At 39.2% G+C, this 144,179-nt stretch overlaps 2 protein-coding genes across 4 annotated transcripts; one reads left to right on the top strand and one right to left on the bottom strand.

Moving 5' to 3' along the window:
* The first annotated feature begins 13,363 nt into the window (after nucleotides 1-13,363).
* Nucleotides 13,364-48,146, top strand: ZNF518A (zinc finger protein 518A). Of its 3 annotated transcripts, none has more exons than XR_013995032.1 (5): nucleotides 13,364-13,452; nucleotides 15,895-15,977; nucleotides 28,732-28,886; nucleotides 30,553-30,676; nucleotides 30,819-37,386. XR_013995032.1 is itself a non-coding variant. In XM_081075102.1 (3 exons), exon 3 carries the CDS (start codon nucleotides 30,961-30,963, stop codon nucleotides 35,419-35,421), a length of 4,461 nt encoding a protein of 1,486 aa, XP_080931228.1. In that variant the 5' UTR covers nucleotides 28,753-28,886; nucleotides 30,553-30,676; nucleotides 30,819-30,960; the 3' UTR covers nucleotides 35,422-37,520. The 3 variants fall into 3 exon arrangements, 1 of the variants encoding a protein (XP_080931228.1); XR_013995031.1 differs by lacking the exon at nucleotides 30,819-37,386 and adding an exon at nucleotides 48,061-48,146 and having other exon boundaries at nucleotides 13,393-13,452; XM_081075102.1 differs by lacking the exons at nucleotides 13,364-13,452; nucleotides 15,895-15,977 and having other exon boundaries at nucleotides 28,753-28,886; nucleotides 30,819-37,520.
* Nucleotides 48,147-52,433: 4,287 nt separating this feature from the next.
* On the bottom strand, nucleotides 52,434-118,006 carry BLNK (B cell linker). Its single transcript, XM_081074760.1, has 17 exons — nucleotides 117,775-118,006; nucleotides 100,747-100,812; nucleotides 97,341-97,390; nucleotides 87,733-87,773; nucleotides 83,051-83,207; nucleotides 80,403-80,563; nucleotides 78,104-78,185; nucleotides 76,825-76,896; nucleotides 70,005-70,074; nucleotides 68,325-68,352; nucleotides 67,449-67,491; nucleotides 65,070-65,154; nucleotides 64,603-64,634; nucleotides 61,414-61,490; nucleotides 60,512-60,595; nucleotides 57,966-58,121; nucleotides 52,434-53,166 (listed from the first exon to the last, which is right to left on the bottom strand). The coding sequence occupies exons 1-17, from the start codon at nucleotides 117,819-117,821 to the stop codon at nucleotides 53,047-53,049; spliced, it is 1,371 nt and encodes a 456-aa protein (XP_080930886.1). The 5' UTR covers nucleotides 117,822-118,006; the 3' UTR covers nucleotides 52,434-53,046.
* Between the last annotated feature and the right edge of the window lie 26,173 nt (nucleotides 118,007-144,179).

Here is a 144,179-nt window from a genome sequence, read left to right as displayed (position 1 = left end):
TACCTTTCAAGGATAGGCCATTCATTTAAGTTATCAAATTTGTAAGTATAGAGTTATTCATAATATTCCTTTATTTTTGCTGAATCCCACAAATTTTAATGTTATATTTTAACTTTCATGTAATTAAAAATATTTTAAAATTTCTCTTCAGACTTTTTTTTTGACCCATGTGTTATTTAGAAGTGTATTGTTTAATCTCCAAATATATTGGGGTTTTCCAGCTGTCTTTCTGTTATTGATTTCTAGTTCAATTCTGTTGTGATTTGAGAGCATATTTTGTATGATTTTTATTCTTTTAAGCTTATTCAGGTGTGTTTTAATGATCCAGAATGTGGTCTATCTTGGTGAATGTTTCCTGTGAGCAGAAAAGAAGTTCTGCTGCTGTTGGATTATGTTTTCTATAACTGTCAATTAAATCCAGTTGATGAATGGTGTTGTTCAATTCAATTCTATCTTTACTCATTCTTTGCTTGCTGGATCTGTCAGTTATTTATAAAGGTATGTTAAAGTCTTCAAGTGTAATAGTAGATCATCTGTTTCTCCCTCATGTCTGTGACACTGTGTTGTTACACTCTGTTATTAGTGTATACTAAATGTTCCGTCTTCTTGGAGAATTGATCCCTTTATCTTTATTTATGTACCACCTTATCACTGATAATTTTCCTTGCTTTGAAGTCTGATTTGGCTGATAATACTATAACTACTTCAGCTTTCTTTTTGATTTGTGTTAGCATGGTGTGTGTGTGTGTGTGTTTGTCTGTGTATTGTTCAGTTTTGTCATACTGTCCCTAGGTGTAGATATCTTTCCATATATCTTATTTTGGATTTGCTGGGCTTCCTGAATCTGAAGATTGATATCTTTTCATGAATTACAGCCATTTTTGGAGATTGTTTCTTTTATTGCCTCTCCAGTATTTTCTCCATTCTTTTTTTCTGGAACTCTAGTTGGACACGTGCTTGAATTCCCACTCTTCCTTGTATTTTAGTTCTTTTCATTGTTTTTATATATTTTTCATGCTTCCTTTTTTAATAACTTTTTTTTTGGGGGGGGGAAGGGAACAGGACTTTATTGGGGAACAGTGTGTACTTCCAGGACTTTTTTCCAAGTCAAGTTGTTGTCTTTTCAGTCTTAGTTGTGGAGGGTTCAGCTCAGCTCCAGGTCCAGTTGCCATTGCTAGTTGCAGGGGGCACAGCCCACCATCCCTTGCGGGAGTCGAACTGGCAACTTTTGTGGTCGAGAGGATGCGTTCCAACCAACTGAGCCATCCGGGAGCTCAGCGGCAGCTCAGCTCAAGGTGCTGTGTTCAATCTTAGTTGCAGGGGGCGCTGCCCACCATCCCTTGTGGGAGTCGAGGAATTGAACTGGCAACCTTCTGGTTGGGAGCCCACTGGCCCATGTGGGAATCGAACCAGCAGCCTTCGGAGTTAGGAGCATGGAGCTCTAACCGCCTGAGCCACCGGGCCTGCCCTGTTTTTATATTTTTGACTCCTAATGCTGCATTCAGGAAATATCTTCAGATCTGTTTTCCATTTTTACCACTTACTTCTTCATGAGTTTCCAATATGTAGTTTAATACAATCCTTGAGTTTTAATGTTAAATTACTATATTTTTATTTTCTAGAAATTCTTCCTGGTACTTTGTAAATTTCTCTGGTCAGTTTTAATAAACTCTTGGTTTTCTTCCCTGAGTGAATCTGTTCATTTTTAGTAGATACAAACATATTCACAACAGAAAGAATCAGTCCCATTGGGCTTAGGAGACAAACAACTGGAACTTGAGGGACAAAATTCCACAGCAGAGAGAATCAAAGGAAAGTGATTCCAAAAACCTGCACGCTTCTCTCAAGACATTTGCCAGTTGCAAAGCAACTGTCCTTCAAGAGTAAAGAAAATTTAAAAATTAAAGCAAATAAGGACATTTTCAGACAAAAAAGCTGAGAGAATGTATTTCCACCAGACTTTCACTAAAACAAATAATAAAGGAAGTTGTTCAGAGAGTAGATGTACTTCCAGATGGAAATGTGAAAATGCAGCAAGGAATAAATACTTTTGTAGGTCCTTCCCACACTGAATATAGTCGGCCTCTGTAACCAAGAGGATATTGTGGAAATGAGGGAGTGTGACTTCTGAAACTATGTTATAAAAGACAATGTGGCTTACATCTTGTGTTCTGTTGGATTACTTGCTTTTGTAGAAGCCAGCTGCCCTACCAGAAGGGCATGCAACCAATCCTACGGATAGGTCCATGTGACACTACATTGAGTTCACCTGCTAATAATCAGCACTATTTGCTCATCAGGCTTGTGAGGAAGATACCCTGGTATCTAACTCTTGTCAAGCCTTCAAACGACTGCAGTATTAGCAACCAAGTTGACTGCTATCTTATGCGAAACCTTATGACAGAAACATAGGTAAGCTACTCCTAGGTCCTTACCACAAAAACTGTGTGAGATAATAAATGTTTATTAATTTCATCTGGTACGCTTTGGGGTAATTTTTTATACATCTATAAATGGCTAATGCATGAAAATTTTCCAACACTGAAGTTTTTTTATTAAAAAAGAAAACCCACAAGCAGGATAAATACAAGAAAATTGTACTAAACACCTAAGAACCAAACTACTAAAGTCAAAGACAAAGGAAAAAAATTTAAAGCAAAATTATCTTCTTACAAAGAATTTAAAAAGACTTAATACCTTCAATGGAACAGTAAATTGGTAGATGGCTGTGACTTCACAATAGAAATAGTGGAACCCAGAGATGACATAGAGATATCTTCAATGTGGTTCAAGAAAATAACTGCCAACCTAGAATCCCATATTAAACAAAAATATTCAGTAATGAAGGTAAAACAAACATATCTACAGTCAAACAAAAACTGAAAAAAATTGTATCAACAGCAAATCCACACTAAAGGACATAAAGGGTATTTCTTTTAGGTAGAAGAAAAAGGATCCCACATGGAAGCTTGTAGTTGCAGGACATTAAGAAAGCAAGCAAATCTAAATCAATTATGTCTGTATAAAACAGTAATTACAATGTCTTTTGGGGTTTAAAATGTAAAAAGAATTAAAATTCATAAACAATAATAACACATAAATCAGGAGAGATGGGATTGAACTTAAAGTGTTTTTATTGTCCAGGAGGAGGATAAAATACTAATGTATAGTAGGCATTAAGAAATCAAAGGTGGATAAGGAAAACTATAGGTAGAGCACTTAAAGAAGAGGAACGAGCAGGTTCACTCCTAGGTATATAGCCAACTTTGGTGGGTGTACATGTATAACAAAAGACACATAATAAGAACACTCATAGCAGCATTATTTGTTATTACCCCAGATTGGAAACTGTCCAACTGTCTATCAACAATAGAAAGGATAAATACATCATAATATAGTCATACAAGGTAACAGTTCACAGCAATTTAAACGTAATTAATCTATTGCTACACAAGAAAATGATGATATGATATTGAATGAATAAATACACAAAAGAACACAATCATGCTGTATGGTTTTGCTTATATAATGTAAAAAGAAGAAAGGCTGAACTAATTTATGGTGAATAGATGTCAGGAAAGTGATTACCTCTGGGGAGGAGAGAGTGTGTAATGATTGGGAGAAGGCCTGAGGGTGGTTTCTGAGATGTTGGCGATTTTTTCACCTCTGTGGTGATTATATGGGTGAATTCACTGAGAAAATTCATTGCACGATACATTTGTGATTTGTTCACTTCTCTATATGTTTTGTTGTATTATTTATTTAATAATTTAATTTATATTTTCTTATTTTTTGGAACTCATTACTTGGATGTTAGATTTTAATTTTTCATATTTTTTAATTCTGATATTTTTCTATTTTGGGGAGACTTTTTTTTACAATTTTATTTTCAAAACTGTTTATTGAATAATTTAGAGCATAGTTTTAATTTTCAAGAGCTTTTCTTGGCCTCAGGATATCCCCTTTTCATAGTACTTCTGCACTTCTTTCATAGATGCAATATCTTATCTATCTGGGGGTATTATAGTTGTTTATTATAGCTTGCTTCATAAACTCTTTCTTCAGAGTTACTTTTCCTGTTTGTTTTTTTTTAATTTTTATTGGGGAATGTTGGGGAAGAGTGTATTTTTCCAGGACCCATTAGCTCCAAGTGAAGTCGTTGTTTTCAGTCTAGTTGTGGAGGGCGCAGCTCACTGGCCCATGTGGGAATCGTACCAGTGACCTGAGTGTTATGAGCACTGCACTCTAACCAACTGAGCCAATGGGCTGCCCCTTTGTTTTTTCTCACACAAAAAACTGTATTTTTACAGCCTTTTAAAAAAATGTCTGGTTATCCTTGGCTCCCTAAAGTTTATATTTAAGTAAGGCAATTCATTAAACATTTTTTGGATTGGTTATTGACTGGTGGGCTTTATTGTGGACTCTTAGAGTTTTATTGAAAGACCCCTAAATGTTAATTTCTATGAGTATTTTTATTAAGTTCTTCCATTTCACTCGAGGTGGGGGAAAAGCAGTGGTGTAATTTCAGTCTACATGTGGGCATTTTTTCATTTACATCTGTTGAATCCCTACCATTTGTCCTGAGGACCAGTTCCTTTTGCATATCCCTGGTTCCTTGGTTTTGAGAAACATTGACAAAGTTGGCAAAAATTAAAGTGAAGACTTGTGGTCTATAGATACATGAGTATGTCTCATTCTCGGTTGATTTATTCAGCAAATGCAAAACTGATTCTCAGGATAATGCCTCCCTTTTCTTCTGTAGTCTGGCTGTTCTTCTAGGTTTCCTCTCCTGTTAGGAAATCAATGAAATAAAAAATGACTTTATGCAAACTTTAAAAGTATTTTACTATGGAAAATGTAAAAATGTAATGCATACATAAAAAGTAGACAGAATTTTATAATGGTTCCTCTGTACCCATCTTCCCGGGTCAACAGTTATCAACTCAGGCCAATCTTACCTCATCTCTATCTTCATCTACACCTCTACCTCTTTTCTTTGAAGTAAATCTGGGACTCACTATCAATCTCATCTATAAATCTTTCAGCATATATCTCTAAATGATAAATTTTAAAACGATATATTTATTTCACCTAAAAATTAAAAAGGTAATTCTTAATATTATCAAATAGCATCAGCCTTCTGATTTCCAACTGTCTCATATATGTGTATGTCATAAATGTGTTTTTGCCTGTTTGCTTGAATCAGGATCCAAGTGACTACCACATAAAGTGACTGAATGATATGTACGAATATGTTAGGTCTTTTTTAATACATTGGTTTCCCTTCTATCTCTTTTCAGTTTGGTTGAGAAAACAAGTCATTTGTTTTGTGCAGTTCCCTAAAGCTCATGCTGATTTTATACCCATGGTGTAGTTTAATATGTTTCTCTGTATTTCCTGTGAGATGCTAAGACTACTTTATAGGCACCTTTTCTTCTTCCATGATGCCTGGTTCTCTCTCTCTTTTTGTGATATTTACAGATGCCAAACATCTTTAATTGCCAACTAAAAGTTATCTATCCTTCCTCCTTGCTAGTTATCTACTATTTTTTTTCTCAGGTGGCAGTTTGCTCAGTTCCAGGGTATAAATCATGATTGGTTTAAGTCAATCACAACTATCCAGTGTTCCATTGCCATCTCCTTTGGTCTGGAAGAAAGTACATTACTCAGTTCTGGCCAACAAAATGTAAGGAGAAGATTTTGGAACTGATAAAATTTCTACATCATTTCAATGATTTCTTGTTTTATATGCTATAATATCTTCCCTCATCTCTTTAAGTGTATTTTGTATGTTTATTTTATTCTTTGATGTAATAATTCTTCTTCAGGTTGTATATGTGCTTTGGTTTGATATCTTTCTGTTGATTTTTCTTTGTGTGTCCTGGGAGCTTATGCTCTTCTTTCAGGTAATGTGTTATTTTTTTCGTTGTTTTGTTTTAATTAGCAGTACTGGTATTTATTTTTTAATAAATTTTTTTAATTTTTCGATTACATTAGGCATACAGTATTATGTTAGTTTCAGGTGTATGACATAGTGGTTAGATATTTATTTAACTTATGAAGTGATCACCCTGATAAGTCTAGTTCCCATCTGACACCATATATAGATATTACAGTATTATTGACTATATTCCCTATGCTGTACTTTACATCCCCATGACTATGTTTTTTATGTTTTTTGATCAGATTGAAAACCAGGCCCTAGTTAATGTGTGTCCATTAGTATATGTTTCTTGGTGTGTGAGTTTAAGGAGAGAGGAATGAGCCAACCCCAGAGCTAAGAGACTAGGTGTCCCAAAGCGATTGCTGATTACTGTTGCCAGTGTGCTCAGCCCATCACATCAAGAGCAATTATTTCCTTTTAGCTGATTAGCTTCATGTTCACCATAATAATTATTGCTCCGGACTTTCTTTCTATTAAAGAATTGTTTAGTTTCTCTGAGCAAGAGCAAGACAGGTCAAACATTTCTGAGATTATTTGCTCTTAACAGATAAGATTTCCAGTTTTCCTTTATCATTACAGTGACCAAACAATTATTGTACGAACCGGGATACTTTTGACTCTGATAGAGTGAGAGCTAGGGAAAACAGGTATAAATCAGGCTTTCCTGGGCAAACTGAATTGTATGGTCCTTCTACTCAACATTGATAAACTTTGTGTCTGAAAGTAAGGGCATGTATTTGTATCATCTAGCACTTTCTAGTCATTCAGAAATGTTTATTGAATTCTGGGCCACTCTCGTAATTTATGTTGTGCTAGTATCATCATCTATCTCCTCCATCTGTCTGAATCTATTCTACATCTATTCTCATATCAATCCTAGATGTGTTTTGTGTACCTTTATATTCATCCATATGCTCTCCTCTGTTTTCAGCCTCCAATTGGATACCTCTCCACATATAGTATATTAATAAAGTTTTAGAATAGAGCTTTTCCATCTTTTTTTGCATCCTTTCCTCTTGAACAAGTTATGGTATTCCCATTGATGTACAAGTATTATACTCTTAAATCCTGTTCTGTCCTAGCTCTTCAGGGTTGTCTCACTGCCTTGAAGTTTCCTAATGTTAACAGGACCAAGGCATATAAAACTAAATGAAACGAGTTGTTTGTTCTTTTTCATTTCATAATTGTTTTTCATTTATTCTGTCAGGCATTCTGCAGGATATACTACAAGGATCTATCTCCCCCAATTCCTCCTACTTCCCCAACAAACAACAAAACAAAGCAAACCATTAACATTAACACAACTTCAATTTCTGATACATCATATATAGCAGTATTAAAGCATATGCTTATTCAAAACAAGAAAATAATCTGGGTTTGGATTTTTTTTTTTTAAGAAAAGAGAGAAATTTCCAGGTGGATATAACTTGGAAATTTTAGAGTAATGAGCCATAATAGTCTTCTCTTACAAGTTCTTAACTGTAATTTATTAATATAACATGGTCCAATGGCATTGGTCTCACAGAAATTAACTTATTCTTAAAAAAATTTCCCACAAACAATCAAATTAATTTAGTATTTGGTAGTATTTAATCTCCATCACCACCACCACTACCACCACCACCACCACCACCACCACCACCACCACCACCACCACCACCAACACACACACACACACACACACACACACACACACACACACACACAAGGAAAAAAAAGGCAAAAGAGAAGCAAAAGCCCTATACTTTTAAAAAAATTTTTTTCAGGATGTATGTACATCTTTATTTAGTAGTTTTTAAAGACAGTGTCATTCAAATTTTTAACTTTGTTAAGCAAGTTGAAATCTCACTGTATGATTGTATGCTTTTTAATTTCCCTTTGTAGGTTTACAAATGTTTGCTGTATATATTTTTCCTAGTTTTTTTACCTTTACTAAATTTATTGGGGTGACGTTGGTTAGTAAAATCACATAGGTTTCAAGTGTACAATTCTATAATACATCATCTATATATTGCATTGTGTGTTCACCAACCAGAGTCAGTTCTCCTTCCATCACCACATATTTGACCCCATTTACCCTCTTCTACCACTCCTTCTCCCCTTACTCTCTGTTAATTTCTAAATTGTTTCTGAGTCTATGATTTTTTGTTTGTTTATTGCTTTCAATTTTATATGCCACATATGAGTGAAGTCATGTGATTCTTGCCTTTTTCTGACTTATTTTGCTTAGGATGATAATCTCAAGAACCATCCATCTTGCCACAAATGGCAAGATTCCATTTTTTTTTTATGGCCGAGCAATATTCCATTGTACATATGTACATATCTTCTCTATTCAATCATCTATTGAAGGACACTTTGGTTGTTTCCATTCTTGGCCACTATGAATAATACTGCAATGAACATAGGGGTACATATATCTTTACAGATAAATGCTTTCAGATTTTTGGGGTAGATATCCAGAAGAGGGATTGCTGGGTCATATAGTAATTCTATTCTTAATTTTTTAAAAAGATTTTATTGGGGAAGGGGAACAGGACTTTATTGGGGAACAATGTGTACTTCTGGACTTTTTCCAAGTCAAGTTGTTGTCCTTTCAATCTTAGCTGTGGAAGGCGCAGCTCAGCTGCAGGTCCAGTTGCCATTGTTAGTTGCAAAGGGCACAGCCCACCATTCTTTGGTGGGGAGTCGAACCAGCAACCTTGTGGTTGAGAGGACGCCCTCCAACCAACTGAGCCATCTGGGAGCTGAGCGGCAGCTCATTGACTTCATTCTAGTTGTGGAGAGTGCATGTGGGAATTGAACCGGCAGCCCTGTTGTCCAGGGCTCGCACTGTAACCAACTGAGCCACACGTCTGCCCTATTTTTAATTTTTTGAGGGACCTTCATACTGTTTTCTATAGTGGCTGCACCAATTTACATTCCCACTAGCAGTGTATGAGGGTTCCTTTTTCTCCACAACCTCTCAAATACTTGTTTTTACTTGTCTTGTTGATGATAGCCATTATAACAGGTGTGAGGTAGATGGCATCTCATTGTGGTTTTGATTTGCATTTCCCTAATAGCTAGTGAAGTTGAGCATCTTTTCATATACCTCTTGGCTGTTTGTATGTCTTCTTGGGAGAAGTGTCTGTTCGCGTCCTCTACACATTTTTTAATTGGATTGTTTGTTTTTTTGTTGTTGAGTTGTACGAGTTCCTTATGTATTTGGATATTAGCCCCTTATCAGAGGTGTTGTTTGCAAATATCTTCTCCCATTTGATGGGTTCCCTCTTTGTTTTGTTGATGATTTTTTTTTGCTGTGCAGAAGCTTTTTAGTTTGATATGGTCCCACTCATTTATTTTTGCTTTTACTTCCCTTGCTTTTGAGGTCTAATTCATTAAACCCTCTCTGAACCCAAGGTCCATAAGTTTAGTACCTATGCTTTTTTCTATGCAATTTATTGTTTCAGGTCTTATGTTTAGGTCTTTGGTCCATTTTGAGTTAATTTGGGTATATGGTGACAGATAGAAGTCTAATTTCATTCTTTTCACGTGGCTTTCCAATTTTCCTAACACCATTTATTGAAGAGCCTTTTTTCTCCATTGTATGTTTTTGGCTCCTTTAAGCTGATTTTAAAATTATTTAAATTTTAAATAAAGAAATGTACTATACATATAAAAGAGTATACAAATGGGTATATATATGTGTGTACCAGATTTGTTCTTAAAAGAAATATAATTAATATAAGCATTCAATTTCCTCTTTTTATTTTTCTAAGGACTTGAATTATCTGTGCCATTTGTTCTTTTGCCCTTAAGATACAGAGATCTTTGGAAGAATTTGATGTGATTGGGGACAGGAAGTGGTACCCTAAAATATTTAGGTAAGGCCAATATTGTTCATATACTTTAAAGTTCTTTACAATTGGATATAATATCCATTAAAAGAGCTAAGAGGGACTATATATTTAATAAAAATAGCAGCATATCCAAAGTCTTGGTCATCTAGAAAGTGTGAGTTGAGGGGAAACCGACAGGGATGCCTACCTTTAAAAATTATTTTTCATGACCTGTTGTCGTGTCCGAAATCCCACCTTTGGTATTGCTCTCTTGAATCATTAAACTTTTTAGCTATTTAAGAATCTCCCATTGAATTAGTGACTCCTTGAGAGATCATGCCTTATTTATTATAGCACAGTTTCTGACACATAATAGGTATTCAAGAAAGAATGTGCTGAATAAATATTACATGAAAATATTGCAAAGGACATTGGTAAAGATAGTACTTGAAGTTCATGTTCAACTAATACTTGTTTAATAGACTGTAGGGAGTAATAAATCCTATAATATATTCTTGACCAAGGAGTGTGCCAATTTAAGCTAGATCATCCAAACTCTTGGTATTTCTATTTTTCCAATTCTGGTTGCAGTTGATTACATGTTGGAAATAGGGAGTCTGGACTTGAGTTGAGAGATCAGCAAAAAGGAGAGCACAATTTTTACAAGACTTTTGCTCTTCAGATTAATATCATTTATTTTTTTAATTATGAGTGTAACAGTTATCATTTATATAATGCTTGTAATATACCAAGCTATAGTTAAGAGCATGCTTACATTTGTTTTTTTTTGTAAATGCATGTATAAGCTTGTTGTAACTTTATTATGGTATGATGTTATCTATGATTCAGAGGTGTGAATCCCTAGAGTGAAATGTAATTTCCACTTATATACCGTGTTTCCCCCCAAAATAAGACCTAACCGGAAAATAAGCGTGAGCACGATTTTTCAGGATGACATGACATCCCCTGAACATAAGCCCTAATACGTCTTTTGGAGCAAAAATTAATGTAAGACCTGGTCTCATTTTCGGGGAAACATGGTATTATATTTTAGGAAAAAAATTCACTGTCGTGCAGTGATCTGCTTTAGGACACAGTGTTCATGAATTATATGTTGAAAAGCAGAAAACGGTTTGTAATCAAGATGAAATCTTTGTGACTATCACCATCATCATTACTTCTACCATTTGCTCTGTGGGTGCAATGGACTTGATTACTCTCTTCAATCTATCAACTGTGTTATTTATGTATTGCATAACTCTGTGAATCTCAAAGCTTAAATGCCCTCAGCTGGTAAATAGTAGAGTCAGGTCTTCGCTGGAATCAACTATTTAAAGTATCAATTTAGATGCCCTATCCCCGTTAACTGTCTTTCTCATGTACAAAATATCCCAGAATCCTTTCTTAGGCTATAATTTAACTTTCTCCCCTTTGTATTCTTCCTCTCTCTTAATCATCTTCTTTCCTTTCTTTCTGTTTTACTCCCTTTATCTGTGCTAACGTCAATGTTCAAAATCTAAAAAGAGGGCGAAAGAGTGGGTGGAGGTTGTGTGAGGCAGATGGAGGAAGGAGAGGGGAGAAACATGACTCAAACTCATGATTGAGTCTCTTAACATGACGCGCGCCCAATGACTTTATTTACTTAAAAAATACACACATTTGGGGGTGGCCTGATGACTCAGGTGGCTAGAGCTCCATGCTCCAAACTCCGAAGGCTGCTGGTTCGATTCCCACATGGGCCAGTGGGCTCTCAACCACAAGGTTGCCAGTTCAGTTCCTAGACTCCCACAAGGGATGGTGGGCAGCACCCCCTGCAACTAAGATTGAAAACGGCACCTTGAGCTGAGCTGTCTCCTGGATGGCTCAGTTGGTAGGAGCCGTCCTCTTCAACCACAAGGTTGCCAGTTTGACTCCCTCAAAGGATGGTGGGCTGTGCCCCCTGCAACTAGCAATGGCAACTGGACCTGGAGCTGAGCTGTACCTTCCACAACTAAGACTGAAAGGACAACTTGAAGCTGAATGGCACCCTCCACAACTAAGATTGAAAGGACAACAACTTGACTTGGGAAAAAAAAAAAAGTCCTGGAAGTACACACTGATCCCCAATAAAGTCCTGTTCCTCTCCCCCAATAAAATCTTTAAAAAAAAAAAAAACACACATTCCAATTCTTCCATAGCAGTTTGCAAGGTTTTGTAGGTGAATACATATGTATAAATAAGAATAAAATTGTACGTGAATACTACAGAGGAGAGGGGTACAATGTCTTAATCTGAAAAACAATCACATTGAAACACAAAACAACTCTGTCCATGTTTCCAAATATCACTTTTTTTTTTTTTTTTTCGCTATTAGAAAGAATTCATATCCTCTGTGGTGTGTATGCATGTCAGACTTGTGTGGAAATGAAGACCAGAGAGAGGGGAATGATATTTAATGAAAAATAAAATCCATTTTGTAAACGTTTTTCTTTCCATAATGGCATCCCTTTTGGTATTTACGGAAGATTTCTCCTGGTGTGTTTTATAGAGGCATAGGAGTACAAGATACATGAAGCACATCTAATGTGGGTTATCTCTCAATTGCCTTTTCCAGGAGGACTCATATAGACCAACAGTGATCTAAGAACGCTTCCTAAGGACAAAGTGAGGATACGTCAGTGTACTTTTATTAAAGCAGAGAGAAAATCTTGTGTATGGCTATAGTTCAACATTTTCAAAAGCAGGCTTTAAGACAGTGAAAAAATGCTTATGATAAACTTAAAATTATCTTCGATTGTAAACCCCATGTGTACTTACTAAAAAAAAAGGGGGGGGGCATAAAAAAAAATTCTGATTTAGTTTCACTTTTAATATTTCGGTGTATCCCTCCGCCCCAGTCCTTTTTCCCTTTTGTTTTCCGCCACATAATAAGTAAAATAATTTGTGTAAAAAGCGAGGTGAATTAAATGAGTTGGATTTCAGAAATGCTCCGAAGAAGATAGAAGGAGCCATACTGGCCTTTGGGGGAAACCGACTCATACTATTAATTCACCTCTCCGTCCAGGCCTGTCGTGTGATGGATTCCTTTGATGCGGAGGGATACTTTGGTAGGGATGGGACCCCACCTTGTAACGATAGTTTTCACATGAATTATTAATGTATATGTTTGGAGTTCACTATGTCTTTCAGAGCCGCTTGTGGCAGCTCCCTTCATTGAGATGGGCTGCAAAGGCTGCAAAAACCTGTGTGTCAAAAACAAGGGGTGGGGAGACGCCATTTGCAAAGCCGGAAATGACTGAAATCCCAGGATTAAGACCATTCCCAGTCAGCAAGGGCTTGCCCAGACCACAGTTCCTGCTTATGGTGTCTACTCTGAAGAGCATAGAATGGATCATTCCATTGGCAGTAGAATCTTTCCAGCTATTGGTGAGCAAAGGGGGAGAGTGAATCAATCACTGGCGTGGGAGGCACCGGGGAAGGGCGTTAATTTGAGAGGTCAGCGGCGAACTCAGTTCAATGGCCTACTCTCGCCAGGCTGAGGCGAGGACCCTGCCGGCCTCCGTCCTCTTCCGCTTTGCCCAGGTGCAGTGCGGATCCATCCGCCCCAGCGAGAGCCCCCGGTAGCGCGGCGATCGGCTTTCCGGCAATACCCGGATGGAAATGTAATGGCCGCCATCAGGGACTCGCAGGCAATGGGGACCACGACAGGTATTCCCTGTGAGCGGGACCGCCCAGATCAGTTAGGATGCAGGGACTTCTAGAGGGTTTGCCAGGGGGCAAAGGGCGAGCTTGTGGGCCGTCAGGGTCCCCCCAGCCGGTTCAGGGATCCGCCTCTTGAGCTAGGAAGCCGCCTGTTAAATAGTCCCGGCCATTGAGCGCTTTCGCCTAACTTGCCGCAAACTTTTTCTAGGAAAGTCGGCTCTTTTACTCCGTGCTGTTGCACGCTGCTAGAGCTAACCTTCCGCCTCTTAGCCCGTGCTTGCGTTACGTTGGGGCTTTTTCAACTCTCCACTGTCCCACAGCCTAGGAGGTGGGACGGGAGCGAGGCGACCGTGTGCCTCCGCGCGCCCGAAGGGCAGTCGAACCCCGGAGCAAGGGGCGGATCGGGTGCGGTGTTTGGTACGGAGCTGGGTGCGCGGCGTTGGAAGCACCCACTCGGGCGCTGGAAGCACCCGCTCGGCTCATTCCGGGGCTAGTGAAGACAACATGGGCAACGCTCAGACCGCACCCCTCGAGCTATAGGTTCGCATTCCCACTGCAGCCCGACTCGACGGCGTCCCCATTGTGGGTCCAGTCTATGGTCTTTGGAGGTCTTTTCTTGCAGATATGCTCAGTTCTCGGACGCGCGCTCCTTTTTGCAGAGTTGGCCAAAGGCGCTCTTCCCTGCAAAACTCAACCACACCCAGTGCCAGATGGATTTCTTTGTAACTGGCTTTCTCACTAGTAGGGTCCATTTTGAGTCTCTTAACATGGTGTTCTCATTGCCAAGTATAGTCTCTTCCTAGATGGCTATGGTGACAAAGTATATAGGGTGAATGTATATAAGGTAGAATGTGGTAACTCTTAAGTAGACCAGCGAAACAGATATGGTAGCTTTAAGGTTAAAAATGTAAAAGTTAAGGTTCAGTTTTCTTAGATTTAAATTTGAGGGCGTTTAGTGTTTGTGAGCTATTTTAGCGAAAACATTCGTGGGGTATGTTTGGTTATCAAAAGTTTACAAATCCCTAGAAAAATAAAGTCAGTGTGTAATGGATGTTAAAAACTTTGTACAGTTGTCACAATGATGAAACATGAAGACACCAAACTGTTCATCACGGTCGAAATTTCATCAACTTGAGCAGCTGCGTGTTAGACCTAGTTTACTGATACTGTGAATTGTGTTTTTATGCAGCAAGGGATCTGTTTTGAGTGCACTCTGAAGTTAATACCCTTGAGTTAAATAGGTAGAAACCATATAAGTTGATTCAGTGAAATACCCTAACATTTTTCAGAGTTCAATTGCCAGTCAATAGAAATGGATTCATTTAAGCAAAACTATTCTCCTGAAATTCATAAAGACATTGCGTTATATTAACATTTTTAGGATGTTAGCATTTCATAGGGAAGGTCAGCATAGTAGATCATGTTAATTTCTGTTAAAATTCTCTTAAATAATATGAGCCCCTTATCTAGAAAATTGTTAACAAAAGGGATAAAAATACAGGTGTGTAACAACCTGTTTTGCACATTCAGATTTTTCCTTATTGTTGCCATGAAAGTAAGTGTAAATATCAATTCAAAGCATTTTATATTTGGTTTTATGGAAGGGTAAAAGGACAGCAACCACCATGAATACCTACTGTGTCCATTGATAATTTATGACCTTTTAAATGCTTGAGATTTTTATCACCATCACACTTCAAATCCTATCCTATCCTCTCTGGAAATAGTATACTGCGATCCCAAAAGTTTTTATATCTTGTACAGCTTGACTTTAAAATATACTTTAAACATGCCCTTTTAATGTACTTTTATTGTTTACTTTTCGGCTTGGAATTGTTCTTATTGAAGAAGCATTGTGTGCTTTAGATTACTTAATACAACATTTTGTTTTCTTTTTTAAATGACAAAAATCTTGAATCTTGTCCAATTTCCTTCAGGTACTCTACTATGTTTTTTGGCAAAGAACTATATGCAGAAGAAAAAAGTTAAAGTTGAGTTTTTTATTAATTATCTGATCCAGGTATATAGGCAGTGAGTATTTCAGTTCTATATGGCAGATTGGTTTCACGTGGTGAGCAATTTTCATGGGATGGTAGGTATAAGATGTGAGTGTTAAGAGGTAGCATTGTGGTGGTAGAGTAGCTGGGTTGGAATCAAATCCAGATTTTAGTTCTAGGTTTGTGCCTTTGGGCAAGACTCATTTTCCCCGTCATGTAATAAACGAAGATACTGAATTAGGTCACTTCTAATCTCTGAGTTTTGTGATTTTGTAAATTCATGACCTTATCACTACGTTTTAATAAGTTATTTGCCTAAGTGCAAAGAGGTTTATTTTTCTAAATTTAAACACATAAGTTGAATGTAAAACATAACTGAAATGAGGGTATAAAAACATTTTACTAACAGTTTTTGCAGTCAGAGTTTAAAAATTTTGATCTTCATTTCCAGGTATCATCTCTTTTGATCACTGTTCCTGATTGTGGCTTTGTCCAAGCATTAAATTGTGTGCCTTTTGTTCCTTGAAGAAAAAGGTATGGTAAAATTTGAGTACTACATTATATAGTCTATTAAGTAGTAAGTTAATATGTTTTAATCTTGGACAAAATAATGTGTATGAGTTTTCTTAAGTTACAATTTTATTTTTGGTATTAATAAAATACAATACACATGATGGGTTTTAATTTTAATGTAAGCAGCAAAGTAGTTTTTGGTTTCACTGTTTGTTTTTTAACATTTCATTAGCAATCTAAAAATGGTTTTAACTATTAGCCTTCTAAATATAAAGATGGCATTAAGGGCTTTTAAGTAATAAATGATGGAGATAAATATGGTAGGAAGACGTTTTGAAGCTATACAGATGGTCAGAAGAATGTTTATGTTTTGCTCTAGTAAGCACAAAGTAATGCACCTAAAGAAAATTATTTATATTATGATTAATGGCATCTGCATTCTAAATCAAAAAAGGGACTTAATCACTATAGAATTATGACTTGGTTTTGTGGAGACAATCATTTAAATATCCTAGTGTGTACAAAAAGAAGGAAAATATCTGCCAAGAAATCCATGGTATTATAAGAAAAACTTTGTAAACTCAGTGGAAAATATTGTACCTTTGGGAAAAAACACCCTGAAACACAAGTGTCTTGAAGCACAATAGTCTCTTGCTGTTTGTGCTGGATAGGACCTGGGGTGCCACAGTACTTTATGATTTCCCTCCTCAGATGCGCTAAGTATATCCATAAGTGTAATCCTCACTTAGGAATAAGAATATCTATGTAACTACTAAAATAGCCAAAATAGATAATACCAACTTAAAATATTACTTTAGTTCCATGAACTTTACCAGCACATGGCTTTCTTTTCAGATCCATTTGTCACAAAGGCATGATTTTTAATTCTGTTAGACGGTAATGTCTAACAACTACCATGAGATAGAGAGCAACACAGCTGAGTCGAGAGACCAGGTTATCATTTATGTTTGTTTACCTGTATAATTTCTTCCTGTATAACATTTGTTTGACTTCTTTCCACCTGAGATTCACATGGGTATTGTGTTGTTCTGGAATTGAGAAAGTAAATGCTGAGTGCTAAGAATTTTCTTTACTGTGTTTGATCCAAACTACTCAGAAAAAGTAATATGATGAAGAGTGAAAGCTTCAAATATAATGAAGTAAACAAGAGGCTGCTATATGATGACTGGCCAAAATGATTTGGATTATTCCATCTTGAAAAACTGTGAGCAAAGTCTGACTAAAAATATAAAATTGTGATTGGTATGACTGCATGAAACAAGTGTCAGAATATTAGAATGAAGGTGCATGACTTGAAGCTTAAGAATATTAAGTGAGCTTCATACGGGTCTCATTTCAAGAAGTGGTGATATCAACAGCTGAAAACAAATGGCTTTATAGAAAGTCAGATAATTTCAAAATGTGGTGAAATCACCTATTAAAATTGGGTTGTTGGAGGTTGTGGCTGGTAGAAGATACGCACACACACACACACACACACACACACAGGTTTTGTCAACTCAGTATCTCTGCATTTGGGGAACCATCTCTTCCCTATTGTGAATGGTTGGTGGGCTATTAGTCGGTCTTACAGTCTTATAACCCAAGCTTAGTCATCTCTGTTGCAGTCGTGATTGCCTATTACTCAAGCAGACCCAATCAGAATCCTTTGAAAGTAATGTATGAATTCTAGGAGAAGGATGCTCCCTTCTCTCTAAAGTTGTTAGTTAGGGAGGATGTAAGTGACATTCTTTCTCACATGTGTGAGAACCCATCTGTAGTAGGAGGAAGGAAAGCCACAAAGAAATGGGAGATGGATGGCGATAGATTGCCAGTTTCAGTTAGGGACTATGGTATGATATATAAGTGTTTTTCTTTTGTTTCTACCAGCTATCCTGGTATACCTTGCTCCAAGGTATAAATTAGTTTGAATTGGATGGCTGCAGAAAGGATTTACGATTTGTAATTTCAAGTTGATCATTCACATCCATCTACAATTTGCCCTTTTTCTCTACCTTATGAAAGATACCCTTTATTCATCCTTCATGTATGAATGCAGTCCTTCTTTCATTCAACCTAACATTTATTAAGATTAAGTCTTACTTATGTACAAGTATGTATACTAGGCTGAGTAGATGGTGGACTTTCTCTAATGTAGTACATTTTTGTATACGTAGGTTACACATATCAACAAGCATGTGTTGAGAATAATCAGTGCTATGCTTAGTATTTTAGTAAAATGTAAGAATAAGAGAGTTCTTTACCTTCCAAGAGCTTACAGTTAAAGCATCCAGATTATGTAAAACACAACAGCCAGCCAAAACAGATCAATGAGAACACTGTTGTATGGTATGGATGTTAAGTCTGAGTTCTGATAAGAAGGAAGTTAGTGAGAGCCGGCCTAGTCTAGGAAGGTTTCTTGAAGGAACTATAATTTCAAATGGGTTTTGACTTTTAAGTAGGGTTTTGATAGCTATGGAGAATAATTAAAGGAGAGAGTTAAAAATGATTAAATCCAGTGGTCAATTTTCAGTCCTGATATAACTCTGCCTGATCTTGGAAGCACTTTCTTCATTTTACTTTCAGGATACCGCTCTCCTGATTTACCTTCAGTCTCACTGGTCATTCTTTCATTCTCGCGAGCTGGTTCTTTCTCATCTTTTTCCTCTAAATGTTATTGTATCGCAAGTCTCAAGCTTTGGACTTTTCTTTTTTCTTACCCATTGGTGATTTCATTTAGTTCTATATACATAAATACATATACACAGAAAGGTACACACCAATAATTCCCAACATTTTGTCTTACATCTAGACCTCTATTATACCTGTATATTTAACTACACATTCCACATTTTTACTTAGATGTCAAATAGATACCAAATTATGCATGGCTGAACTCAACTCTTTTTTTTTTTAATATTTCAAATGTTCGTTTTTAAAAGTAAATTTATTGGGCTGACATTGGTTAATTAAATTATATAGGTTTCAAGTGTATAATTCTATAATACATCATCTATATATTTCATTTTGTATTAACCACCCAAAGTCAGATCGTCTTCCATCACCATATAATTTCACCCCCTTGTCCTTCTTGTATCTCCCTACTCCCCCTTTGGTAACCATTAAACTGTTGTCTATGAGTTTTTGCTTATTTGTTTGTCTTGTTCATTTGTTGCTTTCAGCTTCATATACCACATGAGTGAAGTCATATGGTTCTCGATTTTTTCTGACTTAATTTCGCTTATGATGATAATCTCAAGATCCATCCATGTCGCAAATGGCAGTATTTAATTTTTTCTTAAGGCCGAGTAATATTCCATTGTATATACGTATGTACTACATCTTTATCCAGTCATCTATTGAAGGACATTTCAGTTTCCATGTCTTGGCCACCATAAATAATGCTGCAATGAACATAGGGGACTTATATCTTCACGGATAAATGTCTTCAAATTTTGGTAGATACTCAGAAGTGGGATTGCTGGATATAATGGTAATTGTATTCTTAATTTTTTGAGGAATCTCCCTACCGTTTTCCATAGTGGCTGTACCAATTTACATTGCCACCAGCAGTGTATGAGGGTCCGTTTTTCTCTACAACCTCTCTAATACTTGTTATTACTTGTCTTGTTGATGATAGTCATTCTAACAAGTGTGAGGTGATATCTCATTGTGGTTTGATTTGCATTTCCCTAATGGTGAAGTTGAGCATCTTTTCATATATTTATTGGCCATTTGTATGTCTTCTTGAGAGAAGTGTCTGTTCAGGTCCTCTGCCTATTTTTTAATTGGACTTGTTGTTGTAAACTCAACTCTTGATATACTTGCCATACCTACTACTCCCACACAGACTTTTCTATCTTAATAGTAAATAGCAACTCATTTCTTTCAGTTGTTGAGGTCAAAACTTTTAGAGTTATCCTTGACATGTTTCTTTCTCTCATAGGCCAAATTTAGTCTGTCAGAAAATCCCATGGGCTCTTTATTCAAAATGTATACAGAATCTGACCATGCCCCATTGTCTCCATCAAGACACTACCATCTCTTACCTAGGTAATTGTAGTGTAATAATCTCCAAACTGGTCTCCATCCTTCCATTCCTCCCTCCCTCCCAAATACTCTGTTCTCAATTAGCAACCAAAGTGATCTCTTTAAAAAAATAATTCAGCCCATGTTAATTCTCTACCCAGAATGCTCTGGTAGCTTCCCATCTCCTTCATAGTAAAACAAAAGTCCTTACAGTGTCCATCAGACCTTGTTTAAGTCCCCTTGTTACTTTTTTGACCTTATCTTGTATTCCTTTCCCTATGGTGCTTTCTGCTTCAGTCATGCTGACATTCTTCTTGCTATTCTCCAAACATTTTAGGCACACTCCTCACTCAAGGTGGTAGTATTTAACTATTTCTTTTCTTAGAATGATGTCCGCTTCAGTCCTTCAGATCTTGGCTCAAATAAGACCTTTTCAAGTGGGGTCTCCCTGACTTCATATTTTAAATTGCAACTTTCTGTGTCTGCCTATTCTTCCCTGCTTTATTGTTTTCCACAGCACTTGTCATCTTTTACTATATTATATCATTTACTTTGTTATCTAAATAACCAGTAAAATGTTAGCTCCATGAGGGGAGGGATTTTTGTCTGTTTTGTTCATTGCTATATTCCCAATGCTTAGAACAAAGAGTGGCACAGATTTGGTACTAGCTCCGAGCTCAGCTCTATGCCAGGTGCTGGTGATACAGCAAAGAAATGACAGATGTCCTATGCTTATGCAGCTTTTGTTCCAGTGGTAGAGACAGAAAATAAATTGTCAAATAAATACAATAATGCAGGAGAAAAAGTATTACAAAAAGAAATACAAGGGGCTAAAATAGAGAACAATTTTTTTCTGTTTGAGGAGAGGATGGTGTATAGATTGGAGAAGGCCTTTCTGAGGTGGTGACATCTGAGCTGAGACCTAAAAGATGAGAAGGATTAGCCTTAATGAAGAATGGGAGAAAGAATACTTCAAGCAGGGAACAGCAGGTGCAAAACCCTGAGATAGGAAAGATAGAACCGAGAAATTGGTAGCTTGCTGCAGTATATTTTCAGATGGGGAGAATGGTGTGAGATGAAATTGAAAAGTCCAGGACCAGATGTCACTGTTACAGGCTTTAACAAAGATATTAAATTTTATTTCAAGTGCTTTAGGAAGCCATTAAGGAGTTTTTAGCAGAGAAACTCTGATCTACTTATATTAAGATCACTTTGCTCCTGTGTGGAGAATGGGTTCAGAAGAGGATGGTGGCAAGAGGGAAGCATGGAATGCCAGTTAGCAAGACTGTTATTTTAATCCAAGATAGAGATGACAGTGGGCTAAGATGACAGTGGAGATGGAGAGAAGTCAAAATGAATTATGGAGATAGAATTGACAGGACTTGCTTATGGATTCATGTGGGGAAGTAAGGGAAAGAGAAATCAAGAATAATTGCTTGAGTTCTGGGTTTAGTAACTGAATGGATTGTGGTGCCATATATAAGATGCAAAAACCTGGGGAGTGGGATCTGTTTTCTCTATGGAGAAAAGTGTTTTATAAAGGCAGAGAAAAATTGAACAGTTTATATTATTTTGGAAAGCTGAGAGGAAATTTATTACATGTTGACTGATACATGTTCTCCTAGTCAAGTAGCAGTACATCTTTTGATTCTTCCCTTCCCCTATGTATTCCAAAATCTTAAGTAAAATCTCCCTATTCTCCTAAATCACTGCCACAGCAAAATGACAAATGGAAGAAGAAAGGAATGAGATGAAGATAATCATTTTACATTCAGTGGTCTTTATTTAGCTTTGGACAGATTACTTCAGATTTCTGTCCTGATTCCTACAAATTAAAAATGTGATTTCTGACTGTGTGTGTGTGTATTTTAAATTTCATTGCAACAAGAAAAGTTTACATGACCTGTAGCATTTGCTGTAAAGTGATTTAATCTGAAATCACAGGAAGTCAGATATTTTGAGTTGAAAATAAAGGAATAAATGAATTAAGCATGTATTAGGTCTTTGAGTATCCAGTCTTGGTTTTTGTGAGGGGTAAATGAGAAATATGATATAGAACTTGTCTTTAAGAAGTTTATAAATTATCTTGGGAGGTAAAACTATAAATGAAATGATGTAACTATAAAGCAGTTTGTAATAAAGTGGTGCATAGTGGCTATCCTTTAAATGGATATTCAGAGAAGGGAGAGATTAGTGTATATTACAGAAGGTTTCATATTCCTACAGGAGGTAGAGTTAGAAAAGAAGTTTGACCAGTATTGAATTAAGATAAAAGAGGATGACAAACCTGGTGAAAGGAAACAATGAACAAAGTTAAATGTGTATGTGTGGAGGGAGCAGAAAGCATTTTACATATTGGGTGGGGTGTGTGTGTGTGTGTGTGTGTGTGTGTGTGTGTGTGTGTGTGTGTCAAAGTCTCAGAGAGTAATAAGACATAAGATTCACCTGAGCCAGGAACTGCTGTATTTTAATTTTTCTTAGTAATTCATACTCTTTTTGTAATTCACCTCCTTCATAATTTTATACCAGTGTCACCTGCCTACCTGGGTGGTACGTGGTTCATATGTACACTAGCATTTTGAACATTTCTAGATCTCTAAGTAATTACATTTGCGTACTTAACTTCCTTTCTCTTTTCGGTGTTTAAGGTGCTCATTAGGCCACAATGGCTTTCATTATATATATGTAAGTTCTACAAAATTTACTTTTTTAACTTGTTTAAGATAGGCATTAGCCCCCTAGGTAAACTTTTTAAAAACTTAAAGCAGCTAAAAAAAAAAAAAATCTAAAATGTTTGTTCCAAGTCATGAAAAGGTAATAGTTATTTTAAGGGCAGTAAAATAGGTTCTGCTTTGAAAATGAGAGTTTCAGGGTTTTTTTTGTGTGTGTTCTAGATTCCTTTTAGGCAGAACCTTTTATTTTTCAGTAAGCTCTTCCTGCTACATGCTGCTTTTGTTCTATATCCATTTATATATTCATATGAACATTTTCCATTGAATTATCTCTGTAGAAAAAATTTGATGACTAGAAATATAATAGGTAAAAAAGTAATGACTAATTATATTAGCTTTCCTCTCTCTGTATTGTGACCAGTTAAGTTACAGAGCTATATGCTCAGTCACAAATAGGGGTAAGCTAAAATCAGAGTTTTTTAGTTCTTTGTTTAATGTTTAAACAACTAGAATGTAGTGAGTGGCACATAGATTCTTCCTTTTTATACCATTTCACTAAAACTAAAGACTGTAGAACATCATTGCTTTTAAATCTGTTAATAGTCATAGAAAGCAAACAAAATTCCAGGAATGGTACTTTTTCATCTTCTGTATTCCAGTCTTCCAATCCTTGCCATTTTACTTTGGGAATCGTCTTTAAAGTTTCCCTATACCTTCTGTGGGATTCCTAACCTATGTTTACAGTGCAACTTCTCTGGATCCTCACTTTTTACTTGGATTACCAATTAGTCCTCTAATTTTCTCGCTATTATATTTATAGTGTTTACTCTCTCCCTATTGTATCTTGCTTTCTAGTACTATTCTAATAATATTTCTAAGATACAATTCTAAAATGGTGCTGTTATAATTTCTCTCTGCTCGTGAACGAACAGTGGTTCCTGGTTACCTTTCATTTCCAGGTTCAGGTCTGTCCTCTGCAGTCTGTTCTTTACTAAACCTCCTCACTATACATTCTCTTTTTGCTATAGATCCTGCAGTGCCGTACGAGAAAAACGCTTTTCTTCCAACCTTTCTTTATTCTATTTTTCTGGTCTAGATAACCTTTGCTCCTTGTTACATATTTAAGTCCCCCTACTCTTTAAAGAATCATGTACTTTTCTGTGAAGTAAACACAATCAACATTGATCTATCAACTTAATGTCTTAAGTAAGAACCTTTGGTTACAAGTAATAGAACTAGCTTATGCTAGTTTAAGCTGAAAAGGGAGACTTATTTTAAGGATACAGGATTTCCTAGAATTCAGGGGCAGGAGTATACAGGCCTCAGTAAAGACTTGTAGCGACATTGCCCTCTTGGTTTCAATCGGTACCTAGAAGAGCTGATGATTCTCTCCCTATTGTTTTAATTGTTTTTTTGTTTTGTCGCTATGCTATGGTGTCATACCTTTAAAAAGAATGACCTGTTTTCAGTAGTTTGGAGGATATCTTTTTATGATTTGTCTATGTTTGTATAAACATATAGGACCTTTCCTCTGATATAAAAATAAGGATCTTTCCTCTTAATTTAAAAATGTATTGTCTTAATCTTCACTTCCTTTTTTGGAAGACAAAAAAATTCACAATAAATATCTTTCTAAATCAATTTAATACGTATACCTCTTCGTAATGTTTTCATGTGGATAATTCTATAATTTACTTAGCCTTTTTCCATGGACATTTAAGTGATACTGTTGTGCACTTATTTTTAGGATAGATTGTGAAAAGTGATTGAAAGTATACTTAGAAAATGTGAAGGAAATCGATTATTTTGAAGGAAAATACAAATTGCCAAAAGTGACTCAAGCAAACCCGAAGAGCCCAGAAACCATAGAACAACTTGCAAAGTTGTAAGGCCTAAAATCAGAAGAGGTACTGCCCCCTATGGTGGTGTTGGTGCAGTCTTACGTAATTTTAAGGAATAGGAAATTCTCATGTGTAGTCAAATACTCTAGAGCAAATAAAATGGTAGAAAGTACTCTGACTCTTTTTACAAACTCTCCACAGTACCAATAGTACCAATAGCAGAATTGCTAAAGATAACATCAAAAAAGTAAATTCTAAATAAAATTTTGTCAGATCAAAACCAGACTGTATTAAAGACTGATGTGCTTAACTAATTCAAAAATAGTTCAGCATTATACTTGCTATTCATTTCTTTGTATAGTATATTGAAAAAAAGATTGATGTTATAATTTTTACTATTTCTTTTTCTTTTAACAATGTACCAAGATCATGAAGCATATTATTAATTGAATATCATTTGTTTTCTACATAAAATGCCTGTAACTTTTCATTTGTATAACAGCACTGCATATGTAGCTGCTATTCTGGTGGCACCCATTCCTTTTACTTACTTTTTAGGTAACATCATGGCTCATAAATTGTTGAGTAAATAAAAAATCACTTCTCTTATATTATGAATTTATAAAACATAAGTGACATCTAATAGCCTAATTCTTCATTCTCTGAGGGTTACATTTGCCATTAGCTTTATGGCCATTGTTACAAGCTTTACTGCAGTGGTGTGGTTGGATACCTACCTGTGTGTTGATTATGAGGAGTACATCGTTGAAAAACCTCTTTTATTTTGATTTCTTCTCCACCAATTTTGTACTGGCTCAGGTTTACTATTTTAAGTCTCTCCAGAAAAAACTCAGTTGGTTTACCACAAAAGTCACTTGCTTCTGTTTGAAAATTTCAAAATTTTCTTGGCTTCATGCCATTTTTGATAAAGTTTCATAATAGAGGCAAAGAGATTATCATTCTCCTTACATCCAAATGTAGCTATTTGCTTGTACTATGATAAGGAAGTACGGTATGCCAGTGTGGAGGCCATATATTGCTGTTCAAGGACAACATTTTAAAAAACACTGACCTAAGAATAACCAGTAATCACTATAAACACTTTTATGTGTATACGATGGATTGACTATTTACTGTGAGTTTTTTGAGTCCATGTGTCTGTTTATCCATCCGTTCTCTATCCATCTATCAATAGTTGAATAAATTGAAACATAATATATCTACTGTCTTCTGTTTTTTCCCTTAATGCATCTCAGATATCTTATAAATGCGTGTTTATAATGCATTGTTTTAAATATTGAATAATATTCCATTGAATGAAAATACCATAATTTATTTTTTGGTGGACACTTATCTTTTTAATTTTTAAAAAATTTTTATTTTAGTGTGTTTTTCCAGGACCCACTAGCTCCAAGTCAAGTAGTTGTTTCAGTCTAGTTGTGGAGGGCATAGCTCACGCTGGCCCATGTGGGGACTGAACCGGCCACCTTGTTAAGGGCACCGTGCTCTAAACAACTGAGCCAACCAGCCGCCCCACATTTAGTAAATTATTTTTAATTTTGTGATTTTGTAAAAAAATGCTGCAGTGAATATCTCTGATTGTTACCTTTAGGATACATTTCTAGAAGTGAATTAGAAGTCAATGTACTTTCTCACCAGGTACTTTTTTATATGTATATATACATACACACACACTTATTGTTATATTTATTATATATATATGTGTATATATGACTTCTTTACAAAGGTTATGGCAGCTTATGTTTCCATCATGAGTATATCATAGTGCCTCTATTACTGGAAAAATAAATTTTAAAAATGATAGCATATAAAGGAAGTCCAAATTTTTATTGTTAGATTCAATAGACATAAACTTAACTCTATAAAATTGCTGTAATAGTTTCTACATGCTTACTCTCACTAAATTTCTGTACAGATATTGTTATAGATTAGTGACAAAACAATTCATGGACCATCAATAGACCGTATTTTTTTTTTTTTTTTTTTTTTTTTTTAATAATCACTTTTATTTATTTTTTTTTTTTTTTTTTTTTTTGTTGAGAGCCCACTGGCCCATGTGGGAATCGAACCGGCAGCCTTCGGAGTTAGGAGCACGGAGCTCCAACCGCCTGCGCCACCGGGCCGGCCCCGTATTTTTTTAAATTTATTTTTATTTTTTATTGGAGAATATTGGGGAACAGTGTTTTTCCAGGGCCCATCACCTCCAAGTCGTTGTCCTTCAATCTAGTTGTGGAGGGCCCAGCTCACCTCCAAGTCCAGTCACTGTTTTCAGTCTTTAGTTGCAGGGGGCGCAGCCCACCATCCCATGTGGGAATTGAACCAGCAACTTTGTTGAGAACTTGTGCTGTAACCAACTGAGCCATCCGGCTGCCCCTCCAGAAGCTCAGCAGCAGCTCATTGTCTTCAATCTAGTTGTGGAGGGCGCAGCTCACTGGCCCATGTGGGAATGGAACCAGCAACCCTGCCGCTCAGAGCTTGCTCTCTAACCAACTAAGTTATCCGGCCACCCCAATAGACCGTATTTTTAGTAGCCCTGTTTTAGCCTAGGAAGCAACCTAGGAGAAAAAGTGGGTTTGGGATGAGGTTTGGGTCTCATAGGTATATGGTTATTTAATACTCTTGCTTGTTGTATGGTACCCACTCTCTCAGGTGTCTGGTATCCCCTATTTCAGAGACTCTGCTTTACTTTCTGCAAAGAATAAACCTACAGACTTTTGATGTGGTGGTGGAATAGCAGTTACATAGCATTATAGAGTAGGGAAGGGAATCTTAGCATCTAACCAAAACTCAAGCACCTTTCTCCACATTTCTCTTTATTTTAGTTTCCTCCTCTCCCATTTCTGTTATGTGGTGCTGCTAATTCCTAATCCTATTGAAGATTCAGAGTGTAAAATGAGTTAGTTCTTAGTTTTACCCACTGTCTGTCTGGGATTGTTTTCTTGGATCAGCAAGGTCCTTTACTACTTACCTGCTTTCCAGCATCTAGAATTTTGTTTCTATTGTCACCTCTCATGTTTCCCATTGTTAATTTTTCTTTAAGGGCTTCTTATATATTTATTATGTTGCAAATGTTCCCCTTCTCCAGTCTTTTCTCCTTTCTTAACTGTATTAAAATATTTACATTTATTTCTGTTTCGTAAATTTTATTATTTCTTTTGTCTCACATTATTTCTTTTTTCAGTTATTTTCTTCCAATTGAAATTTTATTTTGCTGAAGTATTTACTTAAAACTTTTTCCCAGAAAGAATACGTATATAGTATATTCTCTGAATCTTTGCCTATTTAAGATTGTATTTTTCCCTCACATTTAAGAGTTTTCCTGGGTACAGAGTTAATTCTTGCATTAATTTTTTTCCCTCAGAACTCTATAAATATTATTTCATTGTCTCTAGCATATAGAATTGTGAGTAAAATATCTGATTAATATTGCTGTCTGCTTAAAGTTGGCATTGCTGATGGAAATCCAAATACCTTTTTAGGTAACTCTCCTTTTCCACCTTTTTCTTTGTGGTTGTTGCGTTTCATTTTTATCTTTTAAACTCAAAAATTTTACTGGGGTAAATTATAGATACTGAGTTTTCCCATACTAATAATCTTGTGAGGCATTTGGGGAGCCTTTGATTTTGAAAATTCAGGTCTTAAAAATCAAAAGAAACTTGATGTAATTTTTTTCTTTTGTTTTCAAAATCAGTATTTCTCCCCCATCTACTTTGTTCTCTCTTTCATGGCAGTATGTTCTTCGGTGGTTTTTTCTGTTTGTTTTCAGTCTGTTATCTCAGGTCTTAAGGAGAGATTGCCAATTATTGATTGATTGATTTTTTTTTTTTTTTAAAGCTTTCTCCTTTTTCTATAGTAACCTTCATTGTAGTTACTGTTTTTCACTGAGGGGTCGGAGAATAGAAAAGAGGTTTCTTTGAGTGTTGCAAGTATTTGCCCTTTTTGGGGCAACTGCATCCAGTGATGTTTCTGCCTACTTATGTTTCTTAATGGCATTGGCAGTTGAGATAAATTCTTAGAAAATAAACCAAGATTTTCTGTTTTTTACTTAGATGGAAGGAAGGGGAAGATAATGTAATGATTTTCTGGCAGCTTGGAGATAGTAATTTACATGTGTGAACAATAAGGACAGAACTCTTAAGAAGAAGAAGATAGGGATATAGAAAGATTTTTCTTTGTTCAGAAATAATTTCCTCTTCACATCTCTCCTGACAGCTGGTGCTAGCAACTCCCAATTCTGGTGGCCCTCTGGACCCAGATCAAAGCTCTGGATTCATCGCCTCCCCACCCCGTACCTCAGCTAGAGCCTTCTGTCACCCCAGAGGGCGCCACACAATCTTAACGCTGAAGCCCTCACTTCCTCTCCCAAGGTACGTATAGGGGAGGGAGTGGGCTTTGGAACTATGCTACTCATTTCCTTACTGTGGGCAAAATAGATAGCTACTGATTAAATATTGGTTGAATGAATGTCCCCTAGTAGTCCTTCTTTATAAAGTGATGCTTGGCAGTTGGTCAACATTTGTTTTCACTCTTCTCTTTGGACCATTTCCTACCAAATACCTTGCAGTATGTGTATGGAATGTTTTTCTAGTCAAGACATTTTGTAGGATTTTCTTTCTTTTTTTTGGTTTGTGTTTCAGTAGGTATTTGGAAGGGGAAGGAAATCAAATAGCTTAAGTTTCCATCTTGATGCGGGAATCTTTCCAGGTTACTTTAAAGGGCCAGTCATACTTCATACAAAACGTATTATTTCAAGACTTGATGAGATGTTGGTCAAGTTTTATAAGGAAATAATACATATACAGGAGGCAGTAGTTTAAATAGGAGATTTAAAATCAATAATCCTTATTGCTGGGGTAGAGTTTAGACTGTAGTGAGAAAAGTATTGGCTAATAGGTTGGAAGATTAAAATTTAATAATATTTCTCTTTGTTTACGTTATCTGAGATGTTCACAACATACAATACATTTTGCCCCTAAGGTGGCAGTCCTGGTATAATTTGTTACCAGGTATCATCTTTAATTGCTTACACATACTACACAGGTTGAACATAGTTGAAGACAAAATAGATTCTCCAAATTTAAAATTTGAAAGCAAATAAACCCCAAAATGCCTAAAGTACACGAACTCCCTTCATGCTGTGTTATATATGCCATACATTAAATATAAAAACTATTGACCTTCAACATACTTAGCAGTTATCAAACTTAAGTAATAGCTAAGTGGATATCTTAATAAGCTGATCTTTTTTATCAGCTTTGCTTTGCCTATGAGGAAAAGGCATGCATTTTAGTGCGTCCACTTTGTGGCATTTGGTTTGGCTGCCATGCATCCCACTTAATAATTTCATATTCTCTATGTACTGGAAGGGTGAGATTCCTGGATGATGACCTCTGAATAAGCAGTGTATTAATGTGTATGTCCTGCCTCCTTTTTTAGATCGTAAGCTGCAGTAGGGTAAGAACCATGTTTTTGAAACTCCATAGCTCCCATCAAAATGCCTCACATTCATAGTAGGTATTTATTAGTGTTAGTTGATTCAGTTATTTAAAATCAGTTTTTTATATTAGTTGTTAGACTTTGGGATGTGTTTTTTCTTACATGAAAAAATTTTAATTGTGTAGATATTTCAAAATGAAATGAATGGTATTTAGAAATATCAAAATCTGTAATTTTTTAGCATTTTACATGCATATTTTTGGAGACATAATATTAAGAAGCAATTTGCCTTTTATAATGAAACTCATGATATAGTCTCCCTTAATTATATATAATAATAAAAAAGCTTGGTATGGGATAATCCAAGATGACCACAATATGGCATTCTGGCAAATGGAGAAAAACCATTACTAGGTGTGCTTAAAAAGTTTCACATGTTTAAGTTAGAAAATTAATGGTACATATGTGTAATTGGAACTGAAGGTTTTTGGGCTCTTTTGTTAAGACTTTTTTAAGTCCTGTTCAAGAAACTAGCATCAACTTAAGATAAAAATCTTAGAGCTTAAGGACACTTATCCAATTGTGATTTTTCTTTAGATGAGGAAACTGAGGTGCAGAGAAGTTGAAGCTTGCCCGGTGCCACAGAGCAGAGCTGGAAGTAATGCTTGTATTCCCTGACTTCCAGTTTAGCGTTATTTCTACTTCAAACTATTGCTTCTTGGTAAGTTGTTCTTAAAATACTTAACAGGTCTTTTTATTTATGTGTTTGAGCAACATTCCTACATTGTGTCAGAATGAACTGAAAAATATTAAATTTACTGATACTTTTGTGATGAAAATTTTAATTCTTTGTTTGGTTTTAGGTGAGTTAATGTGGGAAAAATCCTGGTATTTTGAAGATGTCTCGGCACAGTATTGTTTCCTGTCTAAATTACAAGTAATTTCAAGAGTTTTCAGAAAAAAAAAGAAATTGGGATTTTTATTTATTTATTTTTGTGTTAAATCATGCCATCTGAACAGAAACAGTTATTTTTTGATGAAAAACAAGCTACTTTAAAAAAAGATTGTGATGTGAAAAATGAGATTGTTGATTCTATCAGATCTGTACATAACCCAAAAATTTCAGAAAGTACTTTTCATTATAAATTGAAAAATGCAAAAATTGATTTGCCGAAGATAAATATTCCAAATGAAGTCTTACTGAAGAATGAAGTTGACAATTACAGAAAATTATTTCAGTGTAAACCACAGACTGCAAGAAAATCTGTCAGTATAAAGACTGTAAGCTGTGTAGAGGAATGTATGTTGCTCCATAAGTCTGAGAAAGTTGAAGAAGAGGGTATAAAAATGTCTGCAAAAATACTCAATTTCAACTGTTTAAAATGCCGAGATAGCACTCTATATAGCCCAAATGATTTACAGAAACATTTTCAAATGTGGCACCATGGTGAATTACCTTCATATCCTTGTGAAATGTGCAGTTTTTCAGCAAATGACTTCCAGGTATTTAAACAACACAGACGAACCCATAGAAGCACTTTAGTAAAATGTGACATTTGTAACAATGAGAGTGTATATACTTTATTAGACCTGACAAAACATTTTGTATCCACACATTGTGTAAATGGTAGTTTTCAATGTGAAAAGTGCAAATTCTCCACCCTGGATGTTGGCACATTTGTTCAGCACATTCATAGACACAATGAAATCCATTATAAATGTGGTAAATGCCATCATATATGTTTTACCAAAGGAGAGCTTCAGAAGCACCTTCATGTTCATTCTGGTACATTTCCCTTCACTTGTCAATATTGTAGCTATGGAGCCACAAGGAGAGAGAACCTTGTAAGACATGTTATAACTTTACACAAAGAACATTTATATGCGAAAGAAAAACTGGAAAAGGACAAATATGAAAAAAGGATGGCAAAGACTTCAGTAGGACTTAAGCTAATACTGAAAAGATACAAAATAGGCACATCTAGGAAGACATTCTGGAAACGTAAGAAAATCAACAATGGAAGTGACCGAAGTATAGAAAAAAACACTGAAGTGCTTAAAAAGGTGACTAAAACACGGGCTAAGTCTGAAGACCGGAGCCATCTTATTCAAGAACATTTAAATGAAGAAAAGGATGAACGACTACACTGTGAGAATAATGATAAACCTGCTGAGTCAGAGTCAGAAAAGCCAACTCTTCTGTCCACTGGGCATTGTAATAAAGGTGAAGAGGGATCCAGTTCTACTTCAGGTTTCTTGAAGACTGCTGTACAAGGACCTACAGTGTTATTGGTGAAAAATAATAGAATAACAATTCCAGCTAACTATAGTGCTAAGTTTATGGGCTTCAAGATGGTGGATGGAAAACAACATATTGTCATAAAATTGTTGCCTACCAATAAACAGAGTTTATATTCACCAGGCTCACAGTCAGATGCTGCAAAGGATAGTACTACTAATTTGCAGTCCCAGACTTTGGACACCACTGGATTTTTAACAAGAGTAACAACTGTGTTAAATGACACAGTTTACATGAAAGCAACTACTCCATTTTCATGTTCATCTCCTATACTTGCAGGGAAAGTAACTTCAGAAAAAGAAATGGCTTTGCTCTCTCCAGCGAGTAATACACTTCAAACAGTGGATGATGAAAAAAGTGTATCTTCTTTGCCAACATCATCAGAATTAGTTACAACATCAGTGAATTTGACCACAAAACTTGAAACAAGAGATAATGTTGACTTATGGGGAAGTCATATTACTCAGAGTCACCCTGAACTATCAGGTACTGCCATTAAAAGTCCAGATAAAGTCAACTGTGCTACCAAACCAAATGCATACAACAGTGAAGAGATGCATAACTATTGCATTAATTATGTCAATGCTGAGTCACCCATTGAATCGTCCAACCAAGGATCATTACCTTTTCATAATTACTCAAAAGCGACTAATTCTAATAAACGTCGTAGGTTCTCAGGAACAACGTGTGAAAGCCCTCAAAGAGAATCTTCATCAAGCAAGACAGCTGTTCAACATCCAATAAGTGAATCAGTTTTATCACTAGTGAAGAAGGAGAGCTCAAACCCAGATAGCCTGTTAGCATCTATTAGCCTTTTAAATACTAAAGATGAAACTTTAAAAATTCAAGCTGAAACTGAAGACCAGTGTATTTTAGAAAAAGGACAAAACATTGATGAACAGATCCTATACACGAATGAAAATCATTTAGAGAGCATGACTGAAACATCTAAATGGAATGACATTTCCAGTGTCGAGTCACCTATGATGCCTCGAATCACATCTGTATTCTCTCTCCAGAGCGAACAGGCTTCAAAATTTTTGCCACCTGAAATAAATCAGTTACTTCAAGACATATTAAAAATAAAACCTGATGTAAAACAAGACTCTAGTAACACTCCAGATAAAGGCCTGCCGCTTCGTTGTGATCAGTCATTTCAGAAACATGAAGGAGAAGACAGAATTGTTGAATCTTCAAAAGACTTCAAAATACAAGACATCTTCTCAATTCCATCTGGCAGTATGGGGATTAATGTGCCTACAAATGATCTGAATTTCAAATGTAGTGGCAAAGAAGCACAAATGCTGTCAGTGTCACAAGACGTCAGAGATTCAGACAAGACTCCTAGAATTTCAGGTATTGGCACACTGCTTAAGACTCAGTCAGATGCAATAATAACACAGCAGCTCGTAAAAGACAAACTCCGAGCCACTACACAAAATTTAAGTTCTTTCTACATGCAGAGTCCACTTGTAAATTTAGAACCAAAAAAAGCTCTATTTGTTCAGACTCCAAAAGGCTTTTTTGTACCATTGCAGCTTGCTAACAGGCCTGGATTACATGTTGTTTCAGGACCACCACTGGTTAATACTCAAGGTGTGCCTGCTTGTCTTTTTTTAAACAAGAAGCCTGGGATGATTTTAGCATTTAATAATGGGAAATTTGAAGGTGTTAACACTGTCAAAACTGAGAGTGCTACAGCTTGTGGAACTACAACTAGAGAGACTTGCAAAACACCTTTTTTAAAGGTAGAACCAAGCAATAATTGTCTGACACCTGCACTTTGTTCCAGCATTGGCAGTTGTTTGAGCACGAAAAGTAACTCAGAAAATACTTCGCCATTAAAGAGCCCTTACATTATTAAAACGTCAGCAAGTTCTTCCGTGAAAGCTGTTCCTACTCCTAATACAATATCTGAGCATCAGGGCACTAAGTCGAATATCTTGGATTCAGCAAAACAGCAGAACGAGATTTTTCCAAAACCACCTCTTTATACCCTCTTGCCTGATGGCAAACAAGCGGTTTTTTTAAAGTGTGTGATGCCAAATAAAACGGAGCTGCTTAAGCCTAAATTAGTTCAAAATAGTACTTATTATCAAAATATACAGCCAAAGAAACCTGAAGGAACACCACAGAAAATATTGCTGAAAATTTTAAACCCTGTTTTAAATGTGACTGCCGCTAATCTGTCAGTAAGCAACTTTGCATCCTCATTGCAGAAGGACAATGTGCCATCTAATCAGATTGCAGGAGCAGAGCGGAAAGAGCCAGAATCTTCTAGAGATGCCTTACCCTTCTTACTAGATGATACGATGCCAGCAAATGAAATTGTGATAACCTCTACTGCAACGTGCCCAGATTCTTCTGATGAACCGATACGTATCACTGACGGTTCAGAGGCTAGGGTATTGAGGTGTAAGACAAATTGTACAATTGAGAGAAGCTTTAATAAAAAAAAGACTTCCAAAAAAAATTTTACAAGAATAAAAACTCATGTAAGAAGTAAAGATTCTGAAACTGCCTTTGTATCTAGAAACAGAAGCTGTAAACGAAAGTGTAGGGATGGTTACCAAGAACCTCCAAGAAAAAAAGCAACATTACATAGAAAGTGTAAAGAAAAGGCTAAACCTGAAGATGTCAACGAATCATTTGGATTTAGCAGACCTAGGCTTTCAAAAGATTCAGTTAGAACTTTGCGACTTTTCCCGTTTAGTTCCAAACAGCTTGTGAAATGTCCGCGGAGAAACCAACCAGTTGTGGTGTTGAATCACCCTGATGCAGATGCACCAGAAGTAGTAAATGTAATGAAAACTATTTCTAAATTTAATGGACGTGTACTTAAGGTTTCATTGTCTAAAAGAACTATCGATGCTTTACTGACACCCGTTTGTTGTAACCCTCTTAACACAACTTACGGTGACTTTTCCAAGAGGCACAAAACATTTAAACCTGTTAGTTCTGTAAAAGAAAGATTTGTGCTAAAATTAACACTCAAAAAGACAAGCAAAAACAATTACCAGATAGTGAAAACTACCTCTGAAAATGTTCTGAAGGCTAAATTTAACTGCTGGTTTTGTGGTAGAGTATTTGACAATCAGGATGCTTGGGCTGGTCATGGGCAGAGACATTTAATGGAGGCTACTCGTGATTGGAATACATTAGAATAATTTACCGTAACTCCCAATGAAAAGTATTAGAAGAAAAGAGCGGATTGGATTACCTTAAGTCAGACATTTTCTACTTCAGTATAGTAACTGAAATTAAACATTTAAAAGTTGGTTATATTTCCATAGGACAGAAAAAGTTTGTGTGTGATATTTGAAAAGACTGTCACTGCACACGTCAGTTTTGAAAGAAATTCATCACAGCACAGATGTACCTTGATTTGATTTTTTTAAAACATGTTCTTGGGAAGTTAGGGCTAAAGAAAATTTTGATAAAACAGTTTTCTAATTTAGTTCTTTAGTGACTTAGTAGAGGGATAGCCCCATTCCTTCTCTTCTTTCACCAGCCTTGTATGTATCTGATAAGTATAGCTCCTCTGAAGATGGAGAGCTCTTTCACCATGGATTTGAAGGAGGTTCTCATCATTTATGAAGATGTACTAAGAACTTACTCTGCGTCTGCTAAATACAGTTCTTTTGAAGGGTATAGATTCCTTTGAGAATACACTTAATTCACTACAGTTACACCTCATGATGCTTGAAAAGTTTTTGACACGTAAATCTTTTTTTTCCTCATAAGCTGTGTCCCATGTCAGAGATTGGGATACCCTCCCAAGGTAATTGTCGTTTTCTGAATGGCTGTGGCAAGAATTGCAGTAGATGGGTAGCCTTTAAAGGAGAATTAAACTCTCTTGGTTTAGATTGAAGTCCAATTAAAGAACTTCAACATTTCTGAATTTGATTATGTTCTCCAGTGAGTTCTATCCCCTTGCATAGAACTAGGCTTATTTGATTTAAATTGTCCCCCGTAAACCAAATGGCCAATTTTTCTTGGTTGCCATCCCTTTAAAAAGAGTGGAATATAGAAGCACTTCCAAGACAATGGTTTTTCTCGAAAAATAAAAATTATTCTACAGAAACAATATTTTGAAGCAAGATTGGCAAAGCACATCATTTTCACCTGTTTTTATTATGTCTGAACATGTCCACATTGGGACAAACTGTTTTAGTTAGCAACTTTTCGGTATGACTGACAACCCAAAGCAGATTATTTACTGATTGTTGAAAATAAAGAAGCATTAATAGTGGACTCAGTGGTAGGTAGTGAATAAAACTTCAGGACAGATTCCTAAGGGACGTGCCGGACAGAGGAATAGTTTTAAAATGGATGTTTTCATGACAAGAGAATCATTAAACTTTTCACCTTTAAGTTTGGATCGAATTTTGTTGGATCATTGGATAATACAGTTCTTGTTGTATTGCAGAATTACATACTATATAATTTTTTGTTACATGTTACTACAAGTGTTAATGACATTTTCATTGAAAACTTCAGGGCTTCTTTTCTGTATATAACAAAGAATTTAAACCTGTACATATTTTTGTACCTTTCAGTTTGTTATGTAAATTTTGCACAGAAAGTTTTTGACATAAAGTTTATTTTTTTTTCAATTTAGTTCTGTGCATGCACTAATAAAACTGGTTGTTTAATTTAAAAGGACTATGTAAGACTTTACCCATGTTATTTTCTTGGTTTTTATTTCAGAAGTAGAATTTTTTTTTGGGGGGGGGTAAATTCATTTTTCAGGGATTGAACACTATTGTTAGCAAAGTGCCTAAAAGATGTGAAACAGTTTACATATGTCAACTGTAACAGTAGGTCCCAAATGGGACCATTTCCCCAATAGTTTTATTTTAAAGAAAGCCATACATAGATGCTTCAAGCTATCTTGCTATGCACATTATACATGTACTGTGCAGTTTTGTGCAGTTTGTCTACTTTCTTAGTGAAGTATTTTTTTTGTATAAAACCTGTTACAATTGTGTTTCTAAAATTGAGCCTAAGAATGAAGTTGATTGGAAATATACAGTATATATTAATAATGTATATGGTGTTTAAAGAATGGCAAGCATTGTTAATTTCTGTAATGAATGTTTTCAATTAAATTTATCTTAAGTTTTGTGTTTACACAATATTTTTTTTACTGTGCTAAAATTGAATGGGAATTTTATTCTAATGGGAATTACTTAAGATTTCAAAGGTTTTTTTAAAAATTTTTTTTAAATTCTAGAGAACTATGCAAAATAAAGTGGAAATTTTTGCCCCCAAAAAAATCACAGGAGAAATTTTGTTTGAGAAGGGTAACATTTACCATAATTTTACTATGGTTGTGTTGGCAAGGAAACCATAGAGAGCCTTCTGCTCTTCAGTACCCTAACAGCAATAAAATTGAAATACTCTGTTATTGATTGATCTATTATGATGCATTGTCTTCTGTGAATAGAGAAGAGAGAAGGAACTTACCTTGCCAATCAATGTTTGCAACATTATAAAAATACATTTCAGTATAGCCATTTCAGAACAAAATAATGTTGACATATACACTTTTTGCCTTAAAGTTTTAAAAGCCATTTAAAAATTACTTCGTGCCCCAGATAACTCTAGTTAGTACTTTTTCTGACTTTGTTAACTTAGGTTATTCTGAAGGAGGCAAACCTGCTTGGAGTTGTTTTATTGCCAGAGCAGAAAATCCGAAAACAAAACCCTTTATCCTTTCTTTTCTCTCAGCTGAAATGGAGTTAAAGATGGCTTTCCAAAAATACGATACTCAGTAGTTTGAGGTACTTTTTACAACTGGAAGAGTTAGTTTTATTTCTGCAATTCAATTTCTAGGTTAGGAATTTGTTTCATTTTTCCCTATTTGTCTATCTCCATTGAAATAGGCTTCACTATTTGGCATTCACTTAAAAATTGGTTTAATTTTTAAAGAGTTTACCTTTTTATCTTACTAAACAATAACAGATCGAAACGTAATGGTTTTTTTATGAAAAATTTTGGTTTTAAAGGGTCAGTGAGGTTATTCGGTAAAGGGTCAGATAGTAAATAACAGGCTTTGTAGTCCATTTAAGTCTATCATAACTAATGTCTGTCATAATGCAGAAACAGCCATAAATAATTCATTAATGAAGGAGTGCCTGTGTTTTTTTTAAAAATTCATTTTTAAAAGTAGGCAGTGGGCCAAATTTAGCCCACTAGTTTATTGACCTTTACTGTCTCAAAATTCTCTTAAAGTGGGATTTTTATTAAAAACATGTTTGAGTCTTGTGATGTACACCAGCTGTGTAAAAGTTACAAAGTTTAAAAACTGAAATGTATGTGTATAAAGTTACTGTGAGGACAGTCCCAGAGAGCAGTTTCCAGGCTCTCGGCCTCACGTGGAAAGGTGCTGGCTCCGGTAGTAGATGACCATCAGCTGTGACTAGTTGGCCATGAGCTGTTACCTGTTAGCCATTAGCCACTGATATAATTGCCTTGGCTAGGCTAGCAAGGGGGGATTGTGGGTTGTGGATTGCAGAGAGGCAGATTTCAGTTAGCAGGGTGGATTGCAGGTAGCAAGTGAGGTTGGTTGGCAGAGAAGCGGATGGCGGGTTGCCGGTCGTGTGGCTCCTGCTTCCTGTGTCTCCAACCCAGCCGCTAGCGAGAATATCGTGGTGTGACTCCCCTATCTATGGCTCCGTGGGTGTTCCTTTTTGGCCTCACCATGTCCTGCGTTCTCATGTGGGGAGCAGGACCAGAGACCCTGCATGACACCCTGCATGACAGTTACCATCTTAGATGTGTTTTATTTTGAAAGTGAAGAAAATGTAAATATAATAAAAATGATGACTGGGTAAAGTAGATAGGTCATTTGTGTGCTAAGGGTGATGCAAATTATGGAGGGATTAACATTACTGTGAGAATTTATGTTCAGGTTACATGAGAAATAGATACTAGTTCTCGTGATTTGAATAGCTCTTAAGAAAATGCATAGGAATTCTTGGGGTGGGGGAGAATGGAAGTAAGCTGAAAGCAGAATATTGTATTCCATACAGCTAATTCCTGATTTATTATTATTATTATTATTATTATTATTATTATTATTATTATTACTATTACAGATAAGTGCTTTTCACCACTGAAATCTGCTTACTTAGGATATGTCCCATTTTTGCTGGGGTATTGCTCTGTTCCTTGTCATAGCAATTTGTTAGGATCCTTGTTTTCAGCAAAGCTCTTGACTTTATTGAGGATCTCATCTAGTGAAACTTGCTGGGGGGATTTTTAGGGCATTGTTTGTTGCTAGTTAAGAGTGTGGCATTGTTTAGCAGAAAACGTTCCCTATAATGGAGAGTTGAAATAGAATCAGCTTGGTTGATTTTAGTGTTCATTGATTCAAGTATGCTTCCCTTAATAACTGGACAATTGAAAAGTAGTATCTTGGGAAAGGTGTTTGACAAAGTCTTACTTGAATTATTGTTTGACTAGTTCTCTTTCTAATAGGTCTTCTATTAATAAATACCCAGAATTTAAGAATCTTTCTTTACAAAGTGAACGTCATTACGACTGTAAACTTTGGCGTAAATAATGTCGGAAGAATGTTAACATAATGTCCATCAATTTTAAAAATCATGATTTTAGTCAATCCCAAGAATGTACTTACAAAAAAATACTCATTCCTGGTAAAGACAGTTATAATATGTTAAAAAGAATTCTTCCTTAATACTTTAGAACCCTTCAAAATTGAGGTTATGTTTAGGTTGAAACTCAAATTGCTGCCTTCAATTAAGGAATGAAACACAGATACCTGTTATCTGTTATTTTATGCTGATATAAAAGGACAGGATAGCAAAATGAAAAACTTGGAGAGACCAATGTACTATTTGCAGATGACTTGATTTCAATATTTTGAAAATCCAAAGGAGTATGCTGAAAATTAGCTTTCCTGAACACTTAACAATAATTATTTGGGAAACAATAAAAAGACCCATTTATAAGAGTCACAAAATAATAAAAGTGAAGCTGCCAAAAGAAAAACCACAAAACCTAACTGGGAGATAGATAACACAGTATTTGGGTGTTAGATTAAATATACCCATCTGGTAGATCTCATTTTTTACACCTGTGTCCCATAGCAAGCTTATATGGACTGGGTGGTGGCAGCTGGTTAGTGGTGGCTATTACTGTACTCCCAACTCCTGCAATATAGAGAATCAAGGCAGGACAGCTAGTGAATGGTACAGTCCCCCTTTCCCACACAGCTCTGTCACAAGAGACCTGCCTGGGTGGATTTGGCAGCCAAGTGGCAGTTTACATCTCCCAGCTTTCCTGGACAGAAGTGCTATTCAATATATATTTAGCAGCTGGTGTAATTAGCAGATTGCATCCTCCCTGGTTCTGGGCTATAGATCCATACTGGGAGGTGACAGCAGATTCTCCCTTGTGCCCTCCCCAGCCTCCAACACAGCTGTGCTGCAGGGAGGATCTGAGGTCACATTCAGTGAAGAGCCAGTTTCCCAACGTTCCATACCCTCACTCCCATCCCTGCAACCTGCTCCACAGCACAAAGGCAGAGAGATTCTGTTCAGGGGAGAGGTGGAGTGAGTTTCAAAGACTTGACAATAAATACTCTGCCTACTACAAGGGGCCTAACTATCTGGAACAGACTGGAACAATTTATACCCCAGAGTATTTTGAAAACAATAGAGCAATTAGCTAGCAAATAGTGGAGGCTAACGGTTGCTGGTGATACCATGTTTCCCCGAAAATAAGACTTAACTGGACCATCAGCAATGCGTTTTTTGGAGCAAAAATTAATATTAGATCCGGTTATAGTAAAATAAGACCAGGTCTTAATTTTTGCTCCAAAAGACGCATTAGAGCTGATGGTCTGGCTAGGTCTTATTTTTGGGGAAACACGGTACCAATAAATATCAGCCAGAAGCTTAAAGATAAGATCAGGGAGAGACAACGAATGGATAAAACCACAGACATTCCTTGTGATCAGAAAGAATGTGTGTATGCTCAATGCTGCAACCACATAGAAGCAGCCGGAGAGGGAACTTCTGAGCTACACGTCCCTGGCAGGGCAAAACTTGTAAACCCTAGACAGGGAAAGCAGTCTCCAAGCCATATACAGACCCAGTGATAAAGGGTGTCAATCTCTGATTCGGGGGGCTTAACCTATGCTCAATCAGTGGCTGATCACTAAATGGTGCTGACTCAGAAGCAACCCCTAGGAAGTCAGGCTTAAACATAAAAATGAAGGGGGAAAATGTTGAATGGTAACATCAGAGGCTGCACACTGAGGGGAAATGGACTTGGTAGATTAATCCAACTTTCACTAAATAAAAACAAGTGCAGAGTTAGGGAGGAGGACCAGTATGCAGAGACCCTACAATATGTTACCTAAAATGTTCAGTTTTCAACACAAAATTATGAGAGATTAAAAACAAAACAGGAAGGTGTGACACAGGAAAAAGGTAATAGAAACTTCCTTTAAGGGGTTCCAGATATAGTATACTCGTAAATGTTAAGCAGCTATTATATATCTGTTGAAAGACCTGAAGGAAACCAGATTTAAAGAAAAGAAAGCATGCTGACAATGTATCATCAAACAGAAAATACAAATAAAATTATTTTTAAAAAGAACCAAATGAAAATCCTGAAGTTGAAAAGTACACTAACCAAAGTGAAAATTTTACTAAAGAAAGGCTCAACAGATTTGAACTGGTAATCAGCAAACCTGACGATAGATTGGTAGAGAATATGAAATCTGAAGCACAGACAAAAGAATAGAGAAAAGCAATCTTCCTCACATTACACAAAAATTAACTCAAAATGAATCACAAACCAAAATGTTAGCAAAAACTATAAAATTTGTAGGAGAAAATATACAGGTAAATAGTTGTGACTTTTCTTTAGGCAAAGCCTTCTTAGATGTGACACCAAAATCACAAATGAAAAAATTAAAAATAGACAAAGGAAATACAGAATTTTTATTAGAAGAGGTCATAGAGCTGATCTATTTCATCTAGTTTGGATTAATATCAATTTCAATAATAAAATTTTTGCCCTATACAGCTTCTTTCTCCCCCACACACACTTTATTGTCACAAATTATATCTATAAATTGTGTGCCTGTCAGCACAGATTTATAATTATTGCTTTATGTATTTGTCTTTTAAATTAGAATGGGAAGGGAGTTACAAATAAAAAATACATCTCCTCTGTCTTTTATAGTTACCTATGCTGGTGTTTATATTTACCTTTATTTTGTATTTCTTTGTGTAGGTTTGAGTCATTATCTAGTGTCCTTTCATCCTGAAGCACTCCCTGTATTGTGTGTGTGTGTGTGTGTGTGTGTGTGTGTGTGTGTGTGTGTGTGTGTGTGAGACAGGTCTGCTGGGAATTATCTGGGAATGTCTTAATTTTTCCTTTGTTTTTGAAGGATAGTTTTTCTGAACAGAGAATTCTTGATTGGCATTTTTTTTTTCCATTCAGCACTTTGGCTATGTCTTCTCACTGCCTTCTGGCCTCCATGGTTTCTGATGAGAAATCAGCTGTTAATCTTATTGAGGTCCTTTGGTATGTGGTGACTCACTTCTCTCTGGCTTCTTTCAGATTCTCCGTCTTTTCAATACTTTGATTATAATATGTCAGGTGTGTTTATCTTTGATTTTATCTTACTTGTAGTTCTTAGAGCTTTGTGGGTTGGTAGATTAATGTTTTTCATGAAATTTGGGAAGTTTTTGGTTATTATTTCTTCAGATATTCTTTCTGATGCTTTCTTTTTCTTCTCTCCATCCAAGACTTGCATTATATATATGGTGTTATGCTTGATGGTGTCCCACAGGTCTCTGAGGCTCTGTTTATTTCTCTTCATTTTTTTTCTTTCTGTTCTTCAAACTGGACAATGTCAACTGACCTATCTTTAAGTTCATGGTTTTTCTTCTGCCTGATCAAATATGTTGCTGAGCCCCTCTAGTGAATTTTTTTCATTTCAGTTATTGTACTTTTCAACTCTATAATAGAAAGTTCTAGAATTAAAAGTTCTTTTCATAACTTCTATTTATTTAAATTCTGTAATTGGTTGAGACATCATTCTCTTACTTTCCCACTGTTCTTTAAACTTGGGTTCCTTTAGCTCTTTGACCATATTTAAAATAGCTAAATTAAAATCTTTGTTTAGAAAATCCAATACTGGAGCTTTCTCAGGATTTCTATTGATTGCTTCCCCTCTCCCGGCCCCCATGTATGGGCAGTACTTTGCTCTTTCTTTGCATGCCTTGTAATTTTTTTGTTGAAAAGAGGACATTTCAAATATTATAATGTGGCAACTATGAAAATCAGATTATCTACCTCTCCCCCTACTCCCTAACCCAGAGTTTGTTGTTGCTGCTTGTTGTAGTTGTTTGTTTGTTTGTTAGTAACCTTTCTGAGTTAGTTTTTTTCAGTCTCTAGTCTTTGTCATGTGTGGCCACAGAAGTCGATTAATTTAGCTTAATGGTTAGCTAATAACTGGATAGGGATTTCCTTAAACACCATAAATGAAAAGAATCTCCTAGTCTTTGCCAAGGGACTCTGTTTGTGTTTTTGTGGTGCACATTCAACACTCAGCCAGGTAGTTTACAACTCTGCCTTAGCCTTCACTTCCTACTTCAGAGCCTCCAGGTCAGAGGAGATGAGAGCTTATGGCCTTCTCGAGTCTTTCCTTAGCACACACACAGCCCTGGCATGCATGTGGCCTTCTAGATTCTCAGGAATATGTTGGAGCTTTAAAAAGCCCTTTCGGACAACTCATGCCCCAGTCTTTCCTCCCTAGCTTTTAGGTTAGTCTGTTGCTTGCCTTAAATGTTATCTATCATCTCAGGCAGCAGCGACTAAAATATTTGCCTGTTAATGTTTTCAGCATTGACCCTAGGTGGCAGCTTTAGCTCTGGGCCAGCTTCAAGTCAGGCAAAAACCTGTCTGCTAGAAAGTTACCAGACTGGTCAAAACAAATAATTACAATTCTTTGTCAGTGAGGTGTGTTCTGTTACCAGGAATGGGGACTTTTATTTTCAGTGGTATGGCCAACGTCAAACTTAAAGGTGAAAGACTGAAAACTTTTTCTTTAAGATCAGGAATAAGAAAGGATGTTCACTTTCATTGCTTCTATTAAATATTGTACAGGTGATTCTAATCATGGCAACTAGACAAATAAAAGAAACAAAAGGCATTCAGGTGGGAAAGGAAGAATTTAAAATATCTTTATTTTTAGATGACATGATCTTGTATGTAGAAAATCCTAAGGAATTCACTAAAAAAAGCTTTTATAACTAAAATGAAATCAGCAAGAATGCAGAATACAAGATCAATAGAAAAATCAATTCTATACATTTGCAATGAACTGTCCTAAAATGAAATAAAGAAAAAGAATCAATTTACAATGGATCTAAAGGGATAAAATAGTTAGGAATAAATTTGACAAAAGAAATGCAAGACTTTTACACAAAAACTAAAAATCATTGTTGAAGGAAATTAAAGAAAACCTAAATAAATGTAGAGACATTCCATGTTCATGGATCAGAAAACAATGTTGTCAAGATGACCATACTACCCAAATTGATCCAAGAGTCAAAGCAATTTCTGTCAAAATTCTGGCTACTTTTTTTTCCTCCAGAAATTGACAAGCTGAGTCTAAACTTTATATGGAAAGGCAAGGGATCCAGAAAAGCCAAAACAATTTTGAAAAGAAGAATAAAATTGAAAAACTAATACTTTCTCATTTCAAAACTTACCACAAATCTATGGTAATCAAAACAGTGTGTGGTACTGACATAGAATAGACATACAGAGAATACAGAAATAAATCCATGTATTTATGATCAATTAATTTTTGACCAGAATGCCAAATTCAATGTGGAAACTATAGTCTTTTAACAAATACTGCTGGGTCAACTGAATATTTGTGTGCAAACGAATACATTTGGACACCTACCTCACACCAGGCATAAGATTAACTTAAAATGGATCAAATACCTAAATGTTAGAGACAAAACTATAAAAATATTAGAAAGAAACATAGGTGTATATTTTTGTGACCTTGAATTAGAGAACAATTCATTAAGACACCAAGAGCACAAGCAAAAAAACAGTAAATACGTTGGAATTTATTAAAATGAAAAAACTTGTATTTTGAAGAACTCAAAGTGAAAAAAAACCCACAGAATGGGAGAAAATATCTTCAAATCATATATTTGATATAGGAATTGTATCCAGAATATATAAAAATTATTACAACTCAACCTAATTAAAAATGTTCAAAGTATTTAAATACATTTCTCCAAAGAAGATATACAAATGAGTAATAACCACATGAAAAGATGCTTAATATCTTTAGCCATTAGGGAAATGCAAATGAAAACCACAATGAGATACTACTTCATATCCTTTAGGATGGGTATAATAAAAAAGACAGACAATCACAAGTACTGGTAAGTATGTAGAGACACTGGAACTTTGAATACATTGTAGGTCAGACTGTAAAATGGTGCAGTCAATTTGGGAAACAGTTGGGCATCCCTCAAACTGTTAAATATTGTTACCATTTGGCAGTAATTTCACTTGTAGATATATACCCCAAAGAAATGAAAAACATTTCCACTCAAAAATTTGTACACAAGTGTTGATAGCACACTAGCCAAAAGGTGGAAACAAATGTTCATCAATAGATGGATAGAGAAAATATGGTATATCTGTATAATGTATTATTCAGCAATAAGAAGAAATGGAGTACTGATATACGCTATATCATGGGTGAACCTTGAAAATATGCTAAGTGAAAGAAGCCAGTCACAAAGGGCCACATATTGTATAATTTCATTCATATGAAATGTCAAGAGTATGCAAATCTATAGAGACAAAATAGATTAGTGGTTGACTATGATGGAAGATGGAGAATGGAGAGTGTGGATTATGGATATACAATTTCTTTTTGAGGTGAGAATGTTATTAACAGATTGTGGTGATGACTGCACAATTCTGAATGTAGTAAAACCCACTGAATTACATAGCTGTAAGTGGTGAATTTTATAGTATGTGAATTATATCAATAATGCCATTAACATTGTCAACCAGTAAAAGTTGGTTAACTACTAGAAGGGGAAAGTTAGATGCTAAGGAATACAGGAATGGCAAATGCGGGAATCAGCTACTATTTCTAGGATTGAGAGAGAATAAACAAGGAAGAAACTAAACAGGTTAGGGCTCCCTACCCCCTAGTCTGAGATTCAGGCCATACTGAAGAAGTTGTAATTGCCATAGGTACACTCCGCCTGCTGATAGTGCAGAATTTTGCCAGAGAGTACAGACCTGAGCTGGTCATTAGGAGGAGTCAATTCAGTGGCTGTGAAACTCATTGGAGGGTGCTGGTCTGCTTTAAACAGCCTGCTGAGTGTCAAAGAAACACACTGGGAGCTGTGGGCAGCCTTGAGCTGGTCCACAAGAAGTTGCCCCACTGAGTGGCAGAGAAACTCACTGGAGGGGGTGGCCAAGCTGGAGCCTACAGGGTGGCTGAGAGAAATTCACTAGCGTCAGTTAGCAGAAACTGTCCTGGAGGGTGGCAGAAACGCTCAGGGGAGGATGCCACAGCCAGAACCGGTCTGCAAAAAGCGACCTCCTAGGTGGCTGAGAAACTCACTGGATAGTGATTCTGGGCTTCCCTAATCCACTGACGGGGGAAAAAAACACACCGGAAGCAGGAGGAGACACACACATGCACGCGCACACATACACACACACACATCTTATTGGCTGCCTCCGTGGTTGCCGTCTTCTATTAACGTTATCCACAACTCTGTGAGTCCAGTCCCCTGGACTGCACCCAGATTGTCCAATTGGTATGATAATTGAGACCCCTGGCTTTTGAGCATTAGCCCTCCCTACTATAAGCCCCGGCCAGCAGCGCAGGACCACCAGTGAACTTAGTGATGCTTGTTCCCCTCTTCCTAGTGCATTTCTGAGGGTGAACACACGTGTCCTCTGGAACATAATTCTCTGTGGATCTTCTGCCTTTACATAATAAATCCACTCCAGCATGCTGATTTCCCTGAAGTTTTAAATTCCTTCACTATCTGCCATAGCAATTCAGGCATTTCAGCCTCAGTCAGTGAAGGTCACCACTCTCGAGTCTTCCAGGAGCCCCCCAATGAGTTTGTACCATCTCCTAGGATACTTTTTGGGTGTAATCCTGTAGTCCTGTAACCGTTAAGTTAATAAATCCTTCCTCTTTACCCAGTCTTATATTCTGGTTCCTTGGCTCAAGCATTCTCAGAATCTGGACCCATGGTACCCACTCCTTCAGCCCCTGCCAGTACATGTGCCTAATTCTTCAACCGCCTTCAGGATTTCTTCTCTTCCCCTCCCAACAAGCCTAGGATATCCATAGCTAGTTCCTGCTGCAATTTAACTGTAGGCAGCCAGGACAGGAGGTGGGGGCATATCCTCAGGGAGATTTCTGTTGCCTCACAGGGGAGAGGGCTCTGCAGTATCTTTCCACACAGGCAGAATGCTAGTTCTTAATGAGAGGGGGCATGTCTGCAGACTCCGAGGGTTCAGAGGAATCTGGGAAGCCAAATAATCGGGGGCACCCACCCCCAATGTTGGATGCACCACCATTCATCACCAGCGACACCCACCCCATCCGTCAGGGTCCCAGGTTTTGTGAACTAGGACTCTGACCTTGAACACATCTGTCTTGGGTTAGCATGAAATTACCTCTGCAGCTTAGCAACTCTATTAAATCCCGAGTTTGGTCAGCTTTTTCTTCTCTCCCACTGCAGGAGATTAGCAGTCGGGTCGCCACTTTGTACCAGGGACAGTCCATACCTCAAACACCCTCAGGACTGGGTCCTCAGACAATTGGGTGGTGAGTAATCTGGTCCAAAGACCTCATCTTACTGCCTACTTTCTGGGACAACTCCTGGTCCTAATTTTGTCAGTTGACGTGCGGTTTGGAGTGCAAGAGGTTTTTTGGGCAGTAATGTCTGAGAAAGACTAAAGGGGAGGGAGAGCAAGACTGAATAAGTAAAGCCTTCAGACCGTTTCACTTAGATAGCCTCGGGCTGCCATGCCTCCCTGATGAAGTCAGCCAACCCCGTGGGCGCTTCAGTTCAGACTGTCCATTAGAAGTGTTCCATGTTGGACAGAAACGGCCAGAGGACTGCCTAGAAAGAATATAGACTTGGTTCAACCCAAGGCAGATTCTGAAGGCACGAACAGCTAAAGGCTGTTGCTAATTGCACTCCTCACAGCTGAATGCCAGGTTTTTTCTTGATGGGAGATGTGGGGCAATATCAAATTGTGTGACGTTCATATAACCGGAGCCCAGAAGGGGAGGAGAAAAAGGAGGGACAGAAAAAATATTTGAAGGGATAATGACTAAATTTTTTTTCTAAATTTGATGAAAATTATAAATCCGAATATCCAAGAAGCAACATGAAACTCAAGTAGGCACTTCCATTCTTCCAGTTATCCAGGCTGGAAACAGTGGAGTCAGAATGAACTTATGTTTCTTCTCTATCCCCAATATGCAGTCAGTTAACTTTCCTGTGTTAATCTTAAGACGTTTCCCTTTTATCCGTTTCTTTATAGGCCCTGGTCACTACCATAGTTTAGGCCCATATGTTCTCGTGACAGATTTACAGCGATAATCTTCAAATTGTGTTATTTGCCTCTAGACTTACAAGTGGAGTATTTGAAGTTTCAGCTACGGTGTTACCATTTGTTGAGACCTATTATGTCCTAGGTATTTGTATATATCATTCTCATAAAAACTGTGCAAGGTAAATGAGAAAACAAGTTCATTAAGTACTTTGTCCAAGATTATATAGCAAGTAAGGGACAGAGCCAGCATAATTAAAATCTAGGCTTAATGGGCCCATTTATAAGTAAGAAAAAGATAACAGGTAAGACAAAAAAGTTCTGCGTTTTTCTAGGGAAAAGAAAAGAGTGAGACACTGCATTTGAGATAACAGGTAAGTGTTTTTGAGTAGAGACTTTTATTCTAGTTGCATTTCTTTTTTTCTTCAAGGGGTATTCTAATTGTATGCCATTATTTTAAGTATAATAATCATCCTGGATAAAAATTGTGTTTGATATTTTTATAAAATGATAACTCTGATTCTAAAAGCTATTTGAGAAGCTATTTGGATACCTTCCAGGACTTGAGATGATTTATGCATTTCATCTGCCTGACATACCTACCGACAGACATACCACAAGCTCAGTAAATGTTGGCTGGTTGAATGAAAGAATAATAATTAACACTTTGAAATTTTACCATACTTAGTGCACTCACTGAACAACCCTATAAGGTAGGTTGTATTAAGACAAATAACTTACCCAAGTTCATACAACCAGTTATTGGTGGACCTTGGATAAGAAGCCGAAATTGAGGCAATTCATTCTCAAGCCCTTGCAGTAAACCATAGTAGTATCCTGCTTCTTGGTTAATGGAGGAGTTAGTTACTTTGAGGGTCATTCAGGTCTTTAGTAGAATAGTATGTTCATTTTGATGCTTCGAAGTTTAAGAAGGTGTAGGATAAGTGTCCTTAGCCTTGGATCTCTGAACTTGTCGTCCATGGATAGGCCCATGTATCTCATGAAATTTAGTAAGAATTTGTGTGTGCGAGTATGCATAAGTGCATTTTTCCCTTGGGGCAAAGGCCTATAACTCTCAAAGAAGTTTGTGATAACTATAAGATTAGTAGCCATGAATGTAGACAAATATTGGGTGTTTTTCTGAGACACAATTAAAATTATTAAATGTTCAAAAATACTTATAGGTAGATTTACTTGAAGAATTGTCCACAGACTGCTTTTTGTCTCTGCAAAGGAGATTTTGGTTAGGGGTCCTAGGAGTTAATGTTTATTAGGCACAACTAAATGCCAGGCAGCTAACATATTCTAGCTTATCTTAACTTTTGTATCATTGCCAGAATACAAACGTAGAAACTGAGGCTTACAGTGGTAAGAAACATGCCTGATATACTGACAAATGGTAGCTCTAGGGTACCTAGAACTAACTGAAGCCTCACCTGGTGGTTAAACATAGCCGCTAAGTGCCAAGGACGAGCAATGTAACTAACCTTGCTGGGAAGCAGGGTTTTTTAGTGGTTTCTATGCAATCCTGCCGAGAAATAGTGGCTGAGTTATATGGCATCCTAAGGCCATTTTGAAGGACAGAAATTCAGTCTTACTTTAAGATGACGTCTCATGTGGTGCTGGCTTTGCTTCACATCTCTACATTCTGTTCTCTGGGACGCTCTTTTAGGCAAGTGTGTCACAGCTGCAATAAGAGTCGGTTAGCTCTCAGAGAGCAGGGTCTCCGAACCATTGCCCTGACTCTCAATTACAGGCTTCTGATGGCCGCTGGACTAGTCTTCCCATTTCTGTTGTGCATTTGAACAAACTTGAACAGCCTTCCTACTACTGCAGCCGCAATCTAGCTTGCAACATCCTTGAAAGAGAAAACGGGAACTGGAGTGCTTTATTTCCTTCAGCTGCTATGCAAAGTACTTGACTAGAACTGCTATTCTACCACCTAGCTTGCCCGAAAATCTTCCTACGCGAAACCACTTCTTTGTGAAGCACTGAAAATCACAGACAGGGTCTTCGAGATCTCTTAAAAGCTTTTCTAGCCTCCTCGAGAAGCCTATACCTCCTGTAGATGAGAGTTTTAGAGAAGTAGGAAGGTAGGGATGCTCGCCAGTGGATTTCTTGTATGAAGTTGGTGGGGGGCGATTTCTGTCTTGGATTGGGTGTTTCTCCCAGTTTTGGGGAGGAGTGCATCCCTCAGCAGAGATTAGCTTCATCTCCCAGAAGTTTTCCTAACCTCTGTTCCAAGAAATCCACCCCAGCAGTGCCGAATATCAACCGAGTGTGGATTAGTCTACTAATCGCATGGCTATGCAACTCCACCTACCTGGAATAGGCCACTTGGGGGAGGAGAGTGGGGATGGGTGGAAGAGGTTGTTATGGAGCCAGAATTACTGCAGTAGCAAAAGGAATTAGTGAGGATTTACTTAATTAGAAAATAATTTCATATAACACCGAGGAAAACAGTTAAACTAGAAAGCTCATACGCCACACTACAAACCAGTGCTTTGCTTTACAAAAGATCAACCCAGTTTTCTTTAAATTGTAAATTATCTCTTCTAGTACATTCTAAATGATTGCATTGTTTTCCTAAAAGGAAAGAAGAAAACCAAAAAACTTTCCAAATAAAATTTCCCAAACCCATTTATATCTTTTTTCATTGCCAAAAATATGTATGGATTATATGCACAGATTAGTTTCCTAGTGTTACCATAACAAAGTACTACAAAAGGGGTGACTAATAAAACAGAAGTGTGTTATCTCCCAGTGCTGGAGGCTACAGATCTGAAATCATGGTATCAGCAGGGCCACGGTTCCTCTGAAACCTATAGGGGACTCCTTCCTTGCCTCTTCCTAGTTTCGGGGTATACTGGCATCTTCAGCACTCAGGCTCGTACATACATCACTCCAATTCTGTCTTCACGGGGCATTCTTCACGGGCATCTCTTCACTTAGTCTTCCCTCTGTGTATGTCTGTGTCTATTGAATTAGAGCCCACCCTAACAACCTCATCTTAACTGGACGACATCTGTAAAGACCCCATAAGGTCACATTCTGATGTATTAGGGGTCAGGACTTCAACATATTTTTTTTGGAGAACATGATTCAATTCATCACATAGCTATTAATCATGACAGTATATGACATTTAAAAATACAGTTACCTTTACAAGTGAGTCTGTAAGTTATTCTGAAATCATTACCTTCTAGCTTTTCAAAATCCTTTCATAGATTGCTATCTTATTCAGTGATCAAGTACATTCCTCATTTAATTATTAGATTTATGTTAATTAGCTGCTTTATCATTTCAATGCTGTCTAAAATACAAGTAGAATAAAAAGCTTTGATATGACAAAGTATAATACATCTCTGGGATGATCTAAGACCTTGGATATGGCTGCTCATAACGCTCTTTTATTCCTTAGTGTTCATCAACGTCTACTTTCCTGACCTTGTTCTGTGGGAAGTTTCCCTAGGCTTTTAGTCTAGTTTTGCTCTCATCCTACTTTGAACCTTATATCAAGTTTAGGGTCCATTTACTAGACATGCAGATCAAAGAGGGCATAATTATTTTTAATAAGCAAAGCTAACAACATAATCCTGGATAAGAACATCTAGAAAGGTCATACCTATATACATCTCCCACAGTTGGGAGCACTCACAAAAAGGAACCATTGTATCCCCCTTATCTGTACTTACAACTATCATACGTTATCTATATTTTATTTTCTACAAATAAAAATTTTAACCAAGACATAATCGTCAAGCATTGTTCGCAGATATCCCAGTTACGTTAGTGCACCAGTGACCGTTGTGGCGGTCTAAATTTCCAGCAGCTTTGTTTTATCCAAGATTATTGTTTTCTTATTTTGAAAATAGAGTGTCGTTTTCTTACATGACTGAAAATACTTTGCATCTGTCTCTTTTAAATAAAGACATTTATTTGGAGAATATTAGTAGCATGATAACTCAACCTCACCAGACAGGAACAGTTCATCAGCTCGTGTGAGCTGCTTATCAAGAAGTGGCCCCCCGCCCAATAGCTGCCTCAATCTTCTATTGTATTACAGGATGATTCATAATCCAAAAAGTGAAGCTTGGGGACTTCTTCTTAAAAGTAGAAATAGAAAAAATGTCTGAAGCAGCGATGTTGACCACCTTTTTTTTAATTTATGAAACTTGAACTGCATATTTCAGTCTTGTAGAATCTTTTGTGTTATTTTGACTGTCGATGAGAACCAGAGGACTATGTTGATGGTTCTTGATAATTTCAGCAACACTTCCAAAGTACTAGAGCAAGAAAACATAGATGAATTATACACCGGCACTTAATGTAACTTTAAGCTCCACTCCTCCCATCTTCTTTCCCTTTCTCAAGTTAGGCAAAGTTATTAGGTCCCCGCTGACATTCTACCAAAAAATGTCTAACAAAAGATTATACATAACCTTCAAGGTGGCAGACCTTGGCCTTTCCTGTATTCATTAAAACTAAAAGCAACTCACAGGTTTAATCAGTGTAAGTGCTTAGAAAAATTACTTCATTGAGTTATAATGTAATATTTTAATTTTTTAATTTAGTGTCAAGTGTATAACTGTCATACATTGAATTTCTCTACATGATTTATGTTAGGTTGAACAGTTTCGATACAAGGACTGATGTAGAATTTAGTATCAGGAAAGAATTATTTCCCAGATTAATTCATGTTTTTGTTTGTTTTCTTTTTTGTATAAATAAGGAAAACTTTATAAACCCTCATATTTCCAGTTTTGCTTCAGCTTAGAGCTAAATTAATGCCTAACTAATAATGGCATCCATGCTAGGCACTTAGCATACATATTTATCTTTTCATATATTAAATTAATATTCTCTGTAGATCTTTTTTATTAGCAATGTAATAGTTAGACATTTATACTCCTCACCAAATGATAATTCCCCCAATTACTACCCCGGTGACATCATATATAGCTGTTACAATTGTAGATTTTAATTTAAGGTTATCATATCTTTTTTCTCAAAAATGATCCATGTTTTGAATGAAAGATAAAATAAATGTAACATGAAATCAAATGCATTGATTATACAAAAGTGCTACAAGCTTACAATCATCAAATAAACGCATTTAGAGACACTTTTTAAAAAGTGGTAATTGTTTTGCGACAGTGCCATAAATTTAGCAATTTTCACCAATTGATTTTATTGTCTTTTAATTTTTTATATAAAGGCAAACATCTGGAATAAAATTTTTAAGTGCCTTTATTGATTATTTAGGTAGCTTCTAAATATCTGTATTTTGAATACTGTGTAGTATTCAGAATACTGGTCAACTTTTTCAAATGAAATACCAGTTGTCTTTTAGATAATTGGCTATCTGTACGGGAGGAGAGGTGAGAGACAGGCACCTATGGGTCTTTGTTTCTTACTTTCTCTTCATTCAGCTCTCTTACAATTGCCAATGAAATGCTTTTATGATATTCATGAAGACATTCATTCTATTTGTTTGGCATAGCATATTGTTAAACTGATGCAGTTGGAAGTTAAATTTATGAACCGAAGAACCAGGAAATGAAATAGCACAACCCCTTAAAAGTGGATTCCAAGGGAGAAGTGTGTTCTGAACCCAGGAAGCATATAAAGAGTTGCTATACTTATACAAATAAACATCTCATTCTGTAAACATCTCATATCTAGTCCCTAAATATTGTTAAGTATTGCTTTATTGTAGTGTTTGGGGATTTAATGTTTGAAGAAGGGAGTTGAGTTGAAATGTTTGAAGTAGGGGGTAGTGTTGAGGCATATTTTTTATTTAACTTCATGAAGAATTGAGCATAATTTAGTTGCATTTCCCCTCAGTGCTCTTTTTTACTATCTAGACTAATTCAGTGTATTCTAGATATTCATACATGGACAGAAAAACAACTTGTTTGATAACTCAAAATCTCTGGTTAATAAAATAAAGCAAACAGATATCAAAACTAGAAAATGGTTCAATACTGTATACAATACCCAAACAGCTGTATAAAAAAGTTAAACAGTTAATCAATTGGTTACTTTTTCTATCCATATACACCCAAACAAATACAGACAAACAAACTTTTCAAAATATCTACATGGTTGGTATCATGTAACTAAAGTTTTCATTTTCCATTCAGATTTTCAGTATATGGGAGAAATCATCGTCTTATAGATAATTGAAGTAACAGTTTTAATGGACTCTGTCAGTACTTCCAGATGCCATTATAAAAGTATACTATTTATTTTGGTATACATAGGCTGGATATGTGAGGAGTGAGGTAAAGCTCTGATCTGTTCATCCTGAGGCAGGGATGAAGATTCTTTAGTCCAAGAGGAATCCTTGTTTATACCAGAGTTTGCTAGCAAGACAAGGAAGTCAGAGCCTCTCTTCGAGTTCCCTATTTATATAAGAGAATTTCAGGACCTCTAAATGGGACAGCTCCTCACTCACCACTAAACTTCATACAGAAGTACTGGAGCCCTGGGGAGGATTTACAATGAAACTACCCATTCAGAGTCACTCTGTCTTACTCAGATCACCACTATTTCCTACCACTGATTACTAACTACTGTTAGGAGCATTGATTTAAAAAGATTTGTCAGATAAATGTTGTAATGAGAATGAAGGTTTTGTAAGCAAACAGTTCTGTTAAGGTTTAACTGGTGTTAAATGATAATTCAATCCATATTTTAAAACCCAAGTTTCAACTTGATAGTATTTGTTTTAAGAGTCAAGAGTTTTGCATTTTCTAACTATCTGAGACTTTATTAAAAGTAAAATAAAACCCCAAACTATAAAACTCCTAGAAGAAAATGGAAAAATCTTTATGAAATTGGATTTGGCAGTGAATTCTTGGATATGACACCAAAAGCAAAGGCAACAAAAACAAAAATAAACACATAGGACTACATCAAACTTAAAAACTTTTTGTTCATCAAATGTGACAATCAACAGAGTAAAAGTTAACCTACGGAATGGGAGAAAATATTTGCAAATCATACATCTGATAAGGTGTTAATATTCAGAATAATAAAGAATTCCTACAACTCAACCACAAAAAATCAAATAAACTGATTTAATTAAAAATGGGCAAAGGACTTGAATAGACATTTCTTCAAAGATGATATACAGATGGCCAACAAACATGACAAGGTGCTCAATATCACTAACCACCAGAGAAATGCAAATTTCATCAGAGAAATGCAAAAAACCACAGTGCGATATCACCTTGTACCCATTAGGATAGCTACTATTTTCAAACTCCAGGAAATAACAAGTGTTGGCAGGAATGTGGAAAAGTTGGATCCCTTGTGTACTGTTGATAGGATTGTAAAATGATGTGGTTATGATGGAAAACAACATGGAGGTTCCTCAAAAAAGTAAAAATAGAACTACTATATGATCCAGCAATCTCACTTCTGGAAATATCCAGGAGAATTGAAAGCAGAATCTCAAAGAGATATCTGCACACCCATGTGTAAATAGCAGCACTATTTACAATAGTCAAGAGGTAGAAGCAACCTAAATGTCCATCAACAGGTGAATTGATAAACAGAATATGGTATATAATAAACACAATGGAATACTGTGTAACCTCAAGAAGGAAAGAAATCCTGTCACATGTTATAACATGGATGAACTTTGATGATATTATGCTACGTGAAATAAGCCAGTCACAAAAGGACCAACATAGTATGATCCTACTTACATGAGGCATCTAAAGTAGTCAAATTCATAGAAAATGAAAGTAAAATGGTAGTTGCCGGGGACTATAGGGAATGGAAAAAGGGGAATTGTTGTACAATGAGTACAACGTTTAAGATATGCATGAGAAGAAAGTTCTAGAGATCTGCTTCACAACATTGTAAATATACTTAACACTACTAAACTGTGTACTTAAAAATGGTCAATATGGTAAATTTAATGATATTTTTACCACAGTATTTTTTTTTTAAAAAAGCACAATAGAGAGCACTCATTTTGCTCTCTAATGACACAAGACATTACTAGTTTGTTTTACAAATGCTATTCTCCTGCCTGTAATCACTCAATCAATAAATTCGTTCATTAATTTAATCAGTACTTATCAAGCCTCCACTGAAGCCAGCCATTGTGCTATGGTTCTGGAAATACAGAGATGAACAAGATATAGTCTAGCCCCTGACTTCATCTATTAGAGAAAACAGACACTTCAGCAATATGACACTTTCAATTCACTTTCTAACAAGTGCTCGGCTTGGAATGGGTGTAGTTCTTTCTGAAGGAGTATTGAAAAATAAATATTTCTTAACTTGAACTTTTAAAATGCCATTTCTCTGCTTAGATTGTTCTTTCTACTTTTCTCCTCATCCCCTCCAACTTTCATTCTACCTATTCAAATTCAACGCATCGTTCAAGACCAGAACAAGTGTCACTCCCTTTCTGACCATTCATAGATTACTCCAGCCGATATTTCAGGGCTTACTTATAGGAATAAGCTAGCTAAACAGAGATGTGGTAAGCATTGAGCTTGGCCCAGATTAAAAAGGAGTTGAAATTTGTGTTTGGTTAATTTTCAAGACCCATTGTAATGTTTTTTGTGTTTTTTTTTCTTGCTGCAGGCCTGAAATCTCATTCTGGTCCAAGGGTGTAGTCTAATGTTTCAACTCAGGTTTCTGCATCTCACTTGATCCTTCCCTGATCATCTACCTTGGTATTTGAATTGAGATCCTAGTTCTTGACTTAGTAGCTTTGGCCACTGACCTTGATTTTTATAACACTAATTCTATTTGACATTTCAATCTTGATTTTTATGTCCTCCTGGACTAAAATACTGAATCAGACTGACCCCACTATGTAACAGGATAAAAGGACTAAGATGCAGCCTTTATATCATACCAGTTTTTCCTCTTTTCTGTTCTCTCAGGATATACTGCCCAAACATAGTACTTTTTATGTATCTATTTATGACATGGATGTAAGCCTTGGACCAAGTGCCCTTATATTTTTTCTCTTCATCTCTGGCATCTAATACAGTATGATGCCATTGTATTCATAACAAAGTTACAGAGTTGGATTAAAAGAGAAATTACTGACCTCTTCACCATTTTTCTTTCTGCCCAAAGCGTACTGTTTTGTTGCTTCAATAAATCGCACAGGGATATTATATACTCGCTTATTAAAAAACACAACTAATGTGTATGGCTGTTTGGAATCATGGCCAGAACTTTTCCGAATAAGAAATGATCCATCCTGTTTATTAAAAGAAAAATGTAATTCTGGTTAGTATCAACTTACATTTCCACAGGTTAGAAATCAATTTATGAAAAATCATATATTACATTCAAAATATAGTTACTTAGTTATATGATTTTTATTATCAATGAGTTTGTTTTATTATTTTCCAAGAAAATATTTCAGTAAACTACATACTTATAGACAACATAAACTTGTATTTTATGGTTACATATATTTATATATACTTATCTCTATAAGTATAAAACATATACTTATAGAAAATCCTGAGATCAATGCACTTTTTGATGCACTAAATAAGATATTATGTTTATAGGATTTAGAAATGCATGAGAGGACACATTAAGATCAAACCTAGAAGGCACTCTTGAGCTAGGAACCATGTCCACAAGTTGCCTATGAATTAAAAAAAAAATCAAACAAATTCCAAAGTACTATAAGAAGGTAGAAAAAGCCACCCCTCCAGCCCTCACTTTGAAGCCAGACAACTCAGTTCCTCCCCGTATGTCCCTGGTGCCTCTCAAGCTGCTGCCCCAGTGCTGGAGCTCAAAACCAGTGAGTCCATCAGCAACATTATTCACAGTGGCCAAGACATGGAAACAACTGAAGTATCCTTTGATAGGTGATTGGATAAAAAACATGTGGTACATAAATACAATGGAATATTACTTGACCATAAGAAAAGATGAAATGCTGCCATTTGTGACAACATGGATGGACCTTGAGATTATCATGCTAAGCAAAATAAAGAAAAAGTTGAGAAATTTTCAGCTGATGAAAATTCTCTCTTCCATACCTTATATTGAAGCAGATAAAAAACTGTAACACAACATTCCAAATTTAAATATTTTATAAAATATTCTAGAATCATATATTCAAAAATTATGAACAGAAAAGCAGAAAGAAGAAATGCAACAAAAGTTGATGAAACTCAGGGAATAAAGTAAAGAGAAAGATAAATCTGTCTCAGAAATGAAGAAGAAATTACAAGATGCCCAAGGGACAACAGCTAGAAATAAAGATTTAATAAATATCTGAAGGAATGTCTGGAATCTACCAAGACGGAGAGAGGGAAAGGGAGGGAGAGAGGGAGGGAAGGAGGGAGGGAGTAAGAGAGGGAGGGAGGAAGGGGGGAGGGAGGGAGAGAGAGAGAGAGAGAGAGAGAGAGAGAGAGAGAGAGAGAGAGAGAGACTTAATAAAAGAATTATAATAAAGCCAGAATGGTTGGTATGAAAATGAAAGAAAGACAAAAAAGGTCCAAAATACATGTAACTTTAGTCCTTAAAGAGGAAAAACAAAACAATGAAACAGAATTATTCTTTAAGACTATAATTTAAGAAAACATATTGGAAATAAGAGAAAACTTAAATCAATAAGAAATAAGAGAAAACAAGTTGAAAGGGCTTCATCTACCTGAAAAACATTGACCTGGAAATAAACTCAGAGACATAGTCTGGTAAAATTGTTAGACTTTTAAAAATATAAAGTCTGCAGAGTGTTCAGACTAAATATCAAATTACATATAAGGGTAAATAAATAAATAAATAAATAAATAAATAAATAAAAACATTAGCATTATGTAGAACAAAACAATCCAGTGGAGCCACACTTTAAAAAAACTCAAACCAAGGATTTTATATCCAGTCAAGATTTCCTCAAGGTTTCAGGCTATGAAAAGCAGTTTTGAATGTGCAAGAACTTCCAGAATAATGTAAACACTGTTCTTCTTGAGAATCTACTAAAAAGTGAGCTTCATCAAACAAAAAGAGATAATTGGGGAAGCCACCAAAGGGACCAATGGAAACCACTTAACATATTTAATTGTTAGAGCTAGGAATAAAGTGAGGGTGGCAAAAAACAGTATGTAATACATTCTGATGAAGTAGGGTATAAGTGAAAAAATGGGAGGACAAAAGAGCGTGAAAGGGGAAAGTGGCACTTTAATCTTAAATTGTCCAAACTGTCCCTAGTGTTCCTACATGATTGGGCTTGGATTCCTTAAAAATCTCTTTCCAGGTACTTTTTGCCATCTTGACCTCAATCTTTTAACCCATGCATTGATCCAACATAGCCTGCTATTTCGGACTCCTGGATGGATCTCATGTAGCACCAAACCTTTCAGACATCTCCCCCTGGAGCTTTCTTCTTGCCCACTGTTTGGAGAGCAGTGGAGCCTATGGATCTTTGTAGAGATGAAAGGACAAGTAGAAATGAGATGAAGGAACAAAAACGGGGCTGCTTGAAAGAGGAGGAGATGGTAATTCCTCTCAAGAAAAAAGATCCCTGCATCTATAATTGTTGCAATGATTTAATTAGCATATTATCAGGATGACAACTGTGCCTATGATAGGCTGAGGGCAGAATATGACATTTAAAAATGGGCAAACCTTGTTTGATCTGTATAATGCCTCTTCGGCAGACTTTCGATCGCAGGCACCAGCATACCACGGCTTACAATGAACGTCAGCTTCCTGTGAGACAGAAGGCATCATTAAGCATGAAATAGTCCTTCATTGCCACCATATCTTTTGTGCATTAAAAACAGAGTCCCGTTGTGCATTACCAAGACAGGCCTAACTACATGTGGACCAGTAATTTGAAAATGAGTTTTATGCTTCCTTTGATCAATCACAGGATTATATAATTGACTTTTTTCTCATTTGGCCTTGGCTGCTAACCTTAGTAATTAAACATAAGACCTATATCCTGCTAGATTCCTGAAACATTTATTCCTTTCTCCTAAGTAAGTTATAATCTCCCTTTCCACTGTGATCTTATTGTTGTTGCTTTGTGGAGTGCTTTATAATTTCCAAAGTGTTTTTACAAATATTATCTTGTTTGATTCTTGTGACTACTTTGAAGACAAGAAGGATAAATGCTATCATCCCTATTTTATATTTGAGAAAGCTTAAAGAGACTTGCCCAAGGGCACATAGAGTCCTTTCTCTTTTTATAAACTGTGCTGTTTTATGTGTTTTCATATCATATGCCTCCACAAGTCTATTCTGTGAAAATTATGTAGTTTTAATATAATCTATGTGATAGAAAGAACAATAAAAACAACACACTGCTAGTTTTAAAGAAACACAAATTATTTAGGGCATCTAGAATACAAATTGGCATAAATGGAGCAAGGTCTTAATAACTGAAAAAAAATTTTCTGTACCCGTCAGCAAATCACAACTCATTAACTGGCTTAAAATATATTCTGTTTCACTCCAAACTCTCTCTTTTAAGAAGACATACACTTTCCTGCAGTTTACTGGTACAATAAGTGTTCATTTCATACCTGTTCTGACAAATTGGAATTAGATGAAAAGCTGGGTAACAGGCCATCCACAGCAGGGCTTCCCCCTTCTGGAAATCCTGAAAGGGATTTGAAAACTCAGTGGATCTTCTTTATATCTTAAGCAGTTACTATGCCTCTACCTCAACACTTTGCTAGGGAACACACACACTGAAAAATCACACACAGCAAAAAGTTCTTAAGAGCAGTGGTTCTCAAACCATGGTTTGAGAGTGCTGGGAATCCCCAAGATCCTTTCAGAGGGATTGTGAGGTCTTTTCCAAATACATATCTCTGTGAAGCCCAATTTTCTTTATATACTTCAAGCAGAAAAATGTATTGCAACAGACGGAATATAGAAGCAGATATGAGAATCCAGTTGTCGCTGTTACTCTGGGCATTAAAGAGATTTCAAAAATGTAAATGCTGTTCTTCCCACTAATTGTTTGGAAAATATAGTTATTTTTCATAAAAATATGTTAACATGTAATAAGTTTAATATTTTTTAAATGGATTAATAAATATGTTGTAAATGTCTGTTTGAATTAACACATTAAATATCAATAGACAGAAACATATAAACCAAAGTTCTTTGGGTCTGCAATGATTTTAAGAGTGTTAAAATTGTCCCAAGACCAAAGCATTCGAGAATTGCTGTCTTAAAAATATAAATTCAGTCTAAATGTGAAGACATGTGAAATAGAGAAAATACTTCACTACATTCGTTCATTCACTCATTTATTCATTCACTGATTCATTCATTGTGTGGCTGCCATGGATCAAGGCATTGGGGATCTGTAGCAGTTAACAAAACAGCAGAATGCCCTGCCCTCCTAGAGCTTAAATTTTAATAGAGTGAGCTAGGCAATAAAGACATAAGTAAATATATATATATATATATATATATATATATATATATATATATATATATATATATATACAATATTACAGTCCTAAACGCTATAGAGAAAAATAAGCAGGGATGGGGGTTGGGGATAGGCTCAGACAAGTAATATGTTTAAATAGGCTGGTCAGGGAAGGCCTCACTGAGGTGACACTTGAGTAAGACATGCAAGTGAAGAGGGAGGAGGCATGAGGCCATCTTAGGAAAGAACGTTCCAGGTAGAGGAACAGTGAATGTAAGACCTGGCCTATTTGAAGAACAGAGAGGGGGCCGCTGTGCCTGGAGTGTTGTGAGGAAAGGAGAGAGAGACAAGGGATGAAGTCACGCTGGAAGTAATGAAGGGGCCAGATCTGTAGAACCCGGTGGACCCCTTGACATGACTTGAGCTTTAACAAGCGTGGTATGGGAAGCTTTGGGAGGGTTTTGGACAGAGTAGTAATGTGATTTGCCTGTCTTTTAACAAGATCACTCTGGCTGCAGGGCTGCAAGGAGATAGACCGGGGGCAAGAGTAGAGAGAGGAGGCCAAATCAGTGTTCCTGCTTGCCCAGGCGTGAAATGATGGTAGCTTGGAACAAATGGCGTCAATGGAAGTAGTGAGTTGCTGGATTCTGGATATGTTTGGAAGAAATAGTCAGAAGGTGTCTGAAGAAAGCAAATGAGGAGGTCAAGGGCGACTCTACGGTTTTGACCAGAGCAACCAGAATTGTCCTTTATTAGAAGGGGAAGTCTGCAGGAGACATGGATTTAGATGAACTAAATACTTCAAATGCAAGTGCCCTGGATGTTCACAGACAGCATGACGTTCACAGTAACAGGAAGGAGCAGTGAGGGCGTGACAGGCCCAGTAAGGCTGAGTCTGAAGGAGAGGCACGCTCTAAAGGTGCGGGGATGGTCCTCCCAGATGGAAGCAGCAAAAGAAGATGGGTAGTCAGGCTCTCCCAGGGCACACAATACAAGGTGGTAGGTGCTTTCTGCAGTTTGGGCAGCGAGGGGACTTCAAAGCTGACATTTTCTGAGCTATGAATATGTGCCAGTCCTGTTCTGTTTTCCACACCTTAGCTCACTTTGTCCTCACATCTGCCCTTTGTGGGAGGAGCAGCCCACAAGACCCCGTTTTACAGACAGGCCTTCCCTGACCTCCTCATCTGAAACAATCACTTCACTGCCTCCATTCCTCTCTGCGACCCCATCCTCTGCCACCTTGTTTTGTTTCTCTTTATAGCACTTTAGGATTTACTTGATATTATATGATTTATCTAGTTGTATATTTTTCCTGTCTGTCTGCTCCAGTAGAATATAAGTTCCACAAGGGCAAGGACTCTTTGCTTTTTTCACTGCTGTTATTCCTCTTGTCTAGAACAGCACCTGGTACATGGCAGATGGTCAATAAATATTTATTAATTGCAAGAATGACTGGGTTGAAAAACAAAAGGCATAATAAAGCTTTACATGGTGAAAAACAAAATTTCTATAGCCAAACCATCTTCACTGTGTTCAGAATTTTTTTTTTTTAAATTGTAGTTATTATATGTTTCATTTATCTAAGGTGAATGAAAAATCTAATTAAAACCTAAAAATTGATTTATTCAGTATAAAAGCACATAATTTTTTGTATATCACAATTTTTCTCTGTATTTAAATTTGTTGAATCTTGATTATTTTGGAATATTTTCCAAATTACCAATGTAAGTTCGAGTTTGTTTTATTTTTTTATTTTTTCCTACATTAAGTAGAAAGCAAATCAAGGTTTGGGCAGTTATGTTCTGCAAGACTGATTTTTCTGGTGCATATATTTTTAGGGTTATGTAATATTTGTCTTAGCAAAATTATCCAGGTATTTGCCAAATCTTTTCAGGGTACCTTTTGCAGATCTATTTTATAATCATTAAAATATATTTTAGATTTAATTTAAACAGCTATAATTTATTGGGGAACTTCTATATACCAAGCACTATGTCAGGTATTTACTGTATGTTGTTTTACTTATTATTTCAAAATAATAAGTTATATTGTTTTTGTAAAAAATAAAATATAACCAGTATTACTAGTAAAATATTCAATCAATACAAAAAAAAGTAAAAATTATCTCAAATCTCCCTACATTCAAAACAACTTTATGAGAAATATTGTTGGACCCATTGTACAGATGAAACAAGCTAGAGAGGACACTGAGCTCCTCCAGCTGGAAGGGGCAGTGCTGGGTTAGAACCCAAGCAGCTCAGACATGAAGATCCATCCAGCCTTAACCACTACCGGATATTACTCTTCAGGACTTCATTTTACTTACTTGGCAGAGGTACGGGTTTTTGACGGCCTTGCCTAAAAAGAAGAATTTCAGATGAATTAAAGGGCGAAGCACAAGTTGAATAAGCTTGACTTTTTGTTTACAGTGAAGTCTCTCTGAATGTGGGCATCACAAAGGAAATCAATGTGACTAGCCAAGGAAACTTATCTAAAGATGGGAAAGGCACTTAAACCTTCAAGATAAGAAAAATTGCTCCCTTTCCTTTTGAAAAAGGAGGAGCCTTGACTAAGGTGTTACATTTTGGTTAAGTCCAATAGTTAACCCAAATATTAGGTCTTTGAGAGTCTAAGCAGTTTAAAAGTTGTTACCTCTTAAAAATGTAACACAAAGCAATGAAATCAGATCTTTACCCAGAACCACGAGCCAACGTCACTGTGCAGTGTAACAAGGCACGCGTTAATGCCTGCAGCAATAGGAGGAAACTTAGTTTTAGAGGAAAGGATTCTTACTTCTGGGCAGGAGGTAACACTGGTGACTGCACACTTTCTTGTCTGTGACTAGACCCTCGGTGGCGCTCAGCAGGTATAGGTTTTTCTGCATTAAGAAAATTCTCATATTAGGATTAGAATGAAATGTCTGTCCCCAAGCCAAAGCCCAGCAACATCAACTGAGAAGCACAGGATTTGGTCCAGGTGTCTTTCCATGATGGTATCTTTCACCAGACTGTCATCCGTTTGCCCATCTGTCTGTGGGGTGATGTGTTTGTGCTATTAGGACCAGGACTCCCACCCCCCAGTATTGTAGGTACATCTTTCCACCTCTGCCTTCATCCCTTGGCAATGTACCTGGGGACTGAAGCTGTGGGCTCTGGGCCTTTAAGTGTATGAGTACAGGTGGGAGATAGAAGATGAGCAAGTTTTAGCTCTACCTCCCCTCCCCTTTCTATGTGGCTTCTATACACGTGTTACTTCACCCTGGGTGTGTCTTCATTAGTCATAAGATGTGGTGTCAGTCATTCCTTACTGGTAGGTGGGAAAATACGAAATTTTGTGAATGATCTACTTTTTTTGAAAGCTTAATTGAGCAAATTTAAGGTTGTCTCTATAGCAATCTCACTTGCACTGTGTTTTCCTGAGGGAGAGGGGAAGTGGGGGACTTATAACTAACAGCACACAGGGAAATGGGCGTAACCTGAAATGTAAGAAATTTATGTTGAAACCCATAGCAGATTGATTGCTGAACCGTTAATAGGTATGATTATGAATTATTTTAGTGCTTTATTCTCCCTCAAATTTGGTTTAGGTTTTGTTAAACTCTGAGTATGCCCATGGTATGCATGGAATGAAGGTTGAGAATTATTGATATCCTGTTATAGGAACCCAAAAGGAATAAAAGTGTAGTAATAAGAACTCAAAGATTCAAATAAACGGTAAGATAGACTTCAGGGATTTTTGCGGTGCACCAAAATTCAGACACTTTGAACCTCTGAAGATCATGTTTCAAGTTTGGGGCAAGTTACTTTGAGCTGCTGTGTGTGCTGTTTGATTCACAACTTTACAACTTGGTAGTTTCAGAAGGAGAAACAGTGAACACATTAGGTCCCCACAGCCAATGAGCTTTGACCACACCTGTTTGGCCCCACCCTCCTGGAGGCTTCCTTTCTAGGTGAGAAGGGGTCGCTCCCCACTTTGGATTTGGATGGTCATTGCCTCTGCTCTTGAAATAAGTCACAAAGGAGATGGCGTGCCAAGCTCCTGTACTGGGAGCCCTTTGGGAAAGAGGACACCTGAGCCAGTTGGAACATGTCATGACCCGCTTCTCTGCTGGTTTTTGGAGGCTCCTAAAGCCATGAAATCTTTATAGGGTTGTACTTACTTCCTGCAGAGGCCCACTCTATGGCTGCACTATCACTCCCAGCTCACTGCTCAACAGGCATGGGGGACTGTAAGGAATGGAAGGACAGCAAGGTAAAAGCATCAAAGGAAAGGCAGATGAAAGCAGGACAGAAAGGAAGTGATGCTCAGAAATAGCCTGGTGGGGAAAAGATGTGGGAACCGATGTAAAAACCTATTGAAGCAATTAATTATTGGAGCAATTAAAGCAGACAGGTGAGTTGTAATGGACATTCAGAAAATGTCCACCGTCCGTGACCAGAGCAACCAGAACACTTCATGTAGCTCTGCCCCTATTAACTCAGGAAATGGTGAGAAGAACACTCACTAAGCTTTTAACATGAAGTACCTTCAAATGTGGAATCAGATGGGTGCAGAAATTTAACTTCAATATAGTATTTTAAGTGTTGAGATTATGCATCATTCTTCTTTCTGGTCCCCCCTCCCAGTATTTTTCAAATACAAATATTTTTTAAAATGGGGAAGCTCTAATAAACGTATATGTAAGGCTTTAGGGTTATGATAAAACAAAGGAAGGAAAGCATTTGAAGATGTACTAAGACAGACATTTGAACCCTGAAAACATTGTTTTGAAAACTTAGCAAAAGAACTGGTTCAAATACACAGATTTTTAAAAATGTCATTACCTAAACTAAACTATTAGTTCTTAGATATATGAATGGCTCTGCATGAGTCTTCACACCAATGTAAGACCGTGGCACTGTTTCTGGCAGGGCATAGCTCTCTGCAAACAGACAGGTTTTTGGAGGGAGACTGGAACCAACCCCAGATACTGCTCAGCAAGCTCAGGTCCTGACCAGCTTTGCTACTCTCCACTCATTGCAAAGGGAAGGCCATTTAGTTTAGAAAATTGACTTTCATACTTACAATTACCTTACAAACAATGAAAGAATTTAGAAAGACATTTATATACAAATCCTTAATAAAAATACCTTTTAGAGGACGTGCTCAGCCTTTAAAATAATATAGATTTACCTTCACACACACTTGAGGCGTTCTGTTGAGAGGCAGATGGAGTCTATTTAAAAAAAGGCAAGGATATTCAATACAGTTGAATGTGGACATAAAAAGCAAAGCAGTATTATTAAACTAAATATTTGGGGAGAACATTTCTTTCATGCATAGCTATTCTTTTTATCACACGAACAATGAAAACCATGCAGTCCCCACTCCAGCTTTTTGCATTCAGTGACAGCCAACTGGAAGTGTCACTTGGTTTGAAGGAACAGGGTCGTCGTGGTTTGGGGACCTCCCTGCTTTGGCAGTAGGGCTGATGGCTACCATGAGCCCCAGCAGATCCCTGGCAGTAGCGCTTGCACAGTGGGCATCTGCCACCTGACTTTGGTCTCAGGGCCCCACTCTCTCAGTGTTTGCTGGGTAATTGTAAATGTCAGGCTACAGAGTAGGTACCAGGTCAAGGAGGGCTTCCTGGAATGGTGGGCTGGTCCAGGTTCCCTTCATTCTGGCCAGAGTCTGAGTGTAATCAGGTCTATGTGTGCATGATATGTAATTGTCAGCCATTAGTTCCCCAGCCAGAGGATTGGGAAATGGACACAGCGACTCCCCATGGGGAAGACAGATGTCATAAGAGGCAGAGAGCCTAGCCGCTGCCTCTGATCTACTTCTGACATTCAGTGGAGCACCAGGGTCAAATGCAGATGAACTCCTCCTGGGAAGCACCTTCCCAGGCTAGCTGAGGATTCCAAGATTCTCTTGGACTGTCCAGGCAGCAGCTTGAGCTGCTAAGATTGCTGTGTTCACCTTAGCTGGAAGCATTGTCAGCTTAAAGAAATGGGTAAGGATAAACACTGGGAGAAATATGAAGCATATTGAAGTGCAGAATTAACTTACTGTCTTCAGTGATGTAGCTGGCTTTTTCCTGGGGGGATGAAAAAAGATGAGCTTTTGTTAAAACACCAAAAAGATAAAGCAGAGCTGTCTACTTATCATTTTACTCTCAAAATTAAACTGGAATCCTGAAAGTGATACGAGTGTGTAGGAAGACTCTCCATGAAGGGCAGAAAGAAATGGAAGCAGGAATTAGTCGTGATGCCCAAACCTCAGATAGGGTCCACTGACAGATGGCAAAGGGGTTAGTTAGGGGTAAATGGCCACCAGTTGCCAGGGAGTCGGCATAACTGAGCTCTCATTCCAGTCCTGCTGCTAATTAGTCTGTCACCTCCAGCCTCTTTGGGCTGTTAGACTAGTTGGAGCTTTAGTTTCCTCAACTGTAAAATGAGGACCAGAATCGGTGTTTTTAAAGGTTGCAATGACACCTCCTCATGACGACTTCTGCCCTGCCTCTAGGTGACTGTTCCCTGCCAGATACCTCCTAGGATTTCATTCCGAACAGAGAAATCCAAGATTAACACAAGTTAGAAAAACACTGTGGTTTTTTAGGCAACCAAAGGTGCTTGCCTAAGCTAACATTCTGTTTTTGTTTTTTTAATTTCCAATAGAGATTGGAATCTAATATTGCTAAGGTTTAATGCTTTTTTTCTGTGTTTATTTTAAATACTGTTTGTCTCTTTCTTGCTTTGCTTTTGACTGAGAGCTGGAAATGTAGCGGAAGAATACTAACAATTCCCAAGTGCTTGTAAGATACCTGGCACTGGGTTAGGCTCTTCACATGTTTTTTAAACATCACAGTAACCTTTTAAAATGGATATTATCACATTTTAGAGATTAGTACACTGAGGCTCAAAGAGACGCAGTAACTTGCCCAAAGTGATAAAGCTGAGCCAAGAGAGAAGTGTGCAGTGCTTTGGTATAAAAAAAACCTGAAATTAAGAATTTCTTTGCTTTACACAAAGGCAGAATTAAGATTATAACCATGCAGGCAAGCTGAGACACATTTATTTAAATGTGCTTTTGCAGTAACCCATTGAGTCAATATAAAATTGTGGGGTCACTGTAATATTAGCACATTACAATCCTCACCTGACAATTTACAAAAAGCCCTTGTAAGCTCCATATGAAAGAATGATTATCTCATCTCACTTTTGGAAGAAACCTTGGCAGTGTTACTTTGATTAAACACTCCAGGATAGGCTGTGTGAAGTGCACGTTTGTTCAGAGAGAAAGCATTAACTGCTTGAAAGAGAAGACACAGAGTAGAAACTAATGGTTAACACTTGCTAGGGGAACTCAAAATGATTCAGGTGCCGAAACCACTGTCTTGTGGAACACTGTAGGTCAGTGGACTCAAGAGGTGTCTGGGAGGAAAGACTACTAGCTTACAATTTCCGCAGAGGCACCCCTAGTCCATCTCGAAGCATGCCATGAGGGTGGAGGAGAACAGGGCAGTAGGGTTTCATTTCCACAATCCCCAAGAACACACCTATTGTGATGTGGGGTGTACCTGTATCTGAGCTCGGACAGGTGTGCCCTTCTGGAGGGAAACAGCAGAAAAGCACCCTCCTCCCCCCACAGACAGGACTCCTTTGTGGATTCCAGGTAGGTTCTGCTCACAGCAGTGTTGGAGATCATCTACTCAAATCTCAGAGCTGCTTCTCTGTAACAGGTACTCACCCAGCCCTGGGCAGCGGGGATGGCACAGCAGGTAAAGATGACTTAGAGTCCCAGGCCCCACTGTTTCGACCTGCACAAACATATACCACAGGTCAGTCTCCAAGTCCTACTCTGGGGCTGATGGTCCCAGTGAGGCGGGCCTTTTTGGCAGGCTCAGAAACACATGCACATTTTTTATTACTTTCAATTAAGCATACATAGGTGCTTACTTTCAAACTATTGGGGAAAACCTGCAGGCAAAGGTGATGAAACATTTAAAAACAAAATGTCTGTTTAATCAGCTGAGAACTACGATATGAGTTAGGGACTCCATCTGAACATTTCTAAGTGTCCTTCTCCTTTACCTCATGGGACAAGCCCAGAGCCCCTGATTCTGTGGGCTCAGTGAGAGCCCCACAAGGGTCCCTATGGGCAGGAGCCCAGAGCTCAGAGTGGCACATATGTGCACACCAGAGGTGCCCAGAGATGGAGGCATAGACTCACCACTCCCGATACATACCTGTAGACATTGCTCATTCATAACCACACTTAAACACCATACCTACACCTAATTTCACATTCGGAGGGTACTCATTCATTCATCCTTGAGTTCTCAGGGCCTTTGCCCATTGCACAGACAGACAAATTGAGACAAGTGGCAAGCTACCACCCAGATCTCATCTTCTGGAGTCAGAGAAGGAACCCAAAGAGCCTTGTCCACTGCACCCAATTTCCCCTCCCCCTACCTGAAAATAGAAGCCAGACAATCATCATGAGGGAGAAAGATGAGAGACAGGCAGAGCTTCACCACTGGGATAAAGAGCAGGCCTGCCGGGATGGGGAGAGGCCAGAATCTAAGCCAGCTCCCTCAACATACCCTGCCTGCTTCCTCTGAAGCTGATGCTCTCCTGCCTGGACGTTATTGCTCAGTGAGACAAAGCCTAGTCATTGAATTCAGTGGAATGGAACAGTTTATTAAGAACCTACTACATTTATAAGTCCACAATATCTAATGGACTTAAGGGCGATACTCTGTAAATATAGGTTAGACCTGCCCTCAGTATATATTATGTTAGTTTGTGAGATAAAGCAGCACACACAGGTAAACATTGAAGTAATAATTACCAAGAATTACTGAGAACCTGGTATGTGTAAAGCACATGAAGGCACTATGTTAGGGGTTGTGGAAGAGGTGAGGAAGTAGAGACAGGCCTCTGCCCTCTCCTAACTTATAACAGGAGAAGACACGTATCCCATGCTTCATCCCACTTCATCTGACAGGACCACCTATTGCAAACACAGAAAAGAAAAGAAGGTCTCACAAGGTATTAAAAAGAGAGATCTGAATAGAGATCTGAAAGTTTACTCTCGTGAACTTGACTAGAGAGAGGCCTTCAGCCTGTCCCTCCGAGCCCATCTGCTCTTTGTCTACACACAAGTCTCCCGCAGTGCCAGTTTCCGTAAACCCTCGTGAATGAGGCAGCCGCACAGAGTGGGTGCACCGACTCCATGTGCAGCCTTCCCCAGCACCCCAGAAAGGAACTCCCACTTCCCATGGAACTCCTACTTCCTATCACCTGACCTAGATGTGATTTTAGAGACGACATTTGGAATTTGTAGCATTTCTTGTGACAGGAAACTGAAATGTCATCTGAATATGTAGTGTGACTCTCACTCTGTTTCGTTAGTTATTGTACCAAATTGATACTGTTCTTCAAATTCTTAATACCTGAGATTGACCCTTAAAATACACTTGGCTACTCATAGATTTTGATGGAAGATTTCAGAGAAGGGGAAAAAAAACCTTGTCTGGAAAATAAGGAAGTAGAAAGAGGGTCTCAGTCAGAATTTCCTCCCAGGGGTTTTCCCTTTTCTTAAATGCCAAGGGCTGCACTGGCCTGCGTTCATTATCGTTGCCACATCTACTGCCTGGCTTTTCTGCAAAGCTTCCCTTTCCTTCATATCTCCAAACAATCTGCCAACGTCTTCCTTCCCCTTCCCTCCTTATAAATAACTTCTGCCATCAGATCAGAGGGCATGCCTGTTCTCTGGTGGTGGGGCAGAATAAGCGCTGCTGGAAAACATATGGTCTTGCACCAGGAAGACAACATTCTAGTTGTTTCTCTGCCAGTAAACTGGCTCTCTGACCTCTTATAAGCCACCGTGCCTCAGTTCCCTCCTCTGTGAAATGGGGACACCACTACCTATGATACCTAACTCAGAGTTATTGTGGTAAGATAATAGGGCAACTTTAAAAATGGAAAGACTTAGGCAAATGTAATCGTGCTGGAAAAGGATTAAAAGCATTTGAGGTTCAAAAACATGCTAAGTGAAAGGAGCCAGATGGAAAAGACTACATACTGTATGACACCATGTATATGAAATGTCCAGAAAAGGTAAATCTATAGCAACAGAAAGCAGATAGGGAGGGGGTTGCCTGGGTCTGGGCGTGGGAACAGCATTGACCATAAATCGACATAAGGGATCTTTTGGAGTTGGGATGGGCAAGGACAGTTTCTAAAACTGGATTGCAGTGATGCTCACCAAACTCTGTAAATGTAATGATGTACAAAGATCATCGAATTGTACATGAAACATGAGTGAGAAATAATAGCTCAGAAAGGATCTCAGTAAATATGGTTATGGCTGTTTTTGTTTTACAACTTGTTACCAACTGCTGCAGTATCTCGAGGTGCTCAGCACTGTGTCAGGTACTTTAAATGTGCTTCTCTAAGCCTCACCTAACGTCAGTGGAGCAAACAGAGGAGGCTCAGAGAAATGAAGTAGCGGGACGGGGCTTGAAAACTAAGGCCATTTGCTTCTGACGCCCAGACGGCACTTTCCTCCGCAGTCAACACCTCAGACTGTTACATTGGGGCATGATTTGGCATGCTGCTTCTCCCTTATGTGGGGAAAGATAGTGAAACAGAGGGATGGAGCTTTTGTGGATGCTCACGGGAGGATGGAGCATGGAGCATGACTCCTATTTCACAGGCCAGTGAGCCCGTCTGCTGCTCTGGGCCTGAACTGAGACCTAGAGCCATGGCTGGGTAGGACAACTTGGTACCCTCCTCACTGCCAGATCCTGTGTTCTGGCAAAGTCGGGTTCTTGGTCGGAATACTCCAAGGGAGATATTGGGAATGCGATAGAGGGGGATGTGTCCAAAAGCATAATAATAAAAGAGAAAAGGCAGTTTCGTTTCAAGTGTATTGAGCAAAAAAATTATACTAATGTTGGATGTAACAGTGCAGGTCTTACCAAAGTTTCTCAACTAGGACAACAACAATTTACCCTTAGTTTTTCCTTCTGCTGCATGTTGTTTTATGCACCGTTCTCTTTTCAGTTTTACATACAAGGTTGGTAAGTTTCCTTAATCTTAACAATCCCTAAATTCTAAGCCCGTGGGATTTATCAGTCTTTTACTTTGTTTAGACCAGTGGTTCTTAACTGGGAATGATTTTTGCCTCCCCAGGGACGTTTGGCAATGTCTGGAGACATCTTTGCTTATTACCACTGGGGAAGGGGGGCTACTGGTGCTCTAGTGGCCCGAGGCGAGGGGTGCTGCTAAACACTGGACAATGCACAGCACAGCCCCCAGAAAAAAGAATTCTCTAGCCCCAAATACCAGTAGTGCTGAAGTTGAAAAACCCTGATTTAAAGTAAAACTTTGTATGAAAAGGAAGAAACACAATTGTTCCCTGAGATGTGTACAGGGTACCCTGCCAGACTGTTCATGAATCTGGGCAGGTTAAACTAGGGATTCTGAATAATAACAATAATAAATAACAGAGCTATCATTTTATGAATGTGATTCAAATGTATTTACTCATTTAATTCTCACAATACCCCTAGGCATAGGTGCCCTTTTTCCCCTCCATTTTTCAGAGGAGGAAACTAAGAAATGGAGACATTACTTAGCTTGTTAGAAATCCAGCACCTATCAGACCTGAACCCTCTGGCTTTGGAGTCTGAGCTAAGTCCTGCTACAGGGCTTTGCAGTCTGGAACATAAAGGAGAGGGAGAGCCTGCCACTGCACCTAATCCTTGGCAAGCACCTTATTAGCTGTCAAAGAGCCAAAAGCAACATTAACCAGAGGCAAGTGACATGGTGTGGTATTTTGGCAGAAACAGCCACCTGAAACCTTAGCACTTTCAAGATGCCTATCCGGGCACTATCTGAAGCTTTGAAGGTTAATAATAGCTGGTTGGTTATTCAAAGACAACCAAAGGCAAGTAGTCTAATCATTCAAATGATCTCACTTCCTCCCTCCCCCTGTACTTCCTCCTGTCTATATCCAACAATCATATAATCAGGACATTATTTTCTTGTTCAGGTTTGGTTTCTTCATCTGATGCCTCTGTAATAAACATGTAACTATACTCAATTAATAGAAAATGAATGAATAATAAATACAATGGGCTGATGCCTTCATGATGGTACCATGTGATTCTTTACATGTAGCCAGTGCTGGGGCCTCAGTCACTCTCTCAACCAACTGACCCATCCACCATTTCAGTGCCTGCTCTGGGTCAGGTCCTGCCTAGGTCATGGATACAGAGCTGTGAGCAAGACATGGTGCTGAGAGCCTTACAAGACAGACAAAACTCAGGAGGGATCTGGGGATACAGGAGGAGTGCAGGGTGCTATAGGAGTGCGCTCCAAGGGGATCTAGCCCATGTAGGGTCGGGAAAGGCCTTCTGAATAAGCGACATTTGAGGCAATGTCTTCAAGGAGCTTGCAATGTAGTTAGAAAGGTTAAAGTGAGGTACCAAGTGATCAGGGAGCAGGTAGGGGCTAAGTGTAAGTAGGATGAGATTTATAGCAAAGGAAAGCTCTCTCAGGTTGCAGAAACCATAGGAGGCTTCCTGGAGCAGGAGACCTCAATCTGGGCCTTGAAGAACGGGTAGAATTTGGTGTCATAAAAGTGACAACACAAATATATGGTGATGGAAGGAGAACTGACTCTGGGTGGTGAACACACAATGGGATTTATAGATGATGTAATACAGAATTGTACACCTGAAATCTATGTAATTTCACTAACAATTGTCACCCCAATAAATTAAAAAAAATAAAAAGTGACAACAAAACAACCAAAAGGCAGGACCCATGAAATATAGAATTATTGGAGTATTGGGTGTGTTTTAGGCAGAAGTCCTTGTTAGGTAAGAAGAGCATTTTAAGATGCAAACACCAGAGATTATTGAACTATTCTTCTAAAGAAGGGGTTTTAGACCTTCATTTATCTGTTTCAATGAAAGATTTTCTGTTCCGGTAGGAATAGCCCTTCTGTCTGAGTTATGAGTCAGGACTCTCCATTTCAGCTGAGACTGAAGCAACCCTGACGTATTAGGTTGGTATACAGACATTTGTTCCCAGAAATTAAGATGAGCTGTATAAGATGGCTCTGACCTCTACTCCTGAAACATACAGAGCCCGTGGGTTCCAAGGCAGAGGATAAAGAAGACCAGAACTTGTGAAGACGGTCAACAATTACACAAGAAGTGAGTTTACAAAAAAATAAAAACAAAACAAAATTCTTTCATATTCTCCCAGGGATCCTTTCTCTGGAAGCAGAGCTCAGTCTCCCAATCTCTTGTGTTCAGACTTCACCTCTGGGAGAGGGAAAGACTGACTGAGGGAGATGGATGGAGGGGAGGCGGGGAAGGCGTGAAGGCTGGAGGGAGCCTCCTGCACCTCTTTGTGCTGTAACAGCGTGGGAGTGAGGGCACCCTCTGCGTCATGGTCCTCAGTTTTAGGGTTGACACACCCTACAGGAGACAACTAGGAACCACTGGGAGTTCAAGGTTTGGGTAGCGGCGACATGGTCAACACTAGCTTTGTAATGGGATGAAACTGGCAACATCTGAAGGCCTTCCGAAGTTCAGCCTAGTGACTGAAGAGAGCGCCTAGCAGCAGGGGTGTGGCTAGTGGACTGTCACCGACAGACAGTGTAAAGTGGTAAAGTAAAGAAAGCCTAGACTAGGGTGGTGGCAATTAAAATAAAAGACCAAATTCAGGAAAAAGAAATAGCAGACTTGGAAAGAACACAGGTGCTGAGACATGTAGCCTGAGGCTGACATGCAAAGAGGAACAGGGATGCCCAAAGGGTAGGGCGGCGATGGAAGCATTGTGCTTGAGACAATGGGAACATAGAGGCATTCAGAAGGCACTTCAGGTCAGGGTTGGACACTAGACAGTTATCAGCTTAGACAGAAGTGAAGCCAGAAGAATGGATGAACCCTAAGGAGTAAAAAATAATACTCTTTACCAAGCACCTACCGTAGGCCAGACACTGCATTAAGAGTTTCCCATTCACCATTTCAGTATGCTCCTGTCACAGTGCATTATCCCCATTTACAGATGGGAAAACCTGATGCTTGGAAAGGTGAACTGCAGGGCCAAAGGGGTACAGCTGGTAACTGAGGGCACTGGGTTTCCAACCCAGTCTGTCTGGCTCAAAATCCAAGCTCTCAACCACTACACACGATTCTGAAAGAAGAGCAAAGGACTGAGGACTGAAGGAAGCAGACATCCTCAGTCAGGGAGAAGAGAAGGAGAAGAAGCCAGCAAAGTGCCCAGAGAGGTAGGATGAAAAGTAGGATTTGTGCAATAGAGGTCCAGGAGCACGGGGGGCAGGGTCCTTTTAACACTCATGCCACCAGACAGTGAATGAGGATGAGAATAAGATTTACCATTTATTAAGAAATTTGAAAATACAGGAGACTAATATTTGATCTCAGTTGTTTAGCTTATTTGGAATAGATTAAAAACCAACCCCCCAAATATCATCATTTCACAATTTAAAAAAGCCCACCCAAATCATGCATATACTTTACCTGAAGCTGTCACTGGAGGAGGGGCTGGCTTGGAGGTGTTGTTTGGCTTGGTTGATCTGTTTACCAGGGGAGCTTAAACACACAAATATATATATATATATATATATATATATATATATATATATATATATATATATATATATATATATATAATGTTATTGATACAGTCTACTGAAGGAGATTCACACTTACGAAAAAATGCATTGTGGAAATGGCAGTTCAGACCAGAGAATTTGCAAAGAATGGGAAACATACTCATTAAGCCCATAAGTTGTTAAAAGAAGCCTTCTCAGAAGAAACACCTTTAGAATGAATATACTAATGATAAAAGAAATAACCAAATTATTTTATGATAGGGATTTTGTTAAAGTGAATAGTGGCTTGGAATTTCATTTGCCAAACTGGAGGTCCAGGAGATGAGAGATTTGTTTGTTTCTTTGTTTGTTTAATCAGGAGAAGTATATTGAATCTAACCATGAAGGTGCCAAATGAATAGCCAGACCTCCTCTGCCACATGCAACACATACGGTTTCTTTTGGAATTCGAGGGGTTTGTTTGGGAGGGGATGTTTAATGTGTATTTGTTGTTTCATGGTGATGGGTGGCTTAGGAATTCAGGTGGGTCTTGAAGCTGTTGGTGACATTTAGGGAATGTAAGAAAGGGTTGTGACAGAATGGCAGAGGAAAATCTGACTACTGCTACGTCAGAGTCAAGCTTATTAGATGAGTAATGTTACTTGAAGAGGCATCACTTACACAAGATTGTATTCTTCCAGTGACTATATCCAGAGGAAACAGGCACTGTTCCCCTGAGGGGATGGGGCACTGGCTTTTTAAGGTAATTTGTAATTGCATTTGTTATTCTGTGACAACAACGTATTTCTCATGGGCCTGAAATAGCACTAAATTTAAAGGATCAGAACACAGAGCACATTTCACTTTCATCTTTGCCATCCTCTGCAGGCATTGTTCCTGGTGCCATATTTGTAAGGCCCACATGGTGGCTTGCGACTTTGTGAGTATTAGGTTTTATGAGAAAGCATTCTAAGTGAGGAGAGCTAATGATAAGCACCGAGGTGCTTTCGTAATTTGAGATAGGACTATTAATCATGGAAGAGGACCAAGGAAGAGGGTAAATGCTTCTTTAACACAGACAAGGGCTAGGAGACTTACTGGGTCCTCTGGTCATTCTGAGCCCCGAGGTGCTTGCTACCAAGTAGTCCTGTACAACCCCACCAACTGCTACAAGTTTGCAGATGCTTATAACTACAAGTGCTTGCCTTTTTCAGATGGGAATGAACTGTCTTCTGTGGGATGAATGTAGTTTTCATCTTCATCTTCCACAGGGACCACGTAATCAGCCTAAACGAAATGCAGATACAAATGAAAAGACCGCTGTACAGTCATAGTTTACTATATGGGGAGGAATGATTTTAAAAATATCTTTATTGAGATATAATTCATATATCATTAATTTCCCCTAATGTGAAGTGTATAATTTGGTGGGTTTTGTATAATCACAGAGTGTGCAACCATTACCGCAATCTAATTTTAAAACATTTTCATCACCCCAAAAGGAACCCTGTACCCATTAGTCACTCCCCATTCACCTCTTCCCCTGACCTAGTCAACCACTAATCTACTCTCTGCCTTTAATATTTGCCCATCCTGGACATTGTGGATAAATGGAACCCTACAGGATGTAGTCTTTTATGACTTCTTTCACTTAGCATAATAATTTCAAGGTTCAACCATATTGTAATATGTATCAGTACTTCCTTTCCTTGTTAAATAATATTCCATTGTATGGCTATACCACGTTTTGTTTATCCATTCATCAGGTGCTGGACGTTTAAGTTGTTTTCACTTTTTGACTATCACAAATAGTGTTGCCATGAACATTCATGTACCAGTTTTTTACAGATGTACATTCCTTTTGGGAATATGCCTAGTGGTAGAATTCCTGGGTCATATCATAGCCCTATGTTTAACAGTTTGAAGAGCTGCCAAACTGTTTCCCAAAGTGACTGTACCATTTTCATTCCCACCAGCAATGTCTGAGGGTTCCAATTTCTCCATATACTCACCAATACTTGATATTGTCTGTCTTTTTGATTAACTTTTCTAAAGGGTGCGAAGTGGTATCTAATTATGGTGGTTTTTTGAAAAGTTTATTGGGGTGACAATTGTTAGTAAAATTACATAGATTTCAGGTGAACAATTCTGTATTACATTATCTATAAATCCCATTGTGTGTTCACCACCCAGTCAGTTCTCCTTCCATAATTATGGTTTTGATATGCATTTCCGTGATGGTTAAAGATGTTGAGGGTCTTTTCATGTGCTTATTGCTCATTTGTATATCTTCTTTAGAGAAAAGACTGTTCAACTCCTTTGCCCCTTTTTAATTGGGTTAATTGTCTTTTTATTATTGAGTTATATGATTTCTTTAAATGTTCTAAATATAAGTCTTGCCGCATATATCATTTGAAAAATTTTTTTCTCATTCTATAGGTTGTCTTTTTATTTTCTTGGCAGTGTTATTTACAGCAGAAAATTTTAAAATTTTGAAGTCCATTTTATCTATTTTTCTTTTGTTGTTTGTGCTTTTGGTGTTGTATCTAAGAAACCACTGCCTAACCTAAGGTCATAGAGATTTATACCTATGTTTTCTTCTAAGAGTTTTATAGTTTTAGCTCTTACATTTAGGTCTATGATCCATTTTTCAGTTAATTTTTGCCTATGGTGTGAGAAAGGGGTCCACTTTCATTCTTTACAGTTATCTTAGCACAATGTTTAAAAAACTGCTCCTTCCCCATTGATTGTCTTAGCATCTTTGTCAATAATAATTAACCATAAAAATAGAGAGGGAGTGATTTTATATTGATATGAGGGAAATGAGTTAATCAGATCTCAAAAGGGGTTTTACAACCTGCCTTGGTGAGTAGCCAAGATGGGTACTGGGAGAAACAAAAAAACAACCAATTATTGAGCACTTATTGCCAGGTGTTCATCTGAGTACTTTTTATGTGTTATCTCACTTAATCCTTATAACAACTCAGTAAGCTAGATACTACTATCAGCTCTCTTTATAGACGAGGGGTCTCCTTCACATGCCCCACCGTACCCCTCTGTATCTTAGAGGAGTACCTTGGAGGAGCAGAGAGAAAAGAAGGTGGAGGAGAGGAAGTGATGTGGGACAGGGCAGAGAAGCAAAGGAGAATAAAGATAGGGAACTATCTTATAGAGAGGAAAGAGAAGATTCACAGGAAATTAAGGGAAAAGAGAGAAGGGATAATAAGAAGGGCACAGATCCAGTATTGATTTTATACCATACGTCTCTAGTGAATGAAAATGTTTACAAGAAAGTCATATATGCCATTTTTAGAGAGAGAAAAAAACTCCCTTTCAGCACAACATTGGAGAGTTAGAGTGGGGCAGGGGTGGTCAGTGCTGGCTGGAGAGCGGCGATGGAGGAAGGAAGACATGCGCGAGTCCAGACCGTCCTGGCGCCTCCACCCTCCCCTGCATCCTTCCTTCCAGGTGGTTTGGAAAGCCTTCCGGACAGATGTACTTTACCTCATCCTCAAGATCTTTGGGTTTGGGTGGGACTTGAGGTTTCGGCAGAGAAGTCGGGGCCGGCAGCGTGGAGGCCAGTCTCGCTTTAGCTGAAGGCCAGCTCGGCTTACTGGGCAGGGTCTTGCTGAACGGCGGAGACTGCCTCTGGCTGGATCGATTGTCTTGAAAGGAATAACAAAGAATAAGATGAAAGGGGCTCTGGATCATTCCCTGGAGGGAATGATCTAGAAAATATGAAACCTTTGGCATCTCTGTAGCCAGAAATGATTAGTGGGGAAGTCCTTAAAAGAGTAAAATGATATAAGAGGCAAAAAATTTCAAGTACCTGTTGACTTACATTATAAAAACCAAAAGAATGTCCTCCTCAAAAACATCCTCCCTGAGGAGAGGTAGAGACCCATGAACTCAGCAGAGCTGACAGCCCAGGACCCTACCAAACAGAGTGGATGATGACCTTGGCAGTGTGGGAGTCTAAGGGGGTGCTCCTCCAGGGTTCACTTGCTCTATGAACCCTTAAGGGCAGTAATTCTCCATCCCACTTGCACATAAAAACCACCTGGGAGCTTTAAAAAATGCCAAGGCCCAGGGCCCCTCCCAGACATAACTGGTTTGAACTTGTAGGGAGGGACCTGGCATTATGGATTTTAAAAGGTCCCCAAGTTATTCTACAGTGCATTCAGGGTTGCCACTACTCATCTGAGTGAAACTACACATTCTCCCCCTTAACGATTTCCCTCAAATCAGGGAGAACCCATCTAGGAGCTTCCTCAAAAGCTACCAGGGAAGGAGTCTAGGCTCTGAAGCCAAGGCGCCCTCAGTTTGGTCCCCAGATCTGCCACCCACTAGCTGTGTTCTTTCAGGCTAGTTATTCATTATTCAACCTCTCTTGGACTCACATTCCTCATTTTTAAAACCAGGGTCATCACACCCCCCTCAAAGAGTTATTGTAGGGATCAGGAAGAAAGCAGTGAAAGCAGGTTGAGCAGTGTCTCGCAGAGGCGACACCTAACAGATCTGATCCTACCCGGGTAATGTGGTAGAGGGCCTAGGCAACATGGCGTCTACCCAGTCGATTCTGTGAGCACGGCTTTGGACTGGAGAAAAATCTTAGCACAGGAATAACTGGTGTGCTCCCCACCCAGGGAAGAGCATGGACATTTACACTGGCTTCCTGCTGCTTCCTCCTGCCACAGACTGTCCGCAGCTTGATGCAGCTGCCTCTGCCTGTCGTGCCCCCAACTCTGCTCTCCTCCTGGTGCCTGCTGCTGCCCTTCACCCAGACCTCGCCTAGTAGAAGGTGTGTGCTTAACTGCACATTCAATGCCTCCATGGAAGCCTCTTTCCAGAGCCATGAGGGCCTCTACTTTGCTGTGCTTATAACTTTGTCAGTTTTTGTAGTTTTATTGGCAGCTCTTGGAGTTTACCTAGATTTCTTAAGATGTAAGCCCACCAGAAGTGGGCTTTGAAAGAAGACAGGCTTTGAAGAGTGTGCCCTTGAATGAACCACTCAACCACCCTGAATTGTGGTTTCCTGGTCTGTAAATGGGCCTAGTGCAGCCCCTTCCCTCCCAGGGTTGTGGAGATCATTGAACAAGGTCACTGAAAAGTATTGTTGGTAGATGGTGTGTGGAGCAGAGCGGTGAAGAGCGTGCACTTTGGAGGCTGAGCTGACTGGCTCGCATCCAAGCTCCACCACTGGAGCTGGACCTTTAGTTCACTCCTCTGAGCCTCACTTTCCTCCTTTCAGCGCGAGGCAGAATACTTCTCTCATAAGATTATTTAGAGAGCCCAGTAGGCCAGGACTGGAAAGCACTAAGTTGTAAACTATAAAAAGGCTGGGAGTATGTCTGTCTTGCTTGTTGCTGAATGCTCAGTGCTTAGCGTAGCTCTGGCACGTAATAGGTGCTCAGTACATTAATTGTGGCATGAAGCAGCAGTGCCTGGTGGCGGTGAGGACGCAGTTAATGGCAGTGATAGTGGACCCAGAGCCCTTGACAGGCAGGGTTGCGCTGTACAAATGAGAGCGTCACTGGTGATTATCACTGACAGGCGCCTCTCCTAGGACTGAACACAGACTTCTTGTGAGATCGTAAAAGCCACACTCAGGCTTGGGGACCAGACCTGAGCTGTGTCCATTTAACCTCTGAGGCTAATTGCAGGCTTAGTTCCTCACCCCCACCCCACCCCCAGTAAAACGTCCAGTCTAGACTCTGTGTCAAGTCAGTCAGTGTGGGGCAGCTGTGGAGGAAAGAGGAGTGTTAGCAGACACTGGGATCCTTGACCGTTGTCCTTGTTCTGTACAGATGTCTCAAGAGAAATTCCAGAACCTTGTGCACAGGAAGTTGGAAGAGAAATGGGGACTATCAATCAGTCTCGGAGTTGATTTCTCAAGGGACTGTTGGGAGTTAGGAGCAACCATCAGGGTGTGCTCATTTAGCTTTAGCCCATTTTCAATATTCCTGATTTAGAAAGGACACCTTTCCCCTCAAATGGGCAAGCTTGCCAGTTGGGGCTCCGTTACCTGTGAGTGACCAGATGACCCACTTGGAGGTGGTGAGTGGGAGATGCCCACCAACCACGGCCTACACCCACCTCCCCGCTGCCCGGAAGGCTGAGCACCCAGGGTCTGGGGCAGTGGGCGGTCTCACCTACGTACTCGCCCCTGGCAAAGGGCAGTGCTGGGTGAACTGTCCTCGTCTCCTGCTCAACAGGTGGTGGCTCGTAACTATCGTCTCCCGTCTCCTCGGCAGGCAGCACGTACATCTCTGAGTCCGAGTGCTCGTCTGGGTTTTCATAATCACTGTCCTGTAATACAGACACCTTGCTCAGTGCCCATCTGCGCTTAGTCGTCAGGACAGCTCCTGCTTTAGGGGGCCAGAGCGGCTGCACCACTGTCAGAACAAGGAAACAAGGCTTGGAGAGGCTGGCTCACCAAGGTTAGGCAGCCAGTAGAGGCAAAGCTGGGGTGCAAGCCCTGCCTTTCTGCTGCAGAATTGATCACGTTGATCACTGTCCTGGGGAACAGGTGGACCATTTAACCCACAGGGTAGCTGAAACTGTACGTGGCCAAAGGACAGTCAGAGAGAAAATGTTTTTGAAGAAGACAGAAAAAGGGCTCAATAAAATAGAATAACCAACAGGTTTTATTTATCATGAAAGCTGACAGTTGAGGAAAAAGTAAGTTTAATAAGGAGAGGGTAAGGAGATACACAGAAATACGTAGATACTTTTGAGGAGATGAGGTTTAAAAGTTCTTTTTTTTTTGTAAACAGAGCTGGTAAGCCACAGGGGCTAACTGACTCAATGTCCACTCTCTTTCTTTTTTTTTTTAACGTAAATTTTATGTAAGTTAATACTGAAAACTACATTAACATGGTCTGAAGTTCAAACGGTTCAGAAGGATGTAGTGAAGTCTTTATCCCAGCCACTCAGTTCCTCTCCCCAGAGCCAGTTACAAGCTTCTTGTGCATTTTGGTCATCGACAGTTTACTAGCATGCATACGTATATTCATGTGGAGGAAATATGTGGTTCAGGACTTAAGAGGCCCTCTGACCTCAGTGTCTACTCCCCCACAGACTGCCTGACGCATGCATGATTCTTACATGATTTTCCAGTGAATGAATGATGCCCCCGCCCTTCGGCCTGTCTCCTTTACTTGCAATTGTATAACACTGATGCAGGGATACGTGATGCAGGTGTAGTGTTTCCTTCACTGCTGTATCCTCAGGACCTGTAACAGGGCCGGCACATGATAGGAGCTCAGTATGTTTGGAATGAATGGGTGAGTGAATGAATGAATGAATGAGGACTGTCCCTTCCTCCTCTGTCTGTAGGGAAATGGGGAGAGGAGAGGAGTAGGGTGAAAAAGCAGGATAAGGAATGAAAAAGGAGGCTGAAAAGAGAGTGTTTTCCGAGGTGGTTGGAGGAGTGTCAGGAGAGGGAATAAAAGGAGGCAGGAGCCCAAGGAGGGTACTTGTCCTTGTCCTAGAGTGGGAGAGCTAGAAGGGACAGGAAGGGGTGAGGTAAGAAAATTCCTTAGGGGGCATTTTTCCAAACACTTATCTCAGTAATAGCAGATGGAGTTGTTAGGTGGGACTCAAAACTCTTTCCTGAACATGAATGTGAAATAAGGCTGAGTAGAATCATGATAATGATAATAATTAATAATAACAACATTTCTATGTACTGCATACCTCATTTACTCCTCACCACAATCATATGAGAGGTTTTTAAAATCCCATTTTATAGTTGAGGAAACTGAGGTATGGAGTTGAGTCATTTGAGTCTGCTGTGTGTGTTCTGGAGAAAGCAATCACTATTCTCAGGTGGGGCCTAGCAAGTGGAGTGGGAGTGAAAGGGCGGCCCAAGGGGACGATTAACAGGGCAAGAGCCTGCCTTCCCAAAGCTAATCTAGTGCAGTATGAAGTGGTGGGGACCCTCCTCATCCAGGCCAAGGACCTGATCGCTGCTGTGGCGGCCTCCCAGGGAGACATCAGTGCAAGTGCTGAGAAGCAGTAGTTTTAATAAACATCTGGATAGTGAAGGAATCAGTGGGCACCCAGACACAAGTGTCTGAGTGAGAGACGTTTGGGTGCCCCACTTCGTTTCCGTTTTCATGGTGCAGAAATGGGGCTTCTGAGACGTAATTCCCTGGAGGCTGAGGAGCAGTATGCAGACTGGGCAGGACACTGGGGTCCTTGCAGTCCCTCAGGCAGAGCAGCCTGACTGAGAGGACCACAGTGGCAGAGGTAGCAGACAGGTAGAGGAAGAGAGACTCCATGGTAGCTGTGCCTGGCAGCTGTTCCTCTGACACTGGCCTGCCCAGTGAGGCAGGACAGAACCTGTGTATCTAGGACCCAGCACAGGTCCTGCTACAGGGTAGGTGCCCATAAACAGCTGTGGGATGAATGAATGAATGGAGCGGCTGCCCTGGGCTCTGAAGGAACTGAGGAGGAGGAAATGGGTGCTCAGGAGTGCAGGGCTGGTCCTTCATTTGGAAAATCTTTTCTGTGAGAGACGTACCATGAGCCCCTCCTCCTTCAAACACAGTGGAATGCATTGAATACCTTTTTTATCACGAGAAGAAAAAAGAAATATGTTCAAACTTCTGGAACAGTTCTTGCAAATCCCCCTTCCCTCAAATTAGTTTCAATTCTGGTAAACAAAATTCATTTATTCATTCAGTACTTGAGCAAGTGCTACACGTCGGATAATCTGATGGAAACTTTGAAGAAGGGAATGTGTAATCAGACAAAATTTCAAATTGTCCATTCATTCATTTAATTAATTAACATTTATTGAGTACCTAATGTGTGCCAGGCATCGTGCTTAACTCTGAGCATAATCCCTGCCCTCACAGAACTTATATTCTAGCAGGGAAAACCAACGACAAACACATAGTGAATAATAAATAATAAGTAGATCATCAAACTGCTAAAGTAGCTATCAGTAGTGACAGATGCACTGAAGGAAATAACCAGGGTCCTGAGGCAGAGAGCAATGGGAGGAGCAATTCTACCTTGGATGGGGGCACCTGAAAGGCCTTCCCGGGAGGGAGACATTTAAACCAAGCCTGAAGAATAAGAGGGAGCCAACCACGTGAGGAAGAATGGGAATGCTCTTTGTTTTTTTCTCATTTTCCCTTCTACCTTCTCCTGCCCAAGGACCATGAGTCTGAAATCATTGAGGTGGACCGGACCTTGCCCTGTTGTAAGCACAGAGGGTAGGCCTGTGCTCCTGGGCTGTGACGAGCAAGGGCCTGAAGAGGGGGTGCAGGGAAGGCTGGATAGGTCCACAGGGGTCAGATTTCATGAGGCCTAGAGATCTTAGCAACAAGCCTGGATTTCATTCTGTGTGCAATGGGAATCCAATAATGTAAAAATAATTGTGAATGAATGTTGACTCAGTCCTTATTATAGTTAGTTCCTTGATTTTGGCTGTTTGCCTTTGAGACAAATAATTCCCTCCACTCCAGGCTGATTTTATTTTGTGTTTTCTAAGTTCCCACTGTGTGTTCTTTTTATCCAACCAGCAAACTCAATTTTCTTGGCTTCCCTTATTCAGCTGAGGACCAGCTTCTTAACTTTGATTCAGATGTGGCGCGGTGAGTGCCACCAGCAGGGAGCGCAGCTGCAGTGCTGCTGGGAAATAACTCCATGCCCAACGGACTTATACGTAGGCCATCTCGTTCCCTCTTTGAAAAAAATCTTTTCTCTGCAGTTGAAAAGGAAGGAACTCCTGTCTCCTAATCCTCTGAATAAACTCCAGGTAGTGTACACAACATGATGCTGGGCTGTGGCTCAATTCTTGGTACTGGACAGGAATCCTGGGTTCTCATTCTGGGCCACTGAGTGAGTGACGGTGGGCAAGTCATTTTCATTCTCTTGGCCTTAGTTTCCTTACATGGTGTGTTGTTGTGTGAGGACCGTCTTGGATCCCTTTCAGACATAAAATTTACAGATTGGAGCAGGCTAATATTCTGCATGAGTGATATGTGAGGAATAGTTGTGAAGAGAAGTATTTAGGATGTCCCTGTAAGACTCAGCCTAAGAGAGAAGTGGCTGCTGAGGCCCTGTGGGTTGCAGAGCCACCTTGAAGAGGTTTACAGTGAATTCTGACACACTACCCCCAACGTCATCAAAGGCAGGCCCCTCACTCTTACTCTGTGGCCCCTCATGCTCTAATGTCCACTCAGTCACAGCAAGCACCTTGGAGTTTAAAAGCCTGCGTGTGATATCAGAGGGCCTGGGTTTGAATTTTGGAACTGCAAGTTACTTAAACTCTCCATGCCTTTAGTTTCTTTATCTGTAAAATGGTCAGGGCTGATATTCAAAATGTTTACCAACTAATACAGCCCAGGTCCTGACCATGGCCCCTTGATGTGCCAGGCGTTGACTGGCACATCAGTTGTTCACTTGTTTAGGGCTCCTGAGCAGGGGCCAGGTAGTGATGGGCATTGAGGGATTCAGGGCACAGGCATTTGCCAACTGATACAGAAATATTTCAACATTTTAACATCTGTTTAGGCCATGCTGATGGGTACCCTGAATACCAGCAGAAAGTGGGGATAAGGATGCCCACTCAGGGCTGTGCTGAAGAGTAGATGAGGCAATGTGTGTAACTCCCTTAGCCTGGCACATGGCGCTAGCTCCAGTCAGCCCCTATGAGGTTATTGCTACCTTGTCTGTAGGTGGCCCTTCCAGCCCGACCATCTCCCTTCTGTGACGGGCAGCAGACCACCAGCATGTAATTTGGAAACAAGCCCTTAAAAAGGCCACCCACAGCCCTGGTGGAAACGGTACCCTCCTATTCTCAGGAGCAAATACTTACAAAGTCATCTGACCACTGTTCCTCTTCATCAGCAGGGCTCTCTAAAATGGCATGAGGAGAGCAGAATTATGCATAAACATAAATCTCAGCTGGCCAGCTCCACCCTGTCCGCAGCACCCGCACCTGCCTTCCCTGCCCTTGGGCTTCCTGGTCCCCTTTCCTTGGCCTTGAGTGGGTAGTATTACAGTCATCTCATGTTCATTCCCTTCTGAATCCTTTTCATTTTTTTTATTTTTAAGTCAATTCTTAAAGCATTAAGAGAAGTCCCCCTGTGGCAGGGAGGACAGACCCATGCATCAGACCCATGTCTGTTTTTGTCCAGAGACATTTTGGGAACCTTAGAGTAATCCAGTAGGAACCTGCAATCCATATTGTGTTGCTCACCAGGGTTTCTTTGATTTAACATGCAGATGGTGTGGTAGGAAGAGCACTGGACATGGAATCAGATAGACCTAAATTCTCATCTAGGCTCTGTTCCTAACTAGTTGGAGAGTGAGCAACAACTAATATCTCTGGACCTCAGTTTCCAGGTCTATACAATGAGGGGATAACTTCTAAGATTCTCTCTGGCTCCAACTTTGACTTTTTTATTAAGAAAATTTTTATCCAGCGCTTTAGTACATGCCAGGCAATATTACCAGAGACTGCCCTCATTTATCTCTCTCAAAAACTTTATGAGGACACTGAGGCCTAGAGAAAATAAGCCCAAGGTCATTTGCCCAAGGTCAGGTAGTAAATGGTGGAGCCAGGAGTTGGACTCTGCAGGTTGACTTCCAGATGTGTGCTCTTAACACCGATGCTATGATGCCCTGCTGTCTTTGAGCTCCAGGGAGCAGGTACCATCCTTGACTCTGCAGGGGCTATAACAATGGGTATGATAGACCTTAAGTAGCTTATGATCTTGAAGAGTAAAATAGGTCTGAATTATGAGAGCTAAGGAGAATATTTAACCCCCTTTTCTCCAAAATACATTTAGAGTATGAGAAGCTTAGCATCTATCCCATCACATAAACTGACCTTAGAGGTTAAATACCTCTGTGTAGGAGCTCAACCAGACACAGGTCCAGATGGCAGAGTGGCTCCAACGACTGCACCATAGGGTCCCAGCTCTCCTCCCACCTCACTGAGCAGCCACTGCTAGAAGGCCCCGAGTATGGTCCCTGAATCCTCCAGAACCTCAACGGAACCTTTCCTTGCCATTGCTACCCTCTGCCATGGCAGACCACTGACTCCACAGAGGCACAAGGAGAGGAATTGCAGAGGTGACATGGAGACAGGAAGCAAGTCTTTGCATCAGAGTGGCCAGGTTTTAAGCAATGGTGCCCTCTCTTGGGAAAAACATGATAGGTGCTAAGAAGGAGCGTCATTCTACAAGCCAAATAATGGGTCGAATTTTGATGTAAAAAAAAATAATTTTTATTACATTATTCTTTGGGTTGAATTATACCAAATTGTAGTGTATTTCAACCATTGAGTTTTTTCCATGAAACTGTAGAAGAATAGGTGAATAAGTCCTCTTCCCGTTATGCCAGTACCTGGCCTATCTTAAGTTTGGGGATAATTGAAAATCAACACTTAAGGAAACAAGATGTTTTTGTTTCAATCTTTAAAATAGAAACCTTTATACAATGGCTTTATAAAACACACTGCCCTGCCTCGGTCAAGTGCGTTTGCTGAACCTTTTCTCAGTGAGTCAGGGTACAGGTACATGGTGAAAATAGTTGCAGTAGCCATCTAACTAATTTTCCTGCCTTCATTATCTTTCCTCTCCAATCGTCCTTCCTACTGTTTCTAGTTATTAAAGTTTGGCTCATGCTGCTCCTTTCCTCAAGAATCATCAGTGGCTTCCTATGGAATAGAGTCAAGGCTCTGTGTCAACAGATTCACATGCCTCCATCTCCTGTCCCTCCACTGACCACTCCACTTGCTGTAGTCTTCCATGTTCACTTACCCAATAGCTTGTTCCTCCCATCCAGCACTTTTGATAGTTCTCTGCTCTGCCCATGCTGTTCCCCTATCCCATCTTCCTTCTTCCATAGAAATCCCTGTCATACTTCCTCCATAAAGTCTTCCCCAGTCCCTTTGGTCATAACCCATTACTCCTTCCTCGGGGCGCTCTTAGATGCTGCTGGCACCTCGATGTCACATGTATTTCATTCTGCCCTGTGTTACAATCAATTTATTTGTGTCACTCTGCACTGAAAAGCAAGGCCTATTTATTCTACCTTTGTATCTGGATGACATTTTGCATTGGGAATCCATGCACTAATAAAAGTATGAACCAACAAATGAGTAGAATGAATGAAAATTAGGATAATAACAATAACAACAATAATAATAATAATAATATTAATAATAATAGGTGCTGTTTATTGAACACTTCTTATGTGCTGGGTGCTAGGTTAAGTTTTATAAATGTATTTCTTCATTTATCTTCAAAATAGAAGTCTGTGGTAGGTGCCATTATTATTTCTGTTTTATGATCGAGGAATCCAGGGCTAATAGAAGTTGCAAAACCTTTCTGAGGCCACATGGCTAGCTAGTGTAGGGGCTGGATTGGAGGCCTGGCTATCTGTTGGCTCCTGCAGCTGAAATCTCATGTGAACCACTTGGCCTTCCACTGAGCATTCATATAGAACCCAAGAGAAACAAGAATGGCCCAATCCAGGAATCATGGCATACTGAGAAAATAAAGAGACAAAAGCATCATGTGGTAGAGATTATTTGATGGTTCCCCGCCCTCTCCTAGCTACACCCATCTTCTGGTCCCACAGACAACTCACAGCATCATACTCATAAAGTCACAACCTTGCAGGCATTGCCCAGACTGAAAAGCATGAGGATCCAAAGTACTAAATCCACAGTAGAGGGAGGTTTTTCAGCTTCTCACGGAGCCTCTGAAAGTGTGCAGGTGGTAGTTTTAGAACCAGGCTCCCTGGGTTCCAATCCTGGCTCTACTCTTTGCTACCTGCTTGGAAATGGACCAGTACTTTAATTGTTTAAAGCTTAATTTCCTGTAAAACAAGGATATGAATAGTGCTTGCCTCGTGTTTTTATGAGAATCAAGCAATATAATACCTGTGAAGTACTTTGCAAAGCTTGGCACACAGCACATGCTGTATTAATGTTACTTGTTGTTGTCTTGGGTATTGAGAATTCTTAATAAACCCTCAAAACAATACCAATTCTATTTCATTCTAATGGCAACCATGCAGTATGGCTACCACAAAGAAATAGATCCAAGAAAGCTTCTAGTGTAGTGGGGAAAACTTTCAGGAGGGTAAGTTCAAGTGTAATGTGGGCCAGGGGGGTTAATTTGGGGTATGGGATTGCATGCCCCTGCCAGGAAGCTGAGATACTGGTTGGGCCTCCTTGTCAGGGAAAACCTTTCCTACTGTGTCATGTACCTTGTTTGGGGCTTATGCTCCACTGACTGTCATAATCGCATGCCACACGATAGAGGGACTCCTCCCCTTGCTTGGCTGAGGCCTTGTGGTTCACAGGGCCCTCCCAAGCCTGTGAGCACAGCACCTGGCACTAAAAAGACACCTGAGAATGGCCACGATGGCCCCCATCTCAGCATCTGCTCCAGGCCAAGACACACAGGGTTTTGAGCTTGGGATCTGGGGTCAGCTACCTTGCTGAAAATCTTGATTCTACCATTTGCTAGCAGTGTGACCTTAGGCAAATTACTTAACTCTGGACCTCAATTTTCTCATCACTAAAATGGACATTATTAGTAGTACCTGTATCGTAGAGTTTTGAGAGCATGAAAATGAAATAACACATGGAAAGAGCTTAGAAGAGTAACTGACACAGAGTAAGGGCTCAGTGAATGACAGTTACTGCTGTTAATTTACTTTCTGTTTAATTTTTATCATAACCTAAAGGATAGGTACTCTTATCTCCAGATCAGGAATCTGAAGCTTGGGGAAGTTACTACATTTTTCTAGGTTCACAGTGCTGAAAGGGCAAAACCAGGATTCCACTCCAGGCCCAAAGGACCACAAAGTTCAAGGTCTTCTCACCAAGCCACCCTGTACAATAGTAATAAAAGACGTAGAGTGCAGGAGAACACTCATGTATCAGACTGAGGACAAACCAGGGCAGGGTAAAATTTCCTCGTAAGTGTCCCAGCACCTGGAATCATGGCCAGGTGCTGGGAAAGTTCGAGAAGGATGCGCTCAGTGAGGGCTGAGAGGTTGCATGAGGCTGCTTGTCAAAGGTGGGATTGAGCTGGGCCTTGAAGGAAAAGCATGACTTGGGTGAGAGGAAGAAGAGGAAGGAGGGTGTCTGCCTTCCATATACTCAGACAGGAGCTTGTATGTCAGTCCCATAAGCAGGGTTTGGCTGAGGGATGGATGTGGCATCCATAAGGCACAGATATATACAGAATGAATGAGCTGCACTGGAGAGTCAGAGGAGAAAATGCCAAGAGGGGAAACAAAGCTAGATTCATTGCCAGCCAAGAGGCTGCTTCAGCCACAGTGGACATTTTGGTTCTAGTGACAAGCTGGAGATATAAGGCCGACAAGTACGGTGTTTGAGTAACTTAGCCTTGAAGAGATGAAGGCTGACCCAAACTGGGGGTCTTGGGAAGTAGAGAGATTGGCTGGAAGGACAGTAAAGGGCTCTGTGGCGAGAGCTGGAGTGAAGAGGTAAAGGAGAGGATGTGAATTCAACCTTTCAGTTCTGGGTCATCAGTTCTGGGTCACCAAACACCGGGGGGCAGTGCTGCTGGCATGCCAGCCACGGTCCCTAAGCTACATGCCTGACCCACAGCTACATGCCTGACACACAGCTTTGGCTGTGGCCCTGATGCCACTCTGGCTGTGCTCTGGGCCACCAGGCCCTCGCATTTCTCCTCTTACAGAGCTGGCGGTGGGATGCAGGAACCAGTGAGAGACTGCAGTGGGACACAAGAAGGAAAGAAAAAAGGAAGGTGGGCTAGCGGCAGCGGTGGGGCTGACGCAGGGAAGGAACAGAAAGCAGAAGTCCAGGAACGGCGGGGGATGTGGTGAGTGGACAGGGCCACTGGGTACACCCTGAGAGGAGAGAAGGATGTGACAGTGTGGGGAGCCGAGGCTAAGGCCCAGATCCAGGCTGGCCACGAGACATGAGTGTAAACACTTCTCAGAAACTCCCTTTGTTGGTGTGTTTATTCATCCCTTCCCAGGGCCCTATTAGTGGGGGTTGGGGGTGGATGTGTAAAAGTGGGGAACATAGTGCTGGCTTAGCCATCCCCCGGTTGTGTGACCTGAGGCAGTCATTTTGCCTCTCTGGTTTCCATTGATCCCTAACATGAGAAACTTGGACTGGGGGACATTTCAGGACTTTCTAGGCTTTAAAATACCTTTGAGTCCAAATTTCATTCCTCCATTCTTAGTTCCATGAGGCAGAACTGACGTGCAATCAGCTCTCCCCATATCAGTTTTGCTGGTACCACCAGTTAAGTGTATAAATGAGGAGAGAGGAAACCAAGCGAATGCTGGCTTCATTAAGGACACCAGGGCAGGGGTCAAAAGCAGTGTTATATCAACTCCTTTGAGGGAGAAAGGGTTGAAAGCGTTGTTACGTGTATCCTATGCTTCTGTATAGACAGTTACCCAAGAATCCTTGTCCAAGTAACTTCCTCTGTCCCCACCTCTCCCCACCCCACCACCATCATTGCTCTGATTTCCTCCTACAGGACATCAGTGGTGGGAGGACAAGACAGATCTCCTGGGCACATCACAATAGACCCTGGATATCAGAGCCCAAGTGGACAAGGAGAGAGGACTTACTTACTTCTGACCTGTCAGGGGTTTGTGGAGTGACGAGCAGAGCTTCTGCAATGACCCCACAGATTTTGGAGACACTACGACGGTTCTCCCCTTCCCTCTCTCCTGAGCCAGGCCTCAAACCTCAAAGATACAGGGGGCTATTCGACTGTGAAAGCACACAAACTGAGAAGCAGGCTCTGCTGTTCATGTCAGAGGCTCTGGGCCTTCAGAGTAATAAGAAATACCCCAGAAAAGTGTAACCTTCTCAGCTTGGGCCAAAGGAAAGAACCAGGAATGGAGTCTGGGATGGGATTCCTTTAGTGGCTGCAGTAAACTTGGACAGGTTACTTAATGTTCCTGAGATGCCTTTTCCTCATCTGGGAAACCGAGACAGTCATTTCTATATAACGGTGCTAATGGGAGAGTAAATGAGCTAATGTCTGTAAAGAGCTTAGATTAACTCCCAGAACAGAGTAAATACAACATGTTTTGGATAGCTTCCCTTCCGGAATGCTAGCTGCTTGGGTGTAATCTGTTCTGCTCAGTGGACCGTGAGGTCCCTGCAGGCAATGGTTCCTCCTCAGAGATAAAGCAGGATTGCTGGTCTGAACTGCAAGCAGCAGGCTCCACCCTGGCCTGATCTGCATCTGTAGGAGGTCCAGGCTTCCGTTCTTTGTGTAATTCAAGCCTTGTCCTTCTACACTCTAACTGGGGGAACTGTGGTGATTCTTCTGCTGACCTCTGGTGGGCGCTGGCCCTTTCCATTCTTTGTTGTGAAGATCAGCAGCACCAAGGTCAACTCGCTCTGCTGGTTTAGAGGGTTGGAGAAGCCATTTGCTTCTGGGACTGTAAAAAGGACATAATTCCAGCATCCGGAGGAGACACATGGGGCTGTTTCAGGAGACTTGGGTGGACCAAGTCTGCACAGGCCTCAGGGAGTACTTGACGGGCCTCTTGGGGCTCCAGATGTCTGGTAGGTTAAGGTCTTCAAACACTGGGACCTCTGAGTTCCTTGAAGATGCCCTGGGTTCAAGAGGAGCTGTCAGGGTGTTTCCTGAGGCCCTGGGCTTTTAACTGCTCAGGGTCCCCAAGGCTCAGGGGAAGCAGCTGGAAATGCTCCTGGGACTTGAGATGGGGGTGGGGAGGGATATGGTAAGGGAAGTACTAACTGCAGATGGTGATGGTGGTTTTGCCAAAAGGACCTTTTCCGTGGGGACTGAGTGTAAGAGCAGAGAGGAGACTAGGCAAAGCCCTATTGGTTTGGTGAAGCAATAGGATGAATTCTGAGATCCTGGAACTTCAGTGGATTTAGCTTGAAGTTCAGGAGAAGTAAGGACAGAGTTGATGATTTGTAACAGGTTTTTCAAATTTAATATACATTCACATCCCCTGGAGCTCTTGTTAAAAAGCAAAATTCTGATTGTGTAGCTATTTGGAGGGGCAGATATTCTTCATTTCTACCAAGCTCCAAGGTAATGCTGATGCTGCAGGCTAAGGATGGCACTTCAAGTAGTAGCAAAGGCCTAGAGGACTCAGCTGAGACCCAAGAGAGATTAAGGATAAATTGGAAGATGCAGCTTCCTAAAGCCAGGGAAGGTTAGGAGAAGCTCACTGCATCACTGGGCCCTAGGCTCCAAAGATTTGCCTTTGTGGGAGGTTAGAGTATTAACATTGGTGAGAACCTGACAGAACTTCTAGTTCAGTCCCTGCATGATACAGATAAGGAGAGCAGAGCGAGTGGTCCAAGGCTACACAACCAATTAGAGGCTAGACATTGAAGGACCTTGTGTGCAGACTCAGTGACTTGCAATTCCTCTTGTTGATGATGTAGAGCCATGAGAATATTTAAGCAAAGGTATTTCAGAACAGTTCTCTGGTGGAGGTTGAGAGGACCACTTGGGATTAGGAATTAGGGAGATGACTTAGAGGCGTCTGTACTAGGACAAGCAACAGATGACGAGCTGTAGCTATGTGAATAGTGAGGGACAAAATATTTGAGAGACACTTAAAAGCTAGAATTAACAGGATTTCGAGATCAATATTTTTGTAGACGGGGAAGGAAGAAGAGGGATCAAGATGATTCCCTGGTGTGAGAGGATTAGGCAAAAAGATGAATAAATGATGAATGCTACCTGTCTTTTGTCCAAATAAAAAATATGGGAAAAGGAGGGGGCTGGGAGAGGGAATGAGCAAGAAGAAGTTGAGTAGTTGAGTATGAGAGGATCATCAGGAGATGTCCATCCTGAAATCAGATATATCTGTCTACTTAGGTTTCCTAGGATTGCCTCTGAGCTACTAACATTTGTGTCCTGTATCTACAAAGTCACAAATCATCCTGCTCAGACCCCAGGACTTGAATTAAATGTCACCTCCAAAGACCTTCCCTGACTATCTAAGCTGTTCCCCCACCCATAGTGACGTCCTGTCACTCCACCTGCCATTTTCTTTCATAGGCAGTTACCATGTTTCGTAATTTATATTTACCTATTGGCATTTTTGTTTATTATCTGATGCCCCACTAGTCATTCAGCACCGCAAGGTCAGGGATTATATTTTGTTCTCCACTTCATATCTAGCACAGTGAGTATCACACAGGACAGCCTCGTGTAATATTTGTTGAGTGAATCATAGTAAGAGTGGAAGAGCTGAAGCACCTGGAAATGTTTATTCTAGGGAAGAAACCATTCAAATGACCCTAACTTCTAACTCTATCCTGGAAGTTGCACAGAACAACTCAGTCTCCACTGTCTTTAATATTTAAAGACTTGTAGTGTGTGGCCATAGGACAAACTATGGAAGCCACGAGGAAATGAATCACATTTATATCCTGCCAGGGCTGTCTGTCCTTGACTGGACCAGACAGACTTGGGCCTTGTTTGTGGTACACAGTAATGGGCTAGGTGTAAGCACTGGATTGGATGTTAGATTATATCACCTCTGAGCTCCTTTTAAACCTGAGACTCCATGATTCCATAATTTCCCCATCAAACCCTTGGGTATTTAACAGGTGTAGTCTGCTTTGTTTTCATTTTTAGAACTTGGAGAGAAGAATGTATTTGTTTTTTCACTAAGGACTGTATAGATCTGTCCATGTCCAGGAAATCTTTACATGTAGTCAGCAGAGAGAGATTTTAGACCTATCCTGTTCTAGAAAAGGAAAGTGTGTTGGATAATTTACTTTGCTCACCACTGCCATGAACACTACGAATGTCAAGACGAACTGCTCTCCCCTGACAAAGCCGATCTTAGTTGTAGTCAGGTTGCAGGGCTAACCTCAAAGGGGATTGCGTAACTATGTGCTGTCAATGATTTATTCCCATGCCCCCCTCTCAAGTATCCATTTTTACAGTTCTTTATCCAGGAAACTGTCCCTTCCCCATCTGCTCCACCTCTGCTTGGATGAGAGCTTGCGGCTTGCTGTGGGCTTCCACAGACCTTTGTGTGTCAGATCACGCTGAGCTGCCATCGCTTCAAACGTCATCTGTGTTCCCTTCTAGACAACACATTCTGTGAGTGTGGGGCTATGTCTTTTTTGTTTAGCACTGTATTTCTGCCTAAGACTTTGTGTGTGCCTGGCACATGGAAGATGCTTAATAAATAGCTGGTAAATAGATGAGGGGATGGATGGATGGATGGATGGATGGATGGATGGATGGATGGATGGATGGATGGATGGATGATGGGATACTATGTCCCCTTTATAGTCAAATGCCTAATAGACTGGTCATTCTTAAAATTAGGATGGGCACCTTTTGTCTTCATATGAATAGAACATAGTTCCCTTTCAAGAAGTAAATATAAACATTAAATTAACCAATAGTCCAAGTATTTTAGAAATACTCTTACCGGAGGCATAGTCCCTTCGAGGAACACTTGGAGGTGCTTTGACTTTCAGCCTGTGATTAACAACCATCAGACAAATGGTCAGTGCGTAGGACAACTGTTGCCAAGGATCATAATATAAGCAGATATAGAGATAATAGATGAATTACTAATAGAATAATGGCTTGTTTTGGATCCGTCACATTGAAAGGCTAAATATAGTGAACATGTAGCAAAGCCATTCATCAGAAATTTCCCACCTCTCCCCCTCCCATCAGTGCACAGAAAGGCTGTGACTTGGCAAAGGTGCAATACAACAGACAAAGGGCTCCAAAAGATCACAATACTAGTAAGCACTGAGTTCAGAGGTTCAGGGAAGACAATTGTTAATTGGTTGACAGGAAGGTAAGAAAAGATGAACTCTATTTTAATAAATAACAAAAAAATGCTTTAAATAACAGGAAAAATTAGCTGTAATTTTAATTGTAGGTTAGACTGAAACTATTTTTTGCACTATTAAAAAAAGTGTCAGGTAAGTGAGCAGTGAATGTCTAGGTTGGGGATTGTGATATTTAGCTTATTTAGAAGTTGCACCGTTTCAAGCACTTTCAAAACTACTTTAGTATCTTTATATACATATAAAATGTCCTGAATATTTACAATCCTTCTTCACTCATTAAAATAATAAAATTAAAATTACATTGTAAAAATGTATCCCAATTTTAGGCTTTTTATAAGTACTGACAACACCTCCCCTTCCTTTATTTGAAATGGATAAGGTTTGTAATAAATTATTATTTCTAATAAGTTATGCATTTTATTTAAGAGTGATTTACTTAATTAAAAATGATAACATATAAATAAAGACTATATCCAATAGCTTTTATTAACGAAAACATCACATCCATTATAAGCAGTATATAAGGTAATCATTACATATAAAATATATTTCATTTCTGAAGAAAAAAAGCAGTTCAGAAATTCATGTTTGATTATAAAAAAAAACAGGACTTATACACCAGAATCATAATGTTGCAAAAATAATAATATTTATATTTGCATAGAAATTCTGCTTTTTGTTTTCCCAAAGGCTCTCATATCTATGATTTCATTCAATTCTTACAGCAAGGCAGCAAGGTGTGCAGGGAAGATATTATCATTAGAGCTATGATTAGGTCCCGAGAGAGATTACAAAGGCGTAGGGAAGAAAAACAAACAACAAAACTGGGTCTGGTCCAGGTCTGTTGATAAACCCGTAAAATTTCAAAAAGCACAAACCAACTACTGGTCACTGAGCACCAAGCAGGAGTAAAAGTTGTGGTTTGGGCCTCACTAGGAGCCGGCAGCTGTACGCTAGCCCAACCCTTCAACATTTTCTCATTTGGCCATGGACCAGTGATGACTCTGTCACGGTCTTGTGTTAGGAAACCAGTGTGTTCAACTGTGCTTCCTCCTTTCAAAGTGGCACCTGTTGCCTGGCTACGAGTGAGAGCTAAGAACTGCATGTCACTCAGAACCAAAGGGCCACTGACTTCACCCGGAGTAATGACTATTTGGCAGCTGTGTTTTCCAAGCCGAGAAGAAACATAGTTTGTCAAGTAAAAATACTTTTGGGGACAATGGGTATAATGAAATAGGAACTGCCTGAAAGAATTTGAATTCCATGGCTGCTGTAAGTATGACTGCCCATGGAATAGACATTTTATAGAGAGGCTTCATAATATTGAGAAAATGTGTGTATTGTAAAACTGGAGACTGGGAGGGTAATTCATCTAGACTTGCGAGTGATTTAAACAATGACCAGCAGGACATTTCAATGAGATTCTATATGTATCATAAATACTAATGAAAATAATTACACACCTCTCCCAGTCAGAAGACAGAACATGAAGACAAATTCTCCTCCTCTATGAGATGACCATTGTCCCACAAGCAGAAGACTATTTTAACTATTTTATGATAATCACTTATATATATTGAGACTCATTTACATTTTAAACTCCAAATTAAACACCATAAAAAGTGGTTTCTTTTATGTTTAGCAAAGATGAAAAAGAATGAAGATACTCTGTTCTGAAGACATAGGGAAACGAACTTTTATACACAATTGGTGGCATAAAAGATTTGGAAAGCAATTTGCTAATATCAATAAAGATTTCAAGGGCATAAATCCTTCCACCCAAAAATTTCATTTCAGGAATTTAGTTTTCTCGTATCCTCAAAATCTGCAAAAGATATTTATTGAAATATTGTGTAAAAAATATATATTGTGTGTAACAGTTAAACTGAAAGAAATGGCCACAAATTTTAATTGATATTATCAAATTGCCTTCCAAAAATGTGCCAGTTTAAACTCCCGCCCTCCCTTTAAAAAATCTCCAACAATATATAGCTGGTTGAATGAATAGTAATACAGTGATAGTAGACTATTAATCAACTATTCAAAAAGGAATATGGTTTATTTTTACATACCTACAAAAATGTCCATGATATAGCATTAAGTAAAACCATCAAACAAAGCAAGTTTGTAGAATGGTTTATGGAGTATGATGCCATTCATGATGAAATGTATGCGTGTATAGGTATTTATTATATCTCTATCAGTACATGTATGTGTATGTGTGTAAACACATACATGTAGATTTATATGCCAAACTCACTAATGACAACGTTCATTTCTGGGGAGTGGGTTAAAGTGGAGATATGAGGAAGTGGGAGATTTTGACTTTATACAATTCTGAACTCTTTGATTTTTTCCCCTAGTGAATCTGTATTATTTTCTTAAAAAAAAAAAACACCAAAAAACTTAAAACTAACAGAATAACATTTCCCCTTTCCTCTTGACTTAGATTTTGAGCGTCAAATGTAGGTATGTACAATTTCTATTGTCTTAAAAAAAATCTTAAGAGTTTTTGGTGTGCAGGAGATTTAGAATTCTAGCTTTCCCTCTCCAAGTGCCAACTGAAAACACCATTTACAATGGTAATAATTGAAAAAGCAGAAATCAAAATATGGAGAACACTATAGCATCCTGAGGAAGTTAGCGGCTGTGTTCTTGTAACTTCTCCTTTGGATGTCTCCAACTGTGTCCTAGTGGCCCTTAGCTAAATGGTTTCGGAAGCTGATTTTCTTGCTTCTACAAATTTTGTTATGATGCTTGTTAGTCCCCTTGAATGCATAGCTCACTCTTCCTACAGTGAGAAGGCAAATCTAAGTGCCCTGAGTATCACCCAGTCCCTCACCATGTTTCCTGAATGCATATCTGACCACCATGCACTCTAGCCAAGACTAAGAAAGGGTTACATCCTAAAGAGGTTGCAACTCCTCACTTGGGTAACAGAGAACTTTGTTTTCTTTTACTTAGCACAGGCTGACATAGACGTTATTCACATAAATAAGTGCTCATATAGTACAATGGAGTCTAACTTACTTTTTGATTTTGTTCATTATTCCGCCTTCATTGTTCTTAATATCATGGACCATCTTTTGAAGCTGCCTGTAAGAACAAAATTAAACAGAAAATATTAATAACTAGGTTGATTTTTAAAAAGGGGAAAGGGGATCCTACAATAAAACCCCAAACAGCATGGATTATATTGTATTTAATTTAGTTGACATCTGCTACTTGAGTAAAGGGAAAGTGTGACTGATTTTATAAGTAATGTGGCCATTGAGCCCTGTCCCCATCCATTGGATGTCTGGGCCACTCTCAGACTGTGAACAGGAATTCTGACTCCCAGGCCTGTCTGTTCTGAGGAGACAGGTAAGGCCAACGCCCTGTGATCCTGTCATAAGCTTTACTGTTCTTTGAGCATCCACATTGCGGGGGGGTGTTGGGGGACCACCTTGAAGCACACAGTACAGGCTGATACCAGGTCCAAGATTTTTTTTGTTAACTTTACTACGTAGAATCTGGAAAAATTGTCATTTAAAAGTTGCACATACAGAAAAGCCATAGAGAAAATGATTAGTGAATGTGACTGCATAGATATTTGAAACTTTCGTAGAACAAAAAGTAATATGCGCAAAATCAAAAGATAAGTGACATGCTGGAATAAATATCTGAAAATAATAATGATAATAATAACTACATGTTTGGATTTACAAAGAAATTTTACAACTCAGTAAAAAAAAAGATTATGAATAATTCGGTAGGAAAATGAGCAAAGGATGTGAACACATAGCTAACACATTGAAAGAAGTACAAATGGCCAACAGACCAGTGAAAATATGTTTAAACATCACTTATATTTAACGAAATCTAAATTGAAACAACAATGAAATATGTTCTGCTTATTAGACTGGCAAAACTTAATATGCATGATAATACCCAGGGTTAATGAGGATAAGAGAGTACCCTGGGTATTATCATGCATATGAGGGTACAGCTATTCTTGGGAATGCAAATTGTTACAATCAATATCTGTCAAAATTTGAAACCTCCATGCCTTTTGACCCAGAAATTCCACTGCTAGGAATTTGCCCAATGAACATTGTTATAAAACTACACCATTATATAGATATCCACATTATACACATAAAAACATTATGTGTAATAACCCTAATCCTTCCCGCATCCCCCCTAAAGAAAAACCTGGAAACAACCTAAACACCCATCAATCACTAAAGGCGAACTAGTTAAATAAACTTTTATAAAGCTACATAGCGGAATACCAGAGATCCTTTTAAAAGAAAAAAAAGAAACATACATCTGTATTGCTGGTATATAAAAATCCCCAAGAGATATTAAGATATTATTAAGTTAAGCAAAAATGGAAAAAGAGGAGAAAGAAAAGAAAGAACTGTTCAGAATAGTGTATAGCAGCATATAAGTATTTTTTTGTGTGGAAAAAGAAGATATATACATACATATGTGCTGGTATATGCATACCTTTTTAGAAGGATATGCAAGAAGTCATTAAAAGGTGGTTTTCCAAGCCAATAGAGTGCCTTCACACAAATTAGAAAAATGTACCCCTTTTGTTCTGGGTGGACACTGCCCAGTGGCAGGGTACATAGCTTGGCAAACAAATAAAGATGGAATCCAGCCCCCACTAGTCCTTATAGCTGGACACCATTGTGCAGGGTACAGACCAATCAACTATAGAGTGAGGAGCTGATAGCTCAGGGTGGGGGTGGGGGCATCTACTTTATAAAAAGGAGACTTTTACTGCATAATGAAGATTTTTCTATGTTATTTGAATCTTCATAGCATCTTCATGGTATATCTCTTTTATTTATATATACATATAGAGAAAAATGTTAACAGATATGAAGTAAGGGCCGTGTTCTGTTTTTTTCATAATAACTTTTTGACTTAAAAACTCACACACACACATATATATATGTATGTACGTATGTGTACACATACATACACACACACACATAATTTCACATGGTTTCACCCTGAAAGAGTAGAATATTTGAATTCACCTTTCATGCAAACCTTTCCAGGCCGCTTCTTCAAGAGCCTGCAGCAGCTCCCCAGTGTCTACTGAGTCAAGCCTGACGTTTTGTCTTGGCAAGAGTTATTCAGTGTCCCCCTGAGCTCCTTGGACGGCATGGTGACTGCCTGAGAATTGTCTATATCTACTTGGTTGGAACATCTACCGGTGCTCTTCTCGCAGCTAGCCGCGTGTCTCCCACTTCTGTGTTTCTGTGATCAGTTTGGAGTAGTAAACTCTCTAATATTTTCTTTGGTATATATATATATAGGCAACGAAAACATCCAATCTCTTAACGATGTCGTTCGATGAGTGCATTTTTAAAAATGGAGTGAGCGTCACTCGGTCTGCTGATTCTTTGGCTGACTTCCTCCTTTTTCAAATGTGTAAATGATCTCACATCAGTGACTCTAGAGTTTTGTTTAAGAGGCTGCTGATCATTTTTCTGGTATGTTTCGTTTTTGTTATTAAATTTTAGAAAATTTAAAACTTCTGATAAGTAAAAGTGAGGAGCTTGTGATCTGGTTCTTGGATCTTTAGGCTTGAGACGTCTGAGCTTTCTTTGACCCTGTCTCTCTCTTTGACTCTTCCACTCCCATCGCCAGTTATGTGGATTCTTCATCTTGTGACAAATCTTCCCTGTTTCTGTCCCCTCCTGTCCATTCTTTCAGCACAGCGCTTGTGATCTCATGGACCACAGATAGTGCTGGTGGCCTCCATCTTATCTCCCTACCAGCAGTCTCTCCCCTTCCCCAAATTAATTTCTTAAATTGCCCTTTTCATCATGTTATTCTGCTCATGAATAGTCTTTGATGTCTCCCTGTTTCTTAGAGGATAAAGTACAAACTCATTAGCTTGGCATTCAAAGGTCTTCACAATCTGGACCCACCCAAACATTTGAAACATAATTAATCGTTCTATCTCACCAGCCCAAGGCTAAGCTCAAGTCATTCCTTCCCCCTTCCAGATCATTTCTTGAGCACAGGAAGGGAGTCCACTTAGGGAAAGAGCACTGCAATGATGGTACAGAGATTGTCCTCTATTCCTTACTGCTTCCTGGCTGTGCAAATCCGAGCACTGCTCATCATCGCTCAATGCTTCTTGTTTTCCCCCTTTGAAATGAGAAGTTGGGTTACATGGACACTCAGGACTTTTGCAGCTGTAAATTTTACTTTTATATATCCTGAATTTATACTTATCGGTTATTTAATCTCTAGTACTAATAGCAATTTTTGAACCATTATTCAGTTCTTGTGACATCTTTTGCATCTTATCTCCTAAATGGTTTTTTTGGTCCTAAACTGAAAATAGTTTTGTTTCTTCATTTTATGAAAGTAATAGAAGCTAATTTTTAAAAATGCATATGATACAGATAAGTAACGAGTGGAAACTACACATAATTCTCTGCTGGAAACAGAAGATCAGAGAGCAGTGAGGACTCTAAAAAGGAAGTGAATGACCTAAAGGTTTCAAGATGAAGAGACCTGGGAGCTGCATCCTCATGGGAAAATAGAAATTCATAAGACAAAAGAGTGAGGAACATAGATCAGTAGTGGAACAGAACGTGCAAAGGCTCAGAGGTGAAATTGTCTGGAATGTGGGGGGTCTAGTGAGAAGCTGAGAATGGCAAAAATTGGGGGTATTGGAGGGAAGGGGATAGTCAAAGATGAAGCTGGGCGTGCGACCACGAGTCAAGGTCTGTGTTAATCAGGCCGAGGAGATGGGGTTTATAGGCTTATGAGCCCTTAGAGAACTTGCCTCAGCGGGTGTCCTGATCAGTGAGGAAGAATTGAGGAGGGCCTGGGCCTGGGGACACTGCTGGCTGGGAGGCCAGTATGAAGGCAACTCTCCTGGGCCCCAGCGCAAGCCCACTGGGATAATGTTAGGAATGTCCGTTAGGGCCTCAGCTGGGCAGAAGGAAGAACCGATGGCTGCAAGGCCAACAGCTGTCATGGAGGACTTTGCTGGGACACAGTGCCGTGCCCACCTTATTGGGGCCTGTGGCCAAATCAATCAGCAGTACTGGTCCTAGCTTCATTTCAAATGTCAACGTTTTGTTCATCATGAATTTTTTTTGCATTAATTTTGATTTAAAAAATATTATCTTGATTTACTGATTTTGGAGGGCTCCCCCGTAAAATTTAATGTTATTATTTGTTTTATACAAGACATGTATTTGTTGTATTTATTCCCCCAATATTCCATGAATGCATACTGAGCAAGGCCCATGCGGGACACAGAGCTACCTCAACACAAATCTTGCCCTCTGGTAATGCAGGAAAGAGGTCCCTTCCTCCACCTTATGGCAAGACGAAAACCTGACCTATCTGAAACCAGAGGACAGATGTAGATAGAGACTGGGTGACTCATACAAAATAGCTTCCTTTTGGATAATTTCTGTCTCAAAGCTGAAATCTCTGCCTACCAACTGTCATTTGGAGACAGAGAACACTTTTTAGTGACTCTTCTGTCATTTGCATGTCGCAGAACTCGTCCTATCACCAGCTTCCTTCCTCTTCCTTTTCCATAGCCTCTTCTAGTCCTGCCTCAGCTTCCTCATGCCCCACTTCCTCCAGCCTGGTCTTCCTGTGGCGTTATTGGTGTTATATTTAGATTGACATGTTTAGCAGCTCAGGCTGCTTCCTTCCAGAGACTGGCACCCTGGAACCGGCACAGAAGATTTGACAGTGCCTTCCATGGTGTCATAACCTGAGAAAGCTTCCCAGAGCTGAGTTAGCACCCTCACTCCACTTACAGATGCAGGTACTGAGGCTCAGAGAGCTCCTGATGCTTGTCTCAGACCACACAGCTTTGAAATCCTGACTCCTAATTTTGCCTGTCGTTAAGACAGCCACAGAAATTTGGCAGTGTGACGGGCTTGAATTTCCTGGGCCAACCTCCTCTTATAAGGGAGGAAGCTACCTAAGAAGTCTGCAAATTAAATTCCCAAACTTGTTGCAGCGATGTTGTTAACCTTTTTTGCTATCAGAGGAATTATTCATTATGAATTTGTACCAACTGGACAAACAGTTAACCAAGTTTACTATTTGGAAGTGCTAAAAAGGCTGCATGAAAAAGTTAGACGACCTGAACTTTTCACCAACAATTCACGGCTCTTGCTTCACGACAATGCACCAGCTCACACGGCACTGTCTGTGAGGGAGTTTTAGCCAGTAAACAAATCACTGTATTGGAACACCCTCCCTACTCACCTGATCTGGCCCCCAATGGCTTCTTTCTTTACCTGAAGGTAAAGGAAATATTGAAAGGAGGACATTTTGCTGACATTCAGGACATCAAGGATAATACGATGGCAGCTCTGATGGCCATTCCAGAAAAAAAGTTCCAAAATTGCTTTGAAATGTAGACTAGACACTGGCATTGGTGCATAGCTTCCTAAGGGGAGTACTTCGAAGGTAACTGTAGTGATATTCAGCAATGATGTAGGTAGCACTTTTTCTAGGATGAGTTTGTGAACTTAATTGTCCGACCTTGTACATTCCAGGGAAATGTTGCCATTGCCCCAAGATGAATTAGCTGAGGATTCCCCCAGCTCTTTCCATCATACCCTGTTTTTCCTCTTTCCATACATGACCCGAGTCTCCGACTGGAGGCTCATCAGCTTTTCCATGGCAGGGACTGTGTCTTCCACCTTCTTATGTGACAGCCCAGAGCCACAGTTCTAGTCGCAGCACAATAAGCCACGCCAGTGGTCTGACTCAGATAACCAATGGCAACAACAGCGAATGTCAGCACTTACTGAGCATGTTATTATGTGCCAGGTACTTCACAGCCATTATTTCATTTAACCCTGACAACTCTGAGGTAGGTCCTATTGTTATCCCCATTTTTTAAACTGTGATTAAAAAATAGCCATCTAACATAAAATTTACCATCTTAGCTATTTTTATGTGCATAGTCCAGTAGTGTATTTACATATACATTATACACTCACACGTTATTGTGATTATCCCAATTTTATAGATGAGAAAACTTTGCTCAGGGACATTAAGTAACTTGCCTCAGGTCCTACACCCGGTAAATGACAGAAATGGGATTTTAAATAGGGCTGTCTAACTCCAGAACCCAGGCTCCCAACCACCCCTGGGTGACACCTGCCGACTTAGTTCAGCTTGGCCCCTCACCAGGGCAGGTGACAAACTTCACCGTGTCCCTCTTTGGGCACCTTTCTCTCTGTCCCTGGAAAAGGCTTCCAGTCCCTCTACCAGCCAGGTAGTTTTTACTGGGGACACATGTAACCCCACCACTGCCTTGCTACTGGTCCCTAAGGTCAGACACCTTGCTAGAGGGAAGCCCAGGATCTTAGAGGCCTGTTACAGTCTTTAGGGATGGGCAGAGAACAAAGAAGGGACAGATGGTAGGAGGAGGGGGAAAGAAAGAGGGTACTGCATGCAGGTGGCCAGAGAGAATGTTGCAGGGGCTTTCTGGGGTCTGGAACATGCTCAGAAATAGAGTGACTGAGCTCAGCTGGAAGGAGGCCTGAGCACCATATCTTCATGTGTGCTTTCTCAACATACTGGTCAGAAAGAACAACTTAAGAGTCCTGGGATGGAGGGAATGGGTGCACTTTACTCATGAGCATCTCGCAGCCTGGGTTGTCTTACTAACCACCTATTAACCGGAGAATGTAATTTGCAAGTGTCTCCAGACACTCTACCATTTTTTCTTTTTTTCCTACTGAGATCTGCAAATATTTTGTGGTAGTCTTTGGCATATCTGAGCTGCTGATCTGGGTTATAAGTAGACAGAAACTGGGCTGACTTGGCACAACCAGGGGTAAGGATTATCCTACGGAAACCCTGAACCCTGTTAAAAAAAATCCTGGCGCGCTTTACCCTGTCAGAGGCAGTTGGGCATGGGACACACCACGCTGATACTGATGAGATGACAAGGAAACTAGGCTATATGAACTTTGAAAAGTTCTTAGAAGATTTACCATTTAATGTGACAGCAGAAATTGTCATGGCTCTCCCCCTCTCTCATTTTAGGGGCAGGAGCCATTGGGGCCTGAAGGGCTATAGCACTTTCTTTCCTTTTGGCACTGAGAAAACCTTTCTTGGTTCTTACTCTCACCCACCATACAGCAGGGAGGAGCTTGGGGAAAGGGAAGACATTATCATGTTAAACCGATCATTCTCAAATTTGTAATACCAAATGACAAATGATTCTAATCATGTTTCAGATAATTTCAAAAACGCAGTCCTATGTACTTCTAGAAAATGAATGTGTTTTAAGAATTTGAGCGTGTTCTTTTAAAAAATTAACCACAAGAGGAAAAAAATTAGTCTTAGCAGTGTCTACAGGGTACACTGTAATATTGTCCCCACTTGTCCTGGCATCCATTTGCACAGTTAAAATATTTTCAGGGAATAAAGAGTGGTTTTGAGGAATGGTATTTCCCATCTGCTGAAAAAATTGGACTCAGTTAAGCTCATTTCACTCTGAGTAAAAGGATATTGGGAAATGTCATGTGTGGAGGGAAGCACTGTAATTCTTAAAAATCATCCAGAAATGTTTATCAATAATACATTTTAAAAACTTTGAAACAATACCTAACTGGTCAAACAAAAATATGACCATGGGTCCCCCAAATGTACTATTTTATGGTAAGTATGAAAAATAATTTCATTACCAAGTTTTGCATTGTGGTAAAATACACATAAGGTAAAATTCACCATTTCAACCATTTCAAAGTATACAGCTCAGCAGCATTTAGGAAATTCACAATGCTGTGCAACCACGACGACTATCTAGAACATTTTCATCACCCCAAAGGAAACCTCATACCCTTAAAACACTCATTAGCAATTCTGAAGCTGATATTTTTTCAATTGACTTTTTAAAAAAATATATTATTTTTTTATCAGTTGACTTTTGAGGTATTTACATGAATAACCTTTTTTTTTAAAAAAAACAAATCCTGTTGAAAGATTGTCTTTGTCAGGTATATTAGGCCCAATCATCTAGGATTGGTTTGGTAACAGTGATGATCTTTGAATGTGGAGATGATATGAAATCAATAGTCTTTCCATTGTAAAAAGAGGAGTTTGACCCTAAACAGGCTGCGGAGACCGTTTGAAAGGCAAAACAGCCACCTATATGTAGAGGGTCCAGTTTTCCAGTGATTTAGTATTACATTTTCCTTCTTTTCTTGGAAGTTTGTATTTGCTTCTCTGGTAATGAGTTGCACTAAAATAAGAAGACTGCTTTCCTTCCGGTCCAGTATTGAATATGGACATTACTATGCTTTATGTGCTTAAAACATTATTCTTCCTCCTGCAGATTTTTATACTTTGGACCAAGGAAAGTTATGAAGTCAACAACAACAAGTTGAACAGGGATGACATTTCCTTGTCCCTGTGACTCACCTCTCTAATCCTCCGGTCTAAGCACCCTTAGTCACGGCCTTCCGCTGGGAATTCCCTGACTTAGGTGTGGCCCCCTCCCTGACCTTTCCCTTTTCTTTATCACCACTTTCCTGAACAATGTCCCATTCTTTCAGCTAACAACTGTTGACTGACCTACCTTTGTGTGTGACAGAGAAGAGCACAGCTGTCTGCCCACTCCGTCTGACCGGGCTGTCCCATAAAGGATTCCCGCCTGGGTCTTAGTGACAGATTCTGACTTAATGTCTGAACCTATTATACTTAGAGGGGTTTAATTGTGAACCAGGGCTAGGAGACACTGCCTCATTCCACGTGGGTTCCTCTCTAATGACACAATTTGGGGCCTTGGATAAGCCCAGGCCAGGAATTTTGGGGGAGGGGGACACTCACTGAGCTCTTACTCCCTATTCAACATACTTACTGTCACAACATCCCTATTATGTTATATATTATTATTCCCATTTTCCAGTTGATAAAGCTGAAGCTGAAAAAGATTAAGTGACCCCCTCAAAGACCATGAGCTAGTAAATGCAGAGCAACTGTTGAAACCTAGGTCTGCCCAATTCCAAAGTTCGTATTTGTTCCAGTACAGCAAAAACAGCTTTCTGGGGCACTTCTTAAATTATACCACATTGATCCTATATGTTCAGTCTACACGTGAGACCAACTGTGCTCTTTATAATTATAACTCACTCTCAGATGACATGAACTATTGTGGGAACATTCTTTGAAAAATACATGTCAGTAGGATACCAAACACACCTGAGTCAGCATGGAATTCAAGTGTGGACTTGGAAACATGTACTAGACAGAAATACTGACAGCATGATTCTGTAGGGCTTCTTCACTGGGGTGTCTGACTAGTAAATCAGTTTCCTTTTAGTTTAAAAAAATACATATATAGATTTAGGAAAAATTTAGAACACAGACTAAGGTAGAATGTTTTATTGGCCAGTAAATGACAGGGGTTAAAAAGGAGAGTGTGGCCCATTCTTCTTCCTGGCAGGCACACACGGAAGTGTAGTTCTAGAATGTGCTCTGCTAGTGTGAGCTGGAATAGGTAACTTCACCTCCCTGGGCCTCAGCTTTCTTACCTGAGCGATAAATGGGGCCGAAGAGATGGCGTCTTAGGCCCTTGTCAGGTAACCCTCTGTGATCGGAGTGAGGACATTGGTGTCCATGTCCCTACACGTTGGAGGGGGAGCAGACTCCACCTCATGGCTCATGGAACCTGTGGCCAGCACTGGCTACTGAATTTCTGGGGTCCAATGTAAAATGAAAACAAGTCCTCTTGTTGAAAATTATTCCGAATTTCAAGACGGCAGTAGCAGAGTATTACAGCAAGCACTGGGGCCTTAGAGCCTGGGCCTTGTGTGAGTGCATGGCCAGACTCCCAGGAAGCTGGCCTCTGCAGCGTGTTCCCTACACCGTGGGAAGGGATGAAATCTGGAGCAGGTCTGGGGCCCCAGCTAGCCTGGGGGAGGCAGGGACTCCTCTGGGGTAATGATTTCCTTTCTCAGGAAAATGGCCAGTGCAGAAGCATGACTCATCAAGGAGACACAACATGTCCCTTAAGGTGGCTTCCGTCCCTTGCTTTGGAAACAGCCATGCTGGACTGAGGGAAAAAGGCATGTTTGGGGGCGTAGACCAGAATGCTGTAAAAATGTTGTGAAAACATCTGACTAAAAAATAAGCCTGCAGGTGTAGTTTCCTGAGAAGGGACCGGTAGGAGAAGGTGGGCCAGACCTGGAGGAGGAGGCACCTGCGAGGGGAACTCTTTGGGAGCAGACAGCCCTCAGCTGTCTGGATAAGTGGACTTAACAGGTTTCTTAGCAAGGCCATGTCTATAGTTGGCAAGAACACTGCAGCCCCTTAGGCGTGGAGGCAGAATCTAGGCTCACCAATGACACTGGAGCGTCTGACATTACAACAGACAGCAGTGCTATGCCAGCCTGGATCCTTCACGTATACTGGGGGTGCCCCAAAAAATGTACACAAGTGGACACTTTGGTCAGTGTTGCTCAAGCAGTAGTTCTCCATAATCAGAAGTGTCTGGATGCTGATCATAACCACTTTGAGCACCTCTTGTAATTGTGGAAGTCAAAAGTGACTTGTATTCATCTTTTGTTATCAGTATATATTGAGTATTACAATTTTAATACAGTTTCTCTTCTTAAAATGTGTATACATTTTTTTTGGCACCCTCTGGGTATCCTCTCACCATTGCTAGTAGCATTAGAGAATCAGGCAAACTGTTTCCTGACATCTGGATAAGATCAACACCAATTTAAAAAGTCATGAGGTTGGGGTGGGGGGAGATAAAGAATTGTTTTATAATAGCGCTGAAGTAAACATTACAAAAAGTCGCACCTTCAAAACCCATCCATCAGTTTCATAAAATATGCATCAGTGGCCACAGGGAGACCAGGTAAGAGAGGGTGAATACTGAAGCAGACACTACCCCAGGTGATGGGAGAGTCATTCCAAATCCGTGCCTCACATGGACCTCAGGGCAACACCAGCTGCTCCAAGACAGGAACAGCATGTCCCCTTTCGTGCAGCACTTAGCCGTTGAGTCAGAGCCATAAGCCCTTGGACGTTTTAATATCTATGTTATCACTTAATTTGCTTTTTATCCCAATCTAAGGGTTTCCACTCAATATTTGCCCAGTCTACTCACAGAGGCAGAAACAGAGACTATTCTAAGATGACCTTATGTCTGGAAATCTTTTTTTGCTCTGTTCTCTACCCAGGAGAGAACAACGTATACTTCAATAGTGCATGTTGTTCATGGAATCTAAGTTTGTTGGACACAAAAAATTAAAAACAAAATAAAAAAAAACCCTCATTGCAATACAGGCCTAAGCACCTCTAGCCCTTCCCCTTGGCAACTCCTCACCCAAACCATTCCACGCAGAGGACGATCAGTCCTGTGAGCAGAAGTCACATCAGTTACTAAGATATATGTTATGTATTCTAAACTCCACATACATACTGGCACTATGAAAACATACAAACAAATATGTGTTTCTGGGTCTAGACAGAATTTGTTCTGCTTGGTCTGAATTAGAGTTTCTCAACAGTAGCACTATTGATATTTTGGGCGAGATAACTTTTTGCTGTGGGGACTGCTCTGTACAATGTAGGATATTTAGTAGCACTCCAGGCATCTACTACTGGGTGCCAGTAGTTCCACCTCCCAATTGTGACAATCAAATGTCCCTTGGAGAGCAAAATTGTCCCTGGTGGAGAACCATTGATCTAAATGATGCAGCTATGATTCGGAGGGTGGCAGGGGGAGGATATTTCCGTGGGGTTTATTTAAAAGCCAAAGAAAGCCATCTGGTGTTTCATTTTCTCCGTAACAAGCTGCCACTTAATTTCTCTTTTTTCTCAATCATGTTCTTCAGCAAGCCTCGGTTCCTCGACGTCATTGCATGACGGCAATAGTAAGGTCCTCTTTGAAAATGAACCAAACTAGTAAACTGCACACAGAACAGACGAGGTTAGTCATCTGGATGAGACCTGTGCCTAAAACGTTTGGTACTAGCCCACTGTCCCCAGTCCAGTGATGTAGGAGGCAGGGCTGCAATGTAATTGTGGTTCAGTTCTTGGAAACCTAATTAATTGTATCATAAGCCATTTGGAGACTGGTTGCTTGGAGAGAAAAGATGTGTTCAAACGTGGCAAACAGGCAATCATTAAATCTAGGAGAGTGTGCCTTCGATATGTGGACTCTGGTTTAGGGTTTTCCTGGCACAGCCGTGCCCAAAGTAGATGAGAAAGTAGATTGAATTTTCTTATCTGGTGATTCTGAGATCCATACATACTAAGCAGATTTCTAATAACGTGGCTCCAGTGTAGCTTGTCCACAAGGAGAAAGAGGCTTTGTCTGAGTATTCTACCAACAGATGTGACACAATATGGGCCAGTTGAGTGGATTCTCAGCCAACATAACACATGTTAGCAGTGTGAAGAGAATGGGAAACCATACTTTCTGGAAAGTCTATCTTATTTCTACCATTAGATGCTATGCCTCCTTGTTGCCCTCCCACATCAGTGCTGGCCTGTGACTTAAGCTTATAAAGAATGAGAACAGAGACGCCCCTACACACATGAGTTGCTCTATCAACCGTGAGCCCCTTGGGCAGCTTCCTGCTCTGCTTGCCACTCCAATTAAAGGGGATTTGGTCTATTACCATGAGTAGGAAGAGAGACAGGAAATGGTCACTCATGATGGGTGGGTTGAAGTAAAGTTATTGTGTCTACTTTTTATTACTTGCTATACTGACCAGGTGACAGATATCATTCTGGAACGTTCTGCCGATGTTATCTAACTTGTTCTTCACAAGAAGCCTCACAACAAGTGAGGAAGGCATCTCTAGTTTTATTTGACTGTTGAGGAAACTGAGGCTTAGAGAAATTGAATGAGACCCATAGCTAGTAACTGGCAATTGGAACCCAGCCCTTTGGGCTCCAGTTGCATTGTTCTTCTAAATACATCATAGTTATCTTCTAGATAATCTTATCTGGATGCTGTCTAGATGCATTCTCTGACCCCAGTGTTCAAAGTTGGGCAGCTTTTAAAGCAATAAGAAAAGAATTGGAAGATATTTTGCAAACTGGTTGTCTCACATAAGTTGATGATTCAATCAGGAAATATTTCCCGAGAGTCATAAGATTAAATACTAGCCTTAGAGGATGTATAACATATGTCAAGCATTGTCTCCATTCCTAAAGGGTCACAGAGCATCATAGTAGAGAGGGACTTTGGTAATCGTCTGGTCCAGAGTCCTCATTTTGTAGATGGAGGACACAGGGGAAATGAGATCCTATTCAGGATGGTGTGGCAGTAAAGCAAAGAAAGGGACATATATGTAAGCATCATAAAAGAAAGACTACAGGGTGTGGTTGGTGAGTGGAGGTCCAGAGAGGAGGATGAATGAGACTCTGGGCCATTAACAGAAACAGGGAGGACCGGAGAGGGAGCTAGTGGCGGAAAGGTGAAAAGAAGGTGAATTTGTTTCTGAGGAATTGAAAAGTCAGCTAACTGGAAATTCCAAGACCCGAGCAGTCATGTCCCAGAATCTCTTAAATAAGATCATAAAATGATTTAGGTTCTATTGCCTTTCTTTCTTTAAATTCTCCACTAGCAGTGAGATTCAGATACCCATGCCAGAGCTCTGTCATGCTCAACAGTTTTATTAGCCACTTAAATTAAGGCAGAGAAGGGATACTTGTCACGACTACAATCCATGCAAAGCTAAATGCAGCAGGTATCAGTATCAACAGGTAAAATAGCCAAAAGAGCCAGAAAGAAGAACTGAAACTAACATGAAATTTTATCAAGGATCAATGTAAAGTCCTATGTTTATGTTCAGAAAATCAATTACACACCTATAGAATTAATAAGAATAACAATATTGATATTAAGAACTACCATTTTAAAATTCAATAATTACTGTATGCCAGAATCACTGTGTCAACACTTCATAGAATGATTGATTTAATCCTTACAACAGCCCTATAAGATCAGGTCCTGTTATTATCTCTTTCTTACCAGCTGAAGAAACTGAGACCAAGGAGATGAAGTAAACTTTCCTAAAATTACACATATGTTAGTTGGACTGAAAAATATCACTTTAACCAATAAGGTAAGGATTGGGGTGACTTGGTTTCAGCACATTCAAAGAGCCTTTGCATGTATAAAAGTGAGTGTGTTTATAGGTGCTACAAAGAAAAAGACGTGAGCACAGATGATGAGTTAATTGAGAGGTTATTAAAAACATAAAAATATAAAATTTCCTTTTCAAAGTTTCACTCACTTGAAAAGAATATAGTCAATGTGATTCAGGATTGTAAATTTTGAAATATTTACCTAGAAGCGTAAACTTTTTAGGATCCTAGGAATGTTTACTGTGAAAGGATTGAGAAACCAGGTTTTAGCTGGGTTTCTGATGATAATGTTATCTTATAAAATTCAGGGAAACCATGGTTAAGAATTAACTAAAAGATCTTGAGAGTTTATGGATTCCTTCATGTAGTATTTCAATGGTTCAAAAAAAGAAAAAAGAAAAAAGAAAAACGAGAATCTGTGCTCACACATTTCTGTGGTCACATGCAACTTAGCCACCTCGCCTTTCTCAATTCTTCCACAGCAGAAACTCTCAGGGCAAATTCTTATCCCCAGCTGTGTCCATCTGGGAACCTTCTTTTTCTCCTTCATTTTGAGAATCCCTTGTTTCCTTCCAATCCTGCCTGTTCTCCTTTCCTTAGTTGATTCTGCTTTTCCTGCACTCCTGGTGCCTCTAGTTTCCTTCTGCCTCTAGTTTCTTTTCAGCCCTGGAAATATATCGCCTACATCAGGGTCATCCCTTTTAGACTCCCTTGATGGACACTTATCTCTCTATTTTTGTGGCTAAGAATTTAAGCAAATTCTCACATAAACTTTGATAAACCTAAGCATATAAACACAGCTCTTCATTTATATTGTCATCTGGTGCCAAATAATTGCAGTTAGGCAACATTTTGAATTGGTGTTACTAGTCAGGACAGAGGATATAAACCACAGAAATCAAGAATTTTATTTATCTATTTCTCACTACCTGATCTAATTACAGAAAAGATTTAAGATGGTGCTTCAAGTCCATTGTGTTTACAATTTCATTTCTTTGAAAATGTTTACGTTGACAGTGTACATTTTACCAAAACAGGCCAATTCTGTACAGACAACTGAATAACCAAGTGGAAAAAGAGTTATTTCTGCCTAAGCAGATGAGTGGAGCGTATGATTATCCACAATATAATTTTGGTTTTCTACCCTATAATCCATGGTTGTATGTTGTCTATCAACTGTTACGTGATCAAGCTGGACTTTGTCCGAACGGGAGGGATCATAAAGTGATTTAGGTTCTATTGCCTTTTTTCAAATTCTCATCTAGAGTTTCTGAAAGAGGTTGTAAGCCTTAGGATAGCTCCAGGTTATGGAATATATCTTTCAAAACCCTCCTGCTCATATGAGAGAAGCCCTGATATCTATTCCTTGGTAGTTTCTTTGGCATGTCTTTCCTGCCTCTCCGTCCCTTTTTCCCTCTCACTGCTGTGCCCCAAGTCCAGACCTGCAACGCTAGATGCTTGGGTTACTTAACTGTCCCCCTCCTACTGGGTTTCCTTGCTTCCAGTCTCCCTCCCCCTCCAGCCCACCCTGCCAACCTCCCATAAGCATGTTGGCAGGACATCTCTAACAGTGTAAACCATTTTCCAGCTCTCTGTGGTGAGGGCCCTCCCTGTCCTCTGTAACTGGGCCCCACCCTACGCATCCAACCTTGTCAGGACCGCCTGGTCCCACATGCCCTACTCTCTGGTCTCCGTTGGACAGGAAACTCTCTTCCTCATCCCTCATGGGGACGTCCAAAGGTCAGCTCCAAGTGTCAGCTTTGCATTTCCTCCCTCCCAGCGCATAATACTTCCCTTCCACTTCTACAACTCCTTTCATGTCCCCTGCCTCCCAAAGCCTAGCTCTTGAAGCATCTTCTCCCTGAAACCTTCTCCAGCTCCTCCAATTCCTAGCTTACACTCATTTAGTCACTTACTACTTCTCTTGTTTTGCCTTACCCCCTGCCATGAGGTGCAGCAACTTGAGGCCCAGGGCAAGACTGCGGTACTTTCTTGTCTGTGCCGGTGCAGGTCACACAGCAGCAGCATATCCTCAAAATGGCTGACTGTGTCCTGTGCTGCATGCCGATTCCGGGTCAGCAGTTCATGTCACCATTTACCAAGCACCTTCCAGGTGTAAGACCCATGGTCTCACTGTGAAGGGCTGTGTCTCTGCCAATTCCAGACTACATGCTCTTAAATACATGACCCCATGAAAAACTGAAGTTCAAACAGTAGTTGAAATACAAACCAGTCATTGAACATTAAAAAATTCCAGTTTCCGAAAACCATGAAATACAAAGAAGAGTTTCAAAATCAAAATTTTGGAACTCTTCGTTTCTATAGATCAAAGATGTTTCTTGATTCTTGCCCAGCCTGGGGTCATTTCTGGTTTATTCTTTCTAAATAGATTTTTATAGATAATTGTTACACTGACATGAGGACATGGGAAAAAACAGATCTAATCTCCCCCAAAACACTTGATATATATATATATATATATATATATATATATATATATATATCTCCACAAAAATAAATAGGAGATATATATACCCACAAAATAAATAGGAGACAGTAAAACTATAATAAATACACTTGATTATAACAATCTTGCACATTACAAAGCAATCCACAATGAAATGGTTGAGGACTCAGATTAGGCAAACCCTTCCTTAAAAAAGGTTGTTGTATTCAGACTCTGAAAGCTGACCTTTGGCCTCTCTTTTTTATTCTCCCCCCAGAGCTTTACACTTTGTCACTGGCAAAAGCCTACTAAAATAAGCCTACTTGTTCCTACATATTTCTTTAAAAATGCCATCTACTTCCCCATAGTAGTTGCCACCCACTGCCTTAGAACTAGTAAAGCATTCCAGGATTTCAGTATTTCTGAGATGCAGTAAGATCACTGGAAAAAGCAGAAGAAGAAGTATTGGATGGGGACAATCTTACCTCAACTTCTGACTGGCAGGAACAGTTAATTTATTAAGCTTGTCCATTCTTTTTGGTAATAATGAGCCACAGATAACCGTCCAGTGGTAACGTCAGCAGTCCCTGGCCCTGCCAGGGGGTAGCATGGTAAGCCTTTGATCTCAAGGATCCCCAGTCACTGGAGTCTGATCTCCGACAGTGCAGGCTGCTGGCAAACACCCTGGCACCAGGGAGAAGTAAAACTTGCTTGAGCACATAGTCAAGTTTCATGTTTCTACATAATCATGTGACCTGGGTAGCCAGCCAGCTTGGCTGATTACTCCACATTGTGTAAACTCTAATAGTGAAACCTATTGGACATGCAAATTTCTTTCCAGCTGCTTTCTTTTATAACCAGATTTTCAACCAGGTCACGGCAAGCTCTGACTGGTCACTACTTCCTGTTGTCTCAAACACTTATAGTTGTGTTTTCAGCAGGTGTCATGCTGTCCCCAGCAGCTTCCTGGGCTCAAGGAAAAGCAGTATAGTCATTTCCATCAGAAAGTTTCTTTGCAACTTTATGCTCATTTGCGCCAAGTCATAGATAAACTTTTCCACTTGAAGAACCATGATATGAAACGGGCATTTTTATATTGTTCTGTTCATCCCTTCCACCCCCCACCCAAATGTTTTTCAATAAACATCAGGCGGCAGTGACACAGCAGTAATAGTCTACTCAGAGAATTAGTTTTCTTTTCCTGACAATCTATCTAAAATGGGATGGACAGTTCTCTAGGCAAGGTCCAGACAGATGAGTGATCTGAAAAAGAGGAGAGGGTCTGTATCATAAGATGTGTGTTATGTGTAATCCTTGTCAGGTCAGTGGACTCAGGAGTTATGCTGAAAGTCAGATGTTTGCAAACAAAACCAGGAGGTACCCAAAAGTCAGCTGAGAACAAATCTGACAATTTCCCAACAATGCAATTCTGACATCAGGCCATTTGGAAGTCCCTTGAAAAGCAGGATGCCACTGTCCTCACTGCCTTTGTCCCCACCTGCCCCCATCCGCTGCTCACTTTCATCTCCTCCCCAGACGCAGTTACATGCAGACCTGGGGGCAGTAAGGGCTTCCCAAGTACTATAGGTCAGGTGAGCAGCAGGGAGGAGGGAAGCACACCTGTAGGGCTGACCCATTCAGAGCGGCCCACTTCCCTCCTGGAAGACTTGACTACTCCCTTGACCTATTCTGAAAATCTCCCATTTGTCTGTCATTTAGAGGTCAGAAGGCAGTTTAGAGTCAGGGAAGAAGGAAATGAGAGGGACCATTCCTTCTATCCCTGGACACACTTCCCTGTAGCCAGCAGGAATGCCCTGTTCACCTTTGTGAAATTGGGGTACTCTTCTACGTATTTCCAGGTGACCAGTCCTCTCCAGGGTCTGAAGAATATATAGAAAGGACAAAGTGGAGGGCTCCCAGGTACCTCTCCTGTTACAGACCCAAAGTCTGGCTGAACATAGAAGGGGAAGAGGGAGAAGAGCTAAGGGAAGAGGAGGAGAAAGAGGCAGAGGAGAAGGAGGAGGGAGGAGAGAGGCAGCAGCAGCGATGGCAGAGGTGGAAGCAGTAAATGGATTTCATCCCTCCTGTGTCACTCCTTTGTACAAACAGAGGTTCTGTACTTCTCCAGGTAAATCTTGACTGTTCACATTCATGTACTGCCTCTGAATTTCTAGCTCGCCCAGACGTTCAGGAGCAGAATCCTCAGAGCTACTGAAGGGTGGCCAGGCCAATAAGAAAGCAGATAATTTTCATGAGAAAAATGCAAGTGCTTGCCTCTTCCAATCATTTATTTTCCCCAAGCAAGCAGCTCACTTTTCTTGCATTGTACCCAGAAGGAACTCTAGACCTCGGCCCATCCCCTTCCCATAATTTTTAACTGAAACTAGTAGTCCAGGATGATGTAGGCACATATAATGTCATCAAGAATCAGGACAATCAGGCTTCACTGAATGGGATGATGACAATCAGCTCATTCCTTCTTAATTATTGTAAAGTACACCCCCTCGGCCACTTGACTTTTCTCTCAACCAACAACTTGGCTCAGCACCTGGGCTGGCAACTTCTTATTCCCCAGAGAAATAGACCAGGGGCAAGAGTCACACTTCTGCTTTTTCTTTTTACAGCCACTTGTATTTCTTCTTTTTACTGTATTTAGTCTGACATGATAAAAATGAGAGTCTGCTTGTCCAGACTGGACATTTTGCCCCATGTGGTCTGTAGCATGACAACCATAATGTTCCATGCTACCACGCCTGCTCTACAGGTGTAAGTAGGTTCCCAAGGTCAGTGCAAACAGGACATCAAGTCTTAACTGATACTTGTAAACGGCCTGAGACCACACAACATGGTTTCTATAGCACATGGAGAAAAATGTGCCACGATAAACAACTCAGTCTCGATCTGCACAGTCCAGTGGGCGTAATGAATCATTAGATTAACGGATGAAAAATGGATAATCCCAACCTTAGAGAAAATTGAGAACTCCTATACACTGCTGATAAAAATAAAGTAGGTGCAATGACACACATACCTACGATCCACATGGGTCATAAAGGTAACAGAGCACGAAGAATATACTGTGTACACCAAGTTCATGTACAAGAATTGTCACTAAGGCACCATTTCTAATAGAAAATAAAACAGCATTGGAAATAACCCAATTTCCCATCAACAGGAGAATGAATAAATTAGTTGTGGCTTATTCATGCAATGCAATATTATTCAACAGTGAAAAATGAATGAACTACGGTTGCATTGGGATGGATAAATAACACAAATAATTTCAGCAATGAAGGCAAGGTCATATAGATGATTCCAGTTATATTAAGGCAAAATTAACTGATATATCATTTAGGACACATACATGTATGGTCAAACCAAGGGAGGGAACGGTAAGTGTAAAATTCAAGAGAATGGCTATCGGTGCGGGATTGGAATGGAGAGGCACACAGGGTTTCAAAGGCAATGGTTGTGTCCTATTTCTTAAGTTAAGTGGTGAATATATAGGTACCTACTGTACATATTAAATATTTAACAAAAACAAATAAAAGAAGACCTGGTCTAGAATTATGGTGCAAAGGCAGGACAGCCTGCCTAAGTCTCAGTTAGCTCTATTAGATGATGAGGCTTGAGAACAAGAATACAGACTATACTGGAGCTTGGGGATGAAACCCAACCCGCCCTGATTTCTCTTGGGCTCTTTTGCTTGCATCTATTGATGACAACAAACAACAACATGCTTATTGAATGCTTTCCATGTCCATGTACTATGGTGACATTTTACATGTGAAGAAACTGATTCATAAAGAGGTTAAGTAATTGGCCCAAAGTTAGGCTACTCGACAATGGAAGAGCTGGGATTCAAACCCAAGCCTGTTTTCCTAGTGTGTGCTGTTAGTCACTCACTGGGCTTTACCATTTGCAAGAGAGATCTATGATTTAGCAGAGGGCCCTGTCCTGGCATCAAGGCACCGACCAAATCAACCTGGGGGGAATCACTTAGTCTCCCTGACATTAATTTCTCACCTTTAGAGGACAGGAAAGGAAATTCAAGGAGGGCTCAGGCTCCTTCTGACTTGGCATCTGGACACTGCCCCATGTGCACAGAAAAGGGATTCCACCAGCAGAAACACTGTTACAGTTTCCAGAAGAGAAGTCCCTGATTGCCTATACTAGATTGCGTCACAAAGTGGGGCTAGGTGGTTGTAGCAGTTTACAGAGCCTTAGAAGTAGTCCAAGCCCTCACCAGAACTGGGAAATCAGCCATGGTTTACCCTCTGTGCTCTGCTACCCCCTGGCTGATGGCTTTTCCCTTGCCAAGTGGTCTGGTTTAGATAAACTGCCAAAGAAAGTAGGCAAAGTATGGCATCGGTACTATGCAGTATGGTTCTAACCATAACCTACTCCCATGATGGGAAGCCTCACAACAACTCTATGAGGGGGTATTATTATTATTCCCATTTTGGGATGTGAAGCCTGAACCTCAAAAAAGGTGACGTAACCTACCTAAGGCCATCCAGCCTTCCTGACCCCTGAGCCAGGGCTCTTAATCCCCACACTGTTCACTCTCTATTCCTCTCGTGATAGCCCTCTTTCTTGGGGGTAGGGGGTGAGGGGTGTGCCGCAGGCACAGTGGCCCTGGCAGGTTTCTGACACATATAGATTAAAGTAGCAGGAGCTTGCTGTTGGTCAGACCCATGCCCGATTAACTGGCCAGTGCCAATTAAGGGCCCAGGTGGAGGAAGGTTTGGGGGGAAGCAAAGGAGCCTGGGTAAGCCAGTGGAAAAAATAGCAGAAGAGGCCAGGGAAAGGCAGAGAAAGAAAAGGAAGTATGGCAGATGCGGGTAGCGGTCTGTTTGTTCTCCACCTTTGTGGGGAGATTAGGGGCAGGAAAGGAGAAAGAAGGAAGAAGAGAACACATCTGTGACGAGCACATGGGCAAAGTCTCTTTAAAGCTCAAGGCTTCACTTTCTGTGAGAGAAATCAGTTCCCTATTTTATCTAGTCAGTAAAGTCAATATTCTATATGTCAAATTGGCCTAGAGTGCAACATCTGTATTATTAGGAGAATAGCTTAGAAGAAAACAGCCTGTACTCAGCGTGTCAGTCCAAGACCGTGGCCTGCAAGAACATTACAATAGCCTATTGTTGGGACAGACAACTCCTGGTCTGTGTGTGATCTTCACCTCCTCCCTTCTCTTCAGCCCTCAGAGCCAACTACCAACAAGATTCTCCTTTGTAATATTTCCACCTTCACCTCTCTCTTACTCCAGCCTCAGCCTTCACCTGGATCACTACTCAGCCTCCAGCTACTTTTCTGTAGTTAGTTCCACCTCCATTCTCATTCTCAGGCCATATTCTCAGCTACTGTGTCTTCTTAAGGATTTCAGAGGCTTTTCCTTCTAGAACCAAGTATGAATGTCATTCATGCTCTTCTGTAACTGAGTCTCACCTTGAGGATCTGTCTTATTCCTCACTAATTCCCACCATCTCTTTGGTCAGCCTGGTTCTCAAACACCCTTCTCTCCTCATTAGTCACACAGCCCAGCCACCAGACAGATACAGCCATCCAGAAAGAGGGTGGGAGGTAGATGCATGGGGTCCTAGACAATCAGCAGGCTGAGTTGTCCCCAATAATCAGGGCTACGATGAAGCCAGAGAGCATGCAAGAGCAGAGAGGCAGAGCTCTCTGACCAAGAAATGGGAGTGTCAGAGATGTGGAGAACTGTGAGAAGGCTCATGGCTTCCAGGGGTGGAGGTCATGCAGGCCAGAAGTCCTCAATTACAGATGCTATGGAAGTTAATTATAATTTCCTGTCACCATTTATCTGGTGGAGTTGACTAGTCTCCTAATCTTCCTACCCAGGCAGTCCATCCAAATTCAAAAGGCCCCCAAACGAAAACAAACTTGAGCAAACGGGTAGATATTTCATGTTCTTGGATAGACTAACTCAATATCATGAAGATGTCCATTATCTCCAATATAATGTAAAAGTTTAATGTGATGCTAATTAAAATAGCAAAAACATCTTCATCTCCTCCCATGCCAGAGACAAGTCGATTCTAAAGTTCCTTTATAAAAAGAAATAAGAGACTCCTGAAAAGGAAGATCAAAGAGTGGAAAGAGATTTGCCCTCTCAAGTTTAAAGCACCCTATGAAGCTTTTCTAATAAAAACAGCATGGTATTTCTGAGAGACCAATGGAACTAAAGAGAAAGTGCAGAAAGAAATGGAAGAAAATAAGGATTAAATGTTATGAATGTAACATATCTAATGAGGGAAAGATGAACTTTTCAATAGCAGGGCAATTGCAAAGCCACTGGGAAAAAGATAAAAGCTAGATTCATACCTCAAACCATTAACCAGAAAACTCTCAATGGATCAGAGATCTAAATGTAAAAATGAAGCCATCCCTGGACCAGAAGAAAACACAATTAAATTTCTTCATAACCTTATTTATGATTTAAAATCCAGACGTAATCAAAGGAAATATTGACAATTTAACTAGAAAAACAAAGAACTTTTTCATGGCAAAAAATGTAAACAACATGAAAAGACAATGGACAAATTGAGAGTAAAGGGTTGCATCATATATCACAGATCAAAGGCTAATCTCCCTAGTAGATAAAGAACTCCTAAAATTAAGATGGAAAAAAAACACCTAGATAAAAAGTGGGTAAAAAACAAGACCATGAAAGACAAGAGGACTTACATGGATGAAAAGATGCTCATCCTATTAAGGGAAAGATTATAAGTATGCCGAAAAATATATATATATCACATATCATATTAGCAAAAATCTAAAATTCTGATGATAGGGTGTGCTTAGAAAATAAGCACCCTTTGATTACAACATGTTACATTCTTCATGGGGGTAGGGGGGGATTATCAATACCTAACAAAATACATGAATTTACCTTGTAACCTAGCAATCTCACTTCTAGGACCCTATCCTAAAGATACACTTTCACATAACACACACATGTGACATCTGCACACAGTTATTTATTGCAGTTTTATTTGCAATCATAAAAGATTGTAAAAACCTCCATGCCTATCATTGGGGGACTGATTGAATAAATTTTGATCCATCCTTGTAGTAGAGTTCTATGCAGCCATGCAAAAGTCGTGATCTCCAGGATATGTTAAGTGGAATAGACATGGTCAGGACAGTCTAAGCTATTTTTTAGAAAAACAAGAGGATAGAGGAACACAGACACACACACACACACACACACACACACACACACACAATTGCAAAAACAAACATCAACACTAAAAGGATAAATCAGAAATGAATAAAAATAGCCATTTGTGGGAGGCAGAAGTGAGCTGGAAATAGAGCAGAAGTGATCTGCCTTTTCATGGAGTTTTGACTTTTTAACTAGGTAATGGTTTGACGTAGCCTAAAAACAAAATTCAGGCAAAAATTTTAAAAAGGAAAACTTTAGAATAAAAGTAAACAGAAACAAATGAATGTAAATGGTAACATAGCCCAGAGAAGAGAATTATTTTGACTTTTGAACAGTTTTCATTGCATCCTCAGTGAAATATATTCTAAGAATGAAAATAACTGCAAAGAAATCCAAACTCCACTCAGCATTTCTATTTTTAGTAATAAAATATCTATTATGATTTTGAAGTGCTTTTTATAGATTATAAAGTTAATAAATATGTTAATATTAGTAGAAACTAAAATTTTTTAGTAGAAGAGGAAAAATACAAATATAAAATCAAAGAAAAAAACCTCGGTAATGTTAAATTTGATGGGAAATATCACTACACTCACGATTTCCTAGCACTCAATCTTGAAAGGACCTAGGAGCAATGACGTTTCTGATTTTTAATATATGAAAAGATGTTCAATCAGAATTATGTCAAGAAATGAATACAAATAGCAGATGCCCCACTAGCAGGAGCTGAAGGCTCAGTGAAGGAAGGGTTGAGTTCAGGTTTTGTGGCGTGGAAAATAGAAGGTGAACCTGGAACATCTTGTGCCAGAAAGCAAAGAGACACTCAAAGGATAGTGGGTGGATGGTGGGGGAGGGTGTCAAAAAGACACAGGAGCAGATCTTTGTGAAATCTAACAAACAAAACAGAAACAAGCTCATGGATACAGAGAACATTTTGATGGTTGCCAGATGGGACGGGGGTTGGGGACAGGGTGAAAAGGGGGAAGGGATTAAGAAGTATAAATTGGTAATTACACAATAGTCGTGGGAATGTAAAGCATAGGGAATATAGTCAATAATATGGTAATAGCTACTGTGTTTCCCCGAAAATAAGACCTAGCCGGACCATCAGCTCTAACACATCTTTTGGAGCAAAAATTAACATAAGACCCAGTCTTATGTTATACGCAGTATTATATCATATTAGTTACATATATTATATTAGTTATGTATATTATATTATATTATATTATATTATATTATATTATATTATATTATATTATATTTTAAAGACCCGGTCTTATATTAAAATAAGATTGGGTCTTATATTAAATTTTGCTCCAAAAGACACATTAGAGCTGATGGTCCAGCTAGGTCTTATTTTCGGGGAAACACGGTATGCATAGTGCCAGGTGGGTACTGGACTAGTGGGGGGTCACAAATTATATAAATATCTAACTACTATGCCGTACACCTGAAATTAATATAAAATAATACTGAATGTCAACTGTAATTGAAAAATTGAGAAGTGGGGGAAGGTGAAGGGGAATAACAGGTTCCAATCTCCAGGTACAAAACAAATGAGTCATGGAGGTGTAATGTACGCACAGGGAATATAGTCAATAATATTGTGATAGTGTGGTCCAGTGCCACACGGTTGCTGGACTTAGGGTGATCACTTCTTTAGGTACATATATAAATGCTGAATAACTATGGTGCAAACCTAAAACTAATATAATATTGTATGTTAGTTATACTTTAACAAAAATCTTTTAAAAATAAAATCTATTTTTAAAAACTTGTTAGATGTAACTTACTGTTCAAACTTAGGAACTGAATTGATATTAAAAATTATTGAAGTTGTGGGTTTCACACGTGCCAGGAGCTTGGAAGTTGCCAATGCATCCTAACAACAAGTAAAAAGCTGAAGAGAATGAAAAATCAACAATTGATTTTTCTTCTTTGATCTGTGAGAAAGGAGAGGACACAGTGCAAAATGCAGCCCCCAAGACTGGAGACAGGTGAATATAGGTCATCATGGCTTACTGGAGCAGAGATTCAGGAGGAAACCACTACAAGAATGAGAGAGGGTATAGAAAAACCTGAAGTGGAATTGACAAATTGCTGGAGGCTCAGTGGGGACAACTCTGAGAGTTAAAAAGTACAGGGGGAACCAGCCATGGGGGTGGGGGGCAACAATATTGTGAGATTCACGTCTAGGAGCTTGACCAGGTTCCCACAGTAAGTATTAGAGTAAAATCCCCTTGGGCTTCAAGCAAAGGAAGAGAAAAGAAACCATTTTGAAATAAATCAGAGCATTCTGTTCATTCTTAACAAGGCCTGCCCTCTGGGGAAACTAACTAACCAGAACTTTACCTGCTGGGGTTGTACCAGAGCCTTTGGACCTGGGAAAGGGTAATACCCACTCTAGCCCACTCTAGCCATCCTGTCCTACCTAAAGGGAAATAACAAAAAAGAGAAACACTTGTGAAGGTCACAGTCTAGAGGCACAGGCTCACTAAAAGACTGAGATCTAATCGTAGGATTGCAGAATGCCACACCAGGGCACTGCATTACTAACAGCCTAGTTATAACAGCTCCTTTTACCAGGCGCATTATGTCTGTCCATCAAGAGAAAATTACACAAATATATGGTGATGGAAGGAGAACTGACTCTGGGTGGAGAACACACAATGTGATATTCGATGAGGTATTTCAGAATTGTACACCTGAAACCAATGTAGCTTTACTAACAATTGTCACCCCAGTAAACTTTAATAAAAAAAAAAAGAAAGAAAGATAATTACAAGGCATACCAAAATGCAAAAATTACATTTTTTGGAATTTGTCTCTTCAAATTCCAGGCCACATGGAATTTGAAGAGACAGAGCAAACATCACAACCAGACATGCCAGGGACGTTGGAAATTCCAAACTGGGAATTTAAAATATCTATGATTAATATGATCAGGGCTCAAATGCATGAAGGAGACAACATCCAAGAACAGATAGAACAGATAGGCAATGGAAACGGAGATGGAAATCCTAAAAATCAACAACAACAACAAAAAAGCCAGCAAGAAATTCAAGAAAAAGAACACTGTAACAGAAATAAAGAATGCCATGGATAGACTTAGTAGACTGGACATATCTAAGGAAAAGAAAATCTCAAAGCTAGAGGACATATTAATAGAATCCACTAAAAAGCAAAGTAAACAAAGATGGGACAAAAAACAAAAACAGAACAGAGTATACTGGACTGTGAGACAGCTAAAAAGGTGTAACATACACATAATAGGAATACCAGAAGGAGAAGAGAGCAAGGAACAGAAGAAATATTTGAAACAATAATTACTGAATTTCTCCAAATTAATGTCAGCTACCAAACTATACATGCAGGGAGCTCAGAGAACACCAACCAGAATAAATGCCAAAAAACTACACTTAGTCATATTATTTTCAAGCTACAGAAAATCAAAGATAGATAAAAAAAATTCTATAAGAATCCAGAGGGAAAGGAACACCTTACCTACACAGAAAAAAGATAATCCCATCTGACTTCTCAGAAATCATGCAAGCAAGAAGAGAGTATAGTGATATTTAGTCTTGAGAGGAAAAGTACCACCAACTTAAAATTCTGTATCTGTGAAATTAACCTTCAAAAGTGAAGGAGAAATAAAGACTTCATCAGACAAACAAAAATTAGGGCATTTGTTGCCAGTAGACTTGCATTACAAGAAATGTTAAAATAAGTTCTTTAGAGAGAAGGAAAATAACATAGGTCAGAAACTTAGATCTATATAAAGCAAAGGAGAGCTTTGAAGAAGTAACAAATAAAGGTAAAATGAAACTTTAATTTTTAAAATTCTTAATTGGTCTAACAGATAATAATAGTTGGTTCAAAATAATAACATAACAACGTATGCATGCTTATGTATAAATTTTATGTGTATATATGATTATTATGTATGCTCATATATAAGTGAAATAAATGATAGCAATGATACTAGGGATGACAGGAAAGAATTAAAATTATTTTGTTATTATAAGGTGTTGATACTACCTGTGTATCAGGTACAGTGTTATTTGAAAGTGGACTTGGATTAGCTGTAAATGAATATTGCAAACACTAAAAAGTGAAAAAAAAGGAATTATAACTGATATGCTAAGAAAGGAGAAAAAATGGAATCATAGTAAACACTCAATTAAAACTACAAAAGGCAGAAAAAGTGTGCAAGACAAAAAAGGAACAAAGAATAAGGGCAACAAATAGAAAACAGTAACAGTAAATAGTAGATATTAATCCAACTATCATAGTAGTAGACTTCAACGTTTCTCTGTCAGGAATAGACAGATTCAGCAGGCAGAAAAATCAATAAAGTCATATGTGAACTCAACAATAACATAATAACACCAGTCAACTGGATGTAATTGAGATCTATAGACTACTTCATCCAACAACAGCAGAATACACATTTTTCTCAAGGTCATATGGAACATTCACTAAGATAGACCACATTATGGGCCATAAAACACACCTTAGCAAAATTGAAAGAATAGAAATCATACAGTGTCTGCTCTCAGACCACATGGAATTAAACTAGAAATCAATAACAGAAAGATAACTGGAAAATCCAAAAATATGTGAAGATTAAACCTCACACTTCTAAATAACACATGGGTTAAAGAAGAAATTTCAAGAAATTTAAAAAAATGTTTTGAACTAAATAAAAATGAAAACAATTTATTAAAATTTATGGGATGCAGTGAAAGCAGTGCTGAGAGAGAATTTTATGGCATTGAATACATATATTAGAAAAGAAGACAGATCTAAAATCAGTAATTTAAGTTTCCACCTTAAACACTAGTAAAAGAAGAGCAAATTAAATCCAAAGTAAGCATAGGAAAAGAAATTATAAGAATTAGCAGAATTCAGTGAAATTGAAAACAGGACATCAATAGAGAAAAATCAATGAAACTGAAAGGTGGCTCTTTGAACAGATCAATAAAATCAATAAGCCTCTAGCCAGGCTAAAGAAGAAAAAAAGAAATATCAAACAAATTACTAATATCAGAAATGAAAGAGGGGACATCATTATAGATCCTATGAATATTAAAATGTTAATAAAGAAATACTGTGAATAACTATGCCCACAAATTTGATAAACTAGATGAAATGGACCAGTTCCTTGAAAGACACAATTTACCAAAACATGCAAGAAGAAATAAAAAATTATTGTAATTGTAAAATAAGAAGAAATAAAAAATTATTGTAATTGTAAAATTATTGTAATAAAAGAGAAAAGTCACACAATCATATCAATAGATGCAGAAATAGCATTTGACAAAATCCAACACCCATTCATGATACTTTTAGTAAACTAGGAATAAAAGGAAATTTCCTCAACTTGATAAAGAATATCTTAAAAACCCTATAGCTAACATCATACTTGATGGTGAGAAACTTGAAGCTTTCCCACTAAGATCAGATACAAGAAAAAGATGTGTCCTCTCACCGCTCTTTTTCAACATAGAACTAAAAGCCTGAGCTAATGCAGTAAGGCAAGAAAAGGAAATAAAAGGTATGCAGATTGGGAAGAAAGAAAGAAAACTCTTTGTTCATAAATGGCACAATCATTTATTTATAAATTCTGAAAGATTAACAACAAGAAAAGATTCCTGGAGCTAATAAGTGATTGTAGCAAGTTTGCAGGACACAAGATTAATATACAAAAGTCAGTCACTTTCCTATATACCTGCATTGAACAAGTGTACTTTGAAATAAAAAATACCGTTTACATTAGCATGCCCCAAAATGAAACACGTAGGTATAAATCTAACAAAATACGTACAAGATCTACATGAGGAAAACTACAAAACTCTGGTGAATGAAATCAGAGAAGAACTAAATAAATGGAGAGGTATTCCATGTTCATGGGTAGGAAAACTCAGTATTGTCAAAATGTCCGTTCTTCCCAACCTGATCTATATCTTCAATGCAATGTCTATCAAAATCCCAGCAAGTTATTTTGTGAATATCAACACACTGATTCTAAGGTTACTATGGAGAGTTAAAAGACCCAGAATAGCCAATACAGTATTGAAGAAGACCAAAGTTGAAGGATTGACGCTACCCAACTTCAAAACTTACTATACAGCTACAGTATCAATACAGTATGGCATTGGTGAAATAAGAGACAAATAGATCAATAGAACAGAACAGAGAGCCCAGAAATCGATCCACATAAATAGAGTTAACTGATCTTTGACAAAGGAACATAGACAGTACAATGGAGCAAAATAAGTCTTTTCAACAAATGGTGCTGAAACAATTGGACATCCACACACAGCCTTCACAAAAATTAACTCAAAATGAATCACAGACATAAATGTAAAATGCAAAACTGTAAAACCCCTAGAAGACAACATGGGAGAAAACCTAGATGTCCTTGGGTATACAATGACTTTTTAGATACAACACCAAAGATGTGATCTATGAAAGAAAATTGATAAGCTCGACTCCATCAAAATTAAAAACTTCTGCTCTGCAAAAGGAAAAGTCAAGTGAATCAGAAGACAAGCCATATACTGCAAGAAAATATTTCAAAAGTCACATCCAAAATATAACAATACTTTTGAAACTCAAAAATAAGGAAACAAACACCAGATTTTTAAAAAGGCCAAAGACCTTACCAGACACCTCACCAAAGAGATATACAGATGTCAAATAAGCATATGAAAAGATGCTTCACATCATGTCATCAGGAAAATGCAAATTGAAACAATGAGATACCAGTACACATCTGTTAGAATGACCAAACTTCAGATATCAGAACACTGACAACACCAAATGCTGGCAAGGAAGTGGAGCAACAGGAACTCTTATTCATTGCTGGTGGGAATGGAAAATGGTACAGCCACTAGGGAAGACAGTTTGGCAGTTTCTTATAAAACTAAACATACTGTTACATTATGATCCAGCAATAATGTTCCTTGGTTTTACCCAAAGGAGTCAAAAACTTATGTCCATAGTATATAACCTGTGCACACATGCTTATAGCAGCTTTAGTCATAATTGCCAAAACTTGGAAGTAACTAAGGTATCCTTTGGTAGATACATGAATAAATAAACTGTGGTAGCTCTAGACAATAGAACATTATTCAGCACTAAAAAGAAATGAGCTATCAAACCATGAAAAGACATGGAGGAAACTTAAATGCATATTACTAAGTGAAAGAAGTCAATCTGAAAAGGCTACATACTTTATGATTCCAACTACGTAACATTCTGGAAAAGGCAAAACTATGATAACAATAAAAAGATCAGTGGTTGTCAATTCTCGTCTCTTTCATTATTGTCTCACTTGCATGTCTTACCTATCTACAAACAGATCCCTGGCCTCCCCAGGCTTCACGAACATTTCCTTTACTGCCATCCCTGGAGCAGTTTCCTCTGGACAATGGTATCCAACTTCAGAGTGGGGCCCAGATTACCCAGACTGCAAGGTGCCTTGAGATTGGACTACAACTCATGGCCCTACATTCAATCACATTTTGTCAGGTCCGTAATAGGCCTTAGAGAGAGAGTTACCAGATTTAGCAAAGAAAAATATGGGATGCTCTGTTAAATTTTAGATAAACAACGGATACTTTCTTAGTAAAAGCATGTCCCAAATATTGCATCGTCTTGTATTTTATCTACAACCCTAATATGAGGAAATCAAGACACAGAGAGTGAACTGACTTGCAAATGTTCATTTTAGAGAAAGACCACACGTCAGAAGAAAACAGTAGCAGAAAAGAACAAGATTTCCTTACTCCCAACCGATGTACAACGTTCATTTTTGCAAAGACAATAATGTCTCCAGTCAAGACATATTCAAACAGAACAAAAAAGTAGATTGCTTATGGAAAAAAAATTGTACATGCTTTTTTATATCAATTACTTAACCAAATTAATTTGGGCCCCTAAAGTGAAATGGCTTAAAGAAGTCCTTATATTTCCAACCTCAGGTTATTTGAATGGAAGAATTCAAGTTCTTTTTTAGGAAATCGCAAATCAAGGACTGACAGACTGAAACATCCAAGAATGCAGGGCAGCCCTGGGTTGGAATGAGAGAGAAATGGATCACTATCATCATCCCAGAGCATGACTGCCTGTCCCGTGTGATTTCAACATTTTACTCTTTTGTAAATGAGAGGACCTTTATGTGAAAAGTAACAAATATTTATAGAAAGGCACTCCATGGAAATGATTCTCTATAAATATTCTATAACATTATTGCATAAAAAGATCTTTCAAATCAATAAGCAAATGGCTAATCTCCTAATAGAAAAGTGAACAAAGAACAGATTAATTCACAAAAGAAAAGGTACAAATGGCTGACATGGAAGCTCACAATCTCACCAAAGCAAAGAAACATATTAAAGCATGTAAGGACACCATTTTTTAACTTATCAGATTGGTTCAAGTTTTAGAAAGCGAGCATATTCAAGTATATCAAAGGCATTGTTAAATGGATACTCTTGTTGCTGAGCGGACTATAAATTGATAGAAACTTCCTAGAAAGCAATTTGGTAATATGTACCAAGAGGCTTAGAATGTTAATATGCTCAAAAGAAAAACGTAAAATTTTAGAAATTTTTTCTACGTGTGGAGTTATTTATAACAGTGCAGAATTAGAAATTATGTAAACATCTAACAATGATATAATTTTATAAATTATATATCCACAAAATATAATTCTCTGCAGCCACTAAAAATAGTATTTTCAAATAATCTATAATGATATGAGAAAATCTTCATAATATATTGGCAAAAATATAGTAGGACCTGAAACTGTCCATACAGTATGAGTCAGGTTTAATAATTACACACATACACGAAAACAGACTGAACATTTTAAGAGTGATTATCTCTGGGTGATTATCATGTCCACCTTAAAAATGTTTCTACATTCTATAATGGATCTCTTGTTTTCTTTTAAAATTAGGGTAAAATTGTAAAAGATACTTGTTGTACATATAAAATATCACTGCTTTGTATTAGTTTCCTAGGGCCGCCATAACAAATTATCACAAATTTGATGGCTTAAAACAACAGAAACTTATTCTCTCAGTTCTGGAGGCCGAAGTCCAAAAGACCAGATGTCAGCAGGGCCATGCTCCCTCTATCCCAAGTCTCTAGGAACGGATTCTTCTTGGCCTCTTCCAGCCCTCGTGGCTCCAGGCATTCCTCGGCTGGTGATTGCATAACTCAGATCTCTGCCTCTGTCTTCACATGGCCGCCTCTCTTCTCTTCCGGTCTCTCCTCTGTGGGTGTCTTATGAGAAGACTTGTCATTGGATTTAGGCTCCACCCAATTAATTCAGGATGATCTCATCTCAAGATCTTTAATTCCATGTTTTAAAAAGGTTCAAAGGTTAGGGCATAGACATATATATCTTTTGGAGGGCTACAATTCAACTTACTACATGTCTTCAGTTGGTCTCATTTGATTTATAAACACAAGATATATATATATATATGTATATATATAAAACATATTACATAATATCATATATATACATATATAAATACATAATATCATATATATATATATGTATATATATATATATATATAAATTTGTGTCTCACTTAGAACTCTTCCAATTGCTCATAACACAAAACCCACCTGAGGCTGGATTAAGTAAGAAAGGAAATTGTTGGGGTGGCCGGTTAGCTCAGTTGGTTAGAGCGAGATGCTGATAACACCAAGGTTGCTAGTTTGATCCCCGCATGGGCCACTGTGAGCTGCGCCCTCCTTAAAAACAAACAAAAAAAAACAGTGTTTAGGGGGTAGCCAGTGAGCTCAGTTGGTTAGGGCGTAATGCTCTTAACAAGGTTGCTCGTTCGATCCCCGCATGGACCACTGTGAGCTGCGCCCTCCACAACTAGATTGAAACAACTACTTAACTTGGAGCTGATGGGTCCCGGAAAAACACAGTTAAATAAAAAAAGTTAAAAAGAAAAAGAAAAGAAAAGAAATTGTTGGTTTATCCACCTGTCTTGGGCTGAACAGCCTGCAGAGTCAGGGCCTAAACGTGAGTTAGGACTGTGTTTCACACTCTCTGGGCCTCTTGCCTCGTTCCTTCTTTCAAGGTAGCCAGATGGCTCTGGCTCAGTGGGTGGCCGGATCTAGTTCATACCAGCTCCTGAGAGACAAATGTTACATTTTTAGGAATTTTGTGAGCCTATTGTTAACATAGCCATTATTTGAGAAAAAAAAGTATTTAAGCCTACAATTTAAAAACCTACATTTAAAACAAAGGGAATAAGTTCTCAAAACTCATCTCTTCCTAGTTAGTTTAGTACCTTTGCTATCATCTATGCTTTTGAGATTATTTACATTGATTGTATCTATCTCTATAATGGTATGCTACTGCATCTCTCTTCCCAACTCCGTGTTTAGTGATGTTATGCTGGAGCCTGAAATCAACCATGGTGGAAATATTTACATCACAGGAATTGGAAAATACTATAAATCGGACTTTTTTTTTTTTTTAAAGCCAATTATTAAACATTCACCAACATACCACCATTCCAGCTGCTCCAGCCTCTGGTTCAAGTACAACAGGATGGTGACAGCACCCTCAAAAGCAGTGAGATCCATCATGATTAAATATTTGGGTTACATCTCCATCTCTGAACCAACACCAGGGCCAAAGGGAAAGTGATGCCCTGCCCCCCATCCTGGGTTAGAGGCCCACCCAAGGCCACGTATTTGGCCTGATCCCCACATGTAAATCAGGGCTGTCACTGGAAGAAGGGAGAATGGCTACTGCAGAAACCTCAAACCACCACAGCTTGCAAAGCAGTAGTTTATACTTAGTCTCAGTCTCCCCTAACCCACCTCAAGTTTCCTGCTTCCATTCGTCTTGGGCAAGAGGCACGTGACGTGGTTCCAGATCAGTGAAGCAGCTGGTAAGCAGGGAGAGACAGGTAGGCTCTGATCTGAGATCTCTCCCCACACTCTCCAGTCTTCCCTTTTGGCGGGATGATGTCTCCACTGCCTTCCCCCAGTCCTGGTTTTACTGCCCACCGCTTGCTTCCAACTTAGATATATGAAACATGAATTCCTATGTTGTGTAGCTTCCTGAGACATTTTTTTAAAATTTATTTAAATTATTTCTTCCTGTGAGGTGTCCTAGTCAAGTAGAGAAAACATACAAATAAATAATTACAAAGCGATGTGAAGTGTGCTTCCATAGAGAGATATTTAAGTTGCACTGAGAGCAAGTGGGGGATTTAAGGAAATGCAGACAGCTCCCCAGAGAAGGGACTTGTGAGCTGGAGCTTTACCTACAAATAGGAAGTTCCCTGTGTGGCCAGAGGAGCACAAAAGGGACTTTCTCTTCCAAGGAAACAATGTGAGCTGTGGTACCACGAGGTCACCCAGCTTCATTTAACCCTCCTCTCTTTTTCCCCAAACTCTAGACACCTCAGGAAAATTCCCTTCCTCTCTTACTCTTTTTCATTCTGAGACAAAAATAGAACTCATGCATGGGTGTCGCATTAAAGTACAGTGTGGTTTGCCCTTGCATGGGGAACAATGAACACCTAAGCTTTTAAAGAGCCTGGGCCACTGAAATGACCCGTGGCACCTCAAAAACCTCCAGCTGCTTCTGCCACTTTCTCAGGTGAAATCCATTCCTTTTCATGCATAGGCATTCAAAGCAAACACGTTTTTACTTTGTTAATTTTTTCTCTTTGGCTCAATTACTGTATTGCCACAGAATCGTTTTCTATTTTCATTAACAGAGCAGACTTTTCTGCAACAGTCTTTCGAGCCTGGGGACCATTTACAGCTTTGCTTCTATGGGAAAAAAGTGCTTTTAAGTTCCAAACAACCAACTTATAAATAAATGATTGAACTCAACTGCTTTTAAGCAATGAGCTTCCTGTAATGTTTTGCACACTTCAGCTGGTGTGTGTGTGTGTGTGTGTGTGTGTGTGTGTGTGTGTGTGTTTAAAATTTCTAAATATGGGTGCCAGGTGTTACATTTTCAGATTGACCAAGTGTAACATTTTTTCCCTCTTAAAGCAACAGAATCATTTCTTTGATGAACACATACCTGTTTAAGAGAAAACCTGGTGAAAGAAATGGCTGGGGCCAAAAAAATAAAGGAAATAGCAATGCTGAAAATTTAGGGGAAAACATATATTTGCACAGTGTAAGAAAAGAGGTTAACTTATTTATTTAACTTCACTATTACAGGTTTAGGCAAAACAGTAAAATGCCTCCAAGTAGAGGGAGAGATAGGACATCAAAGCCCCCTGAATAGCTTGGTGTGACTTTGAGCCCAGTCACCCAAAGAGATTGGCAAGATGTTTCTAGTCTGTTACAAAGCAAGCCCAGAAGAAAAATTTAAAAACCACACAGTGAAGAGAGGGACACAATCTGTTTCCTTAATAAAGTCAATATCATCAGATACTACATACATCAAAAGGGGTGACCATGCGAATTGTTTTCTTTGCATCAGAAAAAGACTACTGGGCTCAATTCTTAATTGATTTCACTCTCCTACTCTCCAATCTGCTCTTTCTTTTCTACATCCTTGACTGATCTCTGTTTAGTTTCTTTATTTCTCTCTCACTTCCTCTAACAGGAGAGGATGACTAGAGTGCTTATAGTTAATGTTCCTGTACCAAAGAAATTAATTCAACTATAGTTTTTTTTTCCTTTCAAAACCATTAATTTTTGCTAGTTATTAAAAATTCAGGCCCTTTGTAGATACATAAGCATAAAATATAAACATTTTTCCCTATAAGCACTGGTGTGTAATTTTCTATGTACCTGAATAGTAGGCATTTTTTAAAAAATAAATGTATCAAACATTTATAAAAATAAATGTATCAAACATTTATAAAGAAAACAAACAAAAAAACAAAACTTCCTTGCCCTTTTGAACAAAGCCCACTATTTCATAGTATGCCGGACTGACTACATATTGTTTGGGTGCCAATACAAAATGAAAACATGACGACCCTTATTCAAAAATTACTAAGAATTTCAGGATGGTGAAAGCAGATCATTAAACCAAGTGTGGAGCTCTTTGGAATGTGGGGCTCTATGTGACTACACAGGCCACATGTCCCATGGAGCCGGCCCTGCTGGTGGGTTTTTTGTTGAGAGCACACACGTATAGATACATGCACAGTTCTCTAAGCTGGTATAGAATTAACCAGAAATTCACACTGAAAATTTAATAATGTGACCCCACAAAAAGTGCAAGCATCCGGTGGTCATTTCCAGTAAGACACTGCCTGAGAATTCACTTATTTACAATAACTGACACGGAGAAAATAGTGTAATTCATAATAGCACCTGGGCCAACTGATGAATGGGGTGATCTGGGGGGCCTGTCTTCACACTTTTAGAACTTACTAACTCAGAATGTGCGGCTAAACAAATAAGAAATTTTGAAGTCACCTTTCCCCTGGGGGCTGGGAGCACTTGAAATAATGCATATGGAAGAGCTGCATGGATTGGAAACCGTGATCAACTTAGCCACCATGTAACAGATTGACAGAATGGCTGGTAAAGCCAGATTTACAGGATTACCAACAGATTTCTCTGGTTCCAACAAATTAAATCACAGCCACATTTTCTCCATTAGATATCCCTTACCTGCAACCTAAATGGTGGTTTTATGAGTATTCTCCTAGTTCTTCTTCTGCTGGTCTCGTGGACCCCACCCCACCACGTCTCCATCCAATGCCTGCACTTCTTTCCCTCCTGGACACTATCTTCCTTTTGTAATAATGGAGTCATCATCCCATGTCCATTGTTGCAAACTTGGCAGGGTGTCAGCGGCATCTTCCTCTGACCAGACTTCTGCTGGCTTCACAGGGGGAAAGAGCATTTGTCTGTGGGATGGGGAAGGATGGTTGTCCGGACTCCAGTGGTACCTGTCTCCGGCAGGATTGGTTGCAGATTCTACTGCATTTCCCAAAGGCAAACATAAGCCACCATCATGAGATTTATACTTTTGCCTCAGTTGCCCACTCCAACCCCAATCTAGTCTCCCATGAGCATGAGGAATGCATATATGTATCACGCTTCAGAGATAAGAAAAAGGGGCTACTAAAAGAGGAGGGACTCTGATTCAACCATTGCACTGCCTGACCCTTAGCCTTTATTCTGCCCTACCCATAAAACTTGCTATAAGTTAAATTGTAAAACAGGAAATTTTAACATTTTCTAGGAAATAATTATATTTACAAGTCCACAAAGTCCACTCCCTCTCCCTCTGGTTTTTCCTGTTTTCTGTCCCTCCACTAATATTACCCCCCTACCCCCATGCTGATTCACCTCCCTCTCCCTCAGAACTAATGAGTGATTCTAGATTCCTAGTCTTCACTTCTCTTTTTATCATCACCTCCCCCACCCAGATGCTGTCAGATAACAGACAAATAAACAAAAGTCACCAAACCCAGAATGCTCACCAACAAGGTAAACACCTGCAAAGAAATTGGAAAGATTTCAAGAAAGTTGATAACTATAAAAATCTAGAATTGTGTTGCCTGTTAACTGGCAATGCTATACCAACTTGTAAAATATCAAATGACTTATATGCCTATAGACCTTCATAGTTTATAAAGCTCTTTCACATGTATTAATGTACTTGAACTTCATAATACAGTATGACATAGATGTTATTATTAGGTCCATTTTACAGAGGAGAAAACTGAGGCACAGAGCAGTTAAGTGACCAGCCCACAATTACTCAACAGGAGAAGTGAGCCCATGTTCTTTCCACTCTCCCACACAGCTAGTTGTTGAACTAAATTTTCAGATCAATGCACATGTATTTGTTCTTTTTCCAAATGACAAGAGGCACAATTCAGAAAGAGCTAAGAGTCTGAAGTTCTGCAGCTTGGACATCCTCCTGTTGCCAAATTTAGAAGTCACTGACCTTTTTTCAAAACTGAAGTAGGTTTCAAATCAATGGAGAAAATGTGTATTATTTAATAAAAGGATCTAGGACAACTAGGAAGCTACTTGGGGGAGGAGGTGAAGAAACTTGGGTCCAATACCTCACTTTGTACACAAAAATAAGTTCCGAGCAGATTAAATACTTAAACATGAAAATAAAACCATTAAAAAAATTTAAAAGAGAACGTGGAGAAATTTTTTTTTCCTTTTTTAGAATCTCAGAGTGGAAAAGGGCTTTTAAGTATGACACAAAACACAGAAGTCACAAAAGATAAGATTGATATATTGACTACATTAAAAAAAAAATCTATGTTTAAAAAACACCACCATTCCAAGACATGGAAACAACCAAAATGTCCTTCGATAGATGAATGGATAAAGAAGTTGTGGTACATATACACAATGGAATACTATTCGGCGTTAAGGAAAGATGATATAGGAGCATTTGTGACAACATGGATGGATCTTGAGAGAATAATGCTAAGTGAAGTAAGTCAGACAGAAAAAGCAGAGAACCCTATGATTTCACTGATATGTGGTATATAAACCAAAAAGAACAAGACAAACAAATGAGAAACAAAAACTCATAGACACAGACAATAATTTAGTGGTTACCAGAGGGTAAGGGGGTGGGGGGTGGGTGATGAGGGTAAAGGGGATCAAATATATGGTGATGGAAGGAGAACTGACTCTGGGTGGTGATCACACAATGGGATTTATAGACGATGTAATACAGAATTGTACACCTGAAATCTATGTAAATTTACTAACAATTGTCACCCCAATAAAATTAATTAAAAAAAAAAAAACACCACCATTTACCAAATCAAAAGTCAGAGGAAAAATTGGGTCAAGTGTTTGCAACCTATATGCAGGAAAAGGGCTAATTTTGTCATATGCAAACAAATTCCACAAATCAATAAAAAAAAAACACTTCATAGAAACATAGACAAAAGATGGTTTATAGAAATAGACGTAGCCCTAAAATGATTGAAAAGATGCACAAATGCACTCATATTAAAGGAAATGAAAATGGAAACTCCACTGAGATACCTTTTTCCGATGTCAGATCAGCAAAGATCCCACAGGTTATAACAAAGTGTATGTTAAGAGTGTGAGGAAATGGGTCTATTCCCACCTCTCTGATGTATAATCTAAGTGTAAATTAGTACATCCTCAACGGAGTGCAATTTGCAGATGGGAAATAGCTATAAAAATTTAAATGCACATGTGGAGGACTCAAGCCAATTACCTTGTCATCAAATGTAAATGGTGGAACCTAGACTTGGTTCCAAACGGCACGCTATTGCACAGCACTAGAGCTGGAGGACCACGGGCCAGAGCAGCCCCTACCTACATGTTAAACAGACATTCAATAAGTAGCCACAAGTGCAAATAACGTCTTTAATTTTCATGATAAGTGGAAAGAAAAGTATTTATTATGCATGAGGAGACTGACTCAGAGAGGTTAAGTTTCTTCTCCAAGGCCACACAGCTGCAACGTAAATGGCAAAGCCAGAATCAAAGCCAGAACCAGTCTCTTTTCTTACAGAATTGCTGCCTCCAGTGGTTGCCTCTGCCCAGTTTATGCTGACAACTGAAACCCCAAAAGCTCCACGGTCAGAGGGATCTGCGGTACACAATGCTGATCCCCAAAATTTGTTGGTCGATTGAATGAATGGTGTGATCCTATGCTGGCCTTTACAGCTAAAGAGGATGCTTTTCTGCACAAGGAGGGGAACAACACAAAGCAGAAAATGAAGGAGTAAAGGCTAAGAGGAAGGATATTAAAATATCATTAAATAATTTATTCACGATCAGATGCTCCAGACTTTCTCCAACAGGAACTTTGCTTTACAACCCAGAGATCTTTTAAGAGAGAAACTGCTGACACCACATGGTGACAGCGAGAATGTCCGTGCTTGCATGAGGCAACAGAATCATTGGAAATGAAGCAGGACTATGCCTGGCCAGCTCACTAAATGATGACAACAGTTCAGGCAAATTGGCTTGTCACTGGCACCACTGACAGGGTTCATTTTGCAGCATTTCCCACACGTATATGTCAGGATTCCTTTTTAGCCACAAGAATCCTTGAACATATTAGGGTAGCAACCCCACTGCTAACTTGTACTTCTAAGTTCTTGTTTACACTTCCTTGGTCTACAGTGTGTGGATATTTATATATAATTTAGCACATGAAAATGGATTTATAAGCTCATGTGTAAGAGTCCAAGACCGCTTACCTCTGCTGTACAGAGAAAATGTGATCTTTGTTATTTTGTCTATAGTAGAGCTGATTTTCTTTCTTCCTGCTAGAATGTGGAGGGAAAATTAAGCTTTAGTCTCATCTAGCCATTTTGGTCCAATTCAATAATTTAAATTGTCCCATTAGGTAACTCAGTGTCTTCCTGGATAATTCCAGGAAATATAACACCCCCAAGATAGTGCCTGGGTAAATGAAGAAGCATGTGGCCCTGTATCCTTGTGGCGCTGGGAACAATGTCTCACAGGGTGGCAGTGAAGTGGATCTGGTGCTTAACAGGGGTTGATGCCTTCTCCTAATGCCCTGCTTGATGTCACCTGGCAAATGCTTGGTGGAGCAAGTTTGACTTGTCCGGAATATTGAGGGAAACACTCCATCTAAAAGTAGTGAGTTCATTTAGCAAATTTGAATGTCAAAAGGGAGTAGGGAAGGAGTCTGCCTCCATAACTTTTTAGCTTTATATGAAGTAAGACAAAGTTAGCAATGGCAGCCATCTGCAACAAATATTCTAAACCAGTGGTTTCTCAGCTTTGGCAGTACAGGAGGATAACTGGGGAGCTTGTAAAAAACACAGATGCCCCCAGCCTCACCCCCACCCTCTGACATTTGAATTCCATTACCTGGGATGGAGTCTGGTCCCTGATATTTGAAAAGCTCAGGTAGTGCTGTAGTGTAGCCACCAAAGTTCTATTAGAGAACAAATGTTTATGTAACAATGTACGCATGTAACAAGCAAACAATGATTTTGTTTTTGCCTTTGTTTTTCACCCCTTGTCATGGACTGAATGTTTTTTGTTTTGTTTTGTGTTGTTGGTTTTTTTGGACAGAATGTTTGTGTCCCTCAAAATTCACATGTTGAAGCCTTAACCCCCAGTGCAATGATATTTGGAGCTGAGGCCTTGGCAGGTCATTAGGTCATAAAGGTGGAGATTAGGGTCCTTATAAGAAGAGATGAGAGGTGATACAGCAAGAAAGTGGTTCTCTGCAAACCAGTTAAGAGGGCCTTCAACAGGCACCAAATTATCTGGCACCTTGATGTTAGATTTTCCAGTTTCCAGACTGTGAGAAATAAATTTCTGTTGTTCAAGCTACCCAGCCTACGGTATTTTTGTTACAGCTGCCCGAACTAAGACACCCACCATGCCCCAGGAGACTCTAATATCTAGAATTTACTGAATTTTCTCTCAGCTTCCTCTTAGATTTTCCTGGAACTCTCTCCTTTTCCTCCCCATGTTCTCCTCCCAAGCTGGTTTTGCTCTCTGAAGCAAACTTCTTCCTTTAGCAGGAGTTCTTTCTGGTGGACCCTCTTCTACCTTTTCTAATAGAGCTCAGACTTATTACTAGTACATAGCTTTATTTTTTCTGAGACTAAGTAACCTGCTGCCTCAGAAACCTTTTGAAAGGAACCAGGCTCTTTTGCACCACAGTAGCATATAGTTTATACAAGTTAAAACATTTGGTTAAATATAATCAAACCATTTAGCAAGTAGTTAGTTATAAGCTAAACTATTGTCTCTAAAACTTTAAAACATTGAATGTGAAATTTTCTCTTATTTTAAAAAAGTAAACAATTGCTCACAAATCTTTATGAAAAAAGATAACTAGGTTGAAAGTGAGCCTTTGCACCCCTCTCCCTAAATTATTCTCTTTGAGAAATACCCATTCAAAATAGATTTCCCTTAAGTCATTGCATCAAGAACTGAGTGTTATAGCTTCTTCACCAATGTGTGATTGTTTCTGCTGGGCTTGGGCGGTTGAACCCCTTTTCCCTCCCAGGTGGTGATAAAAGACTTTCACTTTCTGGCAGGGAATAAGAGAGGGTTTTGGCTGTATCCCCAGCAAACCCAGGTTTAGAGAAATGGTTTGGCACAAACCCTTGTGGGTCTGAGCTCTCCTTTTCTATGCAGCAGGGGTGTGTCATACATAGACTGCTCATTGATCTCTCTGGATGGAAACAGAAGCCATGTTCTTAAACCTGTAATGAGGGGCTCTCGCCTCTGTGCAAGGACCCATTGCAGGCCCTTTTGGGTACACAGAGAGGTCAAGGATAGTCTCCTTGCCTTCAAGAAGGTTATGACCTAGGCAGGAAGACGAGCTGTGCTTGTCTACGTGAAGAAAGGTAGTTAGGGGCAGAAGACAATCAAAAGAAGGTAAGTATCAAAGGTGTGTTTTAAGGGAAAGTCCCCGGGAAGCTGGCCCTGAAACGGGGATTTGTGTACTGGAAGTCTATTGGGGATGCCCTTGGGATCAACATCTGTGGCAGACTGAAGAAAGTGGACTCAATACAGGGAATAGTTGGTCCACAGTGCAGTTACAAGCCAGGCCTCAGCCCGTCCCACAGGATGTTCTGTAGCTAGAGGAGCCCTTGACACAAGCTGGCCTGGCCTTCCTGGCCTCCCACTCCCACCTGTTGTTGGATGCAGAGTGTCCCCAGAAAAGAGCCTGACCTTAAGCCCTTCGACAGCGAGCCATCTGTT

This window comes from Rhinolophus hipposideros (genome assembly GCF_964194185.1).
Source record: "Rhinolophus hipposideros genome assembly, chromosome: 15".
NCBI classification, from domain to species: Eukaryota; Metazoa; Chordata; class Mammalia; order Chiroptera; family Rhinolophidae; genus Rhinolophus; species Rhinolophus hipposideros.
This window is presented reverse-complemented; position numbering and strand designations above follow the sequence as displayed.

Coding starts and splice junctions, on each gene's coding strand:
- ZNF518A (XM_081075102.1), top strand. CDS start 30,961: ATGCCATCTGAACAGAAACAGTTATTTTTTGATGAAAAACAAGCTACT.
- BLNK (XM_081074760.1), bottom strand. CDS start 117,821: ATGGACAAGCTTAATAAATTAACTGTTCCTGCCAGTCAGAAGTTGAG. Junction 83,208..87,732: donor AACAGTGGTCAGATGACTTT/GTAAGTATTTGC, acceptor TCTGTATTACAG/GACAGTGATTATGAAAACCC. Junction 76,897..78,103: donor TTCATTCCCATCTGAAAAAG/GCAAGCACTTGT, acceptor TGTGTGTTTAAG/CTCCCCTGGTAAACAGATCA.